The sequence below is a fragment of the Erpetoichthys calabaricus genome, chromosome 13 (assembly GCF_900747795.2).
Source record: "Erpetoichthys calabaricus chromosome 13, fErpCal1.3, whole genome shotgun sequence".
Taxonomy (NCBI): Eukaryota; Metazoa; Chordata; class Cladistia; order Polypteriformes; family Polypteridae; genus Erpetoichthys; species Erpetoichthys calabaricus.
This window is the reverse complement of record NC_041406.2, coordinates 34705274-34849452: the sequence shown is the minus strand read 5'-3', so window position 1 is coordinate 34849452 and position 144179 is coordinate 34705274. Positions and strand designations below refer to the sequence as shown.

Here is a 144179-nt window from a genome sequence, read left to right as displayed (position 1 = left end):
GTAAATGGGGAAAAAAGTCAATATGGGGAAGCGATTCTTCGTACTGTAACTTCATGACTCCAGGAAAATGTATTGCAGTGAGGCCACAATGCTTATGTGATTCAGTGAAATTAAAAAATATATATAAAAAATAAATAAATAAAAATAATTGTATTGATGTTCAGCAAACTGTGTTAACAAGAGCCTGATGTGCATGGTTTAAATTATTTGCTATAAATATATATGACATGCACACACTTTTGTATATTAATCATTATGAATAAAAGATTGTCAGTTAATGAACACTATAAATTTTGCCAGCATTTTCAGGTAGTCTTGTGTATAGCCTGAGAGAGTCTTCTCACAGTCCTGCCATGATGCTTGAAATTCTCAACTTTCATTATGTGATTTCTCTGTTTAACTTGGTGGCTGAGAAAAATGGGGCTTAGCAAAGGAAACCAGAAGACTGTTATTCCCAGGTTGCTTGTAGCTGGCATCATCACCTCCTTAAACCCAGATATTGATAATCATGAGTGAAATAAATAAGTTTGTGATGACACATAAACAACAAAGGCTGGTGCATAAGTGCATTCTGCTTTTTATTCTCCATATAAAGATAATTCAGAAAAAATCTAAACATGCGGTAAAGTGCGAGTTAAAGTCAATATTCTTTAACAAATGATCCATAGAAGCTCAGTGCTTATGAAGAAGTTAAAATCAATAAATAATGCTAATAAATAATCCATTAAAACCAAGGAAAAAAAACAGAATTCGCACTGGCCTTTAGCTCCTCTTTCCAGTGCTGCTCTCTGTCTCGTCTCCTTGTCTATCTCTCTCTCCTCTGCTGTCTACACCCATCTCCTGGTTATACTTGGGGGACACTGGCAACACTGGGACACGCTGAGCCTGACTCCCTCATCCAGCTGCCATCCCTCAGCTCTACAGGATCCCTGGAATTTTCTCTGCTATTTAGCACCCGACCGCTTTGCCACCCTCTAACCACAGTAGCTTCCAACCTCATTGATTTTTGCTTCCTCAGTTTCTTTCTCTTTCTGCTCTTTTAGCTCTTCTTCTCTATCATACTCGGGCTCTCTTTATACTTGTGGGTGTAGGTACTTTAATTAACAATCCGCAATGAGTGTCATTGAGGAAATTGCCTCCGCTGATCATGCTTACATGTCAATATGCAATCAGCTAGTTTCCCATTAAACTTTCTGGGGCCGCACAGATTTGCAGCGGCGCGCACCCACCAGCCTGAGGTGTACAGATTTTGATGTCAAAAAGCTGCACCGCTATTATAACTGATACGCTTCACTTTAATAAATCAAGCCATGCTGGGTATGTTTACTAAAGTTATTTTTTGTTAAGTTAAATTCTATGCTACAATTTGACCTGATTTTTGGAGGGGTTTCTTATGGTGATTCAGGAGCACAGATCCGTGGTCAACTTTTACCATGGTATGGAAACAGTTTGTCCTCGACTAGGTGTCTGAAAAAATTCAAGAATGGTGGTATGTGTCACAGGTGAAGAATGATAAGGTTATCTGTCCATGTGCACTACTGCTGGCAATGTTCAAACTAGGAGACTATGTTGAAAAACTATGCTCAAGCAAGCTCTGTAATCTTTTTGTATTCATTTTTATAAATAGTGTGAAGTTGCTCCTATATATAGGTCATTCTTTTGTTTGGTCAAAGCCTGGACGCTTCACAATGTACATTACTGCCTTTTATAACAAAACTGGCGCTTCGTGCTCCTGTTGATTTTTGAATTGTAACAATATTTTATTTTGCTTTTTTGCATAGTGCTCCAGTCTTGGTGGCCTTAGCTCTGATTGAGAGTGGGATGAAATACGAAGATGCAATCCAGTTTATCAGACAGTAAGTTAAACTATTGCTTAAGTATTGTTTATATTTCTCATTTTGCTCATAAGTTAGTTATTCATCAATATACAACTCTTACTTGTTCCATTGTAACTTCAACAACTCCAAAATGTGAGCTGCTATTACAAAGACGTAGTGCGTGCAGATTCTAAAATGTCCTCCACTTTAGTAGAAAAAAAGGCAATTAAGGTTTAATCTATGAAAGTGAGCCATAGGAACAAGCCATATTCATGATGTGGTATTACAAGGGCTTGGATTATTTGGAATAATTGAGGAAAAACATTTTTAAAAATCTGTTTATCCTACCACAAGGAATAAATAAGTGATGCAAAAAATAGCAATGATGAACTAGAAACTGAAGTGTGTAGCTTTTCTTATAATCCTGATTTTAAAATCCTATTAATTTATCCATAATAGATACAAATTATTTTAACATTCATTCCATGCAGAAATAAAAAATAATGTCATTTAATTCATTATTTAGGAGAGGGGTCCTTAATTATGGTTCTGGAGGGCCGCAGTGGCTGCAGGTTTTCATTCCAACCAGTTTCATAGTTAGAAGCCAGTACTAGCAGATAATGAAATTTGGAATTTAGTTATATGGCTTGTTACTGCTTTCATTCTTCCAAGATAAATCTTTACCATATTATACATTTTTCATTTCCTAAGAACAGAATCTATGTTTTGTTGTTCAGAACAGTATTGTTCTTGTTAGTCCTTTCCGTCTTGCTCATTTATTACAAAACATTATATCAACACTTTATAATGCATGTACTCGGTTTTACGTGGAAGCATTTTTGCTGGAGGGCAGCATGGTGGCACAGTGTTATCTTTGCTGCCTTTCTGTAATGGAACCTGGGTTCATAACCCGGGTCCTACCTGCATGTTCACCCCATTATCTACATGGGTTTCCTCCTGCAGTCCAAAGACATGCAGGTTCTGTGGCCTGGTGCTACTAAATTGACCCCAATGTGTGGTTGGAGTGTGTGTGTGAGTGTGTGTGTTTATCCTGCAATGGAACCTTGTCCAGGGTCTGTTCCTGCCCCTGCATCCTTCTTCTGGACTAAGCAAGTTAGAAAATGACTGACGTTTGCTGGAAAGCTGGGTGTTCCTTTGTCATTTGCATCTTATTATTAACTAATGACCGATTAAGAAAACCGGCAATGTTTACTGTAAAATCTTAATGCAGATTTTAAAACTAAAATATGCAATTAAGGGTTCTGAATTGTAACAAATAAGTTTAACTAAAGGTAAGTCAGAAAACACATGTTGCTTTAGTTGTAAATAAACAGGTTCTAATTAAGAAAGCAATTAAAGCGAAAACCTGCAGACACTGTGACCCTCCAGGAGTACATACGTTCTGAAAATTGCTTTTAATTTCACACAAGATACTCCTCCCTTGTATAAATAAAATTACCCAAATCTGGTCGCTTCTATTTTAAGTGAAAGTCATCTGGTTTTCTGACTCTTATTTCTCCTAACCAGCCCAGTGCCTCTTTGCAATGCATATACAGTAATCCCTCGCTATATCGCGCTTCGCCTTTCGCGGCTTCACTCTATCGCGGATTTTGTATGTAAGCATATTTAAATATATATCGTGGATTTTTTTGCTGGTTCGTGGATTTCTGCGGACAATGGGTCTTTTAATTTCTGGTACATGCTTCCTCAGTTGGTTTGCCCAGTTGATTTCATACAAGGGACGCTATTGGCAGATGGCTGAGAAGCTACCCAACCAGAGCACGTATTACCTATTAAATAAAACTCCTCAAATATATTGTGAGCACGGGGGCTCTTCGCGCCCCTAGAGGATATGGCTGCTCCTCAAAAAACGCTGAAAGATTACCTTCACATTGCTCTCTTCTTTGCTGGGCTTACATATGGCTGCTTTATCAAGTGATATGCTTCCTGCACGGTGCTTCGCATACTTAAAAGATCAAACAGCACGTATTGATTTTTACTTTTCTCTCTCTCTTACTCTCTCTGACATTCTCTGCTCCTGACGGAGGGGGTGTGAGCTGCTGCCTTCCTTGCAACTGCTTTGTGCGGCGGTGCTTCGCATACTTTAAAGCCAAACAGCCCTGTTGATTTGTTTGCTTTTCTCTATCTCTCTGACATGCTCTGCTCCTGACAGGCACTCCTTTGAAGAGGAAGATATGTTTGCATTCTTTTAATTGTGAGACGGAACTGTCATCTCTGTCTTGTCATGGAGCACAGTTTAAACTTTTGAAAAAGAGACAAATGTTTGTTTGCAGTGTTTGAATAAAGTTCCTGTCTCTCTACAACCTCCTGTATTTCTGTGCAAATCTGTGACCCAAGCATGACAATATAAAAATAACCATATAAACATATGGTTTCTACATAAACATTTTACCTTTTGTGGGGGGTTCTGGAACGCAACCCCCGCTATTGAGGAGGGATTACTGTATCTGCTTAATAGCAGAGAAGAGGAAAATAAAAACTCCACATAACAGCATTTCTAGGAAACAAAAACAAATCTCTATGGGTGGGGGCTCCATGATTTTTTGCAATAGAGTATAGTGCACTGTGGTTTCCTTCCATGTTATAATATTTGTAGAATACAATGAGGGTTAAGTAGAATAGCAACTCTGTAAGTTGTGAATGTGTGTAATAGTCTGCTCTGCAAACCAATGTTACCCCAGATGGCTCCAACTTGTGCCAGATTCAGCCTAGACAAGCGCCTGTCTCTGCAAGTCTATAATGAAATCATCTGGTTTGGAGAATCTCTCTCATACTGCTGAAAATTAGCTGCCATATGAAACAATTTTAGTTGTTGCATTTGGGTTGGATTTATACAGGGGGGTGGCCTCATCTAGCTGTTCTGAAGGAAATCACAGACAAACTGTCATGTAATGTTAAAACTTAGAAGTCATGCTTCAGTATTCCATAGGTAAATGGATAGCTGCAAAAACCAGAAACAGAACTTGTGATTATGAGTGTCCTGGAGATCAATGAATGACATCTTTGAAAGTTTCCCTGCAATCTTGTTACACCACACACACATTTATAAGTGGCATCATAGTTTACCATTTGTACAAAATCACCAACTTTGTATGATTCACTATCACTAGAACTAGTATCTATAATGCTGTCACTGACCATTTCTGAAAAAGTGTCACCATTATAACATGATAAAATCGCTTTCTTCTTCACACACCTTATGTTCTTATAGCCCTTATTGAGCTCTCTTGCTGCTGCAAATGTTGTTTCAACAGCCGCCCTCCTTCGCTACTTGTTCACCAGAGAGGCATAAACTCGGGTGTGACGATTTGTGTGTGACTAGAGGTGCATGAGTTAGCTTTGGAATAATGGTAAAAGAGTTAAAGAGGACTTAATCAGCAAGTCTAGCAGCAGGAATATTTGGTTTTTGCCTTTCAAAGAAATGTTTTTTCCATATATCTTGATAAATATTTGGCATTGTGGGCTGCAGCCCAGGTTAGCCCATGCAAAAATCCAGCCATGGCTGCACCCATAAATGAAAAGCATCTAAAACAGAAAACATCTGAATTGGTACAGAATCTGCGTGTTTCTTAACCGTTCTCTCCCCACTCCATCTACATGTACAAAGATCTTCCTGCAGTTATGACAATTGAATATCCTCTAAAGGCATTTTAAAGCTGCAGTAATGAATTCCTGGAGTTGCTCAGATTAAAATTAGGTAGCCGCTATTCTCTTCTCGCTCTGTTTAACTCTGTCTCGGACCACATGTGAAGAGTACAGTGTTGTTCTTATTTGCATGTATCAAATGCATAAACCTAAAATGGTTCTATTCAAACATTGTTTGTTGCTGTGTTCCAGGAAGCGCAGAGGTGCAATCAACAGCAAGCAGCTGACTTACTTGGAAAAGTATCGACCAAAGCAGAGACTCCGGTTCAAGGACTCCCACAACCACAAGAACAAATGCTGCATCATGTGACCTTGCCTCAGATCAGATTTTTTTTAAACATGCATATTTCTTAACTTCCCATTGTCTCGAGCCCTTTGGATTCCTTGTTTTTTATGTCTCAACCTTTTAAATGAAGTATCCTACTTTTTAAGAGCAATAGGCTAGACAAGGCACACATTTGACTTCACTGAAACTCAGGGCTGGTAAAGAAAATGCCTACCACATTTCTTCATAAATTGTACGTGCGGTGACAAGTCATTGTAGACAGGGTACTTTTTAACAATCATGTGTGATATTAAAAAAAAAAAAAAAAAAAAAAAGAAAGAAAAATAAGCCCTTGGTTGAATGAAATCATAACAGTGTGACTTAAAGCAGTCAGCACAACACTCAGAGGTCTTGCAGGTGCTTTTTTGAGAAACAAAAGAATAACGCATTGAAGACTTTTCATTTGAGACATTAGCTTGAGTAATGTTCTGTGTTGCACAGAGCTTGATTTAAGCACATACTGTATCTCCATATGAACTTTAAAGAAACATTTTGAGTACATGTTTTGCCTTCTCCCACCCCAGACTTGCACATTACATCTTTTCTTATATTTGCTCTCTGAATGCTTCTCTTTTGTATTATAGATTCTGTAATGTTTCAGTCACTCTAGGATCCCTTTAAATTGTACAACCACTGAAGTCACTTTTCATATGGGGAGGAGGGTGGAAAGATGCACAGGGGAGGATTATTTTTAATAGAAATTATTTTTACATTGTTTCATAAATAATACTAAAAAAAACTATTAGAATACCTCATTCAGGCTGATCTCCACATCTGAGGTGTGTGTTTGTCATGATCACAAAAAGTAACTTTCATATGTTTTTACTGGGAGGGAGGGTGAGGGGAGGTAACTGTTTGTGTCTGCTCTCAGCTGTTTTCATGGCTTAAACTAATTATGATATATCATTAGAGCTCAGCAAACATGGTTGCTCTGAATGACACGTTTTTGTTAATGGTTGGTTAAGGATGGAATCATGGCCATGGATGGAAAAAAAGGTATTGTCCTGACCTGTTCTGCCTTTTTAATGTAAACCCACTTCAGTTTGTGCACAGCAGAAATGTAATTAAATAAATAGGGAAAAAATATTTTTTGTCTCTAGTGATTATATTTTTTTCCTTCTACCTTTAAGCTACAGTGACTCTTGAAAAATCCATCAGTGAGTGGCACTTTTAATTTGCAGGATGCTGTTATGTTTGAAGAGATAAAACCTGTCATTTGGAAACAGGAAAGAGCTTGTGCTGCATGGTGAGTTGTAGCACCCTGTTTAGAACGGACAACATGGATAATTACTTAAAAGGTTTGTTTCTGACAATTACAACACCTAACTCAGGTTTTTCTTCATGTGATGAGAACATTTTCTATATTCAGAAAAGAATGCAAACATACTGTAAACTTAAGAGATAAAAAACAAGGACATTTTATTTCATGAGCATATTTGAGTGCAAACACACCATTTGCTGTGTATGTGCCTTGCCAGTCTGCCATGATAAGTGCTTCTCGCCAGTGGTAATGATAATGATGTGGCACAGGGTGGAATTCAGCTGTCTGTTAAACCACAGCAGCTCAGGGCATTATATAAAATGAGTCCAAAAGTATTGGCATCAAGCATGACGTTTTGGTCATCACGGCCAAGGCTGTTACCTTTGCCTAGGGAGCAGTGCAAAGTTGTATTTGAACAATGAGACTTGTTGTCTGTAAAACGTTTTCACCTCTTTGGATGTTTTCTCATTTTATTCTTATACAACACCAAAATGTAGTGGATTGAATTTGCCTTTTTTGACACCGATCAACAGGAAAATCCTATTATGTCAACGTGTAAATTAATTACAAATCTAAAAAGCAAAATAACTGATTTCTTAACTATTCAGTCAGTCTGTATTTAGCAAAAGCACCTCTGGCAGTTGGACTGAGATCTTCACAATTTTACCTTTTGCCATCATAAGCCTGCTGCCAAGAAGCATGCCCACAGCCACCATATTGCCACCACCATAAATTGTGGTGAGCCTGACATGTTTTTGTTTTTTTTGATAATATGCAGTGTAATACGCCATTTAGTCGCTTTGCCAAAAAGCTCCATTTTGGTCTCATTATACCATAAGACATTTTAATAACTGCCTTCAGAGTCTCCTGTGTGCCTTCAGATAAACTCTCAGTGTGCAGTTTTTGTAACAATAACTTTTTCTTTGGCATTCTCCCATGAAGATGCAACTCTTGAAGCAGCGGTTGTTGCTTTCACAGTCTCTCTAATGTGAACCACTGTAGCGTGCAACTCCTTTAGATGTCTATTGCTGTTCTCCCTCCTTTGTCGTCGTCTCATTTTTGTGGACGGCCTGCCCTAGGCAGATTTACAGCTGTGCCACACTCTTTCCATTTGTTAGTGACTGATTTAACCGGACTCCAAGCGATATTCAGTGACTTGGATATTTTCTTGTCTCCATCCCCTAACTTGTGCTCATAGTGTTCTTTTGTCTTCATTGTGTAATTTAAGTGTCCATAATCACTTGCCACATGCTGGCGCCTCCAGACACGGTGCAGTTACACTAAAGTCAGTTGAAACCCCAGACAGGTGCTCTGCATTGAACTAATTCTGTGACTTTAAAACTAACTGGCTACGCCACTGATGATTTAGGTGTTCCATATTAAAGGGGGTAAATACTTACATGATCGATTATCGTGTTTTATATTTGTAAATAATTTAGCCCACTTTGCAGAGATCTGTCCCTGCAGAGTCTTTTTCTGTTGACCAGTGTCAAAGCCAAATTGAAAAATATCGAATTCTTAAATGTGATTAGTAAAAATGAACCCAACATCAATATTTTTTCAAATATATCACAGATGAAAAAGCTAAATTGAAGTTCTGCTTTCAGGTTAGCTCTAATGAAGGCTATGGTACATTATCACCAATTGTACAGCACCATGATGGCGTGAGAGCTTTGTGCCCCTGTCTGCCATGTTCATGTGTAAACTGTAAGTACTGTATGTGTAAGTGTTCTGCCTGCCATGTTCATTTGTAAATATTTTGCTGATTTTGAATTTAGTTTGTCATTGATTGGTTTTCAAGGTGTCACTGCTTCTCCCAGCAAATGTCCTCTTTGAGTTACCACAACTGGAACGTGAACTCAAGTTGTTGGCATTACATGGAGGAAGTTGTACCCCTGAGGTTGCGAAAGAACTGCGTTTAGCCAGGACCAGTAACTCGTCTCTCTTGGCTTCACTGCATGTGCTGCTAGGTGCCACTCTGTTTTCTGGATGTTTCTGCCACACTTTCCCAACATGTGTGCAGGTTTGAATTTTGGCCATTCATTTGTTAACCTGCAACAAGCAAAGTCCACTTTTTATCTCTCTATTATAAAAGAAAATCTTGAGACGATGCCAAAATTGTCGATCGGTTACACGGCAAATTGGTCAAATGCGTATCAATAGACTATGCTGTCGAGCAATTCTGACATGTAAAATTTTAACAGGCGACAAGAAAGGTAATGTAGTACATCTGAGGAAAACATTAGACACCAAAGGAGATCTTGATATGCCATTCGTATTAAAACGTTTACAATTTCCTGTTAGAGTAGCTTTTGCTATGACAACAAATCACAGGGACAAACATTCGAAAAAGTCGGTTTATTTATTAGAGAGAAATAAATTAAATTCACTTACGGGCAGTTGTACATTGCATTGTCACAATGAAAGTCCAAACACGGAATCAAAATTCAATGCGATATTGACGAAAAGTTAATTCAAATAATTGTTTTTACTGAACTTTTACAGTAAAAGTGTAAGTTTAAAAAGTATTTGTTATTTTCAAAGCCAAACAGAATGGAAACGTATAATGCAACAAATAACTCTTAATGGAACATGAAACATAATTTTCTTTCAAATTATTAGGTTTTACTATTTTTTTACTATGGTTAATTACTCGCTGTAATGTAAAATAGATTATTTTCATGGGAATTGTTACATATGCATAAAAGAACAATCTGTTTAAATTGTACATCTGCTTCCCCATATGTGAGCGGCTGAACCGCAAAGTAGCTAGCGTATAGCACCCGCCCGGGGGTTGTTGAGCGAAGCGAGCAGGGGGCAAAGCCCCCTAGTAAAGGTAAATAAATAACAGACTTGTATAGCACAGCAACGTATACATTAAGTGCATTGTAGACTGACAGACGTTAAAGTTTGTATGCGCAGGGATTGGTGGCAGTGAAGAGACTTGATGTAAAGCTGTGGCTCGTTGTAAATGAGAATACTTTGCAACTGTTTTACTGAAAAATCGTCAGTACCTACCCCCAAACCCACTCTAAAGCTGATGTTACGTTATGCGACTTCTAGTCAGGGGGTATGCCGCATTTACCGACTATTGTTGCTGATCTCCTCGTCGGCCCATGTCGGTTTACCAGGACAGGGACAGCCAATGGCATGCTGCCTGATTGAGCATGTGCTGTATGTTAATGGGTACGGTGAACTCATTCTTGGACCCCTTTCCCCAAACACCCCCCTCACCGTTCTGTGGTGTAAGATAAAACGTGATAAGTCAGACAGACAAGCTTGTCTTCTGTTTGTGAGGTTCAAAAGACTTGTTCCGCATTCCTTGTCGAGCATTACAGTACATACTCTGAACTTCAGGATGAACAGTCATTAGACTGTCATGAACACAGAGACTGTGTGCAACTGAGGGTTCTAAATCGTAACAAACGCGTTAAGTAAAATGAAGCCCAAAAACATATTGCTTTAGCAGGACATAAATGATTAAAGTGAAAACCTGTAGCCCCTGCGGACCTTCAGGAGCAGAGCAGAGGACCCCCAGTGTATGGGCTTCAGTATCTGCACAACGCACAGTGGATTCACAAGGGACTCAGACCCCTTCACTTTCTGCACACTTTATTGTGTTGTCAATTTAACTTTAAATGGATACATTTGACATTTGCGCCCACCAGATCTAATAGATCCATAATGACAACGTGAAGTTGGTGTTTTCAGAAAGGTTTGTAATTTCTCCTTTCTCTAAGTGTTCAGACCCTTTGCTGTGGCACTGCGGATGGTTTGCTTTAATTCTGCTCAAGAGTCCACCTGTGACCCACTGAATAAATGGCTTGGACTTCAGTTTAAGGGTGCACACCAGTGTGTGTACTGCAAGGTCTCACCATTCACACTGCCTGTCAATTGTGGTGAGGCTCGCATCACCGTGACTAAAGCATCGAGTGTACCCAGGAGCACAGTGGCCTCGATGAAGTTTGGAATCGCCAGGACTATGTAAGCCCACAAGAAGGGCCTTGATTTGGGAGCTGACCAAAAACCCCAAGGGTTACTCTAAACAGAGCTTCAAAAGTCCTCTGCTGAAATCTCAGCGGCCCACCATCAATCGACATTTATGGTAGGGTAGTTAGGCATAAGGAGGTTTAAAGAACTCTGAGAGTCCGAGGAAAACGTCTCTCTGGGTCTAATGATTCAAAAATGGATCTCTTTGTGTAGAACTTCAAGCAGTGTGTCTGATGAAGACCACCAGGAACAGCTCATCGCCTGCCTCATGCCACCTCTGTGGTGAAGCACCCAGGTAGCAGGACCACATGGTAGGGTTGCTTCTCAACAGCAGGGGCAGGGGGACTGCTCAGAATTGACAGAAGGATGAATGCAGCCAAATACAGGGGGGTCCTTGGAAGAAACCCAGCTTGAAAATACACACAACTTCAGCCTGGGCCAGCAGTGCACCTTTTAGCACGACAATGACAACTTGAAAGCATTCAGCCAGGACAACACCAGAGTGGCTTCAGGGCAAGTGTCGGAGCTGGTCCAGACTTACACCCCATAGACCAGGGGCTCTCTGACTCGGTCCTGGGGACCCCCTGTGGCTGCAGCTTCTGTTTTTAATTGGACTCCTGGGCTAATTAAGTGAACTGATGTTTCCCAGATTCTGCTTTGGGGGAAAGTATAGAAATTAGAAAACTAAGTTTGGTTGAAAAATAAATAAATAATACAATATATTGGAATAATGTATTTTTTTTCGTTTTAACAATATTTTCATCTTGATTTTCATTCTACTTTTCCAGGTGTTCTAATTGTTTAATTAATCCATTATTTACTAATTAGTGGGTCTGACGCTAAAGCAGTTTCAGCCTTTCATGATTCTGTGTTGTTTGCCTGGCTGTCTGCTCTGCTCGTTTTTAATTGTCATTATTAAGATATAATGAAGGGAGCAAACTGCACAGAGAAAGGGCAAAATAGAATGAAATCAACAAAAGAGAGTTAAGCATTTAAATCTATAGCAAAAGCATAAAATATTTCTAAATGTCTTTTAAATGTAAAATGAAGTGAGATCAGTGTTGCCAGTTGTTGTCACTGATTATGTATCTGGTTGGAACAAAAAAACCTGCAGCCACAGTGGACCCCCAGGACCAAGTTTGAGAGCCCCTGTCGTAGAACATCTGGAGAGACCTGAAGATGGCAGCTCACAGACGCTTCTCATCCAATCTAATGGACCTTAAGAGGCTCTGCCAGGAGGAATGGGATAAACATCCCAAATTCAGGTGTGTAGAACGTGTAGAGACTTAGCAAGAAGCTGCAACTGCTGCCAAAGGGGCTTCTACAAAGTATTGAATTAAGGGCCTGAGTGTAGATTGATGGGCAGAAATATTAAATGTATCAATTTAAAACTAAATCTATAACACAGTAGAGGATGCAGAGAGTGAAGGGGTCCGAATACTTTATGAAGCCACTGAACGTCAGTACGCACATTAATGTGTAACAATGTCTGGCCAGAACGCCGTATGCTTCTCAGACTTTCCATTTACAAGCAAACAATCGAATCGATGTAGCAGTCGGTTTTTCTGTCCGTCAGACTTCATCCCGTTGTTACAATCGGGAGTGTCAGGATTGTGTGTTAGCCTATAGAGTAGGGGTGTCAAACTCCAGGCCTGGAGGGCCGCAGTGGCTGCAGGTTTTCATTCTGACCCTTTTCCTAATCAGTGAGTAGTTTTCACTGCTAATTAACTCCTTTTCCCTTCATTTTAATAGCCCTGTTTTTAAGGATTCAGCCCTCGGAGTTGATTCCTTTCGTCATTAAATGGCAGCCAAACAGAAATGAGACGTGAAACGAGCCAACAGATGACCAGCTAAATTGGGGCTTCAAACTCCAACCGATTTCACTCCAACCAGTTTTTTAATGAGAAATTGATTCTTGCTGTTTATTAAACCCGTTATTTAATTCCATGGCTTGTTGCTGCTCTCATTCTGACACAGCAGACATTTCCATAACTGTTGTTTTTCTGCTTTTTCCAAGAACGCCATCATAATGTTTTGGTGACCTTGGAAATCAGTCTTTCTGAGACCTTCACCTTTCTTTATTTTCAGATATTTTGAGATGGGCACAGGTGAGCTGGACATAGGGTGGCTCATTTTGTGTCTCGTTATTGTTTGGCTGCTAATTAAGGAAAAAGAAACAACTATGGGGCCTGAGTTAATTAAAAGAAGTAATCAGCAGTAAAAAGTGGTCACTAATGAAGAAGATGGCAAAAATGAAAACTTGCAGCCACTGTGGCCCTCCAGGGCTGGAGTTCGACACCCCTGCTATAGAGGATTAAGCAAAGCCTTCCGTTACCTGTGCTGATCAAATCCTTTTGTGCATTTAACGTCATCTTCGCTCACCGGGTGCTTTATGTATAAAAGTTTGCATAGCCAAAAAAAAAAAACACATTTACAAAACCTGGCATTCGCGCATTTGTACGCAATTAACCCTTTACACATCACAATCACCTTGTAAATATACGCATGTGAGCGCGCCTCGAACACCGCCCTGAGACAGCCATATATGGAGCATGCTAATCAGCCTCATACATATGCAGTCCCAATGCTGCAGAACTTAATTGGCTGGCAGAGCAGCCTCTCCCTCCTGACGCATTGAGACCCCGCCTCCTCTATTCAAGAATATCTGATTGGAGTCCGCCGCTGAGAGGTCATGGTCACGTGTGACATTATAGCACCTGTGGGGGTCCGGGAAAGTCTTAAGGCACCAGCGTTATCACCAGGCAGTGAGACACTCTGAGAGTTCAGCCAGTTACCAACAAGCCAGCATCACGTCTGTCAAAGCTACTTTGTCTCAAAAGAAACGAGTCGCGGGCAGACCCAGGCCACTGAGACGCGATCTTTGCCGTCTTGGATGACTTGTGTGCTAACAGAATGTAACCGCTTATAGTTAATAAAAGCCGCTTCGCTCTCGCTTGACACTCTTATTGCAACATGACTGCAGTAAAATGCTCAGATCACGTTAGGAGGGCCGGGCAGACTTCAGCAAATGAATTTTTAATGTTGGTAACGACATGCCATGTCTGACGGATGTGCACCCACACCATACAAATACTGGATGTAGCGCCTCGTCGGACAGTTAGTGGCTTTCAGCACAGCTGCTATGATGGAGTGAAGCTTGGCTGAGATATTCCTGACGTGTCGGCCCGTGGCCTGAAAACTAACATCAGTTAACTGATATAAACGCACGAATAACCAAAAAAGGTTTTTCAGTACAAATACTCAGCATTGGCCCATTTAAAAGGGTGCAAAAATACAGTCTTGTATGTCGTGGTCGTTCATTTTGAGGTGTAATACGATTGTCGCATCAACGCACATTCTAACCAAGACTCGGTTGTATGAATATTTAAAACGTACGACTCGTCCTTTCTCAGATTTGTCGCCATTTCGCAGTTTCCCGGGATGTTGCGCACGCATGAGTCGAGTGGCTGTTCCCGCGTCACGTTTGCTTTTAGAGATCCCGCCGTTTGCGTGCGAAGTTGCGCATAAATAAGATTTCCTTCCCCCGGACCGGCTCTTACACCAGCTATGAACTTTATTTGCTTTCATAGACGTGTGTGCTGTGGTGACCAGGGGCTCAACTTACGGCTCCGAGGCTGCATGAGATGTTATCGACCTGCTGAGCCCCCGCACCTCACGTCACCGCAGGTCTGCGGCCGCAGTTTCAGGGCAGAAATGACATCACCGCACGTCTAGACTAACAGTTTGGTAATAAACGTTTATAAGGCGGGGGTCACAAATCAAATTGACTAACGGAGTAACCACACCAAACCCGAACCTTAACCATGTGAACCGCTAACCTTAACTTCCGTCCTGTAACTGCGGCCGTAGACCTGTGGTGCGGGGGCTCTGCAGCTGAACGTCAGTGTGGTTGATCGCCGCTGAAGGGCACGCGGATTCAGCATCTCCAGACTTGACTTCATGTTGAATAGAATGTGCTTTTTAAATTGTTTTGACACCTTTGTTTGGGTAACGCTGCTGCCTCGCAGTTAGGAAACCCGGGTTCGCTTCCCGTGGAGTTTGCATGTTCTCCCGGTGTCTGCGTGGGTTTCTTCCCACAGTCCAAAGACATGCAGGTTTGGTGCATTGGCGATCCTAGATTGTGCTTGGTGTGTGTATGTGTGTGCCCTGTGGTGGGCTGGGATTGGCTCCAGCAGACCCCGTGACCCTGTGTTAGGATATATTGGGTTGGATACTTACTGACTGACTGACAGTCAGTTTGGAGGTTCAACAAGTAAGTAGGACGGAAGCTTCAAGCTGACGCTGCTCTCCTCACTGACCGTGGCGATGTGATGTAAGAAGAATCGTAATCTTCTAATTGGTAAATGGAAAATAATAAACACATTTTGACAAATGTATACAGTCGTGGCCAAAAGTTTTGGTTTTCAAAGTTTGCTGCTTCAGTGTTTTTAGATCTTTTTGTCAGATGTTTCTATGGTATACTGAAGTAGAATTAGAAGCATTTCATAAGTTTCAAAGGCTTTTATTGACAATTACATTACGTTTACGCAAAGAGTGAATATTTGCAGTGTTGGCCCTTCTTTCTTTTTCAAGACCTCTACAATTCACCCTGGCATGCTGTCAATCAACTTCTGGGCCAAATCCTGACTGATGGAAGTCCATTCTAGCATAATCAATGGTTGGAGTTTGTCAGAATTGGTGGGTTTTTGTTTGTCCACTCACCTCTTGAGGATTGACCACAAGTTCTCAAAGGATTAAGGTCTGGGGAGTGTCCTGGCCATGGACCCACAATTTCAATGTTTTCTTCCCTGAGCCACCTAGTTATCACTTTTGTCTTATGACACGGTGCTCCATCATGTTGGAAAAGACATTGCTTGTCACCCAGCTGTTCTTGGATGGTTAGGAGAAGTTGCTCTCAGAGGATGTTTTGGTCCCATTCTTTATTCATGGTTGTGTTCTTAGGCAAAATTGTGAGTGAGCCCACTGCCTTGGCTGAGAAGCAACCCCACACATGAATGGTCTCAGGGTGCTTTATTATTGACATGACACAGGACTGATGGTAGCACCACTCACCTTTTCTTCTCTGGACACTCCAAACAATCAGAAAGGGGATTCATCAGAGAAAAGGACTTTACCCCAGCAGTCCAGTCCCAGAATCTCAGTCTGTCCCTGATGGTTTTCATGGCTTCTTTGCTGCCCATCTTGACGCCCACCAGGCCATCCTCTAACAGTCTTCGCCTCACTCCCACCCGCCCACTGCCATTCCTGAGCAAGTTCTGCACTGGTGGTACCCACAGCTGACTCAACTTTAGGAGATGGGCCTGGCACTTGCTGGACTTCTTCACAACAGCAGTGGAAATGGGTTTTTTGGGATGAAGTTCATTTTCATGGCAAACAGGGACTTTGCTGTTAATCGCAGTTCATCTGATTGCTCTTCATAACATTCTGGAGTAGATGCAAATCACCATCATAAAAACTGAGGCAGCAAACTTTGTGAAAATTCATATTTGTGCCATTCTCAAATCTTTCGGCCACAACAGTACAGATACTTTACAGGTGTGGAGTTGTCCGGCCGAGCCGACGTCCTGCTGCTCGTGTCTTTCTCAATACAAGTGTACAATTTGTGTTGGCAGTATCAGTAAGTGGACCTCGTGAACATGAGCGCTGCACTTGACTTGATGATTTGCTCCGCCACACGTTGATCTTTTTATGCTCCTCATTCATTTGTTCAGATTGATCCTCACTTGAGCCCTTAATGTTTGAAATCACTTGAAATGGCTCATCGAGATTTATTTTTATTTTGAATCTTTTTACACATGTAACAGCACTCAAGTGAAATGAGCGCATTACCAGATGAAAGCCTGAAGACCAAATCGTCACTCGAAAGGTTCCAGCTGGTGCCACGAGTAAAGGCCAGGCTGCAGGTGTCTCTCCATAAATCAAGAAACGGGTCGCCATTAATAACATGAAACATGAGAGGGGGAAAAACACACAAATGACGAGAGGCAGGAAACCCTGAAGGGCTGTGATGCCCCAGTTCGGACCGTGCCAAGGGCAACTCAAGGCCACGCCTGAACTTGGCAGCGAGTGAGCGATGGACCCTGATAAGAGAAATGTCACCGACAAACACTCTGGTATCGTGCCAAGCGATAATCCGCAAGCAATCCACAGAGATAGCAAAGAAAAATGAATAACAAACCTCCAGCTGAAGGACGCCATGGAGCCAGCCTGCAGTGGAGCGCCCCCTTTCTTCACAAATATTTACACTTTTCCCGCTGGTACTAATCAGTTGGCAGAAAAGACGAATCGTCTGACTGACATCAGCTTTGTGACGGAGTCCATCACGAGGGTCCCGAGGATTCTGTTTTGGTTCAGCTGCAAGGCCAAGCGAGTCACAAACCCGAGATCAGGAGAACCACACGGCCTGACTGAAGGAGCGCAGCGGGCCACGAAATTCTACCAGCTGTTGGAGAAACCTGCTGGGAAACTAGGAAAGGAAAATGAAAATGAATTTGACTCGTCCTGCCGGTTTTTAAGGAAGTAAGACGACATAAACAAAGCGCGTTTTTTTGCTCTTCGTGTGATGGGCAGGCGGTGGGTGTTGGAGTGGCGGTGCGACCTGCAGGGGGCGCTTCAGCTCTCCAAACCCAACATGAGTTCCAGCACACCACAGGCTTTTATTTGGCTGTGGGAAACTCTTCCCAAGTTTCCCACCTGTACAGCACAGTTACAAAGCACACTAATGAAGCACACGGCTCTTCTTCTTGCTCTTCTTCTAACCTTTGTCACCTTCCTTTCGACTCTGGTTATCACAGCAGTGGCAGTGGGCTTCTTGTATCCAGCACCCGCGATTACTTCTGGTGGTCCACAGTCCCTACAGCACTCCCATGAAGCCCGGTGGGAGTCCGAGGCACTGCTGCACCCCAGGGGGGACTGCCATCTCGTGCTCCGGGAGTGTAGGTCATCTCCTCAGGTCTCTCCACTATGGAGACACAACGTACAGTAGACTCTCGTATCGCGTGAGAGATCTGCTCCTACTGAGATGCCCCTCACAGTACCCTGAACATGCAGCAAATAATATGAATAGCATGTTAAAAAGAAAAAAACACACAAGCATCTCCGAGTGCCACCGTGCTGTAGTTGGTCTCCGAGTTGTTCTGGCAGGCTGGGTGCCCACCGCTCAGGTGGAGGCCCAGAGCTGCAGCCAAGTGTTACTTTTGGGGAAAGTCAAAGTCGGGACGAACGTCTTGTCGGGCCGCAGTGGCTAAGGTTGTTTATACAAGAAACTCATGAGAATATCACGGGTGACGGACACTGCAGAGTGTGACGGTACCAGTAGTGCGACAGGCAGACGTCCTTAAAGCGGTGGTCCGCACCTAAACGACTTTCACTGGAGGCCTGTTGTTGTGTCCTTAAATCAGCAGGCCTCCTCCTGCCCGCATCCCAAAGAATGTCAGTCCGACCTCCGTGTGCTTTATGTTTTATCAGCCAGCCTTTCTTGAATACTCGCCAGCACAATTCGTATCGCAGGAGCGGAGCGCGACATCGCGGGATGTGCCGAATATCACGGAACTCGCTGAAATCAAAAGAGGGCGAGGGACGGAGACGGCGATGCGTCACAAGTGATCCTCATAAAGGGGCTGTTAACTTTGAAGTCGTCTTTTTTGCTCAGCAACACATTACGTTGGCCAACCCCCCCAAAACAACTGAGATGACAGGAGTGGGGGGGCTCAAACTTGGGCCATCTAAAGAAGTCCTCATTCAGGGCAACCTTACCGAATGAGGACCCGGGGTATGGGTGGGGTTGTAAGGTCACATCAGCATCTCCATGGTAGGATGTGAAATAGAGAAGGTGAGCCCCCACGTTATTCCTCTACAGTGATATTTGGGGGGGGGGGGGGCTCATAGTCAGTCGTTTGAGAAGGGACCAATGTAATGGGTGGTGAGGCAGGGATGTCTTAACAGCATCAAACTCGATAGCAAACCCAAACCGCCCGGCCAGTGCCCATACATTAAGATAGCTGACAGAGGATATGGAGGGTGGACACCGAAGCCGGGGAGCCCCCCTTCAGCGAGACTGCTCAAGTATCCATCCATCCATTTTCCATCCCGCTGAATCCGAACACAGGGTCACGGGGGTCTGCTGGAGCCAATCCCAGCCAACACAGGGCACAAGGCAGGAACCAATCCCAGGCAGGGTGCCAACCCACCACAGGGCACACACCCACACACCAAGCACACACTAGGGCCAATTTAGAATCGCCAATCCACCTAAGCTGCATGTCTTTGGACTGTGGGAGGAAACCCACGCAGACACGGGGAGAACATGCAAACTCCACGCAGGGAGGACCCGAGAAGCGAACCCAGGTCTCCAAACTGCGAGGCAGCAGCGCTACCACTGCGCCACCGTGCTGCCCCTGCTCAAGTATTTGTTTGTGATTTGAACACCCTGCTGGGCCACAGCATGACAACTGGGGACAGGTGGGACTCGGGGGTCTTTCCTTTTGGGTGGCATGTCAGTAACGGGCAGGATGCCTCCAACAGTGTGGTACCCTCCTGGGAGACTGGTGGGAACATCAAAGCTTTGGGATTCCCAGTCAGTTTGACTGAGATTTGGTTTTTATTTATTTATTTCAGTGGGTCTGACTCTGTGCAGGGGGCCGGGCACACCAGTTTATAGGGTCCTTACTGTCACGGGCACAGACCAATCCACATGTGACACGTCCCACCTTTAGTAAAATGTCACTCAAACTGTCCAGCTGACGCGGGGGACGGCAAATCAGAATGGAAAGCTGCCCCCCAGCGGTACTCCTGGATCAATTTGTTTGGATTTTGTCGGTTTTGCTACACTTGCGTGGGTAACCCGAGGTGCTGGGTGGGGTTGGGGGGCACCACATGAGTATTCCAAACAGCTTGACTCGCTGTCACAGTCGGTGTGCAGCCTTGAGGTGGTGACCAGCTGGTCTTGTAGCCTCGCTCTGTACGACGTTCACAAGATGGGAGCCTCTCTGCCGGCCTCGTCACTTATGGACTACAACATATCTCTGCTGGCAGACGTACCGCCATTGGTCTCACCAAGCCACTGCATTGGCACGTCTGGGGTTCAGAATGTCACTGTCCCTCTATAGCGGCAGGCGTTAAGGGCTCGCCTACCGAGTGGTCAGCAGCTACACATATGGAGACCCTCGTGAGGTCCCTGTGCAGCTTCTCGCCTGCTCAGGGCTGGTGACGCCAACTCTACCTGGCATCAAATCTCAATTCAGACCCCTGGCTGGTGGTCCGAGTGGACCCCCTTTAGATGTTAACTTTTGTAACCCAGGAACTGTTAAGGCGCTAGAGTTTTGTTCTGAGCTCTTCACTTGTGCTGTTCAGTGTTGTCCCCTCGTCCTGTCACATCTGTTCCCAAACTGCCCCCCAGACTGATGTTTCCTCGATGATGCCGACCTCTTTTGTAAGTTGTGTTGGATAAATGTGGCTGGTAAGCAATCAAACATAAAGGACATGAGTCACGTTTGTCAAGCCCCTAAAAACGTATCCCGCCTAATCCCACCATTTTACAGTACAAGGTACTGTAGGAGGAAATAAGTGACGAAGGCCACCGTAGCACATCTGCTAGTCTTCCTCGCATCCTCTCGACATTTTCAGTTTCTGTGCAGACCTGGCACCCCTTTGTGATCGTGCGGCCCCAGCCTCGGACCCCCTATACACATCACACACCCCCCGTGTTGTGTGGCTGAGGCAGAGGAAGCTGACCTTCGTCCTTTCCTTCGATATTCTCCGGCCGGCACCGCGTGTGCCTTAAGGTGGCCTCTTACTGGGAGGTATTTGACGCCACTGGGGACCACTTCTCTATTCTGAACCGCCTGCCATATCGAGTTGGTGTTCAGCTAAAGGACTTTCCTTGCAACAGAATCCTCTTTGTAAAGAATCCCAGTTAGGAAATCCCCGCACTACGCAGTCTAATCCGAGCCGACATTCAAGTCTTCATTGTGTGCGCGCCAGCGTTTTAGCTAAAAAGAGCGTATTAGTAACCTTAGTGTGCTGACCTTTGTGCAAAGCCGAGACTAAGGCCTCAATGACTGAGAACACGGATACAAGTCGAGACGCCCACCCCCCTTGGCACAGGCAGCAGGTAGGCGCTCGACAGACAGTGCCGGCTTTGTTCGTTCGACGCCCACCCCGCACTTTCTTATGGCGAAGTGTGCTTGTGAATAGACCCTTGTTAAAAATAAATGTATATGGGCAAATAAATACGGGGGTCTCGGTCATTACCTGGTAAAGGAAGAGTCATAATGGATGTCACCCTGGCCCGCCGTTTATTTTTGTGTCTATGCTGACCTGAACTCCTTATGAGAAATCATTTATTAAATTCATAAAGCGATTTTCTGCTCGGACTCCTGCCACGTGTCAAGTCATTTAGGTCGCTTATTAATGACAGTGGGCACAGAGTCGGTATGAGCGTGTTGGGTGTCATCCTCATGTAAATGTGGGTTTGACATAAAGATACTGTACATCCACTTACAGTACAAAACTAACAGATGGCGCATCCTACACACTAACACTGCGTTTATGAATTCCATATGAAAAGGCATATAACAGATGTGCTGTGTGCATTGCATGTTATTCCAACAGATGGTTCATCACAAATATTAACATGCCGTTTATGAATCCCATACCTAGTGGCATATAACAGAGACAAATGAGTGGCATGGTGCACTGCAGACGTTAATACAGAGGTCGACGTTGATTCCTGAGATTTCAGCCCGTCTTAGATGGCAGGACAGCTAGTAGTATAATAAAAGGACGAATGTCCGTGTGACTGAGTGCCCATCCAGTTGCTAGGGCCAAGGAAAAAAACAATTAAAAAAACAGGCAACACCTGTAGAATGACGATCAAAAAAATAAATTATAAACGAGGGTCTAAAAGTAAGGAAATTGGGCGTATTCTGTTGTCCAAACGTAGCGGGGCTACATAGCAGTAGATACTCTGTGTGTGTTGTGAGGAGTCGCGTGTTGATTACGTCGTCCCGTTTACTGTCGTGTGTGTGTGTGTGTAAATGTAAATGTCCCCGGAAAACAAACGGGGAAGGACGATGGTGGGAGACAGCGACCCTGAGACGGGGATTTCCTGTTGCCACCAATTACCTGCAGAATACTCGTATTTAAACGAGAGGAGGGAAGAACCAAAAAAGGAGAAAGAAAGGAGGGAGTCCTTGTTTCACATTCATGTTCCAAATCATCTCCTACGTTCAGCGCGCAACTTTATCGTTTGCTTTTTTCATTATTCGGAGCCTCATCACGTCAGCCAGTGCTGAGAAACCCTGGGGTTTGGACTTCATTCAGCCATCGCCAAGGACTTGCACGGTGAGATCGCTTTGTATTTTTTCGGGAAGGAGCAAACTATCATTTCAGCCAATATATATATATATACACACACATAATATATTGAATATAATATATGCAGTAATATTGAGCATTTGTTTGTCCATATATATATATATATATATACAGCGCATCACTTTTTCCACATTTTGTTATGTTACAGCCTTATTCCAAAATGGATTAAATTCAATTTTTTCCTCAGAATTCTACACACAACACCCCATAATGACAACATGAAAAAAATTTACTTGAGGTTTTTACAAATTTATTAAAAATAAAAAACTGAGAAATCACATGTACTTAAGTATTCACAGCCTTTGCTCAATACTTTGTCGATGCACCTTTGGCAGCAATTACAGCCTCAAGTCTTTTTGAATATGATGCCACTAGCTTGGCACACCTATCCTTGGCCAGTTTCGCCCATTCCTCTTTGCAGCACCTCTCGAGCTCCATCAGGTTGGATGGGAAGCGTCGGTGCACAGCCATTTTAAGATCTCTCCAGAGATGTTCAATCGGATTCAAGTCTGGACTCTGGCTGGGCCACTCAAGGACATTCAGAGTTGTCCTGAAGCCACTGCTTTGATATCTTGGCTGTGTGCTTAGGGTCTTTGTCCTGCTGAAAGATGAACCGTTGCCCCAGTCTGAGGTCAAGAGCGCTCTGGAGCAGGTTTTCATCCAGGATGTCTCTGTACATTGCTGCAGTCATCTTTCCCTTTATCCTGACTAGTCTCCCAGTCCCTGCCGCTGAAAAACATCCCCAGAGCATGATGCTGTCACCACCATGCTTCACTGTAGGGATGGTATTGGCCTGGTGATGAGCGGTGCCTGGTTTCCTCCAAACGTGACGCCTGGCATTCACACCAAAAAGTTCAATCTTTGTCTCATCAGACCAGAGAATTTTCTTTCTCATGGTCTGAGAGTCCTTTAGGTGCCTTTTGGCAAACTCCAGGCGGGCTGCCATGTGCCTTTTACTAAGAAGTGGCTTCTGTCTGGCCACTCTACCATACAGGCCTGATTGGTGGATTGCTGCAGAGATGGTTGTCCTTCTGGAAGGTTCTCCTCTCTCCACAGTGACCATCGGGTTCTTGGTCACCTCCCTGACTAAGGCCCTTCTCCACTGATCGCTCAGTTTAGATGGCCGGCCAGCTCTAGGAAGAGTCCTGGTGGTTTTGAACTTCTTCCACTTAGGGATGATGGAGGCCACTGTGCTCACTGGGACCTTCAAAGCAGAAATTTTTCTGTAACCTTCCCCAGATTTGTGCCTCAAGACAATCCTGTCTCAGAGGTCTACAGACAATTCCTATGACTTCATGCTTGGTTTGTGCTCTGACATGAACTGTCACTGTGGGACCTTATATAGACAGGTGTGTGCCTTTCCAAATCATGTCCAATCAACTGAATTTACCACAGGTGGACTCCAATGAAGCTGCAGAAACATCTCAAGGATGATCAGGAGAAACAGGATGCACCTGAGCTCAATTTCGAGCTTCACGGCAAAGGCTGTGAATACTTATGTACATGTGCTTTCTCAATTTTTTTATTTTTAATAAATTTGCAAAAACCTCAAGTAACTTTTTTCACGTTGTCATTATGGGGTGTTGTGTGCAGAATTCTGAGAAAAAAATTAATTTAATCCATTTTGGAATAAGGCTGTAACATAACAAAATGTGGAAAAAGTGATGTGCTGTGAATACTTTCCAGATGCACTGTATGTATTGTGGTACCCAGCTGGGTCGCCCAAGAGGACCGGAGGAGGGCTCACACCTCCTTCAGACCACGAGGGGGCGACTGCCCTGGTTGCTGTGGGGGCCACGGGTACAGAGCTTTGAAGCTCAACCCTGTAGGGACCCGTGGTCAGCGCCAGGGGGCGCCCCAATGCCTGGAGAGCCCTGGACCTCAGCACTTCTGCCACACCAGGAAGTGCTGGGAGGAAGAGGAGCAGGGACACCAGGAGTGCTTCTGGGGATGCAGCCAGCACTTCCACCACAGTGGGGAGTGGAGCACATCCAGGGGATAATAAAAGGGGCCGCCTCCCTTCATTCAGGGCTGGAGTCGGGTGGAAGAGGACGAGGTCTGAGGAGAGAGAGATGGAGGCGGCCTGAAGAAAGGAAAGTCATACTGTGGTGTTGGCCTGGACTGGGGTGATTAATGCTGTGGCACTGGGGTTTGTGCAACTTAAATAATTGTAAATATTGTAAATAAACGTGTGTTGGGTGCAAACACGATGTCCGTCTGTCTGTGTCCAGGCTGTTTCCCACAGTATATTTATTTGTTTCACTTTCAATTTATCTGCACTTAATTTTACATCGCTGATCTGCATTGCTTCTTATTTCATCGCTTGGTGAAACAGACCGTTTGTAAGGAGTACGGCTTGTTATTATCTTGAGAATCCTCAGTTTGGCCAAGTCACTAGTCTTGGTTGTGTAGTTGCTGGTGTGGGTGAAGGGGTCGGCAACAGCAGTGTGTTTGATAGACTTCCTTGCATCCGTTCGGAACACGTTAATAAGGTTTATAGCTGTGATGCTAATGTTTAATTTCAATAAATCGACATGCACATCGGCAAACCAAAGCCCCTAACACGACTACGCTAGAGTTTGTAATTCCACCGCCACATTTTCCTGGCAAAACACATTTAAGAGTGGTCAGTTCGACAGGCAACATGGAGAAGAAGCAGTGAGAACGGGCGATTCCATCCAAGGAGGAAAAGGCCATCACAATGGAAAGGGATTGGGGACAATTAAATATACCGGACCGATGGACAACCCATGTATCAAATAAAAAACACGAGGCCTACGTTGATTACTTAGATTTTAACCTGTTGTAGATGGGTAGCACTGCTAGTATCTTATATATAAAGGTCTACGCGCCTGTCTGTCTGTCTGTCGGTCCCGTAAGTGAGCGGTGGAGTCGGGGTAAAGGGCTCTGCTTCTGAGGAAACAGAAAACCCGCTTAGCCGCTAAATACACAAGCGAGGCGAGCACGTCAGCAAAACGAAACCTCAGAAGAAAGACAAAGTCGCTTAGCCGCTACCATCTTCAAAACGGTATCCCTTTTTCCTTTTCCTCCTGCTGCTAATACACAAGCCATGCGAGCTCGTTGGCAAAACGAATCCTCATAGGAGAGAGAGACGCCCAGAGCAGTTCCTTTCAATTACCGGACATCTCTGCATTTCAGTTTTTTTTCTGACGAGTTCAATAGTTTCTAGGACACCAGGCTTTTTATTGCACGGGCCTCCACAGCTAGTAACATATAAAAAGGAAATGTAACATAAGTAGAAATCAAATCTGCCGTACTGCATAAGAAATGATATTTCAAAAGCAGGTAATGTGTGAGTGCAACACTAACTGAATGCTCAGACGTGCCGAATGCCGGCTGACCTTCATAGCTGGCTTACGTGCAGGTGGGCTGGGAGGATCACAGAGCTCCTGATTTGAGCACACGGTGGTAAAAGGTTTTATATTTGACCTAAACTATAAACTTCAGAGTTGCATTATAGGGTGTCGCAGTGGTAGCGCGGCTGCATCGCATCTAGAAGACCTGCGTTCACATCTCAGGTCCTCCCCATGTCCTACGCTTTTCTCCTACACTCCAAAGACATGAGGGTTAGGTGGACTGGCGAGTGTGTGTGTGTGTTCACCCTGCGAGCTGTCCAAGGATCGTTCCTGCCACGCACCCAGTGTTTGTTAGAATACACCCCACCAACCCTGCATGCCTGTTCAGGATTAAGCAGGTTTGGAAGATGGATGGATGGGGGGAAAGCTGCATTTCATTAGGACTACACTGCATGGCCCCTCACCACACTTATTAGTTACGAGCAGCCATGAGTGACCCAGAACATCAGGGGCCTCATGTATAAATGTTGCGTAAGCCCGTTTCCACACTCACATCGCAATGTATAAAAAATGAACTTGGCGTAAAGCCAGGCACATTTTCACGCCAGCTTAATCCCTGGCGTACACAAGTTCTCCGCTCGGTTTTGCAAACTGGCAGCACCCAGCGTCAAAGCAGTGCTTTTGTTCCTGGGTGGCTTCCCTTTATTTTTTAGATCCACATCCCTGACGAGACTTTATCAAATACCCTGACATTAACCGCATATCGTTTATTAGTTTAAGGTATCTGATTGTAATCAACCTGTAACCATATAATGGTCCACGGAATGGCCAAACTATTCCAAATACCATAGCTGCTTTAGCATTGTCACTGTCAGTGCACCACTTAGAGTATTTAACCCACTGTATCTGAGTGTGGAATCACAGCTCTACAGCAGCTGATCAGATTATCGGGATACAACATCAAGCACATGCTACCTCGGCCATGCGCACAGTCTATTTGAACTTTTCCATACAGTCTGGCAAACGCTTCAGAGCCATTCCTGTAGGGACCTTGCGGTTCAGAAACAGTTTCATCCCAAGAGCTCTAAACGTGCTCAGTCAGTCCATCAAGTGCTCCCGGTAGAACTGCTTGTACTCAGAAGTAGAATCCCCTCACTGTAAACTTGCACTACAGTTATGATATCTGCACTATATGTATATTGCACTTGTGCTTTCATTGTTTTTTTTATCGTATTATTATTATTTATTATATTATTTTATAGGAAAATAAGTTTATGATGGATCTGCATATTGCATCTCATGGTACCTTACAATGACAATAAAGGAATTCAATTCATTTCAATAGAAGAGTGCGCAGAAGTGTGTGGAAGTTGGCTTACACACCATTTTCTGTATCTGAATTTTTTTGTGCATACACACATTTTGACTTTTGACCGTACGCCATGTTTTAGTGTGAATTCTACACATGCTGTTATGCATGAGCCCCCAGGTTTTTATGGAGTCCATGAGAAGTCACTACACTATCAACAATGTAAAGAAAGGTGGAAAAAACCCTGTTAGGAATGACAAGACTCTTTGGAACTTGTGGACCTTCACAAATTGTTCTTGACTTTTGTCGACATCCAGTTTGAGTGACTCGCCCAACGCATGAAATCCCATGTGGTGTTCTTTAACCCAACGAAGGCCAAGTGGAACAATACATGATGAGGTCAACTTTAAAAAGGCCTTAAGGCATAGCAGGGCAGTTTTCTGTGCCACCATTAATAAGGGACACGGCCACTGGAATGCTGCAGACAGTGTGATGATGCAGGTTCTGCAACATGCTCCCATCTCCTGTTAGGGAGCTCTTGAACCCAACACCGTCGGTAATGTCACCGATGAGCTAGACAGTGAGGCAATAAACAATTGAGCAAGGGGATGATGTATAATTGCACAAGAGTGCTTTTATTAAACAATCCAAACAAAATGTTCAAAGTAAAGTGCAGTCGTGCAATGTTCAATAAATAAATAATCCATTAGATGAAACGTGGTGATTAAAATAAATAAATAGAACATTCCTTTAAAACGAGGTGAAAACAAAGCAATACTGAAGGCAGTCTTTTAAAATCAATCTAAAGCCCGGTGTCCTTTACCTGGCAGCTCTCCTGCTTTTCCCATCGGGGCCACGAAACAGGAGAGTCGTCCTTTCTGCAGCTGGCCTTCTCTCCACACAAACTGATCTGGATGCTCCCTGATCCCTGGCTTCAGTTCCGCTCTCCCGATCGAGACTTAGCTTTAATCCAAGGGCCAGGACGCTCACCTTGGGACTCCTACTCACAAGCCTCTCGACTCCCGCTGCCTTCTTGGCCTTACGCGTCCAGTCGCCCTTCACTGGTAACCCCCGCTACTCGTTCACTCAGCGGGAGCGACCACTACTACGACTCCTGGGTGTCGGCCTAACACCCAGGCTTCCACACCGCTGCCTGCGAGCGCTCACGTGCTCATACGCACCGGCTTTCTCCTTCTGCCACCTCCGTTTCCTTCTCTTTTACTTCTTTTCTTTCTACTTCTCCCCCCCTAACCGACTCGTGCTTCTCTTTATATACGGAGAGGACATAGCAGCTGCAGCCCATTAGCCACAGGAACGATCACGGATGTGGGCAGACTCTCACCTGTGCACTTAGGTGAAAAACGCCCACACCGCAGATCGCCCTGCGGCTCGCTATAGCCACCACGCCCCCTTGCTAAGCCGCGAGCGCGGCGATTATTTATTTAAATAAAAACGACCTTTGGTGGGAGAGCTGTGGACCCATAACACCACAGCACTACAGAATAAGCTTCTCCACGGGGTCTTAACTGCAACTGCTGTTTAAACAGCCTGACAGGACAGAAGACCATCCAAGGTGATTTGAGCAGACCGGCACATCAGACTCAGATCTGCTACCCATACTACTTCTGAAACTGCCAGCACATACAATGCTTGACAGGACCGTGAAGGACAGTCTCCATGCCACTGATCTTAGAGCAAAGACCGCAGTCAGAGGGCTCCTGCACATCTGACCGTACAGCAGGACAACACCAGACTGCACACAGCTGCTGTGGTCCACTTTAAGCAGACTATAAACTCTCAGAGGACCTTTTTGGGGATTGATGGGCAGGCTCACAACATCGGGAGACCACTCTGTTCTTGTTTAGCACAATCATTCCACAAGCGCAGATTCAGACACTTGCTGGCCACATGAGGTGCTCACATATATGACATGAAGGCCTTGCAGATGGTTGTTAACGTTTCCTCCATATGGATTGTGGACAACACCATGCAAGTCCAGCCGCTCTAAGGCACAAGTTCTAGGAATGTCTTGCATTAAAATGTTTATGGGCAGAAATATTTCCTTACTGTATCAGCCATCATTGGATTTATGATCGTCAGAAATCCTTAGTGCATTGTTTGGAGTCACATGGGAGCAGCGGGCTGTAAAGTCGTTGTGAACATGCAAGTCACAATTTCACCGTACTCCGTGCACACGACATTAATGAGCGTATTTCTAGCGTATCGGCTAACTTTGTTCAATCTGCAGTCAACAGGGAATCAACACATTAACTTAACTCTTTGAGGGCTGAATATTTTTTCCAAAAACCTCAGTTTTCTGAAAAAAAAGCAAAGGTTTCAGACAGAAATCAACATAAAACAGCTGTTGCTTCAGTGTCTGGCTGCTGTTGGCGTCTATTTGGCATTTCTGGTGGCAGCAGCTGCCCAGGAGTGGCTTGATGACCAGCAGGAACACATGGTGGGTCGGCTACCTGGCTGTCTTTACAGGGCAGTGGCAACTGCAATGTGATGCATTCTGGTTTGTACATCTCGTCCTCGTCAGTGGCGGTCCTCGCAAGCAAACTCTGCCATAGGCGTATCAGCTACACGAATGTGAGGAGTACCACGCTCAGCTGATGCTGGCACCTCACTTTTGTTCCAATCTCCATCTCCAGATGACTTGCATCAAAATCAGAGTCCGATTCAGCATAATATGCAAAATGTCATCCACGGGGTATGTTGATGTGCACATTCACTTCGGTCTCTGGCCAGATAATCGATGCCATTTTAGAGTTTGCTTGCTTTTCGCTCCTCGCAAAAGTGGATGGAATCAAGGTCAACGCAGCAAAGCTAACTTTCCTTCTTGCAAAGAGACTCAAACTAAAATGTCGCAGTTTACAGCCGACTACCGTCCTCCACCCTTGAATTCTGACAAAAGTTGATATCCACCCCAGAAAAACGTCCAGTCGTCTTTGCAAAAATTAATGGGGACGCCAAGAAAGGGCATCAATGAATTCTTATCGTACTAGGGGGCTCCGCCCCCTGCTCGCTTCGCTCGCCAACCCCTGGCGTTGGGGCATGACAAAGAGTGAGATGTATGAATTAGATATAGAATAGTGGGCAGGTTTGGATGATGCCTATAGAAATAAAAATGTTTGGCATAGAGTAATGTTTTATTGGAATATTTCTTTGTATATAACATTAGTAGTAAAGATGGTGTCCTGTCCTTGAATGAGTCTTCCTTGGCATGGAGCATTTATAACTTTAACTTTAACGTCAGATGAACGTCGAACACGTGAGAAGGTAACATAAAGTTGTCCATGTCCAAAAACGGGTTCAGAGAGGTAGATGCCAACCTTGTCCATGGTTTGTCCTTGTGATTTGTTGATGGTCATGGCAAATGCAGGTTTAATGGGGAACTGTCGGTGTTTCAATGTAAAAGGTAATTCTAGGTCAGAACTCGTAAGGTCAATTCTAGGAATGAGAACAGTATTGTTAGCATGTGATCCTGTAAGAACTGTTGCTTGAATAACATTGTGTGTCATGGTGTTGACGACTAAACGTGTGCCATTGCATAAACCCTGTTTAGTGTTAAGGTTTCTTAATAGCATGATTATTGTTCCGTTTTTAAGGGTAAGGTTGTGTTGTGGTCATCCGGCTGGGTTAATAGTGTTCAAATATTCTAAGGGGAAATTAAGATGTTCATTGTTGTCATCAGAGTCAACTTTGTCAGAGCTTAGAAAGAGCCGTGCCTCTCCAGGAAGTAATGAAATGACCTGGTTATTAATGTGATTAACATTAATATTTTTTGGACATAATATAGTGCGTTTTGTTAACCACATATGCGAAAGCAGTATGGGCCATTGCCTTTTGGTGGCCTGATATGTACTCCGGTAGATGCAAAAGCAAATGAACTATTGTAGGATCTAATGCAGTTCATAAAGTTTTTACTTTCAGGCACATCGTTAGTTAGAAGCTTCTGTAGATATTCAGGATATGAATGTAAAGGAGGCAGTCTAATCTGCCCCTTTTGACAACAACGTGTAAATTCATTATTTGTATTGCCAGTTGTTTCTTCTGGGAAGTTAAGTGAATGACAATGATTGCAAATGACATTCATTAATCCCAATGAATTTTCCTCAATAGTGGACTCATTATTGAAGGCGTTGTCAGCCAACTGGCGTAAGCGTTTAGCAGGTGTCTGGCGTTGATGTCCGCGACGGGCAGGTTTTGCTTGTGGCGTTTGAGTGCCGCGTTGTTGCATGTCCATTATTTGTGACGCGCTATTTTGTAGTTTTAATTGATTCGCCTCCGCTTTGCGAAAAGTCCGTTTCAGTTTACGTCGTGCATTGTTTGTATCGAGCCTTGTCCGTTTTTGTATGTCAGTCAGTTGAGTTCTCTGCTTTTGGAGTCTTGCTTGCCTGTTTTCTGGCAGGTCATATGCGCGTTGTAGACGTCTGCGTTCATTTATTCTGTCTCTTCGCTCCCTTTTTTGTATGTCTGAGACGCGAGCTCTTTCTTTTGAAATCGTGCTTGTTTCGATGCAGCACTTTGAGACGCGCGCTGTATGCGTCTACGTTCATTGTGTCTGTCCATTTGGGCACGTCTCTGTAACGGGGTTACTTGAGCTTTGCGTTTTTTGATCCGAGACATTTTTTCTCCCGGAGTTTCCAAAGCGCGTTGTATGCGCCCCCGCGTATTTTGTTGTTTCATTCGTGTTCGTGTGTTTGGTCCCGTTATCCGATCCGAATCGTTTTGTACCAGTGTCCGTGTATTCATGACTTGTTTGTTCCTCAGCATGCGAAATATGGATAAGTAATAAGGAGGATCGCACTCACTGTTAATATGGAGCCTTTTCTGCAGTTGAACGGTTAATAGTGCTTTATTGTAAGGAGATCCACCTATGCTGACACCTATGCTGCCTAGTGTGAAGGTGTTGAGATGACGTATGTTTAATATGGACGTTTCCTTTACATATGTGGCTTTGGGTGTCACTTCTTATTGATGTGGGGGGGGTGGGTGAGGGTTGTTGTTGCGCGAGCGTCTTCTTTCTTTTTGTGTTCCAGGGGCTTGTTGAATCCCCCTCTTGGTGTGTGTGTTGTGCGCGAGCGTCTTCTTTTTTTTTTGTGTGCTAGTTTCGTGTGCAACGGGTTTCGTGCGGCGCCTGCGTTTGACTACTTTTTTCTGTGCCTTTTCCTTTTTTCTGTGCTCGCGGCGCCTCATTTCTTTGACTCCTTTTTTCTGTGCTCACTCCTTTTTTCTGTGGTCTTGTCCGCCTCTCGCTGCCCCTCATTTCTTGGGGCGCCTGCGCAGTACGTCTTTTTGCGGCTACGGCCCATGGCCGGATGTCCCTGCATCCATCCGGTTTAGCATTCTCGGTTAGTAATATGGATTCTAGAGCAAGTCCTACATTAATTAATCATTTATGAACCACTTTCTTTGATTACTAATTAGCTCTTTATATTAATTTTATATAGGAGGACAACTAAATGGATGCTGACATCCACTGCCAAAATTAATTGGAATTTTACTGTTTAAGATAACATGTTGATTTCCCGTTAAATTAGGGTGGGCTGCTTTGATGTGGAGGGTCCTTGGATAAACCTCTTTTTCCCTTCATACTCTATTATATAGACTTGACCAAAACTCCTGCTGTAGCCCCCATGTGTTTGACGCTACTTTTAATACATCAGGCAACAGGCAGGAAAAAAGTTACAAACGTGCTCATCATAAATTACAGATAATATGTCCAAAATACAAATGGATTGGTTAAAATGTGACACCCCGGCAAGAGGCTACCACGTGGCTTTGTCTTATTATCTCCGGTCCGACATGGCACTCAGATGAGATAATAATAATTCTTTACATTTATAAAGCGCTCTCCACACAAGGAGGACCTGAGATGCAAACTTGTGATCTCTTTAGGTCAGGTTTATACTTAACACGACGCGAGCTTCTGTGGACGCTACTGCTATGCAAGCGATGTCCTGTTCATACTTGAGCAACGTACTTTATGTAAATCTGGTAGATTCCACCAGGTGGCAATGCGAGATATCATCACGGTGAGGACAGGTTCGGCTTTGCTGTGTTTTGAATTGCCCAAAACACCCTTGAAATTTTGAGGGCACCTTGCCACAATATCTCCGACAAGGACGTTTAATAATTAAATCCATCAGTCCAGGGATGCGGCCATCCTGCAAGCATTGGGTGCGAGACAGAAACAATCCCAGGATGGGGCATCAGCTCACTGCAAGGTGAAAACAAGCACTTGCATACACTAGCGTCATTTTAGCTTCACCACATCACCAAACATTCATGTCTTTGGAAGGACACCAGAGCACACTGTGGAAACCCACCAGGAAATCATGAGAACTCCAGGCAGGGGAACAGAAGGGACGTGACCCCTACAGCGAGGCAGACTGTGCCGCCACAAGTGTAATTATTATCAGCATTCATTATTTAAACAAAATTAATGATTTATCTGTAAAATGTAACATACATATTTTAATGCATTTCATCATGACAGTGATATCAAGTATAAATCTAAGGATTCTAAATGTGCACAGCACTGGAATTAGGGAATGTCACAGTGCACGGGCATCTCATATGTGAACGGTTTTAGAGCGAGCGTCACTTGTTTTTAATAAAACTACTGCAATATGTTGACACCAATAAAAGACTAACCTTAACTACAAGCAGTTCATGCTGTCATAGAAGTACATGTATCTAGTTAGTTGCCGTAATAAGAGCGTGTCGAGCGTGTGGTCGTCCAGGTGAGAGCGCACCTTCGTGCAGAGTACGCCAGCCGCTGAGAAAGCACGCTCTTCCTCCACTGAAGTAGGCGGCACAGTCATCAGATACTGATACACTTGTTCTAAACAACACCCGCGCTTGCTGTATGCTCTGAAACACCGCCATTTCAGCTTTTACTGATGCATCCAGTTTCTTATCATCATTCTGTGATGGCAAGTTTCTTAGCACAGATAATGTGTTTGCAACAGACTGACGCATTGCAACTTCAAATTGCTGTTCAAAGCTGTTGTCTGATGAAGTGCAAACTGCCGCAATGGCGCCACCTTAATTATTTTCAACTATAACTATAACTATATTTCTTGATCAATTTTTACACGCTATATATGCCAGCTTGGCTGTTCCTTTTCACCCGGGAATTCCAGCAGTTTAATTCTCGGGAATGCGGAAATGAAAAATGTCTGGGAATGGATTCCCTAGCTGGAATATCATAAATGTAATGTGTTCTGTGTGGCAATTGCTGCTGTCAGTTCAGGAGAAAGCCCCAAAAGCACATAGCAATTAACAACTGGGTTAGTTTTAAGATGACGTTTACGGCGGTCTAGTTCAATGACAAAATAAACTACGAGGTTAAAGTGGACATTTCGAGATTTAAGCTGAAATTTCCACCTTAATCACAAAATACACCTTTTCACTGTGTCCCTGACTTTTTTCTCAGTGGCTCAAACACGCTGCCGTATATTCTGATGAAAAGAAAAAAAAAAAAAACGATGGCAGAGAAGATGGTACGTGAGACCTTTAATAAGTGTCGAGTCATTACGATGGGGAATATGTGACAATTGAATATAAAAACACCAAGAATGCAGTTGTATGTTGGCATTTTGCTTCACCACATTGAAGCAGGCACATCGATCCCAGAGGATCCTCAAAGCGGCTTTCTGCCACATGTAGACATTAAACAGACCCTGACGTCACATTCTGACTTTTTGCTGATACTACAATTCACACGCACGGCCTGTTAATTTCTGAGGACACATCAAACGAACGTTGGGAATGCATGGCAGCCATGATGTGTGCTGAGCGTGAAGTATAAACAAGCCCTTACTGCACAACGGCAGGCAGCACAGCCTGTCTGAATATGGCTGACAAGTTTCTTTTTGTCGTCTTTGTTGATCCGCCTTCCTTGATGTAGCTCCTCGCCCAATGGGACAGGCCGCCCCCCTACTTCATTCCAACCCCAGCCAGACTGCCCTCCCATCTCAGCCATCTGTATTCCCCCAGGCTAGCGCTCCAGTCACTTACAATCCCTTAAATCCATAGACAATAACCACCCTGCTGGTTTACAATCCAGTATTGCCAGATAATAATAAAACACACGTTATTAACCTAAATGCTCTCCGTTACAAGGGTGAATTGGGATTCTTCCAATTGAGCTAAATTAGTCGACACGCTGCCATTGTAGTGTAGGCTTGCTACTGGATATGGAGAAGACTGCATGGCATTGCTAATCATGAACTGTGTGACAATCATGAACATAAAGAAAGAGGATTAAAATAAATAAACACAATTATCACAGAGAATTAGTATGTGACTGAAAGGGGTCGAGTACAAAGCGTTGTTCTGATTTCAAGTCCAATGAGACAGATGCATCAATCAAGACATTTGGTGTTACAGTAACTCATATTTTTTTAAAATTAGCTGGATTTGACAAATAAGACGACTCACTCCCAAAAACACTCAACTCTTCAGTAGGGGTGATGTTGATTGCATTGGTCCAGTGGTGGCATCCTCATGTTTATGTCACCATAGCAGGTGTGTGGCTGATAATAGCAGATCACACTTAAGTCACCCCATCCAGGACAGCATTCCAGGGTTGTGCCTTACTGGAGTTTCAACAATTTCTTTGTTTAATTCTTCTTCTCCTCCTCCATGGCATCAACCACCATTCTCCTGCCATCAGATAAATGCAGTTTGCTTGTTGCAAACCCCTTGATTCACCCTGCATTACTAAGATGATCACACCCATCATCCACCTTCTACTACTGACCTCCATTTTGGGCTCCAACCCCTTGTGATGCCACATCGGTAAAACATCATCAACTGCCGAACGTATGAAGATGTGGAGGGATTTCCCTCCATGTGCACACGCCAATCAGAACACCAACTTAGCCGCATCATTTAAAGACTCCAACACCTGACAAAGGTCCACAGTGCTGCCATTCTCACTGTAGTCCAAACCCTCTGATTTCCAACCCCAAGAGTACAACAGCAGTGGCACACCAGACATGACTAACAGGACGAGGAGGACTTCCTTCCTACTTTCCATTTGAACACATTCAGAAAGACACAGATTTAAAGGTTTTTATTATTCTGCTCTTCTCTGGATGGTGAAGAAGGATCTTGAGCTAATGACTACAACAAAGACAACTCCAAAGTAATTTTTTTTTAAATATTGGACTACTACATACTGTACTATTAGGAAAATGACAGCACTCCATGGAGTTCCGAGACTGGTGGCTGGAGGTCCACTCCTCCTCCTTGAGACACTCATCTTTTTGTGCTTTTGATGATGGTGAAGGCAGTCTTGCATGATGCTCTACAAACACCTGAATGGACATCTGATAGCACAGACACTAATGATGTACGGGCTACAGTGTTGTCATGTCCTTCAAATGTTTACCGACCACCTCTGTCTTCTTTGAGGGTTTTGCAAGTTTCCATTACATTCAAGACAAATGCCAGTTATTAAATAACAATAAGACTTGGCACAATGCATAATACAAGAGAACACCAGAGCACCCATCATCATGGGAAGCAAGATAAAGGACAACTCATTTGACCACAGGACTTGCTATCCCACTGCACACCACAGCCATAAGATTTCAGTGGGTCAGTGACCAGAGTGGTGGTTGGTCCATTCCACCGCTATGACCAGAGATTGCCACCATAACCCTTGAAAACAATACAGGCTGATTTGCTCTTGAGAGGTCTGATCACAACTGTTTGCCACAAGACAGACTCCCAAGACTCATCTCCTAGGTTGCGATCCAAGGAAGAAAAAGGGGGTCACTTGAAGCACACAAGAGTGCTTTCTGATGGTAATCTGAGAAGATTAATCCTTTCAGTAAGGACTCGACTGGGGCAAACTGCATTTGATTAAACTCCCTCCCTTAACTTTACATTTCCAGATCACGGATTGAACACAGCTGGTTTATTTACCCTTTCATCCTAAATCCACTCAAGGACATAACAGCCGATGAAGTCCCTTGACATCTTCGCCAACATTATCTTAGTCACAGTTTCTCATGGGATATGAGCAAGCTGTGCAAACATCGGCACTGTAGGTCCTTCCAAATATGTTCCAGCACTCAGCCACCTCTCAAAACACCCAACTTCCAAACAGCAAAACTTTCCATCCAATTGCAATTCATGAGAGGCACCAAATCTTTGTCATTTCATCAAAAACTGATGGTCTTCACCATTGCAGTCTAAATGATCGCGTGCTCCTGCCTCCTGTAAAAGCTTTGGTCAAGTTACAAGGAGGAGACATTCAAGAATGGATTCATTTGTCCCAAATCTTTCTCACAAACCATACCAAATGTGACACAATACAATACTAGCGTGTTGTGCTCAGTGAATGACAGTCTACCTACCGCCTCAGCCTGCATCAGTCACCACTGCAAACGTCACAAACAGCTGGTCAACTGCTGTAAACAGTCCACCCCATTCAAGGAACTATTTAGAGAAAGAAAGAGTTTAAAAAAAAAAAAAAAAGAAATAAAAAATATTACTTATTTGGCAGACACTTTTTATAAAAGGTGACTCAACATCTGAGATAGTTAGATACATACAGTACAATACATGTTCTTCAATTGGAGCACAGGAAGGTGAAGGTAGTCCTTACTCTTGGTCACAATGTAATTTAAACCGACAACTTTAGGACTATCAAGTCTAAAGCACCACACAGCCTGCCTTTGTAATGATTTATAAATTACACTACCAGTCCAAAGTTTTAGAACAATCCCATTTTTCCAGTTTGTTGAAATTTAAGTTCAAGAATGGTGAATAAACTGGTTACTGGCTTTCACTGCACTAAAGAAACCCCCACTATGTCCAGTCACTATTCAGGGAGTGAATGTAGAGGTGATGCACTTCTTCAAGTACTTGGGGGTCCACGTTGATGACAGGTTGGTGTCGTCTCAGGACACAGTGGAGCTATACAAGAGAGGGCACAACAGGCTCTTCCTCCTTAGGAGGCCATGTTCCTTTAATGTAAGAAGCGACATCCTTCACATTTTCTGTAACTGTCATGGCCACTGCAGTTTTCTACATTGTGGTGTGCTGGGCTGGTAAAATCACTTCATGAAAGACCCAGTGAATCAACAAGCTAATTAAGAGGATAGGCTCAGTTATGGGACACACTCTGGACTTCCTGAAGGGCATAGCAAAGGAGAGAATTAAAACAAAACTGAGTACCATTAAGAACAATGCTGCACATCCTCAGTGTTACCTTGAGGAGTTTCTGCCAACGAATTATTCAGCAGACGTGTATCAAAAAATGCTATGGGGAGCTGCTTAATACCAACAGCAATACGCCTGCATAATGAATTCTGGTGTGTGTGACCCTTCTTCAGGGGACAAAGTCTTCAACCAGAAAAACAAAACTCACCTTCTATGATTTAACTTCAAAGTACTTTGAGACATTAAACTACATACAGTAAATTCCAATAACAAATAGTAAAATTGGGGTGTTGTAGCTCAAAGTCTCCCCTTTCCAGCTGAAGGTGAGACCTCCTTACTTTGACTGCTGTTAGGCTGTCCTGTGAGGCATCTACACTGTCGTGGCTTTGGGTCCTCCAGACCCATTACTGTTAAGAGACTCCTACATTTTTTAAAGTTCCTTTTGATGGGGTTGGAAACTGAACTCGCTGACACCTTGGCTTTCTTTGTAGCTTCTCTAAAGGAATGGTCTACAGCACAGGCGTCGAACTCCAGTCCTCGAGGGCTGCAGTGGCTGCATGTTTTCATTCTGGGCTGCAGTGGCTGCATGTTTTCATTCTAATCATCTTCTTCATTAGTGAGCTGTTTTTACTACTAATTAATTAAAACTAAAGCAAAAGAAGTTAACTTGACTCAGGCCCCTTAATTGTCTCTTTTTCCTTAATTAGTAGCCAAACAATAATGAGACATCAAACAAGCCGCCCCATATGACAGAAAAATCAACAGATTTGGAAATGTCTGCTGTGGCAGAATGAGAGCAGCAACAAGCCATTGAATTAAATAACGGACTTAATTAACAGCAAGAATCAGCTTCTCATTAAGAGACTGGTTGGAGTTTGAAATCCCAGTTTAGCTGGTCATCTGTCGGCTCGTTTCACGTCTCATTTCTGTTTGGCTGCCATTTAATGAAGTAACAGATCAATTCAGAGGACTGAATCCTTAAAAACAGGGCTATTGAAATGAAGGGAAAAGGAGTTAATTAGCAGTGAAAACTGGGCCCTGATTAGGAAAAGGGTCAGAATGAAGACCTGTAGCCACTGCGGCCCTCCAGGCCTGGAGTTCAACAACCCTGGTTTACAGTTTTAGGGGTCACAATGGTCAGTCTACTTCCTTAGTTAACTATCTTTTTCCTCACCATTATGAAGGCAGCATTAATACTTCAGAGTGTGAAGTGACAGTTTGTTCCATCATTGATTTTGTGCACTGTGAGGGTTTGTAACTAATGCACAAAAGTTGGGACACCCGTAGGAATCGTTTGCATCAAACTTTTAAGGCTTAATTAACCTGCATGGCTGCAGTGGAACCTTTTGCTTTTTAGGCCTCTGTTAACCTTTGTACGATTATTCACTAAACCTGAACTGCTTCGAGTTGAATACAAACTAACGTAAGGGGTATTCTAAATCTTCCGACTGGTGTATGTACACATGTATTGTGCGTATACAGCCACGCATACATTAATACACAAATATTAAAGCACTCTAGGCTTTGTATTGGGAAACAAACTTTACTACCTTCATCTATTGTCCATCCATCCTTTTGAGGAATGTGATATTCTTGTCTTAGCACTCATATAAAGGGACACTTTCCATTACGTTCTTTGATTCTGTTCCAAACAGAAATCAGAAATACTTGTTAACAGAGAATTTGTACTTTTTAAAAAAAAATGTTTAATTGTACCAAATGGACACAGATAAATTTTACATTGGAGTAAGATATAACAGCCAAAAGCACCTTTCTTGAAAGGAAGAAATCACTGCTCTTAACCGGCATGCAGACACTGCACAACCCATAAGCCCTTGCAAAGCAACGGAATATGAAAAGGGGAAAAAAAAAATTCAAATCTACAGACCCTGTAATCAAATTAGTTTACACTCGAATCAAACACATGCAGAGGCGTTTCCGGTGTTCTGGTCAGCTAGTTTATTCACAAGCACTTGACCTTCTTCTGCCTGTTGAGTTGGTCCACTCTCTCTCTGCTCTCATTTTCTAACCCACTTCCATCTTCAGACTGCACTCATAGGACTTTACAGTGCAAGTGCCTCCCTCCACACTTCTCATTACCACCTTCAGTGATGCTGCATTACACAAGTCACAATCCATCTCACTCATTTCCGTTGCACTCCTATGGCTCACGTACTAACATGCCTGCTGAGGTGGTGTACACACACACACACACACACACAAAGGAAGTTTTGCCTCTTTTCACCTTCACAATTTTCTTTTGATGGGTCTTCTGGCTGACAAAGTTCAGCCTCGTGGGGTACCATTACCACTTTGACTGGTTGAGGCAATTACGAATATGACTGAAATGTCTTGGGACTACTGCACTAATTAGTCAAAAAACAGTGTTTTAGTAAGAATCAAGGGAAGAACTACAACCACAAAGCCAAGCAGCCTGAGGCTCTGAAGTGAAAAATCTATCAGGACTCCAAAGGGCCAGAACACACTGGCCTGGTAGAACAGCTGCCAAAGATGTCTGAGCACCAAGGTTAACTGAAACATGGACAGCTTAGGTTCACAGCATATACACATATGAAAACTCGTAGCCCTCAAAAATAATCCATAATTTTAAGGCATATTCATTTACAACACGTGGACGCTAAGCTGACCTGTAGCTCCTGGCTCCAATGAACCAGACAACCATTTCAGCTAATCTTATTATAATATTTTATTAAATTTGTGCAAAATAAATTCAGTCAACAAAATTACCTTGTAAATCCTGCTACATACACAACCTTACATGTTCTAAAATAATTAGTGGTACATAAAAAAAATGAAAGCATTGATTTAAAATTAAGCTAAATCTTACAAAAATTGCCATAAATATATTGCTGTACAAAACAGTCCATTGAAATCTGGTGGTGTATGCACTGCTTGAAATTACAGGAGTGGAAATCTGAAATTTTCCATACATAACATTTCAGGTATATTCACAAACAATAAAATTCTCCAAGATAAAATCTGCAGCCAAACTCCTGTTGGGTTCAAAAGCTTAGTAGAAGTTTCCCACCTTCTGTATGTCACAGCATACCATATTTTATACTGCGTCATGACAGCATTTTAATACAAGATACTGCATGTTTTGTACATTTTTGTATTCCCAAAGATTTGCGTCATTCTCTTATCCATCTGTCCAATATTTTGAGCTCAGTCATTACAAAACAAAAAAAAAAATCAACCTGTGGTCAAGCCAATGTTAATAGGGCGAGATGCACTGGCATTAACCGTTGTGGATTTAGAACATTCATGAAGAATTTTCTCCTGCTGATTTGCAGTGGTACATCATTAAGTGACAAAATCTACAGCATCTGACGTGCGCACCAGCACACAGAGTGCCTATGGTGTTCCTCATAATGGCGAAAGTAGGATTTGCAGCATTAACTGGCAATTTTAACACACTTTGTACCAATGTCTTCACATCCATTATACGTAATTGTAAAAATCAGCCTATAGTCCATAGCCATCAAATTATTAGCAGGAGCCTTTTGTGGAGACTCACTTACTGGGGGTAAAGCAGCAACTAAACTGCATTCACCGAGACACAACAGACTTCACTACTTGGCATTCTTTGGAATCTCATGAGGTATATTCATATCCATGTTTTTTTAACACTTTGGTAAAGGCATAAACATGTACCCAAAAGCACAATGACCTAAGTTATTGCTTAGAAAATTTAAACTTCAACTGAAGCAAAAAAAAAAAAAAAAAATGAATTAGGTTAACAGATAAAGGAGATTAAAACAATTACTAAAGCTCTTTGGAAAATAAGTTAAAAGATTTAAATCTTATTCTCTCTGGTGCAGCTTCCCATCAATCAACTTGCGCATGGAAAAATAAAACTGCAATGGGAAAGGCAGGTGAAGCCAGAATGACGACGGCCCTCTGATCATCCATCCTCCATACCGTCAAAAAACTCTTGGAGGACCTGTGTATAAACATTGCAATTACAAATTTAAACAATTTAAACTATGAGCTTTGTGCAATTAATCTAGAAAGCAGAACTAGGAAATACAGGACATAACAAATCTGAGAAAGTAACATCTCAACATACTCCTATATTTTGGGTTTAAAAGAAAAAAAAAGTTTCCTTAACAATGGCAGTGCCCACTTTATTTAAGCCTCTTGGAAACCTTTTATTTCTTTCTCAACAACCCAATTATTTTGCTGATCACATAAGGATGTTTAGTAGTAGATGTCCCTTGGTTGGAGGATTTCAAGTCTGAGACCACTACAGATAGAATTAAGCAATCATGGCAAATACGAAGGAAATGGCAACTGAAAAGTATGATAGTTAAAATTTGCAGGGCAATTTAAAAAAGTCATTCAAGTTTTGTCAGATTTATTAGTAAATTAGCACGGTCTTCATAATAAAAATGGGGCCAAAGGCAAAGAAAAGTTGATCAGATGGAAAACAGGGTCACCCGTCTCTCCACCACAAACTCTAAAGAGAGACAGAGGTGGCAAGATGAGGAAGTCAGAAAAACTTAAGTTTTATCAAAACAAAGCTGGAAAGGGAAGGAGAGTGGGCCCATTTGAAGCATTCACAATGGTACCTATACATAGACGTGGGGCCCCAAAAGCAAGCCAGTTGTGAAAAAGGTCATCAGCTTTCAACAATTCTTTCAGTTGCAATGCAATCCCTTACTTTGTTCATGAGTACTGTAATGTGTGGATTTTGCTGGGTAAGTAACTTTGCCATACTGCTTAAAGTATATTAAAAAAAAAACAGAAAACTAAATCAAGTCATTAACAAAGTTTGAATATACTGTATAAAGAAGAATGGTGGCAAAAGTTTGGCATCTAATAGTGGAACACACTAAGCCACTTAGACTGATTAAAAGAAAATGTCACACAAGGTTACAAATCCAGTGAGGTCAACATCATCTGGGAAAGTACAAATCCAGTCTTAGAACCACTAGCAAGAAGTGTAGGAATAGCAACTCATCTTAGACTTTGCAGTACATTATGAACATATAGGTGCTTTTGTTGGAATCTTGCTATTTAATAGCAACGTTAAAATCCTGCTGTGGTCAAGAACAGCTATTGAAGGCCTGTTGGATACATAGTAAATCATAATTTTGCCTAATAATCTAAAGAGTTTTGATCATAATGAAGGTTACAAAAGATCAGCTCTTTATTGGTAAATCTATGCCTATACAGATCAGATGGAAGATAAAAACATTTTTGACTAATTTATCTACAACACATTACCTATGTGCTTAACTTCAGGAGGAGAAGGTTTTAGACATGCATTTAAAACTGCCAGTAGCAAACTTATTGTTGAAATACTGTACTGGAGGAGATGGGGTAACTTGAGCACAGTTAACTTACTTGATGAAAGGGTGGAAGTACAAATTTTCAGTCAGTGACCGTAGGGAGAAAATAAAAACCTTTTACTTTCATAAATGGCATCCTTTAATTTTTGTAGCACCAGTAATCCTTATTTATAGAGCAGAAAACTTTATATTAATGCATCTGCTTCTACTGAAAAACTACCAGAGTAACAGCACGTGAGCTAGGAGTGACTGAAGGACTACAGAGCAGAGACTTCTCTCAGAATTGTTGATTTTATAAAGCTCTGGGGAAATGTTTCTACATCATGAAAGAGTAACAGAGAAAGTACATAAGACCTAACATATTTGCAACCTTGTACCAGGAAATTATGATAACAAAAAAGGTTACTACTTTCATTTCTATAATGAACTCACAACCATGTAAGTGAGATTTAAAGGAAGGGGGGGGGGGGGGGGGGGGGGGGGTTATGGGGGAGATTCTGATGTACTGAATACATCCATCTGCAACCAAACCGGACTTATCTGCTTTAATGTTACAAGTGCTACTGTTCTGCTGAAAATGTCTTTAGGGAAGTGAAAGGCTATTACCAATATTAATACAATTATTTTTTTATGTAAAAATTAAGAGCTTTATTATGAAGATTTTTTTTGATTTACCAGTTTGCACTATGCACTCTGAAGTTCACAACATTTCTACTGTTAACAGATTTTTTTTAATAATTGTTTTAAATAGTTTAAATATGAGATACTTAAATATGATTGAGATATATATCTCAAACCATATTTAAGTATCTTTTCCATAAATCAAGTATAGGAAACTACCACTATAAATAAAATTTTAAAAAAGTCTCAACTCTTTCAGCACCAAAGTGTCAAGTCAAAATCTTGGGTTTTCAGCAATGCCTTTTCACACTTAAAGGTTTTTTTTTTTGTTTTTTTTGAAAATAAAATAAAGCATCCGCCCAAGATTGCTACCCTACAGTGGTCTATGATGTGTTTCTGCAGTGAAAATGTATCCCATGCTGTGCACATTTTGCTCTATCCTATGCTGTATATAATACAGTATTAATGATGGCACAAAAAATTAAAATGCTTTCTTCAGCAGCAAGGTCCATTATAAGCAATATTTTAAATAAATGCTACTTTTAAACATGAAACTGGGGCTTTGAAAAACAAAAACACACACACACAAGACCATTTTTACAAAAATGTCATTGAATAAGCTTTGGCAAATACAAATATCCCAAAGAAACAGTTGTAATTCAGTTAAATTTTAATTCTCTAGAGGCAAGAGATAATAAAAAAAATCCTTTACTGACAAGAGAACTATATGACTTGTGACTTTTTTTTCAAGTATGATGTTAATAAAAAAGTAATCAACATTAAAAGGGATTTGTTTTTTATTGGGAACATCCAAAATTTAAGCCCCCTTTCCCCTACACTTGCAGTAAACAGCTTCCAACAAGGATATATTTAAGGGACATATAAAATAAATTTTATTATCCTTTTCTTTTAATTTCTACACTGTAGTTGCACTTCTAAACAGTCATCTTGAAAGAAAGCAGCTACATTTCATCCAGACACAGATCCAACGTACATTTCTTGTTGTGTGTCCGCATGAATATATATTTTACGGAGAAAAAAAAAAAAAAAAAAAAAAAAAAAACAACAAAAAAAAAAACCCTAAATTGCTTGTTTTTTTTCCTCTGTTATACATAACATAATAAAAATAAATTCCAGAGAGCACGACACCTTCTGTGTGACAACTCAGGAGTGCCAGTTGCTGGATGGCCCTCAGTCAAACATGAGGGGGGGAAAATAAAAAGTATATTTATAAAAAAAAAAAAAAAAAAAAAAAAAAAAAAAAAAAAAAATGAGGTGGTTGGCCATGGTGTGCCACATTAATTGGATGTCAAGAGTTCAGGGCTGTGCTCCTGCGGCAGCTGGGACTGGTGTACCCAAAGTATTTGGAGAGGAGATGACAGGAGATCCAGCAAGGTTACCCAAAGGCTGTGATGAGGACATTGATGTAATACCTGAAAAAGTAGCAATATTACTTAATATATTAACTGCAGCAAAATTTGATTTATATTCAAATACTGTCTCTTAACAGATACATCCACTTGTGAAACATTGTAAACTGAAACCTTTAAACTTTCCTTTTGCAAATAACAAACTTGCACTATGTCTACGTCACTTTGCAAAACTGATTCATATTAACAATTTACAGACTAATGTTATATTAGTAATATTGTTTACCTGCCATCATACTGGAGGAACTAACTGGGGTGTTACCAGCAGACATTCCAGACGAAGAGCCCATTCTGACCTGGTCTTTTACTATTGGGTCTAGAAAGAGAAGAAACATATGTAGCTCTTGCCAAAACAAAGAAAGTCACAGAAAGTGTAAAGAAAGTAGTTGTTCTTTTAAAATTAGCTTTCTTGGTCTTCCAGATCTTGTCTTAACCTCTACAGTTTCCCTTAATGACATTTCAGACTCTGAAAATTTCAAGCTGGAAGCACTTCGATATCTTATGTGCATTGTACATCCAGGTGGGTGGCTCATTGGTTGTTAGCTCTCATGCATACAGAGCCTGTCTTTATGGCTTAGGACATAATCAAACCTGATGAAAGTTGGGTGGAGTTGCTGGGTATGTCAAATTAGATGACTAAAAGTCACAGGAATGCACCACTGACTCGCCAAGATTAAATAAATAAAGCGAAGTGTCCAAAAATCACTAAAGAAGTTGTGTAATGTGACATAACCTTAAGATGATACAAAACACTAGTTAAATAGCATTACTTTACAGTCAGAAATACCAAGGTTCCCTCCTAGTATGCATTTTAGGGTTTAGGTCAGAAAGAGTTACTCTTGTTCTCAAACCTGCTGGGGTGTTCCATTTTCCATTTGATGTTTGAATATATGTGATGTATTCTATAATGGGCACTCTTTTCTCATACGTCTCCAAAAGTGTATAGGAATGGGGATTCATGTGTAGGTGATTTAGAGCAGCTTAACTTCTTTAGGCAATGTTGCATTGATTGTATTTTTGATTCCATTTTGTTTTACATATGGTGATGTGATCTTTAATTTCAATTTTAAAAATGTCCCATAACACATTTATATAACAATACATTACAAATCAGCTGGTTAATTGAAGGGATTTAATCTGTAGGTAAAAATAATTCAAGGGGTTTAATTTGTAGGTAAAAATAATGTGCTCTTCTATATATATTAAAAAAAAAAAAAAAAAGACAAAAATAGGCAACAATTTTCTTCTCTTGCTTGATGCTTTCAAATGCTAGGTTTTCTACATACCTCATGTTAAAACTGGACAAAAATGCAAAGGCAACTGATTAAAAATACACATACCTGGAAAGCAAAGGGGTTATTTAAAAAAACTACAAAAGTTGCTAGATTTATTAAGGGAATGCTGTAATATTTAACATATACTGTGTATATATATATATATATATATATGTGTGTGTAATATTCTACATTTATAATATAAATGTAGCATAATATCCTACAGTTAGAAGTACATCATAATTATAATATATTAAACAAGTGAATATACTGAACAATACCAGTTAAATGCTTGGATACACAGATTCATAGAAGGGTTTTACATTAGGTTTACTACAGTTTACCCTGCTATAAAATAAGTAGGGTCCAAATATTCTACTCAAGGGGTGCACTATTGTGAGAGACCTTACAAAGTCAAAAATGTACCGCAGCTGCAGACCTTTTAACACTATCTACATCCAGACTTTCTAACCATCTTCACTACTGACTTCATTTAACCATCAACTCTTTTCTAGATGTTCCACGGCCTCAATCAAAATATCAAGATGTTCATACTGAATTTTATTTATACACTCAAACCTTAAGGTCAATTTATAATGACCAATTAACTTACCTTGTATGTTTTAAGTGATGCTGAAGGAAAAACAGATAACTCAGGGAAAATTTAGGCAGAGAGAGAGCACACTTTCACACTAACAACCGGGCATAAATATTGAACCTTGACACTGGATCCAGGCATGCAGCAGTGCTAACCACCCTGCAGTTGCACAGGATTAAGATGCATTATCCACTTACAATTATTGAGTGCACTAATTAACTTCTGATGACTGCCAATTCTGTCAAGAAAATTATCAGCTAGGTACCACAGCAGGGCTTGGAAGCTCAGTATTAAGGATAGCTTGACATATACTTTGTACCATATGATTGTATGAAATTTATTTAATTTCATCTGTTGTGAGTGGTTTTTGCCTTGATACCATTTTGAAATTATGTGCATCCTTGAGATATTAACTTGCAAGTCTACTTTATAGTAGACCAAGCTAGTAACACTTTGAAAATTTGTTTTTAAATTTCCATATTTAGTAGAGAATAGTATTTGACGGGTTAGCTCCCGCCTCAAGTCCACTATAAGTGGAACAGTTTCTGGCTCTTTGGGGTCCTACAATAAGATGAAACAAATTGCATGTTGTATGGTATACAACCAAATTGGATTAAAATGGGTTTATAATATATAGTATACAATCATACTTTATAAAACATTTAGAGGCTGAAAACTAGTCTAAATACTCAATGACTGGAGACTGGTAATCATTATCTCTACACAAGCTACTGACAACTTTCAGTGTCTGTAAGTGAACTTCATTTATACCTTATAAATTAGAAAATGCTTAAAACATAAATGCTCACTTGGAGTGTGTCATTCACATGGACAGCAAACAGCAGAATGAATTAAGGTGACAAGACATTACAAACACAGATTAAATTATGTAAAATGAAGCTGAAGGCAATGTCAAGCAAGCTACAGGTTTAGCAAAATATGTATGTTTTCCAAGAATAAGCCAGATGTGACCAAGACAGAGTTAAATATTTTTTTACTTAATTACTTTGGTTTAACAAACTAATCATTCTCACACACACAAAAAAAAGATGATGCTGAAACAAATTCACATACAATACAGGAACTTGGATGTATAGATGAAAATTAATTTCCAATCTCTCTACCTTCAAGCCACTTTATTGTACAAAGTATGAATTTTAATTTCATACAATTTTAAAAACTGAGATGGATCTAAAAAGCAAAATGCAGTTAAATCCTAAAAGGTACTATAATTTGATTATATTATCACACTAAAAAAGCATTCCCATTGATACACAAATTTAACCCAAAACAAGAATGACTGTAAGAAGCAACTCCATTTCCTTCCGAGAATACATTAATATGCACCATATGAGAGAATAATGTCCAGTGTATTTGTTTCATATATCTCTAAAAATATTTCTTAAATATTCGATTCACATACTGATATTAAAACAGAAACCCTGAGAGAAAAGATGTTTAATAATAAAAAAAAAAAAAAACCAACCTTTAGGAAAACTAAGGGAAAGAGAAACAAAATTCCAGGCAAAAAGATACCAATGAGAATACGACAGTTTAAACTTACAGAAATAAGGATGTTCCATTGCCTCTCTAGCTGTGAGACGGGCTTGATGATCATAACGGAGCAATTTGTCAAGAAAATCAAGAGCTTCATTGCTCACCAAATGCTGGTTTTCACTATGTACAAAACGCTCCCATCTTTTACGGGAATGCCTATGTTATAAAAAAAAAAAAACAGAAAAGAAAAGAACCACAAGTATTAATGTCAAACAATTTATTTGTATTGCACTGAGAAAAGGCCTAATAGTTAAAACATTGGTCTGGGGTTGAAATTAATTGAGATTGCATAATCTTTTTGTTCACATATAAACTTTTAATGAAAAGTATGAATTGTCTAAGTGGGAGCCATAATGACAACTATTTCCCCGAGTATACCATGATAATCACAAATAAGGGGAAAGAAATTTGCAAAAACAAGTTATAAATGGTAAATAAAAACACAGCAGTTAATGTTGCAATCACACAACAACAGATATTAGAATGTTAGACAAGTGCTAAGATCTCTTAATAGTATTTGTATGACAAGAAAAAGTGTAATTAATTTGAGTTTTAGTTAATAATAGACAATTTTACATCTGTTTGCATAAGTTCCAGTGTACTTAACACTAGAATTACCCAAGTGTACGAGAAAACTCGTAATTCCGGCCCACCTTAAATCCTCTCACACCTCTCCAACTCAGCGTCTTTTGTGTTGTAAATGTGTCAATAATCCCAAGCAGCAAGTAGCCTGCTATACCATCCCCACCACCGCCGGAGAAACTGCAAAAACCTCTCCCAACCGTTTGTCCTTTGTTTATCAGGGAGTCCGGCAGAGCTGCATAGGCTAAAAAATATATCGTTATTTGGAACACATGCATTTCACGTGTTCCATGTCTACAAAGATCTACGTAAGTGTAGGATGACAAATGTTGAACGCATACCTAAAAGACAAACTTTTTCCATGTTTTAGTACTAACGACAAAATGTAGTCATGAAGTGTATAATGTGTGAAGACTGAAGTCCAAATATCAAATTGGCACTTTCACAAAAGGCACAAGTATAACACAACAAGTATTCTTTTATTCAAGAATATAACTGCTGAAAAAGAACCCGCGTTAGGGTGCAACATTGACACTTCTTTCATACGACCACTTTAGTGGCGCAACGGTATCAACTGTTGACTGGTAATCAAAACTTCACGGGTTCGACCCAGGACAAGTCCGTTTTGAGAAGTGAGCTACTCTTATTCTTACTATTTTAGAATAAAAATATACATTTCATTTCAGTCTGTAACAGCCGGTGTAAATTTATAATACTTGGAAAGGTTAGCATTTTTTTTATTCAGTTTTATGCTCTCAGTCACGTTCACACTCGCCCTGATTGGATACTGCTGTTTTCAAATAAAGACGATCTATAACAGAGGTGAACACAGATCGGAGAAAGAGAACACAAGCCCTCCCCGAAAGAAACGTCCTCTCACATATAAGAGCAACGCTGCTGCACCAGGCGTAAAGGTGAAAGATGGCACCACACCTGTCCTTCAAAGAAAAAGCATGGCTTACAGAGCTCGCCAACGTATCGTGCAAACTCCTCTTTGAGATTATGTTTTGTGATGGTCTTTACATAAGAAGAATTTATATGCTACTTATATAAAAGTCAGGTCGAACGTTATCTACCTCGATGTATTTACTTATCTTAATACAGCGTAAAGTCACAAGTAGACTGCACAACTTCCTGTTTGATCGGCAACGGCATGCTCACAAATTACACGTGTAATGCCACGAAAAATGCTTGTTGACACGTTAGTACGCGAGCAATGGTACAAGAATGCAGTTAGGAAGCTCTGCAGTCTACTTGTTACTTTACGCTGTAGGAAGTAAGTAAAAAAATCGCGGTAAATAACATTCGATCTGGCTTTTATGTAAGTACCATAAATGTTAATGTTTTGGGCACATGCACCATCCAGATCTAAACACTAGCATGGAGAGTCGCTCGCGTACTGAAAAGGCTATAGCTGCAGGTGGAAGCTGCCTTTGCTGTACTTTGTATATAAGAGCCAGATCGAATGTTATTTACTTATTTACCTTTATTTATTTACTTACTTCCTACAGCGTAAAGTCACAAGTACTGTAGACTGCAGAGCTTCCCGTGTACATATACAAAGTACAGCGACGGCAAAGTGCGACATGCATTCTTTCTCTGATGTAGAACTGTCATCATCATCATCTGAGTTCACCTCTGTTATAGCGCGTCTTTATGTGAAAACCGCAGTGTCAGATGGGGGGGTTGGCAGGATTGTGAACACGACAGAATAAAACTGAATAAAAAAAAACAAAGCAAACCAAACCTTCCCAAGTATCATAAATTTACACCGGCTGTTACAGACTGAAATGCGACCGAAGCGGTCGTATCAAAGAAATTTCAATGTCGCACCCTAACGCGGGTTCTTTTCCTGCAGCTATATTCTTGAATAAAAGCGCACTTGTGTTATATTTGTACCTTTTGTGAAAGTGTTAATTTGATGTTTGGACTTCAGGCTTCACACATTATACACTTCATGTCTACATTTTGTCAATTACTACTAAAACATGAAAAACCTTTCTGTTTTAATGATGTGTTTACATAGATTGCTGTAGACACTGAACACACATGAAATGCATGTGTTCCAAATAACGATATAGTATTTATAAAAGGTGTCATTTTAATGGACTTCTCGCTCTATACAACTCTAAGCAACTGACACACAGGTAGACTTGAGCTGAGAAAACTGTGTGGTGGTGGGGAGATGTGCTTGCTGCTTATCAACACATTTACAGGACAAAAGACGCTGAAGGAGAGGTGCGAAGCGATTTAAGGAGGGACGGATCTACGAGTTTTTTCATAGGCTTTGGTAATTTTAATGTTAATGCAGATCATTGGGTTGCCTTTAAGTAACTGAAAATCTAATAACTCGTCTTATTAAAACAAGCCTACTTGAATATTAGTTTCAAATAAGTATTGTCTAATGGCTTACTTGACATTTCACTTCCTACAATCCAACTGTAGCCTAAACATGCACTAGAGCTACGCCAGTTACATTTTGTTGAAACTAGGAAACATAAGTTCAGTTTCAGCTCAAAATATTGTACTATTACTTTTCGTTTTTGCTGCTAATCAACCCTATTTTGGCATGAAGATGAACAAAATATTAAAAGGCAAATATAAAAAAAAATTACCTGTCAATGGACATAGTACGACATACCTAGATTTCATGGTTAATTTAGTCATTCCACACCCCTCTGATTTACAATACATTTTGGCAAGGGAGGCAGCCAGCCAATCCCCCTGCACTTACCCCACTTTATGGCCAGTATTAAAATACAGCCAAAAATTATTTTCTATGAGAGCTTGTGAGCTTCATTTTGTCAAATAAAAGTAATCATTGCACAAACTTTGATCAGACTAATTTATAAATATTTGAAAATTCAGCGGTGCAATTTTCAGGATGCATTAATTATATGATACTTTAAAAAAAAGAGTGATACAGTAACCAAAACTTAAAGACAGCTCAAGAAGGAAATTATGCCCTAGTAATTATGATTTCACTTAACAGACTTCTGTCTTATAAAAATATTTAGTATTACAGTAATTTTATGGTAAACCAAAACATACAATCTGCTGAGCAGCATTTGTGAGTTCAAAAGAAAGAATTTCCATTTGCTAAAATAGAAATGCAAGTAAAGCAGGTAGTTTGAGGAAAGTTGCTATTGGTAGTGAAATTTTAGCCAAAGTTCTTGTACCCAGTGTGTTGCTATAATTTGCATGTGCACAGTGTGCTGAGAGAGCAATAATTGCAACAAGGTTCAGAGATTTTCCTACCTGTGGTCTCTTAATTTCTGACAAACATGAAGGGGTCATACAAATCCACAGTATATCAGTACCACTCTTAAAACCACCACTTGTGATAAAGATGTGGGAAAGAAGTGATTGGGAACCACAACACAAAATCACATACACAATTTAAACTTACCTTCCCAAAATATCATTAAACCGAGGATCTAGCTCAATGTTGTATTTATCAATATAATCATACAAGTCTTCTGTGCCGAGCACTTTAGCAATTCGTACAAGCTAGAGACAGGGAGACAGCAAAGAAATGAGTTTATTTCTCTCCACACCTCCCCCCAATATGAAGAGATACTGATGAATAGTTTAGGGAGAGAAATTAGACAAAATCATCTTAACCAATTTAAAATAATGATTGTAATTCTTTAACATTTTGTGTGAATTAACAAGGGGAACATCACTGTCTCTTATACTCTGAACAAAAAAAGGAAAATGTTACCTATAAAAGTTACTTCTGACAATAAAAAAAAAACCATGCTCTACTTGAGAAGATGCATTGAGCTGGTTATATAGCAACTGCTTTATTTACTTCAGTTTCCATTTCAATACAGTTTATTTATATTGCAATCACTCAATGTGATCAAAGCAGAAAGAATCTTTGCAAAAATTATGATAAATGTGTACACAACACAAAAACATATGTAATGTCAGGATCAATCAGATGACAGAAAATTATTCCAAGGTGACAAACATTTAAAAGGAGAAAATATGCTTCCTAAAAGAAAACTTTGAGGTAGAAAAATTTCTATAGGATTTCAGCAGCTAATGCTTGCCTATAATAGGCACTTAGGATTTTGTTTTGAGAAAATTCGAGCCAAACATTAAAAACAAACAAGGTTAGTACTATCTAAATAGCTGCACTGCTCATTTTTTCAAATTTTCACCAACATGTGACAACTTTTTACATCTAAGACATAAAAGAAAACTTTCTTTTAGGAAATGTTAATGACGCCATTTATATTGATAAATTTTAGGTTATGAATAATGATGATTATTCCACAATTTGTCCATGTCTACAGAGCTCTATAAATGTTAAAGGTGTTAGATCCAAGATATTCTCAGGGGGAAGTTTTTTCCCCCCAAATATTGTGTTCATGTGTTCGCTTTGAAACTTTATTTTTTTAATCAATCACACCTGTCCACAGGGGATGCACAAACAAGTGTGTTTCTTTGTGCCGGTCCCAAGCCTGGATAAATGGGGAGGGCTACGTCAGAAAGGGCATCCGGTGTAAAATTTTGCCAGGTCAATATGCGGACAACGATACAAATTTCCACACTGATACGGTCGAGGCCCTGGTTAACAACAGCAGCTACTAGTACTGTTAGCCAACAGGGTGCTGGCAGAAATTGGGTTACTGTTGACCGGAGAAGAAGGGGTGGGGGGATATGTCCGGAGGCAGGAGGAAAAGAGGAAGGTAAAGAGTGGAACCGAGGGTGGGAACTTTCAATGTTGGCAGTATGACTGGTAAGGGGAAAGAGTTAGCGGATGTAACGGCGAGAAGGAAGGTTGATATGTTGTGCGTGCAAGAGACTATATGGATTGGAGGTGGATTCAAATTGTTCCACTACGGTGTGGATGGGAGGAGAAATGGGGTAGGGATTATTCTGAAGGAACAGTATGTCAAGAGTATTTTGGAGGTGAAAAGAGTAACACTGAGTAATAAATATGAAGCTGGAAATTGGAGGTGTGATGATGAATGTTGTTAGTGCATATGCACCGCAGGTTGGGTGTGCGATGGATGAGAAGGAAGATTTCTGGAATAAGTTGGATGAACTGATAAGACAGTGTACCTAAGGGACAGAAAGTGGTGATTGGACAATTGACATGTTGCTGAAGGGAACAGAGGAGATGAGGAGGTGATGGGTGGATATGATGTCAAGGAGAGGAATGAAGAAGGTCAGATGATACTTGATTTTGCAAAAAGGATGGGCATGGCTGTTGTGAATACGTATTTTAAGAAGAGAGAGGAACATAGGGTTACGTACAAGAGTGGAGGAAGATGCACACAGGTAGATTACATCCTATGCAGAAGAGTCAATCTGAAGGAGATTGAATACTGCAAAGTGGTGGCAGGGGAAAGTGTAATTAGGCAGCATAGGATGGTGGTCTGTAGGATGACGGAGATCAAGAAAAAGAGGAGGAGAGTGAGGGCAGTGCCGAGGATCAAATGGTGGAAGTTGAAAAAGGAAGACTGCAAGGCTGAGTTTAAGGAGGTGGTGAGACAGGCACTGGGTGGTACAGACAGTTGGGAAACTACAGCAGATGTAGTAAGGGTGGCAGCAAGAACGGTGCTTGGCGTGACATCTGGACAGAGGAAGAAGGAAAAGAAAACCTGGTGGTGGAATGGGAAAGTACAAGAGTATACAGAGGAAGAGGATGGCGAAGAAGTTGGATAGTCAGAGAGATGCAGAAAGTAGGCTACAGTACAAGGAGGTAAGGCACAAGGTGAAGAGAGAAGTGGCGAAGGCTAAAGAAAAGGCGTATGATGAGTTGTATGAGAGGTTGGACACGAAGGAGGGAGAAAAGGACCTGTACCGACTGGCTAGACAGAATGACCGAGCTGGGAAAAATGTACAGAAGGTTAGGGGTGAGAAAGGATAAAGATGGAAACGTACTCAAGTGAGGAGGGTGTGTTGAACAGATGGAAAGAGTACTTTGAGACTGATGAATGAAGAGAATGAGTGAGAGAAAAAACTGAATGATGTGGAGATAATGAATCAGGAAGTGCAACAGATTAGAAAGGAGGACGTACGTACAGCTGTGAAGAGGATGAAGAATGAAAAAGCCATTGGTCCAGATGACAAACCTGTGGAAGCATGGAGGTGTTCAGGAGAGATGGTAGTAGAGTTTATAGTCAAATTGTTTAATGGAATCTTGGAAAGTGAGAGGATGCCTGAGGAGTGGAGAAGAAGTGTACTGGTAGCAATTTTTCAGAATAAGGGGTTTGTGCAGAGCTGCAGTAACCACAGGGAGAGAAAACTGATGAGCCACAGCATGAAGTTATGGGAAAGAGTAGTGGAAACTAGGTTAACACTAGAATTACCAGAGCCTACAAAAAAAACTCGTAGATCCGGCCCACCTTAAATTCGCTTCTTAAAACCGTTCTCACCTCTCCGCCAGCGTCTTTTGTCATCTAAATGTACTGATATAGACATGCTGCAACCATCCGGCTATTCCATCCCCCCACCGACTTAGAACGTACACGAACTTCTCCCAGCTCATGTCTTGATAGATTATCTGGGAGTGAAGTGGAATTTTAGAGTGGAAATAATAAATCGTTATTTGGAACACAAGCATTTCATGTGTGTTGCGTTTCTATAGTAATCTGTGTAAACACATTTTTAAAACAGAAAAGTTTTTTATATTCTAGTAACAAATGACAAAATGTAGGCATAAACTATATAATGTATGAAGCCTGAAGTCCAAATATCAAAGAAACACTTTCAGAAAAGGTACAAAAAAAAAAAAGCCGCCTTAGTGTGCGACATTCACACTCATTTACTATCACTGCCACTGTGGCGCAACAGTATCAGTTGCTGACTGGCAATCCGAAGGTCATGAGTTCGATCCTGCATGACTCCCTTTTGAGAAGTGAAGTGTTCTTATCTTTACTGTTTTAGAATAAAAAGATACATTTGATTTCAGTCTGTAACAGCTGGTGTAATTTATGATATTTGCAAAGGTTAGTTTTTTTTTTTTAATTCACTTTTCATTCTCTGTCGCATTCAGGATCCTTCCCTACCACCCCCACTCCCCCCACCTGACACTGCTGTTTTCACATAAAGACATGCTATAGCTCTGCAGTGTATCACAATACATAGGACCACGTGTTTTTTTTCCCACAATCTTGCCAGTCTCCACATGTTGCTGTATGCTGTTTCTTTTGTACTCCAGGACATGCAGAGGAAAGCATAGTAAAGAGTAGTAACTTCAGCGCTATATGCAATCATCAGACACTCCCCATCTGATACTGCTGTTTTCACATAAAGATGCACTACTTGTGACTGCATTGTTGTACCAATGCTTGCGAACTGAAGTGTCTGCATGCAATTTTCATGGCATTACACGTGTATTTTTTGAGCATGCCCATGTCGCTCAAACACAGGAACATATGTTGATGTAAAAGTATAACAAAACAAGTGCACTTTTATTCAAGACTATAACCGAAGAAAAAAGAAAGCAAGTTACAGTAGGCGGTTGATATGACAGCTTGCATGGTACAATGCTAAGAACTGCTGATTTCCATTCCGTGCTATGTAACTGTTAACATTTGAATCTGATGATTGCATATAGCGTTGTCTTATTCAGTGTGCGCAAGAACATGCAGGTGGCCAGTTGATGCGTGCTACAACGCACATTTTAAAAAAAGAAAGCGCACATTTTAAAAAAAAAAAAGACAAATATATGTGACGTTTTGAAGAAATCATTTTATGACGCGAATAGTACCAATCAGAAAACATCGTCGAAGTAATGCAATATTATTTGAAAATGAACAGTGTCAGGTTGGGTGTGAAGTTATACTGGCGCTGTTTGAGTCAGATCAGAAGCTGAATAAGCTGAACAAGCTCCTGTTCTGACTCTAAGTAAAAAGCATGAATTAATCAACAGAAATAACCGCGATCGACATTTTAAACTTAACGATTTACAGTGCATACCAATTTATATATTTTATGTACGTTTGAGGACACTTTCTCCAAAGCTGGGAACTGAACTCGCGTCTCTGTAGCACGGCAGGGTTGCTGTGCTCCAAGTCAGCAAATTTTAGCGTTAAGCCACGGAAAGTATTGTTGCATTCTTGAACCTTTTGTTATAGTGTTTATTTGATGTTTGGACTTCAGGCTTCACACATTCTATAGTTTATGCCTACATTTTGTAACATTTATTACTAAAATATGAAAAAGTTTGTTTTAGCAATGTGTTTACACAGATTACTGTAGAAACGGAACACGCATGAAATGCGTGTATTCCAAATAGCGATCTATTGTTTCCATTCAGTCACTCCCAGATAATCAAACAAGGCATGAGCTGGGAAAACTTAGTGAACGTTCTGCAATGGTGGGGGATGGAATAGCCGGCTACTTGCTGCTCGTCTTAATCGGCACATTTAGAAGACAAAAGAGAGGTGAGAACGGTTTTAAGGTGGGCCGGATCTACGAGTTTTTTCGTAGACTCTGGTAATTCTAGTGTTAAGAAGGGAGGTGATGATTAGTGAACAGTACCTGGAGAAAGCATAGCACAGGGTGTCTCTAGGGGAGTTGTGGTATTGTATGAGGGAGTTGGGAGTGGCAGAGAAGTATGCAAGAGTTGTAAAGGTATGTACAAGGGAAGTGTTACAGTGGTGAAGAATGAAGTAGGAGTGACGGATGTATTCAACGTGGAGGTGAGATCAAATCAGGGATCAGGCTCTGAGCCCTTTCTTATTTGCAATTTTGATGGACAGGATGACAGTCGAGATTAGACAGGAGTTCCCATGGACTGTGTTTGCTGATGACATTGTGATCTGTATTGAGAGTAGGGGGCAGGTTGAAGAGACCCTGGAGAGGTGGAGATATGCCCTAGAGAGGAGAGGAATGAAGGACAGTAGGTACAAAAAAAGAATACATGTGTGTGAATGAGAGGATGGTCAGAGGAAAGGTGAAGATGCAGGGAGTAGAGATGGTGAAGGTGGAGGAGTTTAAACACTTGGGATCAACAATACAGAGTAACAGGAATTGTGGAAGAGAAGTAAAAAAGAGTGTAGGTAGGGTGGAATGGATGGAGAAGAGTGTCAGGAGTAATTTGTGAGAGACAGTTATCAGCAAGAGTAAAAGGGAAGTTCTACAGGACAGTAGTGAGACCATCTACATTATATGGGTTGGAGACGGTGACACTGACAAGAAAGCAGGAGACAGAGCTGGAGGTAGAGTTAAAGATGCTAAGATTTGCATTGGGTGTGACGAGGATGGACAGGATTAGGAATGAGTACATTAGAGGGTCAGCTCAGGTTGGTAAGTTGGGACACAAAGTCAGAGAGGCGGGATTGTAATGGTTTAGACATGTGCAGAGGAGAGATGCTAGGTATATTGGGAAAAGGACGTTAAAAGATAGAGGAAGGCCTAAGAGAAGGTTTAAGGATGTGGTGAGAGAGGACATGCAAGTGATGGGTGTAATAGAGCAAGATGCAGAAGACAAAGATATGGAAAAAGATGATCTACACTATGCTAGCTGGAGCAAACTCCAACAGACCCCCACGACTCTGTTCAGGACAAAGCGGGTTAGAAAACAACCGACTAACTTCCCAGGTTTGCTTGTGAGTGAACAACACTGAACTTATCCTAAGAAATGATGGCATTGGTGCATAAAATATGACCAGCTTAATCACTTATTATTGGGTTCATTTGCAGTCATTATATTGGATGAAATTTTTAAAGAGGTTACTATTTATCCAAGGTAGGGTGGAAGCAGACCAAATTTCTTGCCAGACATGGCAACTTCCTGTCAGAATCAGAAACTTTACCATTAGGAAAGAGGATTTTTTACGCAAGCAATAGTAAAGCAGTGGTAAAACAGGCAGTATATGTTCACTTGCTTAAAAGTTAAAAACTCAAAATTAATTTTAAGTCAATGCTAAAATGAAGACGTGAAGACATCTTCAACAATTCATAATAGATTAAAATAATTAAATCCGGAATCTGGTATGGGTAAAGACCAGTCAGTAACGATAGCTTTAACAGAAAGCTGGGATGATATCATCATACTTAAACAGGAAAATAAAACTGGAAGAACCTGGGCACATAGTGGGATTACAATTAATATGATGGGAACAACAATATTTCTGTTTTATAAAATAATTTAAACAATTTCTGCCTAACCAAAAGCATTTCATTAATACATTATAAAATATGTTTGGGTTTTAGACTTCTAAAAATAAACTTACCATTAAAACCATTTATTTATTTATTTTTTTTAACTATCTACATGAAATAAGACTAACATGCCCATTTTACAAATTGATAGACAATGTATTTAAAGTGATCTATTCGAATGACTGCCCAATCACTGAGAAAAGGTTAGGTTATATTACATGAACCTAAGCATACTACTCAATAAACCTAACGTTTTTATTTGGCATTTGGCAATGCAAGTATGAAAGTAAACTTTTTACCTGGTCATAATTGTCATGTCCATGAAAGAAAGGTTCCTTTCTGAAAATCATGCTGGCCAGCATGCAGCCTAAACTCCACATGTCTAAACTATAGTCATACATCTGGAAAAGTACAAAAATTACACAGAAAAAAATTCATTCATACCATGAGACAGACAGAAAGACCAGTGTCCAACTATTTTGTTATAACACAATTTATAATGACAAGTGTAAAAATAACTGAAGCAATCCGAGTAATCTTAGAGTAACAATATTAGCAAATAACGCACAATGCTCAAAGCAAAGGGTCTGGGACAGGAAGCAATTTTACTTGTCTTGTTAAGTTTGTAAGAGCATGAACAAAATTTATTCTGGTTGAAATTATAAAAGTTTACATGTTGTGGTGTGAAGGAGGAATGTAAAATAGAGAAAATTACATAAAATTCTTTAAATGTTACCACTGTGCTACAAAAAATTGAGGCAAATATATATATATAAAAAAATTGGGTTGCCAATCACCCAGTTATTTCTTAAGAGTGGGTCCCTACACGTTACTCAGAAAGTATTTATATATGCACACAGACACACACAAACACACTTTCGAGATTTTAAAAAAAGTTGAAATGACCCAGTATGGCAAATGAAGAAAATATAGTATTACTGATCTTGATATTCACCCAAATATGGGTTTTGATTGGGGTCACAATTTTAATATTAAATTCTTGCATAGATTTGTAGAAAGAGTGTTAGAAGTGCCTATTCAAAATATTGACAGAACCTTAGTTGTACTGTTTAAGATATCTAACAATTCTGGAAAAGATGAAGCAGTTCTATGGGAAAATTAAGTTCTCTCTTATAAAGGATGCAACAGACTAATATTGAAATGTTTACAACTACTAAATTAAAACATTATAAATGCACATTTTTAAGCAAGTATGAAATAGGAGTTGTCTTCTTTCAAAACAGGACATATTAAACTGTATACATGCATTCTTGTTCACTACGATTTCTTTTAGAAACAACAATACCCTCACTTAGTCCAAAGACCTGTAAGTAAAGTGGACTACTTACTCAAACTTGGCATAGTATCTGAGTGTACGTGAATATGCTCTGCCAGGAGCTGGCATCATGTAAGGACTCAAACTCCTCATAACATTGTAATAAGGAGTTCAGAAAACAAATTGTAAATAGAGTGGGATGTAGACTTTAAACTGCCTTTTTAAAACAGGAATGACTATTTTTGATGTGACTGCACTTTGAATTACATGGGAACTAAAGAACTCACTATCATCATACAGTAATATAAAAGACTAATTATAGCAAGATACATTTTTTTTTTTTTTTTTTTAATTTTTATACCATAATCAATTCATGTTTATAGGGACAGAACGGCAAGAAAGGCACATCAGGTTCTATAAACAAAGAATTTCTTTCACCTTGTGGTTGACAAACCTGTCAAAAGGTGGAACTTGCACAGAATTCTCTGAATAAGAATTTTAAGAGAAATGCACCAAACTGAAAATGTTTGGACCTTGCTTGCCAAAAAGATTTTTTTTCTATACTGATACATCTAAGTAGCCAAGTGCTTTGCCACTCTCAATCAATTAGAGTAACTAAAGTTTCAGATTGATCCTGACACAAGCTACTGATATCCAAACCCACTTATATGGAAGAACATTAAATCACTCAGAGAACACCTGTTTATCTAAATGATAAAAAGTTCAAAAACAAACATGTGTGATCCTTTAGTAATAGTTTGTTGAACAGACTAAACACAATACCTGTTTCTTTAATCGGAATGCATTTCCTAAAATTCTTAACACACATTTTTTAAAGTTCACTTTGCTTTTGAAACAAAGTACAGAGGGATTCTAATGGGTGGGGCCCTAAATTATGATGATGTATTACTGTCTTAATAATGAAGCAATCCAAACAAAATAAACGCAATATTTCTGGATAAATGTACAAATGAGTGAGGCATGGCACTGACAGGAAAAAAGTGTACAAGAACAAGCCTTGTATACAGCGAAACATTGAACAGGAAATTGCTACCATCACCCATACAATGCATGCAGACACCTTTGTGAGTCGACCTGGGTTTGCAAGGCGGCGGCGACCATTTCAAACACTGAATATGATTGAATCATTCACATATCTATCAAGGTATGCAATGTATTTATTTTGTTTCTATCGCTTCATTATTACATGAGTAAACATCAAAACTCTGGACCACGTCCATTATAATCTCACTGTATATTTCAAATTTTTTTCTGAAAATTAAAACCACTGCAGTTCAAAAAAAGAGCTACCACTAAATGTAACTACAGCCAAATTCACAATAATACTCCACTGCATATCTTGTTTGCATCCACATGTCAAAACTCAACTGGATCACAATCTGTGATATGGAATACCCCAGAAATACAGCAAGTGCATGCCTGCACTTTCTATTCTTAAATGGTATTCTATGCATTTTAAAAACAAGCTGAATTTGCAAGCAAAAACAACCAACCAAGAATTAATAATTTACCTGGTAGTCTACCAGTAGCTCCGGTCCCTTAAAGTACCTGGATGCAACTCTGACATTATATTCTTGTCCTGGATGATAAAATTCTGCCAAACCCCAGTCTATCAGTCGGAGCTGTAATTAGTAACAAATACATTGATTTTATTTTTATTTAGCCAATACTGAATATGAGAGAGAAATAATTTAAGGTTCGAAAATAAAATGCTCTTCATCAAAAATGTAATCTTTACAATATTATTTAGCAGAACACTGGGTCAGTGTATTTATTTGGTACAGCCTAATGTTTCCCAGATGTAAAATTATTGCTGGTATAATTCATTTTAGAATTGAGCAAACAAACTGATATTCAGAAACCTGCAAGACAGAAAGCATATTGAAAAGTACCAGTAATATAACTTTCAATAAATACCTTTCTGTGTTCATGATCGATCATGACATTGTGTGGTTTGACATCTCTGTGCATAATTCCCATACTATGACAATAATCCAGAGCCTAAAAGAGTAAACAATTACATCTGCAATCAGCCCATCACAACAAAAGTAGTTCATGTGCTAATATTTAAAGAAAAACAAAAAAGTTACTTATAAAGAACAAACAACTGAAGTTAATTCGGGTACATTTTACAAATGTTCCATGAATTTTCTTTGTGCTGGGATCATTACAAAAGTTACTACCCTTAACCCAACACTATGTAAAATATATTAGGTAGAGAAGAATCAAAAATACTTGGCCTGTTTGTCAAGGCAATACCTGAAAAATTAGGTATTTTTTTCACCTAAATTTAATTCAACAGATAATTTCATCCAAGAATGCAATACATGCATTATAAAAGTAAGTGACAAAACAGTCAGATGACAAAAGAGCTAAAATCGGGGGGATTAATTATTCAGCCGAAAGAAGATGATTCACTCTTATGTATGTTTAAAGCTCTGTGAAAAGACATTCTGGATTACAACATTATACACAAACAGACTGCTATAAAACTAGGATCTCTTAAAATTTAATTTGGTTGCAAAAGAGAAAAGTGACCTACCTTTAATATTTCATACATGTAGAATCGAATGTCATAATCTGATAATGTCTGATATAATTGCTATAAAATAAAATTTAAAAACAGTTGAACAAAACAGTAAGGAAGTTGAGAAATTTGTTTAGCTAAAAAAGTTAGTTGAGAAAACATTTGATAAACAGTTTCTTACCTTGAAATCTGTGTTGTTCACATGTTCAAAGACCAGTGCTGGTGTTCGAGACTTTCATACATAAAGGGATAAACAAAGAATATTAAGTTTAGCCATTCAGAGATATATTTATGAAAATGGACATTTAAATATATCAGCAATTGTGCAGCTTTATATGGCCACTGAAGTGACTGGAAAAAAAATGCTTAAAAAGCTAAAGTGCTTTAATAATTTATTTTTGATAAAAGATTATAACATAACTATAAGGAAAATTGAAACCTTCCAAGTACAGTAAAACCTCAGGTCACGAGCGTCTCGTACCATGTACAAATCGGGTTACGACCAAAAAGTTCGCCAATATTTTTCCATCTGTTCACAACCACACACTTGGGTGACTAACAAGCCAGTTTCCCTTCTGGTTCGTACGCACCGAATGATTTCCGTATGTGTTCAGTCTCTCCCTGTACAGTACATTGTTCTCGATCAGACGTGCATTGCGCAGAGGGATTTTGTGGTATGGCGGGTCCACAGCTCACATCAAGAGGCCAGTTTTAAATAAATAATCGCCGCGCTACAACTGCCACGTCCTCTTCATAAATAGAAGCGCGAGGTGGCTAAAGGGAGGAAAAAGGAAAAAGAAGACAGGTTGCGGAGTGAGGAAGTAAGCAGGAAGCAGTGTGGAAAGAACCGGTGTCAGCGAGCGAGCGTGTGCTTGCAGGCAGGCAGCTGGACAGTGAGCCCAAGCAGGAGTGTTTGGCAGAAGGAAGCGGTCGCTCCAGCTGAGCGATCAAGGAGCTGGAATGACCAGAAGAAGGACGGCTGGCCGCGTAAGGCCGAGAAGGCAGTTAAAGAATGCACCGGGCTTGTTTATAAAGAGACTGCTTCCAACATTGTTTTAACCTCATATTTAATGAAGACTTTTTTCTATTGGATTTTAACCTACACTTCACTTCTGTTTTTATGGGATTATTTATTTAAGGATTCTGAAAGCACTGCACTTTATTTAACTTGGAATTTGTTTTTGATTGTTGTTTTGTTGATTTTAATAAAAGCACTTGGAACTTTTTGCACCATTCCCTTGCTCCATTGTAGTGCCTCATTGTTGTGCTCATTGGTAACATTACCGACGGTGACAGGTTTAAGGGCTCCTGGAAGCGAGATGGGAGCATGCACCGAACCCGCATTGTCACTGACTTTACCTCTAAACTGTAATCTCCTCTCCACCCAGTTCCTCCTCACTTCCTTCATGCCAGAACTCGACTAATGCAAGGTTAGTTTTCTTGGTTTGTTTATGGTTAGTTTTTGTATAAATTACGGATTTTTCAAATGTTCGTTTTTTTTCCCTGTGCTTAAAACTCAAAAGGTGTTTACAGCAAGCGGTTCGTAAGGCTATTAGCATGAGCTCTTGCAATGTTAGTTTTCTCTGTTCAAGGTTTTCTCAGTGTGATTCAATGTTTTAACATTTAGTTTACTATTACACTGTGCATTCTATGGTATAATTAACTATTTTTATGCTTAAAAATCTTTAAAAAAATATATATATATTTACACACAGTTCGTACGGTCCGGAATGGATTAATTGTATTTACATACAATCATTTGGGGGAAATTACTTCGGGTCACGACCAAATTGGGTTGCGACCAGAGTTTTGGAACGAATTACGGTCGTGACCCGAGGTTCCACTGTACTGGAGTTTTAAAAATGAGTTAGTAAAAACTGCAGGTACATCCATATTAATTAATTAAAAAAAAAAAAAAAAAAAAAGCACAAGTAATGGCAACTTAAACGCCAGTAGCAACACCTAGATGCTAACATGATGCTTTTGTGTTGCTAAAATCGTTTATGTGAAGTGATTATTTTTGACACACCTTACATTTAGTTTACATTCTCTCTTATCCCATAATATGCAGCATGATGCAAATGTCTGCAGAGTTTTCTTATATGCTAGGTTTCCTGAACATTCTTCTAGGGTCTAGTCAATTCATACAGTCACTGTTTGGGGGTGGAGGGGGAGGGGTGTGTGTAATAGTGTGGATTTATGATCCAAGGTTGATACAAACTGGAATGCCATGGCAGCTGCTCCAAGTGAGTGTGTATTTTATTTTCTTTCCATTGTTTTCTATTTCAACGTCATATTTTTGCTGTTATCCATTTGAAGGTGACAATTTCTAGTGTACCTATCTTTCCATAAGTCAATATGATTAGAAGTTGTACTGATGGCTGTTCTTATCTATTTTTTTTTTTTATCTGTGCAACATGCCTATGCTAGCATCTAGAAAACATTTGCTTCCTAGCCGAGACCGATTGCAAGAATCCGAAGTAGTCCAAAGTGTCTAGCAAACACATTCATGCCTATAATCCACTGAAAGATGGTTTGCACCAAGGGAACTTCAAGAGATCAAAAAGACAAATAATATTCCTCATTAGCTCTGAGTTCAGTCACCTGCATCAATACAAACAGTGTTGGAAAATTCTAATAGAAACAAAAAGGAGTGATTTATAAATTATATTTAACCTGTAATCAACTGGAAACACTACAATACTTTAGTTGATGTTTAACAGTGTTAATTACTTTCTTGAATATATACCCATGTAACATGTTCCTAAAAAGTGCAGCAAGTCTAGTGTTTACCACTGTGTAACATTTATTTTAATAACACAAGATGGTTTAGTTTAGAAAACAGAACTTTCTCTAGTTCATCCACTGTGTAGGTGTTGAACTGCTCATCATACAAGGACGTCATTTCCATATTTGGCGCTTCATAATGTGCCACTCAGACTGCAGACAGGTAACCCGTTGTGTCCGTTTGTAAAGTTACATACTTTGAATTCAGGCAAAATGTGGTTTAGCATTGTCCTGCTGGAAAATCCACCTTTGGAAAAAAAACAGCATCTGCATGTCAAGTATAAATTTTGGGGCAACATTTTGTTATCTTAACAATAATGATGCCTTCACACCTGTACAAGTTAGCCATGCAATTGGCATGGACAAACCACCATACCACGACAGACACTAACTTTTGAACATGAAGTAGATAACAGCTTGGATGAACCTTTTCCTCTTTGGCCCCAAGAAAAAACTATTTACATTTTTGACACAACACAATTCCACTGTGCTACTTTCCATCTCAGATCAGAAGATGCCAGGGAAGTTAACGTTGTTTCTGGACAGTGTTGAGGTATGTCTTCTGTTTTGAACAATAAAGCCTTAATTTGCATCTGTGGATGCAGCTGTCAATGGTGTTGACTGATAAGGGTTTACAGAGATATGCCCAAGCCAATTACATGATCTCAAAAACCAAAATGCATCTGTAATGAAGACTGACATCTGAAGGATAAGATGATATGCGCATTCAGAAGTGGTAGTCACCCTTCTGGCACCAAGATTTGACTGGATTTCTTCAATGTTTTGATTAGGCACTGGAGAGGGTCAACCCCCTAAAACGTTACCAAATTGTCTTTGAGAAACTTTGTTTCTACATTATTCACTGATGCATCTGTTGACAATCTGGTAAGCCTCAACTCATCTATTCTCTCCTTATATAGTAGAACACAATTGACACACCAGTTCAATATCACCCATTTCACATCACCCTGGCATTTCAACTTGTAACATTGTTACTAGTCCTAAACTGCCCAAGAATTATTTCAGAAAAAAACTTGTATCTTCAGAAGGAAATGCAGTTGATTAGGTAAAACATGAAATGCCTCATCTTTATACCTTTTTTGTTTGTATAAGTCAAGGTAAACATACAAGTCAATCCTCTTTGTAATTAGTATTTTCCATACTGTTACAACTTTTTAGTATTGGGGTTAAAATATAAAAAGTTAATCTACAAATGTTGAGAGTTACTGTAATCCGACATTAATTTCAGATTTCCACGTAAATATTTGCATGTTTCTATTTTTTATAGAACATGTTTGACAATTTTCTTCGGTTTTAACAAACCTAATAGAATGCATCTTTTGTAAATAATTTATAAATGATATACCATTGTCAACTTGCTTAAAGCATAAAAAAAATCTGGTATTATACCATCCAAACTATGTATTTTACTTGTAACACAGAGATACTAGATATTGTTGAGTAAGCTGCTGAGGTTGCATCATCTAATACCAAGCCATTCAAGACTTTTAAGATCACATACAACTAATTAGAGGGTCAAAAAATAAACAAATAAATAAATGAATGCAGTGCTTACAATTGACAAGTTGACTTTGTTAGCCGGTTGAAGAACGCTGGATGTTTGCAGTTCAAAGTGGTTTCTTTTAAATGTGCCTTTTTGTGTTTGACCTCAAGAGTCACAACCACAAACAATTTTTGAAGGCAAGTAGTAAATTAAATGTAATATTTGAACAGAATGAAGCTTCTGGCTTACTATCTGTCAGGGCAGAGTACAGTATTACTTTCCTTGAAGTAGGAAAAGTTTTTACTCACTTCCTAAAATGCAGCATTTTACTGCACTTCAAGTCTTGACAGGATACAAGCAGCTTTTGCCTTTTTACCACAGAATTCACTGCACCATACAAGGAAGGATGCAGAGCTCTCTTTTTTGCTACATCGCAAAGACATCCCATCACTGCTCCTGAAGTCATTATGGTGGTCATAAGGACTCCATGGTGATAAGGCTGCTGGTGAGGATGAGATCTGACTTGAGATGTTGAAAGGACTGAACATTTGTGATATGGTGAGAAGCTCAGCAATTCGTAAGAGTCTCAGAGTAGTGTTGCTACTGCTAAGGATTAAAAGGTGCTATATGAGATGTCGAAATGATGCTCCCCTAGGAGGAGACCCACAAGAAGCTAGAGGGATTCCTCTTTAGCTGGCTTGGGAAAACCTAGGAGTTGCTCAGAGAGAAGTAGGATTTTTGGCTGGGTATAGGAAATTCTGGACTGACCTAGTGCTATGACCCTAACCAGGGGAAGCAATTTCAGATGATGGATGAGCAGCTGACTGGCTTTATCGCACTCTCCAAGCATGCCTGATTCAGGCATTTCCAAAATCATTTATTCATAAGATAAAACTTTTAAATACTGAATTTCCTTAGATGCATAATATAAAGTATACAATAGCAAGTATTAGATTTTAAAATCATGCTAAAAGTTTCTGAAACACATAAATACTCACAACTGGATCTTTGACAATGTCTAGTAGAGTAATTATATTGGGCCCCCCTCGAAGATTTTCTAGAATCTTGATTTCTCTCTTAATTTTCTTCTTTTTCACTGGCTGGAAAGAATGACATGTCAATTAATTAAAATCTACACATACAAAAATTGATGACATCATGGTTAAAACCATAAAAATTAAACCTCCTGGAGGTGGGGCTCGATGGCGAGTGCCTGGTGGCTGGGCTTGCACCCATGAGGCTCGGCCGGGCACAGCCCGAAGAGGCAACGTGGGTCCCCCTTCCCATGGGCTCACCACCTATGGGAGGGGCCAAGGAGGTCGGGTGCAGTGTGAGTTGGGTGGTGGCCGAAGGCGGGGACCTTGGCGGTCCGATCCTCGGCTACAGAAGCTGGCTCTTGGGACGTGGGATGTCACCTCTCTGAAGGGGAAGGAGCCTGAGCTTGTGAGCGAGGTTGAGAAGTTCCGGCTAGATATAGTCGGGCTCACCTCGACGCACAGCTTGGACTCTGGAACCAATCTCCTTGAGAGGGGTTGGACTCTGTACCACTCTGGAGTTGCCCGCGGTGAGAGGCGCCGAGCTGGTGTGGGCATACTTATTGCCCCCCGACTTGGAGCCTGTACATTGGGGTTTACCCCGGTGGATGAGAGGGTAGCCTCCCTTCGCCTTCGGGTGGGGGGACGGGTCCTAACTGTTGTTTGTGTGTATGCACCAAACAGCAGTTCGGAGTACCCACCCGTTTTGGAGTCCCTGGAGGGGGTGCTAGAGGGCATACCTTCTGGGGACTCCCTCGTATTGCTGGGAGACTTCAATGCTCACGTGGACAATGACAGTGAGACCTGGAAGGGGGTGATTGGGAGGAATGGCCCTCCCAATCTGAACCCGAGTGGTGTTTTGTTATTGGACTTCTGTGCTCGTCACGGATTGTCCATAACAAACACCATGTTCAAGCATAGGGGTGTTCATATGTGCACTTGGCACCAGGACACCGTAGGCCTCAGTTCGATGATTGACTTTGTGGTCGTGTCGTCGGACCTGCGGCCACATGTCTTGGACACTCGGGTGAAGAGAGGGGCGGAGCTGTCAACCGATCACCACCTGGTGGTGAGTTGGCTCCGATGGTGAGGGAGGATGCCGGTCAGGCCTGGTAGGCCCAAACGTGTTGTGAGGGTCTGCTGGGAACGTCTGGCAGAGCCCCATGTCAGGAGTAGCTTCAACTCCCACCTCCAGCAGAACTTCGACCATGCCCCGAGGGAGGTGGGGGACATTGAGTCCGAACAGGCCATGTTCTGTGCCTCTACTGTTGAGGCGGCTGACCTGAGCCGTGGCCGTAAGGTAGTCGGTGCCTGTCGTGGCGGCATTCCCCGAACCCGTTGGTCAAGCTGAAGAAGGAGTCCTACCGGTCCCTTTTGTCCTGTGGGACTCTGGAGGCAGCTGATAGGTACCGGAAGCGGAATGCGGCTTCGGTGGTTGCCGAGGCAAAAACTCGGGCATGGGAGAAGTTTGAGGAGGCCATGGAAAACGACTTTCGGACGGCTTCGAGGAGATTCTGGTCCACCGTCCGGCGTCTCAGGAGGGGAAAGCAGTGCAGTGTCAACACTTTGTATGGTGGGGATGGTGCGCTGCTGACCTCGACTCGGGACGTTGTGGGTCGGTGGGGGGAGTACTTCGAAGACCTCCTCAATCCCACTAACATGCCTTCCAATGAGGAAGCAGAGCCTGGGGACTTGGAGGTGGGCTGCCCCATCTCTGGGACTGAGGTCACCGAGGTGGTCAAAAAACTCCTTGGTGGCAGGGCCCCGGGGGTGGATGAGATACGCCCGGAGTTCCTCAAGGCTCTGGATGTTGTTGAGCTGTCTTGGTTGACACGTCTCTGCAACATTGCATGGACATCAGGGACAGTGCCTCTGGATTGGCAGACCGGGGTGGTGGTCCCACTCTTTAAGAAGGGGGACTGGAGGGTGTGTTCCAATTACACAGGAATCACACTCCTCAGCCTCCCTGGAAAAGTCTATTCGGGGGTTCTGGAGAGGAGGGTCCGTTGGATAGTCAAACCTCGGATTCAGGAGGAACAGTGTGGTTTTCGTCCTGGTCGTGGAACAGTGGACCAGCTCTACACCCTTAGCAGGGTCCTGGAGGGTGCATGGGAGTTCGCCCAACCAATCTACATGCGTTTTGTGGACTTGGAAAAGGCATTCGACCGTGTCCCTCGGGGAATCCTGTGGGGGTACTCCGAGAGTATGGGGTACCGGCCCCCCTGATAAGAGCTGTTCGGTCCCTGTACGATCGGTGTCAGAGCTTGGTCCGCATTGCCGGCAGTAAGTCGAATCCGTTTCCAGTGAGAGTTGGACTCCGCCAGGGCTGCCCTTTGTCACCGATTCTGTTCATAACTTTTATGGACAGAATTTCTAGGCGCAGCCAAGGTGTTGAGGGGGTCCGGCTTGGTGGACTCAGGATTGGGTCACTGCTTTTTGCAGATGATGTTGTCCTGTTTGCTTCATCAGGCCGTGATCTTCAGCACTCTCTGGATCGGTTCGCAGCTGAGTGTGAAGCGGCTGGGATGGGAATCAGCACCTCCAAATCCGAGACCATGGTCCTCAGCCGGAAAAGGGTGGAGTACCCTCTCAGGGTTGGGAGCGAGATCCTGCCCCAAGTGGAGGAGTTCAAGTATCTCGGGGTCTTGTTCACGAGTGAGGAAAGAATGGGAGTGTGAGATCGACAGGCGGATCGGTGCGCCGTCCGTAGTGATGCGGGCGCTGCATCGGTCTGTCGTGGTGAAAAAGGAGCTGAGCTGTAAGGCAAAGCTCTCAATTTACCAGTCGATCTATGTTCCTACCCTCACCTATGGTCATGAGCTATGGATAGTGACCGAAAGAACGAGATCGCGAATACAAGTGGCTGAAATGAGTTTTCTCCGCAGGGTGTCTGGGCTCTCCCTTAAAGATAGGGTGAGAAGCTCAGTCATCCGGGAGGGGCTCAGAGTAGAGCCGCTGCTCCTCTGCATCGAGAGGAGTCAGATGAGGTGGCTCGGGCATCTGATCAGGATGCCTCCTAGACGCCTCCCTGGTGAGGTGTTCCGGGCACGTCCAACCGGGAGGAGGCCCCGGGGAAGACCCAGGACACGCTGGAGGGACTGTGTCTCCCGGCTGGCCTGGGAACGCCTTGGGATTCTCCCGGAAGAGCTAGAAGAAGTGGCCGTGGAGAGGGAAGTCTGGGCATCTCTGCTCAAGCTGCTGCCCCTGTAACCCAACCTCGGATAAGCGGAAGAGGATGGATGGATGAAATTAAACCTTAAAATTTAACAGATTTTTGAAATGCATTATAATGTATTCAGATAAAACCTGTAAATTAGACACCATTTTTAAAGTTTACAAGTACCGATAAAAATGATTCAACCCCGTTAAAGTTTTCAAATTTTACTACACTGCATTGGATCACAGCACATTTGATATTTTGTTTTAATTGTTTACATTGATCAACAGAAAAATACTCTAATGTCAAAGAAAAAAACAGATCTTACTCTTCTTAGTAAAGCTGCTCACACATTATTTCCATGCAGTCTTTTTCCAAGTACAACCACAAATTCTCAAATGGACAGAGATTTGACCTGATTCAGCCACTCCAGGACAGTAACATTTTTGTGTTAAGTCATTCCTGTGTATCTTTGGCTTTATGCTTGGGTTAGTGTGCTGCTGTAAAACAAAACCAATCTTCTGCAAAGGTGCAAGTTTCCTGTATGCTGCATCAGGTTCTTATCTAGATTTTCCCTACATTTTGGTGCACTCATTTTATCCTTCACCAGCATGAGCCCACCAGGGCCTGCTTGTAGAGATGCATCCCCACAGAATGTCCTCACAGGTGGCGCAGTGGTAGTGCTGCTGCTTTGCAGTAAGGAGACCGTGGAAGATTGTGGGTTCACTTCCCGGTTCCTCCCTGTGTGGATAGCGCTTTGAGTACTGAGAAAAGCGCTATATAAATGTAATGAATTATTATTATTATTAGAATGCCACCATCATGCTTCACTGTGGGGTGGTGCATTTTTGATAATGTTTAAAGTTTGGCTCACAAGCATTTAGACAAATGGCGAAAAAGCTCATTTTTTCGTCACAGACCATAGAACAGGGGTTCTCAACGTCGGTCCTGGGGACCCCCTGTGGCTGCGGGTTTTTGTTTCAACCCGCTTCCGTTTTTAATTGGAATCCAGGGCTAGTTAAGTGAACAGTTACTGCCCAGATTCTGTGTTTTGGGAACAATATGGAATTTAGAAAACTAAGTTTGGGGAAAAAAAAAAAATATATATATATTAAAATGTACTAAGCAGTTATATGGGAATAATGTTTTTTTTTTCTTTTTAACAATATTTTCATCTTGATGTTCTAATTGTTTAATTAATCCAATGCTTTTTAATTAGAGGGTCTAACTCTAAAGTAGTTGCTGCCTTTCATGATTCAGTGTCCTTTTCCTGGGTGTCTGCTCTGCTAGTTTTTAATTGTCATTAACACTTGAATTACCAGTGTCTACGAAAAAACTTGTAGATCCGGCCCACCTTAAAACCATTCTCACCTCTCTTTTGTCTTCTAAATGTGCTGATTACGACGAGCAGCAAGCAGCCAGCTATTCCATCCCCCACTGTCGCAGAACGTTCACTAAGTTTTCCCAGCTCATGCCTTGTTTGATTATCTGGGAGTGACTGAACTGCTGGAGTTTTACAGTGGAAATAATAGATTGTTATTTGGAACACACGCATTTCATGTGTGTTCCGTTTCTATAGTAATCAGTGTAAACACATTGTTAAAACAGAAACTTTTTCATATTGTAGTAATAAATGTTACAAAATAAAGGCATAAACTATAGAATGTGTGAAGCCTGACGTCCAAATACCAGATAAACACTTTCACAAAAGGTTCAAGGATGATATAACACCTTCCGTGGTTTAACGCTAAGATTTGCAGAATCAGAGCACAGCAGCCTTGCCGTGCCTTAGAGACCCGAGTTCGATTCCCTGCTGGAGAGGAAGTGTTTTGTTTTTCTTTGTAACCTCAAACGGACATAAAAATTTATAAATTGGTATGCACTGTAAATCGTTAAATTTAAGATGTCAATCGCGGTTATTTCTGTTGATTAATTCATGTTTTTTACTTAGTTAGAACAGGAGCTTATTCAGCTTCTGATCTGACTCTAACAGCATCACAGTATAAATTCACACCCGATCTGACACTGTTCGTTTTCAAATAATATTGCATTACTTCGACGATGTTTTCTGATTGGTACTATTCACGTCATAAAATGATTTCATCAAAACGTCACATATATTTGTCTCTTTTTTTAAAATGTGCGTTGATCACCGCTAGCATGTTGTAGCACACAGCAACTGGCCACCTGCATGTTCTTGCGTGCACTGAATAAGTGCAGAGTAAGACAGCGCTATATGCAATCATCAGATTCAAATGTTAACATTTCACACACACACGCAAGCATCGTCTTTCTTACATTTACAACGTGTGTACCTGTTACAATGTACTCACTTCTCTCTATGCTGTGGTTTCTATTACACACCTGAAAGAAAGAAAATATATGTGAAAATCGCACTAATGCAATGTTATTTGAAAACGAACAGCGTTAGATCGGGTGTGAATTTATGCTAGAACTGGAAATTCTCTGATGTGGAATGAGTTCTGTATGGTTGTGGGCGTGGGTGTGAGTGGTGGACATAACTGGGAATTACTGTGAATGTGCGTGGTGTTTTGAGATAATGAATAGAGCTGCAAATTACAGGTGCTTGTTCAGTGTAATAGGAACCATAGAACAGAGAGGTGTGTGCACTGCAACAAGTACACGTCGTAAATGTAGGAAGGGCGCTCCTTGGGTGAGCTATAGCGCGTCTTTATGTGAAAACAGCAGTGTCAGATGGGGAGTGTCTGATGATTGCATATAGCGCTGAAGTTACTGCTCTTTACTATGCTTTCCTCTGCATGTCCTAGAGTACAAAAGAAACAGCACACAACATCATGTGGGGACTGGCAAGATTGGGGAAAAAAAACACACAGTCGTATGTATCGTGATACACTGCAGAACTATAGCGCGTCTTAATGTGAAAACAGTAGTGTCAGATGGGGTGGGGTAGGGAAGGATCCTGAACGCGACTGAGAGAATGAAAAGTGGATTAAAAAAAAAAAAAAAAACAAACACAAATATCATAAATTACACCAGCTGTTACAGACTGAAATCAGATGCATCTTTTTATTCTAAAATAGTAAAAATAAGAGCAGTTCACTTCACAAAAGGAAGTCGAGCAGGATCGAACTCATGACCTCTTGATTCCCAGTCAGCAACTGATACTGTTGCGCCACGGTGGCACTCATATTAAATGAGTGTCAATGTCGCACACTAAGGCGGCTTTTTTTTTTTTCCGGCAGTTATATTTTTGAATAAAAGCGCACTTGTTCTGTTATACTGGTACCTTTCGTGAAAGTGTTTCTTTGATATTTGGACTTCAGGCTTCATACATTATATAGTTTATGCCTACATTTTGTCATTTACTACTAGAATATGAAAAACGTTTGTTTTACAAATATGTTTATGCAGATTACTGTAGAAACGGAACACACATGAAATGCGTGTGTTCCAAATAATGATCTATTATTTCCACTCTAAAACTCTACTTCACTCCCAGATAATCAATCAAGGCATAAGCTGGGAGACGTTTGTGCACATTCTAAGTCTGTGGGGGGGTGGAATAGCCGGCTGCTTGCAGCTCATCTTTATCTACACATTTAGAAGACAAAGACGATGGCGGAGAGGTGCGAAGGGATTTAAGAAGAGATTTAAGGTGGGACGGATCTACGAGTTTTTTCGTAGGCTCTGGTAATTCTAGCGTTAAGATACAACAAAGGGGAAAAACTGCACAGAGAAAGGGGAAAATATAAAGAAAGCAACAAAAGTGAGTTAAGCATTTAAATCTATAGCAAAAATGGAAATATTTTTAAATGTCTTGTGCTTTCTTAATATAGAATAAGAGAAGAGAAAAAAAACAGCTAATTAATTGAGATCAGTGATAGCAGTTGCTCACTGATTATGAATCTGGTTGAAGCAAAAACCTGAAGCAACAGTGGGCCCCCAGGACCAACTTTGAGAACCACTGCCATAGAACCTTCTTTTGACTGATGTCAATATCCCATGCATCTTCAATCAAAATGTCATGTACGTTTTTTCCTCTTTTCCACTCTCTCATAAAGCTGCAACTGGTGCGACACCTATGGAAGAGCTGATTGTATGCAGTGTCTCCAATCTCAGTTGCTGTAACATGTAATATTTGCACATAGTTATCAACAGCCTCTTAATGGCCTCTGTTACTAGTTATTTTGCAAAATCACTCAGGTTTTATAGACTGTTTACTCTAGAAAGACTTACAGCTCTCCTATACTCTTTCCATTTCTTAATTACTTATTTAACTGAACTCCAAAGGACATGACTTGGAATATTTCCTTGTATCCATCCACTGCCTTCTGCCACAATACTGACTTCACTACAAAATGGTCCTTCCAGGATCAGGTGCATGTGTACTACAATCAATTGAAAACCCTTGACTACAGAGAGGTGATTGCCACTGAACTAATTACATAATTCTAAAACCAACTGGCTACACCAGTGAGGATATAGGTAATATTTATGTAAGTATTTTGTGTTTTATAACAACATCTGTTTTCACTTTGACATTGAGTCTTTTTCTGTTTTAAAAACCAAATTTACTTTTATTCAATGTTGTGTAGCAATAAAATATGCAAACTACCATGGGTCTAAACACTTAATAGGCACTGTATTTAGACAAAATAAAGGACTTGTTAAAATAGGTTTAGAACAGATTTGTTTACCTTAAGTATTTTGACAACTACTTTTTCATTGTTTGTGATGTTAATGGCTTCAAATACTTCACTGTATTTGCCTCTGCCCAGTTTCCTCACCAGCTGATAGTCATCTTGATTTCTGCAAATATATTCTTAATTAAGCAACTTACACTTACGATAAAACAGTTATGTATACAATCAAGCACAAGACTCATTGTACATTGCAAATTAAAAAAAAATTAGCAAAGATCAAACAAAAGTCTGAATGTTTCATTGTTCCAGTTACATCTGGAGACGTTTTACACATGTCAATATTTTAATTAGTACAATTTTACTATGAAAAACACCACAACAAAAAAATAATTTGACAGTAAGTGGAAACAAGATTAAGTACTACAACAAAATGACCAATTAAATTAGTAATTTATTGAACAATTAACAACTGGCTAGAAATAGCTGAAAATGTCAGTTTGGCAGTAATAAACCTTCTGCTTAGGATAAATTGGCTAACAAATGTTTGAAAATCAAATCCATAGCTGAGGATGGAAAAAGCAAAACTATTGTTTAATTACATCAGATACTTGGGGATACACAACACTTCTAAATAAGTGAACCGGAAAACAACTTTATTAAAAAGACAGAAGGCAACTGATGAATACTGCTAAAAAAAAGAAAAGCTTGCCTCCGTGTATTAGTATCTAGGCAGTTCAAGGAGTTTAAATGTATTAAGGACAGCAATTCTTCTTCCTTAACTATTCCCATTTTTGGTCTCAACACCATGATAACGCCTAAGGTCAGATTGGTAATCTCAAATTATTGGAGTTAAGGTGATCAACCAATTGATAATAAATAATTCTAATTTTTTAGCCAGAAATGGCAATTGGGAAATAGGGCGAAAAATTGGCTAAAAATCCAAGATCTAATTCTGCCTTTTTTAGACAGGGACGTACCACAGCATGTTTAAAAAATGACGGCACAATTCCCTCACTAACAGAATCATTGATAATGGCTAGTAAAGATGGGCCCAAAACATCAAAGGCTTCCACTACGAGGCATGGTGGTACAATATCAATAGGACTGAGAGCTGGTTTAAGGGTGTCAATTGTTCTTTTTAACTGTGAAAGAGAGACAAGATCAAAAGATTCCAAGACAATGCTATGATTAACAGTAGGAAGTTCATAGCCAGTTGGCACACCAGACTGTATCAATTTTACTGACAAAGAATGAAAGAAACTGCTCACATGAAAGAACAGTACTATTTAATCCCGCCACAAAATGAGGATGAATGGCCACATTAATTGAATTTAAAACAAGACCCTAGGATTCTTAGAATGACGGGATACTAAATCAGCGAAGAAATCATGTTTAGTTTTCTTAACTGCAACCTGGAAGTTGAATAGATCGTTTCTAAACAGATTTTTAGGACTTATCAGTCCATCTTTTTTCCAACATCGTTCCGCAGTTCGACAGGCACGGTGCAGCGATTGCGTAGTTTCATAAAGCCAAGGAGTAGGTCTTCCCTTATTACAGCGTATCTTGAGCGGAGCAATGGAGTCTAAAACTTTTACAAGAAGAATTAAATTCTAAGACAGAATCATCGATACCATCATATTGGACATGCACATCAAGACTAGAGAATATGGTTTTAAGATCAGATATAATAGCAGAATTTAAAAAGCGAGAACAGCATGAAGCACAACTAGTAGTAGGGACTTCAACAGTAATATTCAAATCCAGTATTATAGAAAAGTGATCAGTAAAAGAAACATCGCATTAATCAATATTATTAACTGAAATATCACGTGTAAGAACGAGATCAAGGGTGTGACCGAGAGAGTGAGTTGCATATTAATATGCTGGATAAAATCAAATGAGTCCAATAGTGATAAAAAGTCATTAACCAAAGGTTTCGATTGACAAGCGTGAATGTTAAAATCACCAACAAAAAATACTTTGTCATGGGAGAGGGTAATATCAGCCAGGAGATCAGAGAATTCAAAAATGAAGATATCATTAATTACAGGAGGTCTATAAACCACAGCAAACAAAGAAGGGGAGCTGCACACTTCGAAAAGTTGCCGTTCGAAGCTACTAAACGAACCCCTTGTAAGGCTCCGACACAAGAACATACTTTTAAAAACAATGGCAATGCCCCCACCACGACGAGTCAGCTGAGAAGAGTTTAAAAATGAATAACCTGATGGTACCAAGTCAGTAAAACATGAAGAGTCACCATTTACAATCCAGGTCTCAGTGATGAAAAAGAAATCCAGATTATTTGAGATAATAAAGTCTTGCAGAATAAAAAAGTTTTATTGGACACTGATCTCACATTCAAGTCAGGCGGGTTCTTAGAGAACTCTTTACTAAATTCATATTGGTGAATAATCTCACAAGAAGCTGTGGAAGGAGAAACTGTAAGAAACTGTGAGATCAGCACACTAACATTCTTCAAAGACTCTTCCTTTCTCTGCAGAACTGAGGTATAGACAGCAAGTGGATGGTACTGCTGTTGCATTGATATCTGCACTTTAAGTGCTTGCCATTCAGATGGTGCATGTTTAACTTCCTCATCAGTCAACAAATCACTATACTGCTGACACAAGTTCTTGATTTCATAGTTTCCATAAGTGCTCAGTTCAGACAGAGTGTGGGGCCAGATTCTGAAATCAAACACCCTCATATCTGACACAGGAGGCTTATCAAGGTCAGAGAATCTGGTAAGTATATACTGAACCATGCTTTCCAGGAGATCATGAACATCTCTGTCTTTACAAAAATCTCTGAAACCACCAGACAGCTGTAAGTATCCATCAAATGTACTAGACTCCTTGTCAAACAGGTTATAAAACTTTTCTCCTGGCTCCTTTGTCATGGCATGCAATCTGGTGTACAAGGTGTCAATGGCCTCCTTAACTTCAAATATCAGCAGGCTGTAATAGCAGAAAGTACATCCATCATCAGACATAGATACTTAGTAAATTTTACTTGCTTGAGGTCATGTAGGATGGCTTTAGCCTGCTCCAGTTCATCTGCCTTGTTTGATGTGGAAAGTATCTGTTCCATATGGGTAAGAGTTACATGTAAATCCTGGCTAACAGCTTTCAGTGCTCTGGACTTTGATGATACCCATCTGATGGCTTTTATTTCTGAATGCATAAGCAAGGTTTCGTTCAAAACTGACGCAAGATTTTGCAGCTCACTTGGTCTCTTTGGTGAAAGAGAATAAAACTTGCAGATGTGCTTAATGGTGTCTTCAAACTTTTTCAGATAGCCTACGTCTTTTACAGCATCAAGTACATCCAACTCCAGTTTATGTGCCACACAGTGTGTAACAAGAACTTTTAACTCCTCAATATATCACAACCTATGTGATTTCACAAATTTCTGGAAAGATTAACTGCCTAACAAGCTTTGTTATGTGGTGAAAACATTTGCATTGTAAGTAAAATGACCGCATTTTTATGTAGAAACAATGAATTTTATCAATATATAAAAGTTATCGATAATAATGAAAAATCATCAGATTACATCATAATGTCGGCATGAAAAAAAATGACTGCATCTCCAAGCGTGTAAATAGTAGGGTAAAATACTTATGTAAGACTGTAAGAGTGCTTCCCCTTTGAAAAATCAGCCGTCATTTTGTAAACAATATTGAAGACATGAACATGCCCAAGTAGACTGTTTCCGCACGAAGTACGTACCGAAATGTTTAAAATTTGAAAGTAGTGGTAAAAATGTGCCCTGCACAGCACACAATTCTTTTTTCTCTCCAGAAAATTGCACTTGTCCATAGACAACTGAAACCAAAAAAACACGCTTGTCCGATGGTCAATTAACCCGTGTTGGACAAGTCGGGCGTTGGATTTCCGCACCCCTGTCCATACACTTCATCCACTTACCCTGCAATAACAGGGTGGTTGGTTGGTGGGGGGGGAGGGGGGGGGGGGTAAGGGGGATGAATCTTCTGCTTGACCTTCAAACCTGGATGTCACAGCTGCCTTGACATCTTCATCACTTGAAAACTGCTGTGCATGGAGCGATTTCATCAAAACTCACAATAGGTAATAATCCGAGGGAGTCAGGTGAGGACTGTGGGGTTGATGGTTCAGCTGCTGGAACTCTCATTATCAGATGGCATGTGAAGTAGCACGGTAACATGAAGAAGCAGCACGCATCCTGTGAGATTTCCTCGCCTTTTTTCCTTGAATGACTTCCTCAAAACGCTCATTGTGTTCACATTACTCTCTCCTTCAGGATCCCAGAAGACAGCTGCCATGAGTTTGCCTGCAGATTTTTCTGTCTTGAACTTTTTTGGGGTGGGGGATGACTTGGGCTTCCACTGTATTGAATCCATTTTGGACTCAGAATCTTTGTGATAGACCGAAGTCTCATTTCCAGTCACCAAACGTCAAAAAAATTCACTTAGTCTTAATGGACCATCTCCAAGTTCTGACAGCACTGGAGCATACTGGCCTTCAGACATGGTGTCAGCATTCTTAGAACCCATCTTGCACTGACCTTTGACATGGCCAAATTTTCATGAATCATTTTTCAAACTGTACCTGCCGAGATTCCCATATCTTCAGCTAATCAGGAAACCTTAATTCATTCGACTGACAAAATTAAATCTGATTTTCTTGCACATTCCTGTTGAAGTTATTTGCACTGTCCGTCTAGTGTGAGGGTCATCTTCAATGGACTCTCTACCCCACTTAAACTGCTTGCTCCAAATTTTTACTTTGTAGGATGATGGGGCAGATTTGGAATGTTAGACTCGCACAGAGCCACAATTGTGCATGAGTAACCTTGAGACATGTGACAACGGGCTCAGACCTGTTTCAAAATGCTTGCTACATTCTTTCATACTCAGGTAGATAAATTATTTAACAACCCGGTACAAAACCTAGTTCACACAGTTAACGACAATAAGGATGGCTAGTTAACTCTTAAAAGTGTTTACTTGTACACTTCCAACACTGACATTCTAGCTAGCCTCATTTCATGGTATATCCATTTTAAGTTTACAGTACACAAGAAATTAGAGACAATGCAACAGTTCCAACACCGATATTCCACCTCATTTGATGGTAATCCAAAAAAAAGGCAACTTCTATTTGAGTTTTGACAGTATTTTTATTATATGTTTATAAGGCGTGGGTGTTTACATTTTGACTGAAAGTTTGTTTGGATTGCTGCTGTTTGTTTACATGTGCTCTTAAAATTTGAGTTTAATTTTACTAGGTGACAATATTGTGCAGGCTCCTGAAGAGTTACAAGGTTAAGTAACTTTAGTTATTATAATTGTTAAACTAAAGTGTTAAGATATTATATTTAAGATTTCCCGGGAAAACACTACTTAAGCTACTTTTGTGCTTGCATTTGACTTATGCTGTGTCACACTGTATATAATGCTGTGTCACTACTATTGTACTATATAATGCTGCAGCTTCTAGCATCTTGTGGCAAAAGATTCACACTTCAAATTAGGTAGTTATCAATGACAGAAGCTTATTAGAAGAGGATGGAAAATGCCCTTCATTTTGTTTGCACTAATAAAAGCTGCTGCCTACAAGCTGCAATCACTAGTAATAAGCTTGTTCAGTTTTTTTTTTCCTATAGCGTTACAAATGAAATTATTGCAAATTTCCTTGAAATCTACTCTCTCTCTATCTATATATAAAAAACCCTAAGCCTAAAAGTGTAACGATTTTGTGCAATGATGTTGTGTGATGTTTTTATGTCACGCTTTAAAATCGGGCTTATTTTAAAACCTACATATACATATATATACATATATACACACACACATATATACACACACATACAGTGCATCCAGAAAGTATTCACAGCGCATCACTTTTTCCACATTTTGTTATGTTACAGCCTTATTCCAAAATAGATTAAATTCATTTTTTTCCTCAGAATTCTGCACACAACACCCCATAATGACAACATGAGAAAAGTTTACTTGGTTTTTGCAAATTTATTAAAAATAAAAAAAAACTGAGAAATCACATGTACTTTGCTGTGTATATATACACACACACACACACACACACACACACACACATATATATATATATAAATATATATATATATATATACACAACTATTTGTTTCCCATTGTTCCACTGTTTAAGAGGGGTTTCAGAGGAGCAACCACGTCTACATGAGGTGTGTTCAGCCCCCCTCTTCACAATGCGAGCAGCAGAGGCGCTAAGTGGCTGGCACATAGCGCATAAAAGGTGGGTTGGCGAGCGAAGCCAGCAGGTGGTAACCCCCTAGTATTGTGATATAATTTTGAGGCTACATTGCCCATCCCTAGCACCAGCCACTGTTTATTTCTGAATAGGTGTTCATTTTTTAATTTATGCTTATCTTAGGAGAACTGTTATTTATGTTTACATAGTTAATTTATGTGAAGTTAATCTACCATGTTCTTTAGTGTTTCAAATTTTTGCGATTTAATGAAACCCCGAATTTTCTTGTTTTCTTTTTAACTATATCCTGTATGCTTATTGTGATTTGCTTTAAAATTCTGCTCTGTATTGTTTAACAACATTGCAGTTTACCAATAAGCATTAAGTAACATAGAATGTTTTACAACCAGAAGTATCCATGTAGCTTTGACAAAGGCAATAAGGGAAAACAAAAATCAAACTTACCCCCACTCAACTACATGTGATTCGTAGTCCCAGTACTCTCTAGGTCTTTGTGTGTTTACATCTGGGTAAACTCTAGCTCGACTTGGAACTGGTCCTGACATATTCCGAATGATTATCTTCTGAAATCACCTATTTAAAAAAGGACACAGTTTTACTAACAGCTTATTTTAAAACAGGAATTCCCAATACAAATTTTAGCAAGGAATACAAAGTATGGAATGGTCATAAACAGGGGAGGGTGAAAGGATATGATAAAAATATAAAGAAATAAGATTCTGGTTACATTTTCAACACTATTCTCTCACTAACAATAATGTACCATCTCTTTAAAAATAAATTCATGCATGAAATACATTGAAATCTACTGAAATTTTGCTAGGAATGGAAAGGGTGGTTTAAAAATTGGCAAGAATCTGGTTAATTAGCATATCACAGTGATAAATATCAAAATCTAATTCATGTTTCAACCAGAAAACCTGTATTCTTATGGTGCAAGTCTACTAATGTTACTTATGTCAAAGGGCAATTTTTAACAAATTCTTTGAACACAGTACAATGATAAACATCCCAATAATAAATGTGAATAGATATGAATATCCATAGTTAAGATACCCATTTGTAATTACCTATATCATTTCATATAGAAAAGAAAAAAGAAAAAAAAAAAAACAAAACCCACACGCACTTTTAACAATGATGTATATTTTCCCCTCTATAAACCCAAAAGACCACTCCTTCCTCATTCCACAGAAATTAGTGACAATGGCTTAAAGCCACTAGTTATTATGACCTATATTAGGCATTAGTAGGAGCCGAACATATTGAAAATATGGTCTGATTAAAGTGAAAATGTACTGAAAAAAAGATACTTTGTAATGGTGTGCCCAGAGAAAAGTAAAAAAATAAAACTCATTCACTACGGACAGGAGAAGGTTCACAGCTCTGTGTGTGCAGACTTTCCATGAGATAGGACATGGGAGCAGTGCAAACAGCACTTTCACAATCTACAAAGCAGGTGCGACAGCTAAAATATGAAGTGCATCTTTAAAACTAAACAAAAATGATAGGAAAATTGAATATATACATAAAAAGGGTAGCATGATTTCAAATAAAGACGGCTTATAAGGCTGTCATGTCTTACAGCACATCACTAGTTGTGCTGTAGGACAAAGTGCAAACTGCCCAAAATCTCCTAGGCTTTTAGTAGCACACAAGGCAGGTTATGATAGATTTTTCAGGGAGGCAGACATTCAGGCATACCAAACCCCCATTTGTATTCCAAAGCAAGTCACTGAACTGCAGAACAAACCAATCTCAGCCCACAAAATCTCCTGATAAAGGTATAAATCAGAGTTCAAATGATATCATTGCAGAGGTCCCTTTCAGGCCATCCAAGTCCAAACAAAAAGCTATAATTCAATGAGTGATACAAGTAAGTGATCGGAGCAGGCACTGATTTTGTACCAAGAAGTGACTCATCCAAATATAAGAGGTTACACCTTCGCTCAAAAAAAGAACAGAAAGCAGCAAATATTTCTTGAGGGGAAAGCTGCGAGAATTCTGTGAAATGACCTGTTGCACTTTCTGAAACCAAAAAAGCTGACAAGGCGCTACCTCTTTGGGGACCTTAAAGCTGACAATTTCTTGTTTGTGTGGCCATTAAAGTTGACATCCAATCTGCCAAGCAACGGCGTGTGCCTGTAATAAGAGTTCAGTTTGAGAAGGGAGGACACAGCAAAATGATAAACTGATAACTGACCATGAATAAAGGACCACATTGAAAAAAGAAGGAATGCACCCCCAACCAAAAGATGAATCCTCCACATGAACATGGAGCAACAACTCCTCACAACATTGACCACCATCCTTAAACACTTGGTACTAAAAAACGGCTTGTGTGCCAAGATAAAGTAGAACTCTAAATAGGCAGTAAAAGCCAGCATCTTCTGTGTTACATGCTTGCCTGTTTCATATGTCTTCTTACATTTCTATACATAAAATCTACCTATATACCTCTCTCTCTACTCAGTCACACACCCTATTTCTATAATCCTTTGTTTCTTAAAACGAGTGCGTTTTAGTTACTTTGATTCAAGTCTAATGGCCAGAGACCACCTCTCTGGAGTTGTGTCGGATGACAGATTAAAAGTAGAAAAGCAGAGAAAAAAGTCTAAACATGTGAATGCCTAAGCATGTATAATTGCAACAATTTTCTGGGAGAAGTGGTACATTTTCTAAAAAGTGCAGGGGTGCCAATATTTTAGGCCAAGACTGTGCACCAGTGATAAATTTCATTTAAACTGTACATAAGTGCATATACATTTTGAGTATAGATTATACACCTATAGAGCAGAATATATTTTATTTTTGTTAAAGTACTGCATCAGAATTAAAATCGGGTTTTGCGTTAACAGATTTACACATTTCCAGCATCCATAAACACAATTTGAATACCGAGTTGCACTTTTCTGTATGTGTGCATTTTTCCGTTTGTCGGGGTGTAAATCTGGACAGTGTAACTCAAATATGAATTAAATTTAGCAAAGTTTATTACAATGAAAAATTCTAGAAGCGAACTGATTTAAAAACCTATATACTCAGTCTGTGATATCACATACAAAAAAAAAAAAAAACTGCGCAAAAAAAAAAAAAAGGAAAACGTGTGTGTTCCCGGCTGAAGGACAGGGACTATGCAAAATCCCTTAAAATAGATGGAAAAAAAAAATGTTTTCATGAAAATTGTGTGCATTCAAGCATTACGTCCCTCCTTTATGATCAATATCAGATCATACCTTTTTGCAATACTGAGCATTCAGATTTAACTTTTCAAGTATTAGTCATTTCTGTCGGGGCAGTGCCATGTTAAAGGATTAAATTTCTTGTGCTATTTTTTTTTTTTTTGTCTTGGCTGCCATTATGCAAAACATTTCCGGGACACCGTGTTAAATACTACAATTTCATGGTCATGTTTAATTATGGTGAAAGAGGACCATATATTTTATGTCACCATGGAGCCGAGTGAGCAGAAAGTAATCTGCTTAGTCTACCTTTTATGGCATATAATAAATACATCTCCATATTTGTTCAGTGGAAACAAACTTGATTTTGTTATCACCTGATCCTGATGTTTTGCCCAATTCACTGTGCATCCTAAGTCAAGATTTATTCTGTATAAAAAAATATGTTGATAAAATATTCAGCTTAAAAAGGCTTCACCTAACAATTCACTGACTGGTATTTGTCAGAGTCAGCCATTCAGTGAAAAATGTAACAAACAGTATCATTGGTCAATTTACTTATCTCAGAATGTTTGATTAAAGATTCTAGACTAACTTTGGGAATAACTGTCTCCACTCCAAGAGAGATCAAACTGAACTTTCATTCAGCTGCACCAAATGCAAAATTTCTAATTTTTATTAAACAGTCAATTACAGTACTTTGAAAAATGTGATTCAATTTGTTATTACAATTGCAGAGTATTTTATTGCCAATATTCCTTGGTGCTTTAAGATTAAAAAAAAAGCAACAACACGGCTTATCACAAGAGTGTGGGAGACAAAGATTAGTTAAAGCTTCAGCAATAAACAATGCCAAATACCTAACAGTATAAAATATACAGTAAATATTTGATATAACAAGTAACAACCATATACAGTGGAACCTCTAGATACGAGTTTAATTCGTTCCAGAACTGAGCTTGTATAGCGAATTTCTCGTATCTAGAACAAACTTCCCCATTGAAAATAATGGAAATCCAGTTAATCCGTTCTGCACCCCAAATATATTAACATAAAAATCAATTTTCCTAATAAATAACACTGATAAATTATATATACTGTAGTCTACCTTTAATAAATAACACTGTTAAATAATATAACTGATTATTAAAAGAATCAAAACAGGTGTCCAAAGTGCAGTAGAGCATTCAATAAATCTTTAAATAAATAATCCTTAAAACAGTTGTGAAGTGGAGGTTTAAAATACACAAGAATAACAATCCTTTAACACGAGGTTAAAACGTCAACAAGAAGCAGTCTTTAAAAACAGATGACAATCCCCGGTGCTTCTTCTCTGTTAGCGTCTCACCTATTTCTCCCATGCGGGCTCTGCAACAGGCGAGACACTCTTAATGCAGCTGACCTTCTCTACACCGTCCTGCTTCAGCTGTTTGGCTCGCCTGTCCAGCTACACGCGAGCCTGCACTTGCCTGCCTGCCTGCCGCCCCCCCCCCCCCCCCCTCTCTCTCTCTCTCTCTCTCTCTCTCTCTCTCTCTCTCTCTCTCTCTCTCTCTCTCTCTCTCTCTCTCTCTCTCTCTCTCTCTCTCTCTCTCTCTCTCTCTCTCTCTCTCTCTCTCTCTCTCTCTCTCTCTCTCTCTCTCTCTCTCTCTCTCTCTCTCTCTCTCTCTCTCTCTCTCTCTCTCTCTCTCTCTCTCTCTCTCTCTCTCTCTCTCTCACACACAGGAACAATCATGGATGTGGGCAGTTTCCCACCTGTGCACTTAAGTGAGAAACGCAGACACCGCAGATCGCGGCTCGCAACTGCTACCACGCCGTCCTCACTATACCCACAGCCTGGCTCGTGGCTCGTTACGCGAACCAATGCTCGTATTTAGAGCTGAATTTATCGCTCATACTTTCCTCGTATTTTGAATTTCTCGTATACAGAGGTGCTCGTATCTCGAGGTTCCACTGTATAGTCAAATCAGTCAGTCAGTCATTTTCCAACACGCTATACCCTAACACAGGGTCACGGGGGTCTGCTGGAACCAATCCCAGCCAGCACAGGGCGCAAGGATAGTACAAATAGTAAAATGGTCAACAGCACCAAAACTGAGTCTTAGTCAGCTGTCCAGCTCATGACGTATGTGTGTTAAAGGATATGCAGTCTATATCTCCACACATACCTCAGTGCAAGACACATGACAGCCCACATGGAGTTTGCTAAAAGACACCTGAAGGACTCAGATGGTGAGAAATAAGATTCTCTGGTCTGATGAGACCAAGATAGAACTTTTTGGCCTTAATTCTAAGCGGTATGTGTGGAGACAACCAGGCACTGCTCATCACTTGTCCAATACAGTCCCCACAGTGAAGCATGGCGGTGGCACCATCATGCTGTGGGGGTGTTTTTCAGCTGCAGGGACAGGACGACTGGTTGCAATCGAGGGAAAGATGAATGCGGCCAAGTACAGGGATATCCTGGACAAAAACCTTCTCCAGAGTGCTAAGGACCTCAGACTGGGCTGAAGGTTTACCTTCCAACAAGACAATGACCCTAAGCACACAGCTAAAATAACGAAGGAGTGGCTTCACAACAACTCTGTGACTGTTCTTGAATGGCCCAGCCAGAGCCCTGACTTAAACCCAATTGAGCATCTCTGGAGAGACCTAAAAATGGCTGTCCACCAACGTTTACCATCCAACCTGACAGAACTGGAGAGGATCTGCAAGGAGGAATGGCAGAGGTTCCCCAAATCCAGGTGTGAAAAACTTGTTGCATCTTTCCCAAGAAGACTCATGGCTGTATTAGCTCAAAAGGGTGCTTCTACTAAATACTGAGCAAAGGGTCTGAATACTTAGGACCATGTGATATTTCAGTTTTTCTTTTTTAATAAATCTGCAACAATTTCAAAAATTCTTTTTTTTGTCTGTCAATATGGGGTGCTGTGTGTACATTAATGAGGGAAAAATAAATGATTTTAGCAAATGGCTGCAATATGACAAAGAGTGAAAAATTGAAGGGGGTCTGAATACTTTCCGTACCCACTGTGTGTGTATATATGTGTGTATATATGTGTGTGTATATATATATATATATATATACATATACATATACATATACACACACACACACACACTAATAAAAGGCAAAGCCCTCACTGACTCACTGACTGACTGATCACTAATTCTCCAACTTCCCGTGTACGTAGAAGGCTGAAATTTGGCAGGCTCATTCCTTACAGCTTACTTACAAAAGTTAGGCAGGTTTCATTTCAAAATTCTACGCGTAATGGTCATAACTGGAACCTGTTTGTCCATATACTCTAATGGAGGAGGCGGAGTCACGTATCGCGTCATCACGTGAACTGAAAACAAGGAAGAGATTTACAGCACGAGTCAAACGTGGGAACGAAGGTAAATAACGTTAATTGAGTGTCTTAATACTGTGTAAGCATACATATTAACACATGTGCAATTAAACGTGTGCATTTACGGTGTGATTTCTCAGGCTTAAAAGCTCACCTTTTATTAAAAAGGTAAATGCAAACTGTTTTCATTCTGAAGGGCACAAACCATGTTAGATTTCAGCCGTCAAACACGCAAAAATGTCGGTACACCAGATAAATAAGCGCAACATATTATCAGTTGTATTGTATGCTTATAATACATATAGAAATGTGTTCATCGTTAACTAATAGTATGGGATGGTGTTTTTCGACTCGCGCCTTGATTTAAACGATTCTATGTCTTGGTGGGTTTGCGTAGTTTATTGTCAATATCTTTACACCTGTTTTTAAAACTTATTGACTGAAACGGGCTTTCACGAAAAAAAAGTTAGGGCTTTGCTACAGGATACACCCTCCACAAGTTAAGGAAGTAAAAATAAAGGTATACATTTCTGTTTTATTTAAACCTTTTAAGTTCGTATGCATAGCCCCATTTGGCTGTTTTAGTTTTTTTTTTTTTTTCCTTTCTTCAGTAATATTTAATCTCCTTAAAGAAAAAGAACATATGCATTTTACTTTTTTTGTATCTCTTTAGTAATATTTTAGTGTAAAAGGATAACCAGTATTTAAACCTTTTGTTACTTTATAAATTTATTTTACACAATGTTGAAAAATTAATAAGAAAGCTACATATTTTGGCAGCTGCTGCTTTAATATTCAATGAAATGAAAAAAGCTCTCCAAGAGAAAACCTCAATGAAGAAGAAACAGTTTGCACTATCTAAAAAGGAGAAACCCTCATTTATAAAGGTTTGCTGCAGATGACTTAACTGAAAATAATTGATTAGTTCCTATGTGTATAATACTGTACATATTTATCTATTTGACTTATGCCTTTATTCCAGCAACTTGCAACATCTGAGGTACAATTTGTTACATTACTTTTGTTTTTTGCAGCACAGGCAGGTGAAGTGACTTCCTCAGGGTCACACAGTGGTGTCAGTACCAGGATTTGAACTGACAAGCTCCGGGTTTGCTGAAATATTACTGAAGAAAGAAAAAAAACGAAAACGGGCAAATGGGGCTATGCATACAAATGTCCATCCATCCATCCATTATCCAACCCGCTATATCCTAAATACAGGAGCCAATCCCTACCAACACAGGGCACAAGGCAGGAAACAAACCCCGGGCAAGGTGCCAGCCCACCGCAGGGCGCACACACCCACACACACCACGGACAATTTAGAATCGCAAATGCACCTAACCTGCATGTCTTTGGACTGTGGGAGAAAACCGGAGTACCCGGAGGAAACCCAGAAAGACACAGGGAGAACATTCAAACTCCACGCAGGGAAGCGAACCCGGGTTTCCTAACTGGCTCCTTTCACTGCGCCACCATACCGCCCGCATACAAACTTAAAAGGTTTAAATAAAACAGAAATATATACCTTTATTTTTACTTCCTTGTGGAGGGTGTATCCTGTAGCAAAGCCCTAACTTTTTTCATGAAAGCCCCTTTCAGTCAATAAGCCTTAAAAAAAGCAGCACTGCTATTCAATTACACTTGCCTAACGCCTTTCCTAAGGGGAGATACTGTGGGATCTGGGCATCCGTCAAAGCACCAATCACAGGCCCGATTAGAAACCGGGAAGCTGTGATTTGTCGTCTCCCTCCCATGTAACAATCACAGCCCGTGTTACAACGCACTATGTATGTATGTATGTGTATGTGTGTGTGTGTGTGTGTGTATGTATGTGTGTATATGTATATATATGTGTGGATGTGTATATATGTATATGTAGATGTGTATATCTAGATATATGTTTACATAACCTCTTTAACACACTACTTCTCCGCTGCGAAGCGCGGGTATTTTGCTAGTATGTATGTATGTATGTAAATATATATAAAACACACACTACAGGGTACATATCGGACTTTTCAGCTAGATGGACAGATCATTTACAGCAATCAATATTAAAAGTAAAATTAGACTAGAAGTACAGTAACAATTACCACCAGGGGGACGTGCTAGTGAAAAACTAGTGAAGTATAACCAAAAAAAAAAACAAACAAAAAAAAAAAAACATGAAAATGTAAATAACATTTGCTTGCTCCTTGCTCCAATACTATTCATTTACTCAAATCATTTTATATCAAGCAGTTTTGGAATGCACTAAATTCAATATATTACATTTGTTTAGGATTGTCTCAATACCAAGATTTCAACCTTAAATCCGATGCTAACTTAAAAAAAAAAAAAAAAATCTGTATGCATTAAAATCTTTACATTGTTGAGAAAATAGAAATATTTATAAATGCAAATACTTCAAGTAGTGTAATCCCCTGTAAAAAATAAGAGTAAAGTCCTGTAAACAATATGTAGTAAAGATGTTTAACTCTTTTAGGGCTAATTTTTTTTTGTTTCTTTTCTCCCAGGGCTGAATATTTTTCCAAAAACTAACATTTTTTAAAAAAGAACACAAAGCAATTGTTTAACATATCAAATCAACAAAAAATATTTACTTTTGACAAATGTTACTGTCTTGCATGTTGTATGAGCCTGAATTCTCTATGATTTTACATACATATCACATACATTTTACACAGCAAAGTCTGATCTCGCTCAAAGCAGCCAATTTCAGTCATTGCCACAGTGCACTCCTTACAATATGTGTTGTTTTGATGCCTATTTTTCAATTGTCTGTTGCTGCATTTTCTAACATATATTGTTAGTGTGTACTGTAGAGAGACAAGTCACCCATTTGCCATCGTGCCATGCCACTGCCACCAAGTTTTCTGCCTGCATGAAAACCGTATTACCACCTCTTTTCATCTTCTGAAACTTTATGAACTTTATGTATGGCATTATAGCCTGGCTCACCCCATGGGATTTGCTTCTGTTTATTACAGAAGTGAATAAAACTTTGCAGCAGCACGTACCTAAGCCACCAGGGGACAAAACACGTTTGGACCAATACTCCCTGAAGTTTTATCACCAGTTCTGTCCCATCTCTATTTGTAATGCCACAGCGCGCTTCATCTCGTCTTTCGTTGTGGGTTTCCACTTTGAATAACGAGAATGCGATGCAAACGCAGCCCGCGATTCAAAAAAAATCTCTGCCTACCTGTTTGTCTCGTCTGACAGTAGCTGAAAAGCAGCATCAGGAGAGAGCAGCCTGAAGTACAGCAGCTGGTGATCTGTCGTGTCCAACAGCAAGCCATGCCGTCTTGTAAACTCCGGTAGCCATATCGGCTCTCAACGGATCAACGTATGTGTATTTATCCCAATGCGAACCTTGCCGTAGATGCATCGGCTGCGCGAAGGCACTCAACTGGCAGCAGATCCGCTCGCGCGGCATCGGCTGGTGTCTGATCAGCTGATGCCTGCTTCTAACTCTCTTGCTCGATCTCCTGATCACTGCCAATAAAGTCCGATTCTGAAAAATCAAGAGTCCGACTCCGCGGTAATGCACAAAACAACGTCTGCCAAGTGTTTACTTTTCTGCACTTGCTTCGCTGCCTTTTCACATGTCGGTGCCATCTTGCCTTTGTTTACATTTCGCAACTCACGCACACGCAATGTTTATTTGCCGAGTCAACGAGTCTAGCATTCCTCCAAGCACAGAGGGAATGCCTGTGACATGACAGTGAGATTTGTCGCCATTAACAGCTGATTGTCGCCCTTTATCCCTGGATGTCGACTTTTGTCGACATTCGCCTTCAACCCCTCCTGTCGACAAAAGTCGACATCCGCCCTAAAAGAGTTAAATCCAGTCCAGTTTTTTTTGTTTTTTTTTTTTTCATTGATGAAAACAAATACTGTTACTGAGGTAGAAAAATGATACTACAATGTTATTAAATGCTAACTAAAAAGTATTGTAATCTTTTGTGTACAGTGTGCATAAAAGTTTAATACAAACTAAACATTCAAGTAAAAAATATCATTAATGTAGTCTTTTGTAAACAACTATTCAGAAAAGTAACACACAAGCAAACTACTGACACATTTGAAGGTTTTGCATAAAAGGCAAACAAAGCACACTGCATTTTGTATAACTACATTGTCTTAGTAACTTCCAAATATTTTTCGCAAGAGTCACTAGCGCGTTCAGGGGCACACACCACAGACAACGACATGGACTGCCCTGCCTAGAGCTCCATACAGCCTTTGACCATCACTATCTTCAAGTGTTTGACTAAATGAATCATTTTAGCCCCTTTAATTGGTAACGTGCAGTGATAAATCTTCCATATATGTTTGATCATTATCTTGTGGTTTTCAATCCCCATTTGCTACAAAGCCAAAGTAATTCTAGGCACCACTCTGGCTGACCTCTCTGTTAATTAAGCAAGCTAGTGAAAGTTTCAAGGCCGCTGAAGTTGCCATATTAACACATGTGAGGGGGGAAATGGGGGCTGCAACTCTAGCCATGGCCAACTGGAAGTGCACTCCTAATGCATGCTGCAGAATCAATACCCTGAACAATGAGTACTGAAGTAATTTTAAAATGTTAAAAGTCACAATATAACACATACAAACTACAAAATCCTTAACTACAACCTGGTTAAGGGATTATTCCCATATAACCAGGTTTCTTATGGAAAAATCTATGTGCATTAACCCAATTTCTCACATAATATACTGTTTTTTCTAATTAGAATAAGGTTTAAAACATGGCATTTTTGAAACCAAGCTTCTGTGAATAACCAGGTTATTAATGCACATACAGACACACTCAGTGGGTTTTGTCAAAAAGTCTAGCACATTTTCACTCCCTGATTGTAAATAAACATTCGTCAATAACTGTAAAGAAGTAGTTCTACAAGATAAAGAAATGCATGCTTGTTACCATTTAACACTTAAGTCAAATAAATACTACCTCCTATGGTGCCAGTCAGTTACAGCTGTGTATATTATCAAAACCGAGGCGATGGTTTGGCAGGAGTCGTTGGGAAAGCACAAACTGGAAGACCTGAGAAGGAAACAAAATATATACATACTAATTAGCTCAAAGATAGGTAATTATTCATGACAAGAAAGCGATAAGCTAAACATATAAACCTACAGAATACACAAAAAAATGCAAGTAATTAGCTGTATCAGTAGTATTCATTCCTAGTTCTTGAGGGATACAGTGATTGCCAGTTTTCATTTCAACCAGCTTCTCAACATAAGGTCAATACTTGACATTAACCAAGTTATATAATTACAGGACTCTGCTATTTGAATGCAATCTCATGAAATTAACTATAGTACAACTTTAACAATTGTTCAAAAATGAGAAAGATGCTTACTGCTGTAAAATTTTTAAATGCAGTAACAAACTAGGTACCATTTTCACCTGTAACTGCCTTCAAAATGATGTTGAGGGGGGAGAAACAGAAAATATTAAATGACTGGTAGGTTGTAATACTCTTCTATCCATGAAACACATTGAACAGTTCCCCAGAAAAGTAAAATAAACACTGCTAGAAACAGTGAGAGAAAAAGAATTTCGATTAAATGGCATAAACTAGTAATTTACACTTTAAAAGTTAGACACTGGTTATAGTAAAACCCTGATGCCATCTGTGGCATTCTGTGACCAGAACGGATTTAAAAAAAAAAACAAACAAAAAAATGTATATTTTACACGTGTGTGTGTGTGTGTGTATATATATACTCACACGTATGCACATGCATACATACACACGCGCGCACACACACACACACAGTCAAAAGATTTAAAACACTTCAGTTTTTTCAATTTATATGTATAAGTCTGCAGTTTAATGTCTTAATGTTTCAAGAAATCAAGTTACAGAACAAATAATGGCAAAAAAAAAAAAAATAAAATGTCAAGGAATCATTCAGTGTAGAAAATGTTTTCAAATATTTTGCCAATATAACTGCCGAACTGTGGTAATCCATTTGATTCAGAATGCCAATCACTCCATGCAAGTCACTAACTCTACTCCAGCAAAAGCACCACAGACCATCACAGTTTATCCTTTTTTCTTTTTTTAATCAGTTGCTGTCACACACTGAGGAACTATTCTTTCACCAACTCAACGACATGCAAAGACCCTGCATGATGAACTGAAGATTTCAAATTTTGATTCATTGGTCCATAACAATTTCAGTCTGTAGCAGTCCACAGCCAGTATTTCGTGTCCCTATTTTATCCTTTAAGGATTGGCTCTCTTACTGCCACTCGACCTACCAAACCTGCAGCACAAAGTCTCCACCTCAAAGTAGAAGCTGAGACTTGCTTTATTCGACCACTGTTAAGCGGTGCTCGAAGCTGCTGTGCTGTGAATATCCCATCAAATAAGCTGGTGACCCTCAGAAACTTGTATTCTGGTTGGGTTGTGACTTTGGGTCTGCCAGGTCTCTTCCTATCAGAGTTTCTTTCAGTTTCCAATTGTCTTTGGATTGTGTAGGACACCACTGTACTCTCCGACACTGATAAATGAAAAGCCTTCACTTCAAAAGAGTAAAATTGGTCTGTTTTATTTGTTAACTAGTTTTCTTGCCTTTATCACTGGAATTTACAACTTTCTACAGTGGAATATTGTCCAAGTAGTTCTTCAGAGTGTAGTAAGACAGTCTGCTCCAAATCTGCTTTAAGACAGAGGGTTTCTAAATAATCAACAGACATTAGGACACCTGTGCAAACTGTTTGCTTCAACTTGCAAGGCTCACTTTAATTGCTGCAGAACATCTGTAGGTTGTAACCTATTAGTTATTCCCTGAAGAATGCCCATTTGTGATATTTTAAAATTCCCCCCCCCCCCCTCCCACCCCAGTTTTTGCTAACCTAAACTTAAATTTAACTGGCAGTTTATTGCTTACCTTTTCAACATTTTAGGTCATTCATTGCATTTTAACTGATTAAATTTGAAGAAAAATTGGAAAAACTGAAATGTTCTAAAACTTTTCACTGGTTTTGTAGTTTCCTTGGTGATCATACCAAGAATAACACAGGAATGTACAGAGTGTGACATCACCAGAGTAACTGTATACAGGTCAACGTGTGCATTTCCTGATCGTCTGTGATTAAAGATAAAAACTTGAGTGTCAGGGTGTGATCTAATTTTTCGTACATTCATTTGTAATATTCAAAAATTTCCTTTTTTCCAGTTTCTGCTTGCCTAAACATGAAATTTAAACCTCTAGCAGTTTACTGCTTACTTTCCCATCATTCATTATATTTCAGCTGATTAAATTTCAAGAAAAACTGAGGTGTTCTAAAACTTTTGACAGGTACAGTACAGAAATGTGTATATATACACACTCGCATCTACATCTATCTGGTTCTATACAGAGTGTTCTCGCTAAAACAAGAATTCACAAATAGCACTAACAAGGACTGAAGTATGAAATTCTGATCACATTAGATCTAGGGGTGGGTATGGTCTGTAGTTCAAAAATGTATTACCCTGTTTGTATTATCTTTAAATGTTTAATTTTGCTTTCAAAATTGTTACCCTCTAAATCAGAGCCAAAATCTGAAGAGAGTTGCAGAGGGGGTGAATACCGAGAAAACAAAATACAAATGCCAAAGCAGCAAGAAAGTGCACCTCTTGTGATGGGCAATAATTTTTCCAGACAAAACAAAAAGTGTGTGCATACTATTTTTTCATATGATAAACAACGTGTTACGTTTTACTGAACTTTGCCCATTTTGTGATGGTGGAGATCTGGTTCTGGTTGAGTCAGACTAGAAAGGAAACTATTGGGTCATTACTGCTTGCTCCAGAAATTGTGATGAAAAATAAGGGGTCACATTTCTTGGGGAGTGAGTAATTTGTCACACACAAGCAGAAAAATACTTTAAAAACTTACCTTTTCCAAGGATATTGACTTTAATGTTGGATTTGAGATAATTGCTAACAAAATAGAAAAAGCTAGGTACTAGGGGTGGGCGGTATGACCAAAATTCTGTATCACAGTATTTTTCTAAATTATCCCGGTTTCACGGAATTATATGGTATTTTTTTTCCCCCATGCATGAGTGGATGTTAACCACATTTTCCACTGCAATTACTGCAGTAGACTGGCTAAGAATAACCTAATCCACTGTCATGAGCATTGTACATTGTACAAAAAAACATTTTAATGTGCACACAAGTATTAGTACAGGTTTACATGGACCCATAAAGTGATAATTTTCAAGGGGGTGGCACTAATGAAGAGAAGGAATCACATTGCATGACAGATGCAGTCAAAATATAGAACCTTTTTATTGAACAAATTTTGGAAACAAATTTTGACAACATATTTTCAACCATCCAAAGAGGCATTTAGACTTAGTATAATATCCAGAAGTGCTTGTCAAAAGTTGTATTGCACTGAACACATCTTAGAAAAGGAATAAATAGCAAATATTTATTGTAAACCAACAACACTTTGTTATTAGTTAACACATCTCTGTCCACTGACATGTTAAAGTGACTTTTTAAACAGCTTTACCATCATTAAACTGCATAATATTTAAACTAATAAATAAGAATAAAAAAAATTATAGTATTATTACTGATAGTTGCACTATTACTTCAAGACTTCATGCCCAGGTGTTCACAGTATTCACCAATCCATCCATCCATCGTCTTCCGCTTATCCGAGGTCGGGTCGCGGGGGCAGCAGCTTGAGCAGAGATGCCCAGACTTCCCTCTCCCCGGCCACTTCTTCTAGCTCTTCCGGGAGAATCCCAAGGCGTTCCCAGACCAGCCGAGAGACATAGTCCCTCCAGCGTGTCCTGGGTCTTCCCTGGGGCCTCATCTGACTCCTCTCGATGCGGAGGAGCAGCGGCTCTACTCTGAGCCCCTCCCGGATGACTGAGCTTCTCACCCTATCTTTAAGGGAAAGCCCAGACACCCTGCGGAGGAAACTCATTTCAGCCGCTTGTATTCGCGATCTCGTTCTTTCGGTCACTACCCATAGCTCATGACCATAGGTGAAGGTAGGAACATAGATCGACTGGTAAATTGAGAGCTTCACCTTGCGGCTCAGCTCCTTTTTCACCACGACAGACCGATGCAGAGCCCGCATTACTGCAGATGCTGCACCGATCCGCCTGTCGATCTCACGCTCCATTCTTCCCTCACTCGTGGACAAGACCCCACGATACTTGAACTCCTCCACTTGGGGCAGGATCTCGCTACCAACCCTGAGAGGGCACTCCACCCTTTTCCGGCTGAGGACCATGGTCTTGGATTTGGAGGTGCTGATTCTCATCCCAGCCGCTTCACACTCGGCTGCGAACCGATCCAGAGAGAGCTGAAGATCACGGCCTGATGAAGCAAACAGGACAACATCATCTGCAAAAAGCAGTGACTCGATCCTGAGCCCACCAAACCGGACCCCCTCAACGCCCTGGCTGCGCCTAGAAATTCTGTCCATAAAAGTTATGAACAGAATCGGTGACAAAGGGCAGCCCTGGCGGAGTCCAACTCTCACTGGAAACGGGTTCGACTTACTGCCGGTAATGCGGACCAAGCTCTGGCACCGATCGTACAGGGACCGAACAGCCCTTATCAGGGGGGCCGGTACCCCATACTCTCGGAGTACCCCCCACAGGATTCCCCGAGGGACACGGTCGAATGCCTTTTCCAAGTCCACAAAACACATGTAGACTGGTTGGGCAAACTCCCATGCACCCTCCAGGACCCTGCTAAGGGTATAGAGCTGGTCCACTGTTTCGCGACCAGGACGAAAACCACACTGTTCCTCCTGAATCCGAGGCTCGACTATCCGACGGACCCTCCTCTCCAGGACCCCTGAATAGACTTTTCCAGGGAGGCTGAGGAGTGTGATCCCTCTGTAGTTGGAACACACCCTCCGGTCCCCTTTCTTAAAGAGGGGGACCACCACCCCGGTCTGCCAATCCAGAGGCACTGTCCCTGATATGTCCATGCGATGTTGCAGAGGCGTGTCAACCAAGACAGTCCTACAACATCCAGAGCCTTGAGGAACTCCGGGAGTATCTCATCCACCCCCGAGGCCCTGCCACCAAAGAGTTTTTTGACCACCTCGGTGACCTCAGTCCCAGAGATGGGGGAGCCCACCTCTGAGTCCCCAGGCTCTGCTTCCTCATTGGAAGGTATGTTAGTGGGATTGAGGAGGTCTTCGAAGTACTCCCCCCCACCGACCCACAACGTCCCGAGTCGAGGTCAGCAGCGCACCATCCCCACCATACACAGTGTTGACACTGCACTGCTTCCCCTTCCTGAGACGCCGGATGGTGGACCAGAATCTCCTCGAAGCTGTCCGAAACTCGTTCTCCATGGCCTCCCCAAACTCCTCCCACGCCCGAGTTTTTGCCTCAGCAACCACCAAAGCCACATTCCGCTTGGCCTGCCAGTACCTATCAGCTGCCTGTATTCACCAATTTAAAATAAAATAAAACAAGTGCAACTTGGTGATGACATCTTTACCAACTGAACCATCATTTAGGCAAACTGTATTAATATGGACCTTGCTTCAAGTTAAGCTATATACATAAATAATAAAAACTGCAACTTGCATTTATAATGCTATTTATGGTATAGCCCTACGAAATCGTATTAGGGCCACGGTGAAGAAAAAAAAATACGGACACAGGGAAGAAAAAAACAAACTATATAATCGAGATTAAAGTTGACATTTCCACTTGAATTATAAACTATGAGAATAAAGTAGAATGTCGTAAACTAAAGTTCATCCTAAAATCAATGTTTAATTTAATAGATTTTCTCAAACCCCATCATAAGTTAGTTAATGCAGCACATAGAATGCTGCGTGTTGTGTTCCCCGACCCAGTTGTTAAATCACTACGCTTCTTAAACTGACTTCCTCCGTACTAAGAGGAGGCGCCGGCAGAGATCACCGCACAGAATCCATTCACTTCATGATATTCCTGCTCTCTGAAAATTTAGAATGCTAAGATAAATACTTGATATCATTTTCATGATTAAATGCATTAAAGCAGGTATTAAACATGCACGGTAGTGAGGCGGTAGTGCTGCTCCCTCACAGTAAGGGGTCCCCAGGTGTATGTTCAGTGTAGAGAACTTTATGGCAGGTGTGGCAAGGCACCAAAAAACTATGTATGAATGGTTATCGCAAAGGTTTAACTTAAATAGTGTAAATGTTGGGTTTGTGATCTGGTGGTCGGAGACACGAACATAGAATTCAATGGATGTTCTTCTGAGCGGGCATTCTTTATTGCACGCGTGCTGTCTGATGTACCAAAACCCCAGTTCCAATCCTTCCTTTTTCTTTCTCCACATAACCAATCACCACATGATAAATATCTTTGTGAAATTAAAACTAGTTATAAACTTAGCCCACGGAATGTTCAGAACTTTTAAAATATCTTCGTTATATATGTTTAATTATGCCATCCATTCAGGGTTGCGCCCATCCTAGTAAGCATTGTGTGTGAGGCAGGAGCAAATCCTGAATGAGTCGCCAGCACATCGCAGGATGAATACGAGCAAAACATACACTAGCAGGGTCAATATAGCATAACAGAACCCCACATCCTACATGACTTTGAAAGGAAACTGAAGCATGCCAAGTAAACCCACCAGAAAAACATGCAAATTCAAGGCAGGGTACACCCAAGGCAGCAGTGCTACCTCCACACCGCCGTGCCCCCAGATGATTAATACATTCTTTATTTAATGCATTTCATCATGAAAATGATATCAAGCATTTATCTTAGCATTCTAAATGTTCAGAGAGCAGGAATATCATGAAGTGAATGTATTCTGTGTGGCGATTGCTGCGGCGCCTCCTCAGTACAAGAGGAAGTCAGTTTAAGAAGCACGTACCAATTTAACATGGCTCGGGAAACACTTAACTCAAAGCATTTAATGTGCTATATAACTTAAGACGGGGTTTAAGAAAATCTAGTAAATTAAATATTCATTTTACGATGAAGTTTAGCTTACGATGTTCTAGTTTAATGACAAATTACGAGAATAAAGTCAACATGTCGTCACACTATTACACAGTACCCAGGTACATTACACTGTATTGAAGACAAATAAAACAAGTACAACCTGGCTTGCAGTATTATCCAGTAGTATAGAAACAGTATTTACACATTTGAACATAATGGTCCACATCCGACCTTTTAAAACCAAAGTATCTCCAGGCAACGGACGCAACTCTTTTTTTTTGGCAAAAGTTCTTCTGTGTCATCATGTTCAACTTTATTGTCAGCTACAGCTTCAGTTTCGGAATGTTCTCTGTCCATTTTCACAGCGCAATACCTACACTACCTATTTAGCAGTGTAGCAGTGAAAAAGAGCCCCCGCGCAACACCTCTGTGATTAGCGGTGTAGCAGTGAAAAAGGTCCCCACTTGAACAGTTTCCCGCTACGCCACGTTCCGAACGTTGTTTAGGCAATTTAAACCGGTGTTGCGGTATAAGAAAAATCCATATCATGACAAAAATAAACGGTTTTCAGTATGAACTGGTATACCGCCAAGCACTACTAGGTACATTATATTTATATATACATATACTTGAACACATACTGTATACAGTACTAATGTTTGATCAGTAACAAAATGTTGACTTTGGTATCAATACAGTGGAACCTCAGGTCACGACCATAATTCATCCCAACCTGATTTGGTTGTGACCCGAAGTAATTTCCCCCATAGGATAGTATGTAAATACAATTATTCCGGACCGTACTAGCTGTATGTAAAGATATACTTTTTTAAAGATTTGTAAGCACAAAAATAGTTAATTATGCCATAGAATGCACAGTGTAATAGTAAACTAAATGTTTACTTACTTCTTCTGCTAGGTCTCTCTCTCATGTAATGGCTTAGGGCTCATTATTTCACAACGAGTCTACAGTCCACCTCCCTGTCTCGTTCCTGAGCAGTCCTGGCAAAATTCCATAATATTTCCATATTCTCCCAACCACTTTCTTTCACGCCCACCTCCAGTACTTTTTCAATCCTGACCGAATTCCTGCTTCCCCTTTAGAAGGCACTTCAGTCAGGCTCACAGCGTTGTTGGATTAAGGGGTTTTAGAATCACAGGCGCAAGTAATTCTTTTTCACTATACATTCAACATTGATTTATTGATATCGCTTTCAGAAAATAATAAAATACATCAATGAATAGATGAAAGGTGACCAGACATTGGTCTCCTTATCCCGATGACGTCCTCGTTTTGAGACTTCAAACTGTGGTCTGGCTGGTATTTATAAAATTACCGCAATTGTCCGGGATTTCAGCTTGACCATTACTTAGACTGTATAAACCAAAAGAAGACCTTCAGATTTTGTTTGATCCATGTACAACAGGTACAATGTTTTGTGGTTAGTGCTACTTGTGTGCAGCACAGGGTTGGTTTCAAAATACATGCTTTGCAGTTTGAACTCACGTGACCGCTTCATTGATAGGGTAGAGATATGGTACTAATTCAACACCAACATAAAAGAACTTGCTGAAAAAAATGAAAGTACACATTTACAAGACTTTACTAGTGGGAAGCTAAATGCGAGATCAAGACAGCAAGCTGTGCAACTTCACATTTGCTCTAAAGGAGAGCAAGGAACAGTGGCCACCAACGGAATGGACAGACTACTTGGTGATGCTTGTTTAATTATATTTCTAAAAGTATTAAACTATTTTATACTTAAATTTATATTTAAAAAAGGATCACCTCAGGTCAAATGACAAAGAGCAGATTACAAGGTCTTTCAAAACTACTTTTTACTTGTGGTGTGAAAATTACTAAACTGCTGGTACCATACCATTTTAAAAATGGAGTTTTAAGCACTTTATCAGAACTGGTTTACTGTGCAACACCAACACACACATTATATTTTTATTATATATATATATATTTATTAATATATACACATATACACACACACACAGAGATAAACAAATATTGTGTCTATATAATAAATATTTGCTAGACAGTTTGCTTTAAATCATTTTTCTCTTTCTTTCAAAATATCCATAAATATAAATTTAGAATGTTATAAATATGGCTTTATTGTTGAGAAGACTGAAAGTTATTTAAATGGCTTTTACAGAAATATACAAGGTCAGTTTGATCCATCGATTGTCTTGACCGGGTAAGCAAAGGTTTTGGAAAAAAAAAAAAAAAAAAACACTCATGTGCCACAATTTTCTTGGAAGTACAAAGCCAGAAAATTCCAATGAAATAGTTAAGGAGCTTTTCTTGTCCTACCTATGATGAACAAGGTGTGAGGTGCTCCCCAAGGGCATTGCCCAATTGCTTAAACAGACGGAAAGTGAAGCAAGTCTATGTTAGCAGACATTTGTTGCTCATTCCATTGTAAAACACCTTCAGAGGACAAGATAAAATGTGTCAACTGACTACTTTTTGCAAGTAACAATTACATTCAAAATGTAAAATTTATAATGCTTTCAAATCTAAATACTTAATTTTAAAAATATTACATTTGTTCTCAGTGTTTTTTCCCCCCAAACTTAAACCTTAATCTCTCAAAAACTGGATTATGTCGTAAGCAATTCTGATGTGGATTCAACATCCTCAGATACACAAAGAACACCTAAAAATTGACGGGAGCCTAAAATATTTAAGACTGTCACATGCATGTGCACCTATTGGACATCATTTGTCTCAGAACTTGGGGAACGATCTGTGCACCAACTCATACTTTTTTGTAATGGCGCCATTACTAACAAAATATAATTTTATAGCTGCCTTTTATGTCAAATGGCGTCCTAAAAAATATATACCATTCCAGTTTAAAAATGAACTGGCACCTCTTAAACTGTTTAAAGCTATACGAGGAATTAAGCTTCACAGATTTAGCCAGAAGAGGTGCAATGCATCGTGCACTGATTAATAAGTTCAACAACATATGCGTGGTGTAACATTTAGGTGCATTCAGCACTGAAGCTAACAGATATTAAAGTTGGAGGATTTTTTTTTTTGGTAGACTACATGAATGCTTTTTAACAGCACTTTACAATGGTTACGTTAAAATGAAACAGTAAACTAAAAATGTAGTTGAAGTCACATAGAACGTATGTCCATTTTAAGATGGAAGAGTTCGCAAATTCACCAAAGCTTTTCAAAAGAAATTTTGAAATTTAAAAACTTCACACAATATGATTGGTTTGAGATATATGAATGAAAATTGAACTGTCTCAAAAAATTTCTTTAGAGAACAACAAAACTGGTCCATGGCTGGGCCTCCCAGAGTTGTTTCATATAGACAGACAGACACAGGCTTTAGCAATTGGCGCTTCATGCGTTATATGCAAGCACACCAAAAAAATAAATGCACTGAAGAACGTACCAACAAAATCTAACAGCCTTGCGACCCTGGCCCTTCAAAAGGGATCTGAGGGGTTAAGTAAATTTAGTGGGCATTATTAATGTTGTGAAATCTCAGAGGTGGTCTCTGTAGAAATTAGTGCAGCAACACATTTATTTTATATAATGTTAAAATGATATTTTGTTGCATTTGGTTTGCAGTGTTACAAAATGCTTGCTAGGAATCTCTTGCATTTCAAATCAAATCACATTTGTCTCTTTAGCAGTAGTGTGGATGGTTTATGTGCGGCAATGACTTGTTCTACAAGCTAGCATGTAAAGTTTGCATGACACAGTTTTGCCAGCTTTTTGTTTGTATAAGACGAATGCATTCCAAATGCACTGTTCCACCAGATGGCAAAATGTCTTTTTGCAGTATTTCTTTTGTCTCTGCATAAGGGGATAGAAAGTCAATTCTTGCTCTCGACAATCTACGCTGCCCATAGTGTTATTGCAGTCAACCACAGCAACAAGGCTTCGTAACCTGCTTGTTGCCTTTTATATGTACAGTGACTGTAGCTGCCTTATGTACAGCACTAAAGACAAACATCTCCCTTGTCCTTCCATTTCAGCACAAGCACTAACTTTTGCCAAGCTACTAGCACACCTCACTGTAATTTAGCTCTGCCAAAGTCTTCAGGTATGCCACAACGGTTAGGGCGCATTGTTCCATATGCGTCAGTCTTTCTTTGCAGCAAGATGTCAAATAGCTCTGGTGAAGTATAAAAATTGTTCATGGTTACACTGTAACCTTGATCCAGCAGGGCAACTATCAAAATCGGCAAAGATGGTGTAGCAATGCCGTACTGATTGTATTTTGGATCAAACATTGTCCCTTTCCCTATGTACAGAACTAAATTTCAAATGTATTCCGTTTTAGATTCACAAAGCTCCTAAAGCTTTATGTCAATTCTTGCTCTTTGACAGTCTGCCCTTATTAGCCATGATACTTTCATCGATGCTGATATTGCGGTCTGGAATGTAAAGACTACAAACTTTTACTACAATCGCCTGGTATATCTCTCAAATTTACTTCATTTTGGGTGCTGGATGTGTATTCTCAAAGTCTTCATTGTTGGTAAAGTGCAGATATTTCATAATTAGTGAAAACCTACACTCCGACATCATTTCTCCAATTTCTTACACAAGACGCATCTGTACAGTTGCCCGAGTGACACTCGGGACCAAAGCTTTTAGCACAGTTTTCATAGCCTGAGTAACGCTCGGATCTAACGCTAAGGAAGCTAGAACAAAACTAGGGATTCACTCACCTGACAACTATCTTTTTAAATTAGTGATTATTTTTTCGATTTGTTGACAGAAACATCTGTTACTTTAAATGTAAGGCTGATGGAATTAACTGCATACTGTATTATGGAATGGTTGTATATATTACTAGGGGGCTCCGCCCCCTGCTCGCTTTGCTCGCCCACCCCAGGTTTGGTTTGCTGTATATACAATTTAAAGAGATGGCTATTTTCATGGGAATTGTTACATATGCATTATTTACACTTTTACTTTAAAACTTTTCTAAAAATGTTACTGTATTTGTCCTTTATTTCCAGCCCCGGGCATGGTTAAATCTCTTTTTTGCAGGACGTATAACGCTGCTCACGTTGTGAATGGCGGGCACTTAACACAAGCTAAGGAGAAGTGGTTGGATCATCTGCTGGCTTGGTGTTGCTGCTGGCAAGCTACGTATTCTGCTTTTTGTGTTACAATCATTTAAAAGCCTGTACAGCAGTTGTCCTTTTGCCACTATGCGTCTCTGCCGTTTGAGTTGTGAAGTGGGTTTGGGCTTAGGGGATTTGGCTGAACGCATGCTAAGGAGTAGTGTCGGATCATCTGTTGGCTTTTGCTGCTGGCGAGCTGCGTGTTCCGCTTGTTGCTTGTCATAGTTTTAAGAGCTGGGAGCACATGAAGCGTGTGCCAAAAGCATTCCATCAACTGCTAGGTTAGATGTCCGTGAACTTGTTTTAAATGTTGTCTCACTGTCTTGTCACGCAGGGCATCAAATTGTCCACCAAGAATATCACGTCTCGTCTCCCTTCCAAGATTTTTTTTTTTTTTAATTATAGAGAGATGTGATATATAGATGAAGGAAGTAAATAGCACACACGTAACAAGCCATCCTGTGGTTCAGAGTCCTTTAAATAGATTAAAGCGGCAGAACATAGTAATCCAAAATTATTGTCCAACAACTTTACTAAGTTAAAAATCTAACAATTACCAAAATGCAAACTTAAAAAAAATTTAGCACTAGAATGTCAACACTGTATTGTGTAACAAAGTGCAAAAAGCATGCAAACTCAAATTCTTTCCAAATCAAAAATAATTTCAGATCACAAATGTTTAATAAAAAAAAGTAGTTCAGCTTGAATCAGATATTACAGATCAGATCTGCATAGCAGTACAACATAAGCGCAAAACACAAGGTCAAGTAACAGGGGCGTTTGTCTGAATCACATTTCAATAACACGCAAACAGTCTGTTTAGCAACCCGACATTAGTGCAGAGATCAGTTTAAGTGACACAGCTTATCAAATCAAGTAACACAAAAAAAAAAAAAACTTATGGGGACAATCTAACAAAGTGAGAGTAAAGTAATGTATCATAAACCTCACAATAATCACTAGCTAACAATGTTATCCTTATTATACACTATTTCTGAAACACTGAACATTAGTTTTAAATAATTTAACCAATTATAAGCGTTCCTTAAAAAAAAAAAAAAAAAAAAAGTTGCTCAGCACTAGCGCTCAAGAAAAATGACTGTAGAATGTTAGAAGTTATGACGCTGTCTTGGCAGTGTCTTCATAGAAAACTCTGGAATGCTTCCATCTTACATGCTCCTGCATAGTTGTAGAGCTGCGTGATACACCATTTCACATTTACAGTGTACACAAAACACAGTATTTATTTGGCTTTAGCTTAAAGTATTCCCATACTTCAGATGTTTGTACTCTTTAACATGAAGGACCTGCAGGTGAACTAGGCACTGCCATGTTGATCACTTGAAAGTCGGTAAAAACATGATGCATCGACATGTGCCCCACCAACTGATGAATTCAAATAATGGACATCATCAATTATATTGACGTACCATAACAGCACGATGAATGTCAATTTATATGCGTGGACAATGGCTAATCACGAGTCACAACCCTGCACTAGTGTCAATGCACAAAAGCAGTATTTTCATCAAATAGTGGATTCTACTGGCCAGAAGGGTTATTTCAGGAACCACACACATTTTTCATTTGTACTGTTTCTTAGAGGTTCTTGCTTTCTGATGCCCCTAAAGTTGCATTGCAAGTTGCCTTGCATAATAAATACTAATAATCAGTCCCTTGAGTATTTATATGGATAAACAAAAACAAATTTCTGTTGACAAAGTTTTACTAGAAATTATCAAATTCTATCCAAAGATATTCTTAAGCTATACAACATGCCTCAGAATTCTTCAACACCACACAGAAACAGAGATTGAAACTTTAGCAAATACAGTATCACAATTAGATTTAACTTTCTTCACAGCAAACTATAGACACAGTACATTCAATTACCAAGTAGTACAGTTGACAGTAGTACTCAAGCTTATTATTTTTGGAGAAATTATGTGAATGAGTTTTGTTGAGCAAGGAGTCCGATTCTTGTGAAAACTGCCCTAATGCTCTAAAACAATCATATGAGGTTACTATAATTAAGGGAAGGGGCCATTAACGTAGCAGACTGTATTGAGTCTTCACCAGTAAAACTTTTTTCAAGTAAATTACCAGTGACAATGAGTAGATGTTCTTTTAAGGATCTGAGTTTCAGGACAGACGTTTAAATTTAAGTGAGAAAGATCTGCTGGTCATGCAAGGCATGAAAAAACAAATTCCAATTTAGCAATAAAAACACATGATGTGCACATGCTGCTCCCCAAACAGCAATACATTGAATTCTTTTTGACATGTACTTTTTCATACTTTAGAAATGATTAAAAGCCTGCAACCCATCGCTTAAACACCATGCATCGCTCTGATAAGAGAACACCACCTTCATATTCATCTGCTGAATGTAATAGGCAAGACTGAAGATGTCTTTCAATCCTTCCACTCAATTTTTTTTCTAACCAGCTACACAGTTCAGGGTTATGGGGATCACTGGATTTAAGGTAGGGATTGGTCGGGGTGTGACTCCATCACATGGCGCACACATGCAAATTTACGTATACAAGGGGAATTTGAAATTGTCAATTAAGCTAATATCCACATCTGTTAGATAATGGCATAAAACGCTGACATGGGACATGACTGAGGAGGATCTACACAGGCAGAGACCCAAACAGCTGTAGGAATTAAAAAAAAAAAAAAAAAAATTATGACATTAACTAAATTAGTTGATCTATTCTGAAATAAACAGAAGAAACCTATAAGCTATTTCTTTCACAACTTGCTTATTGGCCATACATGGATCAGCTCAAAAATGACAATCTGAAGCACAAGGAAGACCTCTCCATCCATCCATCCATTTTCCAACCCGCTGAATCCGAACACAGGGTCACAGGGGTTTGCTGGAGCCAATCCCAGCCAATTTGTGACATCAAAGAATTGCTGAGCTATGCAGTTAGTGAGGCTGCTAAAACATACTTCAATGCAAATGAATTAGGATACAATGAATTTGTGGAATGCCTAAGGTTTTTGAAAGCAAAACAGTCAATTTTTACAAATTAAATAATGCAAACATAATGAAACTAAATAAGGCACATCAGCTGAAAGGCACAGGAGAATATAGGACAGTCTGGTTATGAATAATTACAGTAGTAAAGGCTAGTCCTATTTCATTGCTAAATATTAAACAGCACAACTAATAAAAAATGTAAAATTGTGCAGTTAGATTAAATACTGCTGTTTGAATATAATTCTAATTTAGAAACTCTTACTCAAAGGCAAAAGGTGACATTCGATTGTAAAAGACTAACCTGTGCAGATTTGAGTTACTCTAGATGCACTATGCAAAGATAAATATTTTACTAGTTTATTTTTAGACTTCATGATCCGCTTTTTGGTAATTTTTAATAGCTGGTAAATAATCTTCATTAGTAAAACTTACAGCCAGACCCACTTCACAGCACAGTTCACGCCCCTTTCTATCCCACTGTGGGGGGACACAAACAATACCTCTCAGTCAAATATTACCATCATGCACGAACTATCAAGTCAAAAACAAACAGATATGGCCAGCCACACTATATATTGTATTTCTACCCAGCTGCATACAGCATACAACTCTCACACCAAGTCAACAAAGCCTTTTAGTTCATTCTGGATTTAGGATAGACTGCATCATCCATAGGAGCTACAATTTCATATTGATGCCTTAAAATGTGCGGGCCCTTAGATACACGGATGTCTGAATCCCATTGAAGTGTTTTGCAGATTTTGCACACATGGGGAGTCTATGCCACAGAACATTTTCAATTCTAGTTTCACTATAACCTGTGATTAGTTTGAAAAAGATTTTTCTACAAGTTGTAATTTTTCTATAAATTGCAAATTTACAGACAGTTTTTTGGTTCCATGCATTTATTTTCATATCTTTTACATGGGTAATTTACCAGTTATTAGTTTTGTATGTGTTGTCATTTTTCTTATATTTATATATGTATGTTTATTTAGATTTTTGATCTTTTCTTCATTATTGTAGAATCAATTTATTTGTGTATCTTGAGGAACTGGAAATAATTTTAATTTATTTATTTTTAAGTAGCAGCTATCCTGTTTCCTAATTCGTTTGCGGTATGTTCCTTGAATAGATACATTTGAATTTTTTTTTTCCTATCCTGCTTATACTTGTTAGTGTTTGTAACAATGATATTAAACTGTTGGTGCAGCATTAGTTTTTAAATTATGGTGCTAACTTAGAAAACATTTTAAGGTTGTGATGTTACAGTATACAGTACTGAGAATGTCCTCTTTGAAGATGGAAATATGTCTTGTCAAAATTATGACAATTACAATTCACAGAAAAAAATTATAGTTTCTAAACATTCACTTAAAATACAGAAGCATATTATTGTTATCTACAAAATAAGGAAATGGGACAAGGAGGGTAAAATTAAGGGTGGGAAAAATGAATACATTCTTGGTTGTATTCTACAAATACATATTATATTGATGTAATATAATACTACAATATAATATAGGAGAAAGTCTCAGAAGCATGTAGCGATTAACAAGTGGGTCAGTTTTAAGATGATGTTTACGATGTTCCAACTTTAAAGACAAAATAAACTACGAGACTGAAGTTGAATTTTCCACAATAATCAAGTAATGGACTTTTTTTTCTCCACTGTGTGATTTGCTTCATCGCATCAAACCATTCAAACACTGAAGCACACATATTGATCCTGTAGGATCTGCAAAGCAGCTTGCTGTCGCATGTTGATAGTAAACAGAGATTCTGACATCACGTTCCAACTTGAACAGATTGTGCCCACTGATTTTTTACTGGTACTGCATCTCATGCACGCATTGCTTTAATTTCTGAGGACGTGCTCAGAGGATGCGTCAAATGAACGCTGGGAACGCAAGGCAGCCATGGTGCATGCACGTATATATTCTGAGCGTGAAGTATAAACCGGCCCCAAGTCTGCAAGTCATTCAATGGGTTAAGTACCCATTGATTACACCTGTTTCAGCATTTTGGCTCAGACTAATTTCTTGATCAGTTACCCTTAAATAGTCTCATAGTAGGTATCATCAGTACAGTCAACTCCACTTACCTGCAATTAGTCGAGTGCACTTTATGCAAATAGGGACCATGCAAGTCATGTGCAGCTAAGCAGAGTGTGCACTCAACCGACGTGCACGCAAGTGGAGTCGACTGTAGATGAGGCACTGTACAGAGAGAGACGACACTATATAAAGTCGACAGTGCCAGGCATATGCGTGGGCGGTGTCTGTTATTTCAGTAACTTAGAAAGCAGAAAAGAATATCAACTGATCAACATAATTTAGTTTTTTGAAAAGTTGCTGGAATATTGTTACATTAGGTCTAGTCTAACATGGCAGCGTGTAAGACTTCAAAAACATTAAAAGCCCTGTCATTAGCGGATAGAGTAGAAGTGTTAAAATGAATTGATTTTAAGGAAAGTCAAGTGTCAGTTGCCAAGCAATTTGGTGTTCATCCAAGTCAAATCTGTCACATTCTTAAGCAACAGCAACTGGTGATTGATGACTGGCAAAAAAAAAAAAAAAAAAAAAAAAAAAAAAAACACTAATCCTGACCAAAAATGAAAACAGGCAGGAAAATCTGAGGATGTTGAAGTCACTTTGCTGCATTGGTTCAGCCAAGCTAGAAGCAGACTGCTGCCAGTAAGCGGACCGATGTTGATTGAAAAAGCCAATCAGCTTGCTGTTAGCTTTGACAGAGGGATTTAATGCTACAAATGGATGGCTGGAGCTCTGGAAGCAATGAGAAAACATCCAGTTTAAACAGCAACACGGGGAAAAAAGCAGGACGCTGATGAATCTGGTCACGAGCGTTGGATTGTAAAGTTCTTCCTGACATCATCAAAGAGTCTGATGAACGTGACATCTTCAGTGCTGACGAAACGGGGCTTTATCGGCATGCCATACCCGAGGGAACATTAACGTTTAAACACCATGAAGCTGCTGGGACTAAAGTGCCAAAAGACAGACTGACACTGCTGCTGGCCTGTAACATGGATCGATCAGAAAAGTTGCCGCCGCTGGTAATAGGGAAAAGCAAAGAGCCAAGGTGCTTTAAAAGTGTCAAGACACTTCCAGTGGCATACAAGGCAAATAGCAACGCCTGGAAGACCAGTGAAGTTTGGCTGCAGTGGCTGAAGAAGCTGGACAATTCAATGAGGTCCAAAAGACGACAAATTGTTTTGCTGTGTGACAACTGTGCAGCACACAGTGATGATATCAGACTGACAAACATCAAGCTCGTTTTTATGCCGCCCAACACAACAAGCTTAATTCAGCCCATGGACCAAGGCATAATAGCAAATTTCAAGTGAAATTACCGATCCTTGTGCTTCGCCGTCTGATGGCTATCGTGGATCAAGGTGACAATAAAACAATGAGAGCAACTGAGCTGGCCCATAAGCTGATGCTACTTAACAGTCTGCACATGCAGACGGGCAAGCTTCAATCGTTTCGTTGAAATCGGCAGTAATGCTCCAACAAGTGCAGATAAAACAGACGAAGAGATATGCGAAAGCCTGAAGGAGTCTACTCCAACTAGAAGAGGAGGAGAGACTGGATGTGGCTGACGTCGATGATGTTCAGACTGCACCTGCCATGGCAGTTACGTTTGTTAATGCAGTGAAGAGCTTACTGTAGATTTTATACAAGCCTACCTAGAGTCAACTGGCTGTAATTCGTACGAAACATTTTATGCACTGTTCAGCCAAATTTATGACCAAATTCCGAACCAGGCACAGACAACAATAACAGATTATTTTCGTTGCGTGTGAACTAACAGAGTAAACAACGACATTGCTTAATTGAAAATTAGCAGCTGTAGACCAGCAAGGCTGTACGTATATTACATGTACTGTAATCTTAATTGACTACATTAGACGATTAAACTATATTTGAGGCCGGTTAGTAACAGTAAGTTGTGTTCATTTCTTAGCTCTAGGCACTGCAGTTAGGCGCGTCCTTTATAAATAGGCGACCACAGACCACGCAATAAATGCATAAAGTGCGTACCTAGCATGAAGCATATGGCTCACAATCTATTATAAGCTAACTCCGCTTATTTGCAATCTCTGCTTACCTGCGATTGGGCCTTCAGCCCCAAAACATTGCAGCTAAATGGAGTGCACTCTAACTGATAATCCAGTGATGCCGATACGTTATACCTTCAGACACCTTAGTATAGCACTGGGTGATTTTTTCATTTAATTCCAACTAATCTCTCAAATCCTCACAGGTGGCGCAGTGGTAGTGCTGCTGCTTTGCAGTAAGGAGACTGTGGAAGATTGTGGGTTCGCTTCCTGGTTCCTCCCTGTGTGGATAGCGCTTTGAGTACTGAGAAAAGCACTATATAAATGTAATGAATTATTATTATTATTATTAAATCACAATTGTTTTTGTTTTTTACCAAATGGCACTGTTGAACAGTCGAGTAAACACCTTAGATTAACCAGCTGGTGCAGGCACAGCGAAGCTAAATCAGTCACCAAGCTCAGTCTCGATGTAAATCAGCAATAGAGGTGCCGAGGGGCAGGGACTGGAAATAAAAACAGGGATGTAAGCAGAAATGGCGCATTTTTCAGTTAGGATGCCAATAGTGCCACAAGCTCGGCTATGTGCAGGACTGAATTGGTTTGCTGGGCCGGAGCTGAACACAGACTATAGGACAGTGGCACACAAAGCTCCTGTGGACTGCCGTGACTTTGTAACAGTGGGCTAAAAGTGCGAGTCATGTAAAATAAAAAGGAATTGTAAGAACATACAGTAAGTGATGGTATGTCTCATGGCCAGAACAAAAGAAGGGTTAAAAATAGTTACAGATTGCATTGTTTTGTTGAGTGTTTTTATTAGTAGAAGTAAACCCGTTTGATTTCTGCACAGCGAACTGTTAGTGCAGTTGTGTTCTTCATGCCAGGGAAAGGGCATTACAATATGAATGCAATGAATATTAAATTTTTCCTCTTTTATGAACACACTTGTTCCAAAAAAAGACTAATATTAAGTTGATTGTGTGGAATTGATTCAGATAAAATACCAGATGAACAAACTAAAGTAAAAACACAAAGCTTTCAAAAAAAAGGCAAGTGGCAGCACACCCAGTTTATTTCACTACTTAAAACAAAAACCACACAAGGCGCACGACCTGCTGATATATCGCGTCACAAAGTGTGATTACATTAGGGGCAAAGTGTGCCTTGATTTGAGCAGGGGGAATAATACGCCAAATCTATCCATCATGCCTTCTTAGCCTGCAGCTGTGACTAGGCTATGATGGGGGCAAGAGTGAGAAGGCTGTCTATAAAGGGCAGTCTGTGGACACAGTGCACTTGGAAGAAGAGGCTCCTCTACAGGCCACTCACTCCAGAATTTATTGCAGAGGAAAGAAGATGGCTGATGTGCAAGCTAAATTATTTGTTTAAAGAAAAAGAAATGACAATAATATGGTTTTGTATTTATAGGAAGGATATAGTAGTATTTTCAGTCTGCAGAAAGCAGGTCAACCTACTTAATTGTGGTTTTTGTTCCTCAATAGTAGTTGAAAATGAATTGTAGGTTTAAAAATTTAAATTGTAACCAGTCCATACATTTTAATAGGGTATTTTTTGCTATATTGCTCAACCCCATTATGTTTCTATCCTCAAAACAAATGCGCTACACTGACAATTTGCTAGTAGAACACTAATACTTTCCAACATTCCTTTTCTTATATTACTAACCATGGCTATAATAATACTTGCTGGTGAAGAAGACGCAGGCAGCGTTTCCAACTTTAACAACTTGATCTAAGACAACACTGGAGTCCACATTTTTATTCAAATCTGAGGTGACTGGACTGGAAATCCGGAGACAAGGTACAGCATTAATATTGGCAATATGGTGTAATAATTTCAAAGTTTTCATTTTTCTTCCTGAACTTGTTAAATTTATTTAAATAGTTTCCATTAAAAGCCAAAATTTCATCCGTGGACAAATAAAGTTCTCTCTACCAAGATCAACATCAAGATCTAAACTGTGAAAAAGTTACCAATAATGACTATTATTTTGACCTATTTTCCTCCATATAGTACTCCTCCCTTACCCAAGTTGGTTCTGACTTTTCATTTGATATGGAATCGACAGGTTTGAAGGCAATACTAACTGAATTCTTGTCAGGTCTGTTTCTAACTCACTGAAATGCAATTCATACACTTAGAAGATAAAACCTTACAATAAGGTGGATATCTGGAGATCTTTGGTTTGATAGTTGGTGTTATGATGTGGAAGTTGTGAAAAAAACTACTGGAATAATAAAATTTTAGAGAAGTATTCAATTAATCATCAACGGCACAGAAATTTAATATTCCAGACCATGAAAGAAAGCAGTATATCATTTCACATTTGTAATTAGTGTAATATGTTCCAAAGAAAAGACTTAGTACATGCCCTTTCAAGAAAATGCATCTACATCACCAAAGCCAGAGAGAAAAATGAAAGCCACACTGGGGAGGGGGAAAAATAAATAATAAAGCAGGTAAGAGAATTCTGGAGATTTGTTAGTAAATGCAAGCAAGACAACTGTGAAAGAAATTCAATCTACAGAACCAAAAGGTAAACATTCAAAGTAAACAAATGCCAACTCACACTTGAGGCTATAAATTTTAAACAAAAGTATTCCTTTCCATATTTGCCAACTGCAACACAACAGGTTGAATTCTCTTAGCATTAACATTTTAAATCAAAGACAATTGTTCAGTTTTGCATATAACATGGGTGTATCATTTCATAACTGGTTAATTAAGCCTATCTTCATGGTAAACCAGTGACTCAAAATCTTAATCTGTATTCAGACACAAAAACAAAAAACAATTATATTGCCTTACTCAGAAGTTCACAACCCTTCCAAAATCAGTTACTCAAGGACAGTTGAGGAATGGGTGAAATATTTATTACATTATCCTAAATTATAAAACTCAGATTTTATTGTGATTGCTGCGTACATAAGCTATTCAAAAACTACATATAAAGAAAAAAGGGTGTTTAACGACTGGACAATCTTATGATATCAAAAACAAATAGAATAACTCAGCTCTGAGATTATCTACGACATTAACTCAACTCATTTTCTGAATCAGATATTCTCATTACATGACGTACCTAAGCAAGTCAATGGATGGAGAAAGGAACTAAACTACTGCAGAAAATGTATTCAGCAGATATATAAAATGTAAAAACGATAAAAAAAGTTGTCCTTTAAACTGTTTTAAAAGGGAGAATAGACAAGTTTAATGGTAAATGAAGATAGCTGGTATTATTTTGGTTATTATGGATAACCTAGAACCACAATTGTTGCTTACAAATTAGCTGCTTTACTAATGTCACAGATTTAATGCTATATTATATATTTATTTGCTCTGTGTTGATTCAAACCTCATCTTTAGCTAGATAAAAGTACTGGATTTCATTGAGTTACTTACAGCCATACAGAATACCAACATTAAACTAAATTCCAATCCAGACTGTAATTTACTTTCACCTTCTGTATAATAATTTGTGATCCACTGGATTAATTAGCATATTCAATAAGTATAAGCAGGTGCTAGTACAACTGGGCTACAAGTCTGATACTCCCACTTCTATCTATATAAAAGGTGTGATGAACAGTTATAAATTTGTCAGGTCCTCTGACCTAAAAAGTAACTGCAGACAATCTCAGCACTTGTAGTGCTTCTCAGTCTAAAGGGGGTAATAAAATCCTTAGGGAAGCTTTCGGAAATTCAGTTTATCAAACATGAAACCAGATGCAGACATTTATCAAAATCATCTAAGCAGGTAACGCGCTACCTCATATTTACGGCACACTTCATTTTATTTATTTATTTTTTTTAAATCTCTACACCTCTCTCTGAAAACTGATCAACTCACTCACTCATGGAGTGGATATGTATTTTTTTTTTTAATTTATAGAAAAAACACTTAACTTGACAACACAATTTTATATGGTAAACGCATATACGGGTTGAATCCTGTTATAGCAAATACCGAATTAACAAAATTTTGGTGGCCCAGACAAAATGTTCATTCAGCATCTTGTTTGAAGACTTTAGTTTTAATGAAATGTAAATTTCACTATAACTAATGTTTTTTCGGCCCGAAATGACCTCCAAAGATAATAGTGCAAAACAAAAAAATACTTTATACTGTGTCTATATTTTGACAAGTCTCTGGAACCCTGCAACAGGCAGTCTCTTTCTTGTTAGACCAAATGTGATGGTCTGTTGTGAAATTTCCAGTCTCAGGCAGTCTTGACAAGAGTGTAGATATATCATCATACAGGTACACTTCAGAGCTCCACTGAATGTCCGCGTAGGTAGTTGTGTTGTGTGCAGATATTATACTGTTGGAGTTTCATAGTGCTTCTCAAAGTTTTATTTGCAATGAACAAAAATAAAAAAAAAAAATTGGGAAACAGCGCTCTTTGCACTGGGGGGGAAAAAAAAGTTACACCTAATGTCTCATTTTCATTCTGTATTCGTACCTATATTTCTATAAAAAAAGTTACATTTAACACCTCATATTCAAATAAAACATTTTTGAGTTAAAAAAAAAAAAAAAAAAAAAAAAAAAAAAAAAGCTTTTCTTAAAGTACAGATATTGTCAAGCTTGGGTCACAGAGTTGCATGACAGACGTTTTGTGTACAACTTGGTCAGCGGTAACTTGTTTAATGACAGTAGATTTAATCCTAGCCTTAAAGACTGAAGAACAGTCGTAGACTACTAAGCACTGTTGTAAGTCGCTCTGGATAAGAGCGTCTGCTAAATGATGTAAATGTAAAAATGTAAATGTAAATGGAAGGCGAGTCCAGGTTTCCAAGGAAAACAGTTACTTTATAACTGAATAGAGAAAGCATTTACAGTCTCAAGACTTTGTTTAAAGAAGAAGTTATTTCAGTACTCAAGTTCACGAGACAGAAGCTGCAACATGGGGGTAATTGTTCAGTTTCAACTCCTGTCTTCAGATTAGAAGAACATCAGTGGCTCAGAGTCATTGATGCAGCAGACAAGGAGAGCACAAAAACAGCAAATCAAAGCCCGTTGTGAATCTAAACATTGTGCAATGAGTAGTGCTGGGCAGTATGACCAAAATTCTATATCACGGTATTTTTCAAAATTATACCATTTCACAGTATTGAACGGTATATTTTTCCCCATGCATGAGTGGATGTTAACCACATTTTCCACTGCAATTACTGGCTAAGAATAACCTATTCCACTGTCATGAGAACTGTACATTGTACAAAACATTTTAATGTACACACAAGTATTAATACAGATTTGCATGGCCCCATAATGCGATAGTTTTCAAGGGGGTGGCACTAATGAAGAGAAGGAATCACATTGCATGACAGATGCAGTCAAAACAGAGCCTTTTTATTGAACAAAGTTAAACTAAACAAACTAAAATTTTCACAACTTATTTTCAACCATCCAAAGAGGCATTTAGACTTAGTAAAATATCCAGAGGTGCTTGTCAAAAGTTGTATTGCACAGAACATGTCTTAGAAAAGGAATAGTAAATATTTTTATTGTAAACCAACTACACTTTGTTAATGTTAATCTCTCTCCACTGACATGTTAAAGTGACTTTTTAAATAACTTTACCATCATTAAACTGCATAATATTTAAACTAATTAATAATAAAATAAATAGTGCAACTTCCAGTAATAATACTATTACTTCCAAGACTTCAAGCCCAGGTGCATTACACAGTATTCACCAAATTAAAATAAAACAAGTGCAACTTGGTGATAACATCTTTATCAACTGAACCATCATTAAGGCAAATTGCCTTAATATGGATCTTGCTTCAAGCTAAGCTATATACAGTGGAACCTCGGCTCACGAACGTCTCGGTACACGTACAACTCGGTTTACGACCAAAAAGTTCAAACTTTTGCCTTGGTTTACGACCATACACTCGGTATACGAACAATCCAGGTTCCCTTTCGGTTTGTTCATGTTCAGTCTCTCCCTGTGCATTTCCTGTGCAGCGAGCGACACACACACCGCGAGAGACAGAGGCGCAAACACACACAGGCAGCCTGAGACAGAGAGCCGTGCACACACACAGGAGCGCTCTAGAGAGACACACTGTGAGCTGCGAAGCTGATCGCACCCCCAGAGAATACAGACGCCTCTGGGAAAACCCCTAAGAAACATGGACAGACTACCTTCACATTCCTCCTTTCCCTTCTGGCCGGCTCTGTCGCGTAATATGCCTCTCACGCGGTGCTCCGCCTTCTTAAAAAGCCTGCACAGGCTTCTTTCAGTTTGTTAAATTGGTTGCTTGCTACTCCTTCTTTCTATCTCAGACAATCTCCGCTCCTGGCGGAGCTGTCATCTCTGACATGGAGCACGTTTAAACTGTTGAAAAGAGACAAATGTTTGTTTGCAGTGCTTTGAATAAAGTTCCTTTTTTTCTACAACCTCCTGTGTCTCTGTGCAAATCTGTGACCCAAGCGTGACAACACACACAGGCGCTCCAGGCTTGCCAAAGAGAGAGGCACACACGCACGCACACACAGGCGGGGGAGGGGAGAGAGAGGCGCGCACACACACAGGAGCCCGCTAGAGAGACACACACACAGGCGCTCCAGGCTGCAAAAGAGAGATGCAGGCACACACACACAGGCGGGGGAGAGAGAGGCGTGCACACACAAGCCTAGAGAGAGACACACAGGCAGAGACGCACACACACACACAGGCGGGAGAGAGCGAGGGAGGGACTCATAAGGTAAAGAAGGTTTGTTTTTCTTTTCAGTTCTATTTACAGTGATTGGTTCGTAGCCTGCATTGTTGCAATGTTACTTTTCTTGGTGGTTTATTAAATTACTTATTTTTCAAATGTTCATTTTTTCCCCTGTGCTTAAAACTCATTAAAAAAAGTGTTTTTAGCGAGCGGTTCCTAGCACTATAGCGCGAACTATTGCAGTGTTAGTTTTCTGTGTTGTTCAAGGTTTTCTCAGTGTTATTCAATGTTTTTACATTTAGTTTACCATTACGTTGTGCATTCTATGGTATAATTAACTATATTTGTGCTTAAAAACTAAAATATATATATATATTTACATACAGTTCATACGGTCTGGAACGGATTAATTGTATTTACATACAATCCTATGGGAGAAATTGCTTCAGTTCACGACCAACTCAGTTTACGACCAGAGTTTTGGAACGAATTATGGTCATGAACCGAGGTTCCACTGTACATAAGAAGACTGCTACTTGCATTTATAATGCTATTTGTGGTATAGCCCTACAGAATCGTATTAGGGCTACAGTAAAGAAAAAAAAAACAAAAACTATATGTCGAGATTAAAGTTGACATTTCCACTTTATTCTCGTAGTTTATTTCGTCATTAAAGTAGAATGTCGTAAACTAAACTTCATCCTAAAATCAATGTTTAATTCACACAAATGCTTTGTGTTAAGTGTTCCCAGACCCAGTTGTTAATCGCTATGCTCTTCTTAAACTGACTTCCTCTTGCACTAAGAGGCAGCGATCGCTGCAGATTACATTCACTTCATGATATTCCTGCTCTCTGAAAATGTAGAATGCCAAGATAATTTTTCATGATGAAATGCATTAAAACAGGTATTAAACATGCACGGTAGTGCTGCTCCCTCGCAGTAAGAGGACACCAGATGTACGTTCAGTGTAGAGAACTTTATGGCAGGTGTGATGAGGTTCCAAAAAAACTGGATGTATGAATGGGTATCGCACAGGTTTAACTTAAATATTGTGTAAATGTTGGGTTCGTGATCTGGTGGTCAAAGACACAAACACAGAATTCAATGGATGTTCTTCTGACCGGGCTTTCTTTATTGTATGCGTGCTGTCTCTGTCTGACGTACCAAACCCCCAGTTCCTATCCTTCCTTTTTCTTCCTCCACATAACCAATCGCCACCTGATAAACATCCTTGTGAAACTAAAACTAGTTATAAACTTAGACCACGGAGTGTTCAGAACTTTTAAAATAAATCTTTGTTATACATGTTTAATTATGCCGTCCATTCATGGTTGCGCCCATCCCAGCAAGCATTGTGTGCGAGGCAGGAGGAAATCCTGAATGTGGCACCAGCACATTGCAGGGTGAATACGAGCAATACACACGCTAGCAGGGTCAATACAGCATAACAAAACCCTCCATCCTACATGACTCTGAAAGGAAACTGAAGCACGCCAAGTAAACCCACCAGAAAAACATGCAAATTCAAAGCAGGGAATACCCGGGACTCCATTGCTGCAAGGCAGCAGTGCAACCTCCACGCCACCATGCCCCCAGATAATTAATTCATGCTTTAATGCATTTCATCATGAAAATTATATCAAGTATTTATCTTAGCATTCTAAATGTTTAGGGAACAGGAATATCCTGAAATTAATGTATTCTGTGTGCTGCCAGCACCTCCTCTTAGTGCAAGAGGAAGTCAGTTTAAGAAGCATGTAGTGATTAACATGGCTCAGGGAACACTTAACACAAAGCATTTAATGTGCAACATAACTTATGCTGGGGTTTGAGAAATTTCTTTTACTAGATTATTCATTTTAAGATGAAGTTTAGTTTACGATGTTCTACTTTAGTAAGAAATGACGAGAATAAAGTCAACATGTCAACTTTAATCTCAACAAACAGTGACAAAAGTAGAAATGTCGACTTTAATCTCGACGCTTATGACAAGAATAAAGTGGAAATGTTGAGAATAAAGTCAACATGTTGTCACACTATTACACAGTACCCAGGTAACATTATACAGTATTGAAAAAAATAGAACAAGTACAACTTGGCTTGCAGCATTATCCAGTAGTATAGAAACAGTATTCACACATTTGAACATAATGGTCCACATCCAACCTTTTAAATCTAAAGTATCTCCAGACAACAGACGTTACTCCTTTTTCCAGCGAACGTTCTTCTGTGTCATCATGTTCAACTTTATCGTCTGCTACAGCATCAGTTTCAGAATGTTCTCCATCTATTTTCACCTCACAATACCTCCAGTAACGCATGTACTCCATTGTATGCTTGTTTAGCAGTGTAGCAGTGAAAAAGAGCTCCCGCACAACACTTCCACTAACACATGTACTCCGCTGCAAGTGTTTAGCGGTGAAAAAGGTCCCCCTTAAACAGTTTTCTGCTGCGCCACGTTCCGAATGTTGTTTAGGCAATTTAAACCGGTGTTGCAGTATAAGAAAAATCCATATCATAACAAAAATAGACGGCTTTCGGTATGAACCGGTATACCGCCCAGCACTAGCAATGAGTATATTATGCTGTAATCTTGATCCTGCAGAGGACAACCAATTGCTTTGCCCCTGGTTGAGTCATTTTAATTATTTCATCTTGATTCAAAGAAAGTATTTTTAAATGAAAATTCCTTTCTGTGGTTATTATGTGCTATTTTTTATTAGTTTGTGTATTCTTCATCTTGTTAAAATTAGGAAAGATCAATTTTCAGTGGTATATGCCAATACTAGCATTACACAGTCATTTAATAACATTCACATTTAAAAAAAAAAAAAAAAAAAAAAAATGAACTCACCAAAATATAATGAAAATGGTCATCTAATCAAAAACAAAAATTTTCAAGGGGGACCACCAACCCAAAACCCCCAGACATCTATGTTACCCTTGCTAAAAGATTACATTACACTGGGAAACATAAAACATTTTTTTTTAATGGTTAGCACGTGTGATGAATTTTCTGAAATGATTCTTCCCAGACAGATATAGATTAAAATATCTTTATTGATCAAGACACTATGTACTTACATAGTGAAGACCAAACAATACTACTTTGTAACCTATATTCAAAGCTAGGCCTTTTAAATTACTACTGAATAATTTGCTATCCCTTGTGAATTGACATTAGTTTATGGATTCAATAAATTCTGTTGTATCTTTAGAATCTGTTGCTGCAGACCATTATGCATTTTGTAATCAAAACTGGACAGACTAGTACTTAAGCAAGATTTACAAGATTTCTTAACATTTTAATATGCACACTGTACTTCCCAAGGAGATTTTGGTCTTTTAATTTATACAACAAACTGCTGTAAGCTCTATCAGTCCATAGTAGCCAGTGTGTTCTACGTTGTAGTCTTCTGGGGAAACAACTTGGACTAAACAGATGCACAATGCCTGAACAAACTTATCAGAAATACCTGCTCCATCACAAAGCAAACCCTGAACACAGTGGAAGCTGTTGGGGAAGAAAGGATGGTGGCAAAATTGGATTCCATCCTGAAAAATCTCCTCCATCCCCTCCTGGAGCACTTTTAGCCACAGGCTCATTCCGCCACAGGGTACTAATAAGAGCCTCTACGGATCATTTCCACCCAATGCTATCAGACAATGTTAAATTAATCTGTTTTAGCAGCCCAACTGAGCTGCTCCACATAAATGTTTGGCCATTGAAAGATAAGAGCTTTTTTTGTTTGAAATGGGTTTCGATTTTTACTAGCTAAATCTGCAGCTGGCACTGCATGGGTGAAGTGTACTACACAGAGCAGTAAAGATTTACTTTCAGAGAAATGCATGTTAAGTTACTGTATGCTCTTCAGACTATATGTGGGACATCACTCCCAAAATGAAATTCAAGCCCTGAGCATGACTAGATTTTTTTATCTTATTTACCTCAAGATGCTCTGGTCACTTAAGTGTTGTTTACTAATGATCAAATAATTGAAAATTAAAATTTCCATTAGCATCTGCAGGTATTCTTTAACAATGGCTCCTATATGAATGTATTTATCAAGCTCCAAAGCAAATTATAAAGACTTTGAAGACTCGTTAAAATACAAAAAGTACAAATTCCAGTGCCTTTTTGACTTGTAAATGACAACATCAAATATCTAGAAAAAACAAACAAAAGTTTAACAAACAGCAAAGGCAAAATTCAACAAAATATTGACAATTAAGGTACAGTAGGGAGCCATGTTAGCCAATGGGTACAATTATGATTTTTGGGGTGGTCTGATGTCATAAGGCAAGATATGATTGTGTCACAAATGCCTTTTCTTACCATAAACATATACCAAAATTATTTACACACTGTCAGAGACCGAAAAACTATTTATGCTTAAATCAATAACAATCTGCAATATAAGTTGGAAAATGCTTACATTATTCAAAATATTGCCATATAAACCACAATTTGAAAAAACTAGAGCTGCCAGGGAAGAGGAAAAGAGGAATGTCTAAGCGAAGGTTTATGGATGTGGTAAGAGAGGACATGCAGGTGATGGGTGTAACAGAGCAAGATACAGAGGACAGGAAGATATGGAAAAAGGTGATCCGCTGTAGTGACCCCTAACGGGAGCAGCCAAAAGAAGAAGAAGATCATCCATCTATCCCAACGACTATAGGTACACAGTGGGAGATGAACCTCACCGGCTGCTCAATATCCTAGTGAATTCAGATCAGCATTACAAGGTGACTTGGGCATTAGCAAATCCCTCAACCATCCTGTAAAGTCACTTCTCTCCTTCACAGAGATTTATTCTGCTAGTTTTCTATATTGTGAAACAAGAACAGGTCAAACAGTTTGCATCACGCGGATTTTTTATTGTCGATGTGTCAAACAGAACCTTCAATAGAGGCTCCAGTCACAAAGTACCACATTGGTTTTTGTAACTGCAATGCACTACATGAATGTAAAGGAAAATAAACTTGGATGCAATGGCGAGTTGTATAGAGGAGGGGGAAGGAGATAGAAAAAACTGAGACAGAAACTTTCTAAAGTGTGGGAGCACTTCACCGAAAAAGAAAAAAAAAGTTGAATGCAGATTATGTAAAATGGAGCTCTCTTTTTATGGCAGCACCACCGCGATGCATGAGCATCTGAAATGCAAACATCCTGGAGAGGTAAGTTTTAGCAAGGAAAGTTAGCATCATGTTTTAATGTTGACATTTGTAATATTATGTGTATATCGAGGTTTCGACAATGATATTTAACCCTTAAACCGACATATACTTGGTGGTTAATGCACCCCTGGATGCCAAATACTTTAAGTAAACGTCACAATTCACAAAGAAAATGTGAAGTTTTAATGGAACACGTATTTTTTTTTTCATGCAAAGAGCATCACAATTACTGCAACACTGATCACTTTACACACTGCAAATTAACTGTAAGAACTATTTAAAAAAAAAAAAAAAAAAACTACTGCAACAATTAGTGCTGGGCGGTATACCGGTTCATACCGAAAACCGTTTTTTATTTTTTTTTATGATATGGATTTTTCTTATACCGCAACACCGGTTTAAATTGCCTAAACGACGTTCGGAACATGGCGCAGCGGGAAACTGTTCAAGTGGGGACCTTTTTCACTGCTACACCACTAAACACAGATTTGTTGCACTAGGGCTCTTTTTCACTGCTATACCACCAAATAGTGGGCGGTAGCATAGGTATGCCGCGCAGTGAAAATGGACAGAGAGCCGAAAAAAAGCAGTCACGTCTTGTCGCCTGGAGATGCTTTAGTTTTAAAAGGTCAGATGTGTAAATACTGTTTCTATACTACTGGATAATACTGCAAGCCAAGTTGTACTTGTTTTATTTTTCAATACAGTGTAATGTACCTGGGTACTGTGTAATATTGTGACGACATGTTGATTTTATTCTCGTACTTTGCCATTAAAGTAGAACATCGTAAACTAAACTTCATCGTAAAATGAATATTTAATTTACTAGATTTTCTCAAACTCCGTCATAAGTTATATAGCACATTAAATGCTTTGTGTTAAGTGTTCCCCAAGCTTCTTAAACTGACCTCCTCTGCACTAAGAGGAGGCAACGGCAGCGATTGCCGCACAGAATCCATTCACATGATATTCATGCTCTCTGAACATTTAGAATGCCAAGATAAATACTTGATATAAATTCTAAATTTTCAGAGAGCAGGAATATCATACAGTGAATGGATTCTGTATGGTGATCGCTGTCTATTAGTGCGGAGGAAGTCAGTTTAAGGAGCGTAGTGATTAACAACTGGGTCGGGGAACACAACACAAAGCATTTAATGTGCTACATTAACTTATGACGGGGTTTGAGAAAATCTAGTAAATTAATGATTTTAGGATGAAGTTTAGTTTACGACATTCTACTTTAATTATGAAGTAAAACTATGAGAATAGAGTGGAAATGTCGACTTTAATCTCGACATAAACGGCGAGAATAAAGTGGAAATGTCGACTTTATTCTCGACGCATAGTTTTTTTTTTTTTCATCCCTGTGTCCGTATTTTTTTTTTCTTCAGTGGCCCTAATACGATTCCGTAGGGCTATACCACAAATACAATTATAAATGCAAGTTGCAGTTGTATTATTTATGTATATATCTTAGCTTGAAGCAAGGTCCATATTAATGCAGTTTGCCTAAATGATAATTAAGTTGGTAAAGATGTCATCACCAAGATTGCACTTGTTTTGTTTTATTTTAATTTGGTGAATACTGTGTAATGCACCTGGGCTTTTGAAGCCTTGAAGTAATAGTGCAACTATCAGTAATAATACAATTATTTATTTTATTGTTATTATTTATTAAATATTATGCAGTTTAATGATGGTAAAGTTGTTTAAAAAGTCACTTTAACGTGTCAGTGGACAGAGATTGTTAACATTGACAGAAAGTGTAATTGTTTTACAAAAAATTTTTTTTTATTCCTTTTCTAAGACATGTTCAGTGCAATACAACTTTTGACAAGCACGTCTAGATATTTTCCTAAGTCTAAATACCTCTTTGGAAGGTTGAAAATATGTTGTCAAAATTATAATTGAAGTTTTTGCAAAATTTGTTAAATAAAAAGGTTCTATATTTTGACTGCATCTGTCATGCAATGTGATTTCCTTCTCTTCATTAGTGCCACCCCCTTGAAAACTATCACTTTATGGGGCAATGCAAACCTGTATTAATACTTGTGTGCACATTAAAATGTTTTTTTTGTACAATGTACAATGCTCTTGACAGTGGAATAGGTTATTCTTAGCTAGTAATTGCAGTGGAAAATGTGTTTAACATCCACTCATGCATGGGGAAAAAAATACCGTCAAATACTGTGAAACCGGGATAATTTAGAAAAATACCATGATATAGAATTTTGGTCATACCGCCCACCCCTAGCAACAATCTATTATTATATGCTCAAGGTGCAACTGAAGCCATTGATGAAATTGAACTGGCTGCACGCAAACACACAGAGGTAAATGCTGATGACTGCAGGCTCGTCTAGTGCAGCGGATGAATCCCAGAGACAGTGGTGCTGCAGTTCTGCTGGGGCTGGCAGTGGTTGTGAGCTGGCTGCTCAACGAATACAGAGCACTGACTGATCAGCTCCAGCGTGCTGGCAAATCGCTCTGTGAAGCAAATATAGCTGGTTGTGGGGGTTCAATGAATGTGCGTCGCCGAATATACTCGCCCCGTGCGCTGGCAAATTGCACTGAGACTATAGCCGATTGCAGCATTCAATGAATATGCATCGCCAAATATACTCTGCTCTGGCATGCTGGCAAATTGCACTGAGAAACAACTTTAGCCGGTTGCGGAGTTCAATGAATGTACGTCACCGCATATACAGTACTCTGCTTTGGTGTGCTTTAAAACTGCACTGGAAACCTACTGTAGCCGGTTGTGGCATTCAACGAATGTACTTTTCCGAATATACTTGGCTCTGGCGTGCTGGCAAATTGCATTGGGAACCGACTATAGCCGGTTCCGGCAGTTTAAGGGTTAAGTGAATATAATTTCAGTTATGTTTGCTAACGTGTTTGGAGCTATAGTAAACAAGTGACTAGGAGTAGCTGAGCTGTCCTAGTTTTTTTCTTCTTCTTTTTTTGTATAAATATCTGAGTTCATATGAATAGTAAACCATCTCTAACGTTAGGTGTCTTGTGTTTTGGAGTATATCAGTAATTAGCTTGTTACATATTTTAGTCTTTTTTATTTTGGCATAATAAGTACATGGTGTGATAAACAACAACACTTTCCTTCAGAGTGTGATGATTAAAACATCACGCTCCTGCACTGCAATCAGGACTATATGAACCGAATCTTTTATAAACTGCACATTGTTTTATTTTATTTGAATTGAAGCTTTATTTAAAGTTTTGGACTTTAAGACACACCAGTGGCCATTTTTGGTCAAGTTAAATGCACTTTTTTTGATTAAAGACTATGTGCACTTTAGTTTGTATTGTTTAATGTATTTCTTTTTTTGTGATGGTCACACTAATATTAAACATCTGACTATTTTCAAATTCATATATTTAACTGGTTGTTATTTTAATTTGATCATTATTAATTTTAAATCGTGTTAATGCAGAGACATCAGGGTGACATTCACAGGATGACAGACGTGAGCAGATGAGGTAAGACATGCACTGGAGCCTAGAACAGGATGTGCAGCCACAGGTCGCAGGCATCAAATAATCGTGACTAATCAAAAAAAATTGAACGATTAGTCGACTACCAAAATAATCAATAGTTGCAGCACTTATCACCAAAGCAATACATAAGTTTAATATAAACCAACCAAAAACATTCTGTGATGCTTCTTATTTCCTCTCAATATTTTATGATGATTATTTTTTCCTTTTGGCTACAGAACTTCATGCAATGATTACCACTGCCTGCTCTACATGCACAAAATGATATCATGTTATAGCTCTACCGGCTTTGTATTTGCCCCTTTGTACGTTGCCCCTTTGGGGGCAAAAAAAGCACTTCATTCAAGATGACAAAAAAAAGGACCCTTTTGGCCTAAAGCACACACTGTTGGAACAAGAACTTGCCACTCAGATTTCTTCTGCAGCAACTTTACCATTTGTAAAAAGTTATCTATTGGACCCAAAATACTTCACATATAAATAGTCAATAACATTACACTAAGTCCTTTGACGTTCATTAAATAGACAGACTGGCTGTTTTAAAGTGCTGATGGGAGTAATTTGTAAAACAAATCATTCTTAAAATTAAAAGAAAAATACAGAATATAAAGGCAATCTAGTCACTCTAGCATTTTTTTTAAACCAGATTCAGTGCTGATCTAGGTTTTAAACACTTTGCTTTAATAAGAAATAAAGAAAGATGAACAAAAGAAACAAAAACATCAATGATTATTGACAATAAAAACTGCCCAATGTAGACTGGAGGCAGCATTATCAGTGTACAAGTATTGAAAAAAAAAACCACAGTATTTGAGGTATTTTGAAATTAGCAGATAGTACGACAAGGATAATTCAACATGTACTATTAAACCTGGCTGCTTCCTGAAAATTAACAATAAGAATCTCGCAACAAGAAACAAAATACTAGCTGTGTAAGCCTGTGCCATAAAAAGCCCGGGGTCCAAGAAACTATTGAAATCGTCAGGGGGAAAAAAAAATTGAAATGTAATTGAAAGGAACTACTCTGGGTATCTCTCTGCTAGGTGGTTTCGTTTAGCTGATGTGCTAGCATTGCTTGTGCATTAGCGGCTAAGCAAGTGTCCGTTTCCTCGGATCACTTCTGGGCTGGACAGAGACACACACACACACTTCCATGCGTAGACATTTATATATGATATTACATTTGTGGACAAACAATCTGACACATCTTAAAATGAAGATCGGCCTTTAAAAGGTGTCAAATAAAATTACTAATCTATTGAAGATAGATCTATTGAACTCCCTGCAGTAAACTAGGATGCTCCTCATATACTAAAAAGCCTTTTAATAAACCACACTGAACAAGAAATAGCTACCTAAAAACTTTTAGCAACTTTTAATAGTTTTAAAAAGCACAAAATAAAGTCATTCACCACTTTTCAGCCATGCAACTTTTATACAAAGACTAACTTGCTAGGCTTGTACACACAAAATGAAAAACAAACACACTATTGTTGAATTCCATTTACCTTAAAAGCTGGAGCGCGTTCCAATAAAACAAGATAACCTTCACTGTGCTTGCTCTTTTGGAATAAATACCAGTTAACAACACATTAAGTACTTTGCGCTTCCAAATACCGTAGCATTACATTCACATATAAAAAGTTAGACATTATCGTGTGTACAACTGATTTAATTAAAAAAACAGTAAAAACAGCTGTGGGGGGAAAAAAAAATGGTGAACATACAAATCAAACCTTTTTAAATCAGATTCAAGCCACTTTCATATGTGGTACTAAAACCGATCTGGACATATGCAACTTGAATGTAAATTGCACTTGAAATGGATTATAGTACTGACACAGAAAGCCAATAAAAAGAAAAAAAAAAGTGGTGGACTTAATAACCATTTTGGACTAGAAATACAGCCCAAATTCTTGGTGTATTCTGACAGACCATGTGCACATTTTTCCTGGAAAACTCTTGCAGACGGACACTGACAGAGGTAGTCTAACTCCCTAAGTAACAATCCAAACATGTCAAAACAACCGATTTATATTAAAACACTCCAGATCTTTCTCTAACAGCAGTCAATACTCCTCTCTAGGGTTGCACGATACTCTTTCAATACTACAGAAAAGTGCAGAAAAACCCAAAATTTTAAAATGGTACAGCACCAGACATAAATGGTTTTCAAGCACCTTGCACTCAGTGGTTTATTGGCATGATCAAAATTCCAAGGAGACCAACCCCTGCCCGATCTTCAGTGTAATGTATCTATATCAGGTTCGAATTACAATGGGAGACCAAACAACCACCCCCATTCTTAGAATATATATATACAGTCATGCGCAGACTTAAAGCTCCATTTGGAATTGGCCATTTGCCTGTATTCTGGTCAGAAAGTGTACAGGTCATTGAAATCGAGGCTCTGTGTGTAAGGTGTGGGGCATCGGTATGCATACTTTAACTGTTGGTATGGAGTATCACAAACTGATCTCCAAGTCTTGATGACCACACATACAATTTCAGAATAAGATAGTGTCTCTCAACCACTGGGTCAAGCTGCCCATGGATCACATGTTGCCTAAATGATCGACATGTTTCACCATTTCTAAATAAGCTTGTTTCACCAAGTGAGACACCCCCAATCACGCTCGTTTCACCAAAGAGACAGCTTGCGATTTCTGCTAGTGGGTTGTCTACAAATCTGAAAAGTCAATACTGGGTCACTGGACAAAGTTTGAGAACCACTGGAGTAAGAAAGGTAATGCAGGCCATGGGCCAAAACTTAAAGTGCCCTCCAAGTGCAGGAAAACATATGAAACCCTGTGAAATAATAGTAGCAATTAAAGATTTATTACCATGGCTGCATTTGGCAATTTCTCGAATATTATGACCCTATTGTTTTCCTATAGTTCATGGCCGCAATTATGAATCACTTCAGCTTAGTTGGACAGTATTTATAAACACAGAGTTGCAAGTGCAGCATAGCAGGGGAGAACGTGTGTTTGCAGACTGGGAGGAATGAAGCAGCTGTGAGACGGACAGAAAGAAGTTATTAGTTATGTGCTTTGGTATCCTTTTAGTACCGAGGTCCTAAGCAGGTATCATATGAAACGGGAAGAAGTTATCAGTTATTGGCTTTGGTATCATTTTGGTACCGAGATCCGAAAGCAGGTATCAATTATCGGTCAAAACTCTAAATTTTTGTACCAATCCAACACTACTTCTCTCACATCCACAGGCTAAGTACAAATACAGCAATGATTACTATGTTATATGCAAGTTACAATTTTTTATTCCTCTTCCTTGACACCATGTCAGACAAATTTACAAAGATTCTGCCCTGGAAACATGATGCTGGTGCTCATGTTTGTCTATTTGGTCATATCTGTCTGATCATTCTTTTTTTATATACTATATAAAGATAAAAAGCAGCAATATACTTGTTAGATTTGGATCTTTAGAAAAATTAATTTGAACAGCCAACCAAAAAATACAAGAAAAAAAAACTTAAAAGAAAAAAAGTTAAGTGTCTATATCAAACAGACTTTTTTTAAATATTTCTGAGCTCTGAAAATAAGTGTCATTCATATGACAAGTTTAATCAAAATCGTAAATGGTGATGCAAAGGCCTTTTGCTGAATTGGAATAACCTGCAATGCCGCTTTTTTTTCCTCTAAACTACCAGCTAAAACTAAACTGTTAATTTTATTGTTCTGCCCACATGACACATCCAAACTTCTTAGAATATAAATCTATATTTATGTAAATTAAAGAATTACAACAGAAATCACGAACAGTGATTTAGTGAAATTTGGGCACACTTCATGAAATATACTTTTATAGAACCGTCCGCAGACGTATTTCAGGGCCTGAACAAAGCCAATTATGGAACAAATCTTTATAAGGAAGTAAATCAACATGAAAAGGAATGGATGCTGCTTCTTGCCTGCCAGCCTCCACTGGAGCAGTATTTAAAATTTACAAAACCAATGAAAAAAAATACAAAATTAGTATTCATGACAATAGGCAGAAGAGAATTATAAAATGAAAAAAGTATTGTAACTAACAACAATAATCAGGCTCTTCGTCTACCAAGAAGAATGACCATCAACAGCCAATGAAAAATTAGGGATAACTGAACCATAAAAAAAGAGCACATACGCCAAGTACCAAGAAACTCCAAAGCTATATTGGCCAGCAAACTAAAATAAAAGTTACATACTTCTTTATGATGTTGACTATGCAAATAAAGACAAGAATGCCTATATCATTCAACTAACTCAAAATGTCAAATGCTAACCATTACAGAAATACTTTCACCCAATTTATTTTAAATGCACTTAAACTTACACTCCCATAGAGCATGATCCCTACCTTGGAGGACATATTGATTATTAGAGGCTTACAGCTGGAAATGCATTTGGTGAAGCACATCACTGGAATGAAGTTAGTATTATTACTTATTTTGCCCTTATCCAAGACAACTTACAACATTTGAGATACAACAGGCTTTCCAATTACCGCACAGGCAGGCGAAATTACCTGGTCGTGGTCACACAATGTCAGTAGCAAGATTTGAACCCACAACCTAAGGGGTGTAAAGTCCAAAGTCTTAAACACTATGCCACACTTACCACTGTCAATAAACTATAGGAGGAAACAACAATTAAACCAAAAAAAAGTCAGCTTACCACCTGTTAAAATTCCTGGTTTGCTTATGGTCCAAATTTTATCTTTATATTGTCTTTCAATAACATTGTTCTGTATATTTAATTCACCCAAGTTCCAGGTTATCAAGCCACTATAAAGCGATTGATTCTTCCCCGTCTCCGCTTAAACGATTTATGAAGGAAGTAAATGTAAATGTGTACAGGTATAACTAATTTTATATAAATGTAAAATTTTGCTATTTTAAAACTCACAAACGTTTAGATGTAACCGGATATTGATTATCAGAGGAGGTTTTCCAATTAATTTATCTTAATTCCAAACTGCAGTAACACTGCAGGCTAGCCAGACTTCTCACCTAACACACAGTATAGTTTTACACAAAAGCCACCAAAAACACGTTCCGAGTTCAAGTTTAAAATATAAAATACAAAAAAAGTTGCACGTGCCAGCAGCTTAACCATACCTCACAAAATATACTTTTTTTTTTTTTTTTTTTAAATCACTGTATTTATTACAGCAGAGCGCAACATGACCATGTAAAAATACGCATCATTGCCGTAGGATCCGTTATCCGGGCACAAGCAGATAATGAACAATTCCAAACGGCACTTTAACGATTAGATTGATATTATAATTATAATTGTTTTCCCGACATATTAAAATTAAAGCTAAATGATTACACACAAACGTAACTATTACAGCCGTATATCCAGCCTCTCTACTCCACTCCCATCTCTCTTTAGATATCAAGGCCACGCCGTGAGCCTCGGCCTTTCCTGAGAGATTTACCGCTTAGAATAACGGGGACAACGCGGGGTGCGGGGATAAGGGGAGGGAAGGGAGTTGCGAAATAATGACAAAATAAACCATTTCAAATGCTTTCTTAAATAATGAATGGGACATTACTGTTTAATAATGGGATAAGAGGAGGTTGATGGGTATCGTAGGGCAAGGAATAACCATCGTGAGGCGTGAAAGAAAACGTGGAAAAACAACCAAGCAGATCATCGTATGCCATGCGGCAAAGTACACCAGTATTTCCCAGTGCTGCCGGCTTGATGTACGTAGGAAGGATGTACAATTTAATTTTATTTCTCCTATATAACCACACACACACACAGAGGTACAATGATGGCAAGGGTGCAATGCCATCCAGTTTAAAGGTGGGCTCGTAAAATGGTGTCTATGCTAGCCCAGGCTGTGATGGTGATGATGAGGATGATGAGGGTGGTGGTGGTGGCGGCGGCGGCGGGGGTGTTCCGAGGCATACGGCCTTGCAAGTCTTATATTAGTATCAATCAATTTATAGGACCGTTCCTATAAACAAATACAATCTAAATAGCCACCGGCCCGAGAGCAGATGTCGACGATCCACCGCTACACGATGTTCTACATTTTAGATCCCTGTCATCCCCCACCGCCCCCCCTCCTCTTTGGAAGGACTGGGGAGGGGGGTGCCAATGCTGCGATTTACTTCACAATTTCAGAGAATATCAGCATAATACAAATATATATACATTCATATGAACAAACTGAGGTCTTAAGGACGTCCAACTTCCAATACCCACGGAAAACAATTCCACAAATAATTGAAGCCAACCGTCGTTTCAACCATATCTAAAAAAAAAACAACTCAGTTTAATTAACCGGCTTGTCTAACCCTTTCTCTTTACTCTGTACACCAAATAAATTCAATTTTCTTGTTAACATTACACGAAGGTTATACTTTTGAGAACAACAAAACCCTCAAATGATATGTACCAATATTATTTTTAATAAAGATAATCGAGAGATGCACAGACCTCACACACCACCCCTCTTTGGATTTCCTAAAACAAAAGCCGTTTCCGCTTAAATTTCTCGCACTCTCGTCCGTATTCCAAAGACAAAAACAAAAGACACAGAGATCTGAGGTTGGTGAATCATACGCTGCGTCTAGAAATATTCACATATCCGCATTTCCCCTCCTTATTTTATTCATTTTTTCCTCAGTGTTACCTCTCAGCGTCCCTTGGCTGACAATATGGCGGCTCCTGCAGACACGAAGCTCCGGCAACAGCACAGAGATAAAGAGCGAGCAGCCCTCCCAGTCGCTAGGGGGCACCATAGTGGGCAATGGCGGCGGGAGTTGAATCTAAGGCGGGGAAAAGGGGGCGGAGTGGCGCATACGTGAAAGAGTGGAGACTCTGTCCCTGCACCATCTGCGCGCGGCTTTGGTGGGAAAAAAAAGGCAGTTGAAAAGCGCGGACCAAATGTGCATTTACAAGGGGGGGGGGTCTGTTCTTGTATTAGAGTGGCCTGTGTCTTTTGAATTATTTTGCGTTCATTTTACCATTTAGTAATAAAAGTTAAATATTAGGCGTGAAATAGCATGTACAAATTCGACTGTTTTTTCATCTGTTATTTTTTAATATTACACAGACACCCCTTTGTGTGAAGCAATCACGGTTTCCATTGCTTTAAGCGTGCCTCCTGCAGCTCTCTCAGATTGGGAGAAGGCTTTGGATGCGCATAGGCTTGTATTAAGGTGAATTTTCGTTATCAAATAATGGAGTTGGAAAAGAGTTGTAGTAGTAAGTGTGTAAGGCGACATGTTAATGCATAAAACTAACACTCCAGTGACATTTCAGTGGTCAGGTCAACAAAAGAAAAACTCACTCATTACGGACCCTTTCATATAAGTTTTTTTTTATGCCAATACTATCTTTGTCATGCTTAAAGCACATCACAGCAATTCTGAAAGAACAATATCCTCCTGAAACTCTAAATAAAAATAAATGCAGGATATATAAAGCATTAAAATAGAATAAGACAATAAACCAGAACAAAATACAAAAATACAGCTACTACAACTATGAGCAAGTAATGTAATTTGTGATACAAACACAAATCATCCTGAGCATCTGGACAAAGTGGGTAAACCGAAAGAAGGGTTAGAAAGTCAGGGCGATTTAAATGACTGAGTTTTAGGTTGTTTCAAAGTCATGAGTGCAGTGGCATTAAAGGATCTGTCACCCATAGACCACAGGTTAGTTTCAGGCACAACGAGATGGAAAGAATCAATAGACCTTAGTGGACAGACAGGAACATAGTCATGGTGGAGGTTACTGATGTAGCCTAGTGCAAGGCCATTTAAAACTTTATAGCTTATTAATAGAATTTTATATTCAGTCCTTTAAGACACAGGTAGGTAGAGAAGGCAAAGCAGGTTGGGTATTAATATGCTTTCTTTTGCGGGTGTGTGTAAGGACTTTTACAGCAACGTTTTGAATCACCTGGAGCTGTGATAACAGATTAGAAGGTTCACATGCCAGTAGAGAGTTATGTGTAATGTACACATACTAAAAGCTTGGACAAGATTTATTTTACCGAGGTGGAAGTTAAGAAAGTTTTTAAGGTGGTTTACGTGGGTAGCATAAGAAAGGAAGAAATCAAAAATGACACCAAGATTTCTAGCCGAAGAAGATGGTCTGATGACATCATCAAGAACAGTCATTTTCTTAAGCTGAGCTTTAGTACCAATTAGCATGAATTTAATTTTTAAAACGTTATATTCCATCCAGGTTTTAATTTTACTGAGGCAAACAATGAGCTGAGTAAACTGTGATGAACTTCACATTTTTACACTGAAACAGATCTGAGTATCATCCACATAAAATGATCCCCCATTCCAAAGCTAAGAATAATATGGCCTAGGGGAAGCATAAATTCTTTGCATTTATATAGCGCTTTTCTCACTACTCAATGCGCTCAGCATTTGCAGGTTAAGGGCCTTGCTTAAGGGCCCAACAAAGTAGAGTCCCTTTTGGCATTTACGGGAATCAAACTGGCAACCTTCCGATTGCCAGTGCAGATCCCTAGCCTCAGAGCCACCACTCCGCCACGATGTAGAACAGCAGAGGGCCAAGGACAGAGCCTTGAGGAACTCCTGGTATGACTTGTGCCGAGGTGCATCTGCTGTTTCCAAAACAAACCCTTGCCTATTGGTCAAACAGGACACTAATCACAATAGGGCTGTTTCAGAGATACCAAGAATGTTCTCCTTTTTGGAGAGTAGATTATCACGCTTTACAATAATTGATGCTGCTCTAAGGTCTGACAGAATTAATATACTGGTTTTCCCATTGTCTGCTTCCATAAGTAAATCATTAGTTACCTGAAGCAGACCAGTTTTATAGCTGTGAAGTGTTCATAAAAACAGACGGCAATGCTTCCATTAGCTCATTACAAGTTAGGTAACTTAAGTTAAATATATGTTCCACAGAGTCTACTCTCACTTGGGTAAAGCCACCACCACAGTCAGGATAATGTTCTTTGATTTTTCCTGTGCCTTTAATGCCACTCTTCCTTATCGATTGGGGGGGAAAAGCTGAAGCTTGTGCTATTTCCTACCCACAATCTTCTGGATCATGGACTACCTGACCAACAGACAGCAGGGACTGTGTATTATACATGGTGGTGTGTAGCACTGGGACTTCTCAAGGAATTGTCCTGTCTCCCTTTGCTGAATGGTGCAAATTGAACCACCTGCACCTCAATGTCACTAAGACAAAAGAGGGTCAAGGCCACTCTGCCACAGGTTCTAATTGATGGTGAAGATGTGGAGGTGGTGAGGCTATACAGATACCCTGTAGCTGCTTCTGAATGATAGGCTTGATTAAAGTACCCACCTAGAGGCTGTATACAAGAAAGGTCAGAGTGGCCTCTATTTCCTGAGGAGGCTGGGGTCGTTTGGTGTATCCAAGCAACTCTAATGTTTTCTACCAGTTTGTGGTGGTCAGTGTATTGTCCTTTGTGGTAGTGTGCTAGGGAAATGGCAGTAGTGCAAGTGATGCTAACAGACTAAACAAACTAGGCTAGTTCATCTCTTGAAAATCAAGGTGGACTCACTGGAAAAAGTGGCAGAACAAGAGGTCACTAAGCAAGCTGCTTACTCTTCTGGACAAAGATTCTCAACCCATGTTAGAGGTCTTAACTAAACAGTGGACCACATTCAGTAACAGACTGAGAGAATCGCACTGTGTTGCTCCAAGAAGCTCTGTGTGACATCGTTTCTACTCAAAGCCATCAGGCTGTCTAATGAGTCACCCCTTGCCCGAGGTGGCCTTGTTCTCTGCTGAATTATACTGTGCTGGTCTAGCAGACATCTTAACAGACATGATGCCTTGTGCAATATACTGTGTCAATGACTGACATCAAGTACTGTGAAACTGTAACTTACAATTATGTGCAATTCTAATCACTTTACAGTTAGTACATGTCTACACTTTGTCAATCTATTTATAGATAATTCATGTTAAGTGTGTGTTGTTATCATACTTAAGATTATTATAATTGTTGTGTATTTCTGCCTTTTTTGTCTGCTGCTGTAACCCTGCAATTTCCTTTGGGATTAATAAAGTGTTGATCTCTCCCCTCTATAGATGTTTAAGATGGAATTATAAAAATATTAGATGTAAGAATAAAACAGTTTCTTCAGCAACTGGTTTAAAATTCATATTTTATTGGTAATCCAGTTGTTTCATGTTAATCACTTACTTACTTATTCAGAATTTTAAGACAAATACTTTAGACTTCCAATATAAAAATTCAGTTGTATTTGTGCCTTGTGTTCTGGGCCTATTCATTTATTACAAAATGTAGTCACTGTAGATTTAAAGCTAAATGTTGATTTAAATCTAAACTTGGAAAGCAAGAGCATAAAACGCAAAAAGTCTAACAATAAGCATCTTAGGAAAGTTAATTATATTCACAGATTGAATTGACCTCAAATAAATTCTGTGTTTGAGCATTTTAAAATGTATGTGAAAGTCTATCTCAAGACTATTTCAGAAATTCATAAATTGCTTTTTTCATACACTGTATTTGTTTTTATTCTGCACCTCGGCAGTGTTTTGTTTGAAGTTGACCTGTGATGTGTGTTCTTGTTTGTATTGCATTTTTGCTGTTGATATTAATGTTTTTTTTTTTTTAAAAAGAAAAACAGGGAGAATGGTCTGGCTGTACACTCATACTGTGAGGTCTCCATTTGTGACTTTTTTAAAATGGGTGCTTTAACCTCCTTATTGATGTATAACTATAGTTTTAATAAGATAATCTGTAGACTAGCACAATGTTATAGGCAGATTGTTTTTACTTGGTTCATAATTTACAAACAAAACCTTTCCCCTCATAGGTATTTTATGTAGAATAAGTGGGATATTGTATTTCAAACTAAATCTAGATTTTTTAGTAGCTGGTTCGATCAAAATATTTTGCCTATTATACAGAATTTTGTATCTGATTATAATTTTTCAGTTACCAAAGAAAGAGTTCTCTGTTGTTAGAACTGCTATCCCTTAAACTGTGTTTTTAAAATGCAATAATACTTGTCAATCTTCTGATATCCATTTATTAAACCCAAGTGAAACTTCAATAGGAGAAATGTATTTTCTATCAAGTCCCTTGCCTAGGATATTGTCTGCAATATTGTCAAAGCCATATTGTAACCATTCCCTATGTTCTGTCTCACTGTGTGAATGTTATCGCAGATGTTCCAGTTAAATATCTTACTACAAACAAAGTTAAGAGAAATTGGTTTTAAATTACTTCATAGACATTATCCTAGCAAACAGTACATTGTCAAATTAAAAAAAAATACTGACCCAAGTTTTTTTCTTTTGTAATACCTGCACAGAAACTGCTTTACATTTATTTGAGACCTGATCCTACACACACGTATTTTAGAAAAAAATTTTTTAGGTTTGTCAAAAGAAAACTTACTCAAGAATTATCTTTATTTTTAAGGACATCTTAACTGGGTTGTTATAAATTTAAAAATGTAAAGAGAAAGAATATTATCTAATTAATCTCCTTATTATATTGACAACAATACATAAATCTAACATCATCAATCAGAAACTTTTGTTTCTAATATTTAAAAAGGAATGTGTAGCACCCATCTGGAAGATAGGATGGCAGACATTTTTGCACCTGTATGCTCACCATGCATTTGATGATAGGTGGTGAAGTGGTGAGAGAGAGATAGCCAGTTAGAGACAGGGGATGATTAGGGGGCCAGAATGACTAGGCCATGGAGGGTAATTTAGGCTGGACATTAGATAGATAGATAGATAGATAGATAGATAGATAGATAGATAGATAGATAGATAGATAGATAGATAGATAGATAGATAGATAGATAGATAGATAGATAGATAGATAGATAGATAGATAGATAGATAGATAGATAGATAGATAGATAGATAGATACTTTATTAATCCCAAAGGGAAATTCACATACTCCAGCAGCAGCATACTGATACAAAAAACAATATTAAATTAGAGAGTAATAAAAATGCAGCTATAACAGACAGTAACTTTATATAATGTTAACGTTTACCCCCCCGGGTGGAACTCAAGAGTCACATAGTGTGGGGGAGGAACGATCTCCTCAGTCTGTCAGTGGAGCAGGACAGTGACAGCAGTCTGTCGCTGAAGCTACTCCTCTGTCTGGAGATGATACTGTTTAGTGGATGCAGTGGATTCTCCATAATTGATAGGAGCCTGCTGAGCGCCCATCGCTCCGCCACAGATGCCAAACTGTCCAGCTCCATACCTACATTAGAGCCTGCCTTCCTCACCAGTTTGTCCAGGCGTGAGGCGTCTTTCTTCTTAATGCTGCCTCCCCAGCACACCACCGCATAGAAGAGGGCGCTCGCCACAACCATCTGATAGAACATCTGCAGCATCTTATTGCAGATGTTGAAGGATGCCAGTCTTCTAAGGAAGTATAGTCGGCTCTGTCCTCTCTTGCACAGAGAATCAGTATTGGCAGTCCAGTCCAATTTATCATCTAGCTGCACTCCCAGGTATTTATAGGTCTGCACCCTCTGCACACAGTCACCTCTGATGATCACGGGGTCCATGAGGGGCCTGGGCCTCCTAAAATCCACCACCAGCTCCTTGGTTTTGCTGGTGTTCAAGTGTAGGATACTCCTCAACCTTTACGAAAGATGCCCAGGGATCTTTTATGACCACACTTCTTATCCAAAGGATGGTGCCATTTTCATAGCACAGTGTCCCTGCCCCCTGCTGACCTCACCAACATCTCTTCCATCAGCAACCCAAACTTTTCCTCTATGGTCTCCCATCCAAGTACTGGCTAGGCCTGAACATGCTTAGCTTCAGGTGGATGACCCAATCTGAATGTGATGGCTGCTGAAGTTAATTTGTGTGTTAAGACCATTTCAACTTCAAATAACTGTAAAGCTTGAAATCTGTTAGTATTTCTAAAATCTCTAATGTTTTCCTGTATTATCTGCCTATGTATCCATAGCAGTTTATCTGTGTGTTATTTGTTCTCTATTACTGTAATTGTAATGGTTAAAGATTAAAAAGCACTTGCATTTGGTGTGTATTTAAGGGAGAAATCAACTGAGGACCTGTGAAGTGTTTGTTTTTCACACTACAGACTCTGATGTCCAGATCCTCTTATGCAGTTGTCCATCTGGACCTTCCCCTTCTTTTTCTGTTTTGGCCTATTTTCTCTTGATGGTAGTGGGGAAGGTGGGGTTTCTATGAAATCCTCTTTTCTTGGCAGTCTCTCACATGGAATGACCTTCATTCTGCTAAAAACCCCAATAGACAGACGCATTTGTTTAGAAAGCCTTGTAATTTTGGCCATTGTTGAACCCAGAACTGAACTTTAGGAATGCCAGTACCTGGCAACCCAAGTGAAAAGAATAACAAGTTTCAGTGGTGCTAATGCAATTACAAACATTTCTGTAATAACCATTTGGCAATTAAAATGAGTAATTAAGGATAAGGGAAGGGAGTCTTTACTCATACTTTGTCTTTTGCTTTCATTTTTGCCAAAACACCTTGCCATTAAATATTGTTCACACTGTGATGTTCCAACTCTTTATGCTTTCACTAGCTGTAAACATAGGCACAAAAGCTTGACCAGAATGTCTATGGACAATTCTGAACCGGATGTAGTCATAACTCCTTTATTAACAGGAAAAATACACTTATAGAAATATCCAATATATTTTGTGTCCTTCATTTCCCCAAGCGTATTGACACAATTGGCTAAAGATTTATAAATTTAGAGCAGAAATAAAAAAACAAAAATTATAACATCCATCTTATATTGTAGGTGTGTGTTATAAATTCTGTGAGCTCCTAGAAATTTGTTTCCTCCACATTTCTTTTGAACAGAAGTTTTGTAATTTGTCCTCATAGTATATTATACTAAGCATATTATGCTGTCAGTTAGAAGACCCGGGTTTGCTTCCTGGTTCTTCCCTGAGTGGAGTTTGCATGTTCTCCCCCGTCTGCGTGGGTTTCCTCCAGGGTACTCCGGTTTCCTCCCACAGTCCAACAACATGCAGGTTAGATGCATTGGTGATTCTAAATTGTCCCTAGTGTGTGCTTGGTGCGTGGTGTGTGTGTGTGTGTGCGCGCCCTGCGGTTGGCTGGCGCCCTGCCCAGGGTTTATTTCCTGCCTTGCACCCTGTGTTGGCTGGGATTGGCTCCAGCAGACCCCCGTGACCCTGTAGTTAGGATATAGCAGGTTGGATAATGGATGGATGGATGGATATTATACTGTACATCTTATACTGCACTTGCAATGTGTTTTATCTCATCAGCGTTTTCTTACTGCAGTACAACTGTAATGACATTGTATGTTCCCAACCCCTCCTCTTGTACTCTCCCACTTTTGGACATGGAGCTGGGTCCCAGCACTTACATTGCACATCTTGTAAAGCTGTCAAAGTCCAAGCTTTATAGTTAATTCACTCAAGTGACTCCTGTTGAACTCTGATGCACTACTAGCTTTTCATAATCTGTTCAGCACACAATGTCAGTCTAGTCACTGAGCAGAAATAGATTCAAATTTACGAAATCATAAAAGCGGGGGTTATTGTTGGTGAATTGTTGCCACCAAGAACCTGGGTTTGATTCACAGCCTTGTCCCTGGCTTTTTGGAGTTCACAAATTCTTTTTGTGTCCAGATGAATTTTCTTTGGTTATTCAAGTTTCTTTTTCCATCCTAAATGAGTGCACATGATGTCAATTTACTAAAACTAAACTACTTTAGTTTCTCTATAGATTATTATTGTTATTTTTGTTGTTCCTTATCTTCTAAAGTTCTTCCCAGTTTCATATGGGGTTGCTATGTTGAACCATTCTCATCGGTGTATACTTCATCGCATGATACTACTTTCTCCTTCAGATCCCCTTTCACACAAAGCATTCACTTTCTTTTTTGTTCTCCTCTTCTCCTCCATGCCAACATATCCATAATTATTTTCCCCACAATGTTCATCTCTCTTCTTATGTCAAGCGCATGATATTTTAATCTTCTTTCCCATGTTTTCTTTGAGATTTTCCCAACTTTAACTGTTCCTCTTAATCTCTAATTCCTGATATTATCAAGCTTTGTTACTCCACTCATACATCTCAACATCCTTATTTCTGTAGAATCCCGCATCCTTTCA

The 144179-nt window shown here is 39.6% G+C and overlaps 2 protein-coding genes across 4 annotated transcripts in view; one reads left to right on the top strand and one right to left on the bottom strand.

The window, feature by feature from the left end:
- Window positions 1–6894, top strand: part of ptp4a3b (protein tyrosine phosphatase 4A3b) — a 191064-nt gene extending 184170 nt beyond the window's left edge. Inside the window, exons 7-8 of one of the 2 annotated variants that reach the window (XM_028818116.2) lie at window positions 1782–1856; window positions 5676–6894. In XM_028818116.2, coding sequence (XP_028673949.1) covers window positions 1782–1856; window positions 5676–5793 — 193 coding nt within the window. In that variant the 3' untranslated portion in view covers window positions 5794–6894. The remainder of the gene's footprint in view (window positions 1–1781; window positions 1857–5675) is intronic. The other variant, XM_051936101.1, reaches the window with a different exon arrangement.
- Window positions 6895–44799: 37905 nt separating this feature from the next.
- On the bottom strand, window positions 44800–135822 carry zgc:86598 (STKc_CK2_alpha domain-containing protein). Of its 2 annotated transcripts, none has more exons than XM_028818114.2 (14): window positions 135694–135822; window positions 94461–94553; window positions 83410–83538; window positions 76766–76877; window positions 68894–68995; window positions 63786–63836; window positions 63620–63679; window positions 62995–63078; window positions 62589–62699; window positions 60080–60181; window positions 53059–53159; window positions 49075–49223; window positions 45865–45954; window positions 44800–45641 (listed from the first exon to the last, which is right to left on the bottom strand). In XM_028818114.2, the coding sequence occupies exons 3-14, from the start codon at window positions 83508–83510 to the stop codon at window positions 45526–45528; spliced, it is 1179 nt and encodes a 392-aa protein (XP_028673947.1). In that variant the 5' UTR covers window positions 83511–83538; window positions 94461–94553; window positions 135694–135822; the 3' UTR covers window positions 44800–45525. The 2 variants fall into 2 exon arrangements, with proteins under 2 accessions (XP_028673947.1, XP_028673948.1); XM_028818115.2 differs by lacking the exon at window positions 135694–135822 and adding an exon at window positions 135498–135644.
- Between the last annotated feature and the right edge of the window lie 8357 nt (window positions 135823–144179).

Excerpts from the sequence above, each read along its gene's own strand:
- zgc:86598 (XM_028818114.2), bottom strand. The coding sequence starts at position 83,510 with ATGTCAGGACCAGTTCCAAGTCGAGCTAGAGTTTACCCAGATGTAAAC. Across the intron at positions 68,996-76,765 it reads TAGTTGTCAAAATACTTAAG|CCAGTGAAAAAGAAGAAAAT; the intron begins GTAAACAAATCT and ends CATTCTTTCCAG. Across the intron at positions 53,160-60,079 it reads GACATGACAATTATGACCAG|CTTGTACGAATTGCTAAAGT; the intron begins GTAAAAAGTTTA and ends CCCTGTCTCTAG.